The sequence below is a fragment of the Euprymna scolopes genome, chromosome 5 (genome assembly GCF_053919585.1).
Source record: "Euprymna scolopes isolate OS-2025 chromosome 5, ASM5391958v1, whole genome shotgun sequence".
Lineage (NCBI taxonomy): Eukaryota > Metazoa > Mollusca > Cephalopoda > Sepiida > Sepiolidae > Euprymna > Euprymna scolopes.
The window spans coordinates 94,175,903-94,320,081 of record NC_136486.1 but is presented as its reverse complement, the minus strand read 5'-3'; the positions used below and the strand labels follow the sequence as shown (position 1 = coordinate 94,320,081).

The following is a 144,179-nucleotide window of genomic DNA, read 5'->3' as shown; positions in this document are numbered from 1 at the left end:
GCGGAAGCCTGAAGCGTCTTATGAAAGTCCACAGTAGTGCAGCATTAGTTGGCGTCCCTCTATCTCACTAAAGCGTGTCCTCTGCAACAGAATATGTAAGAGCAGGGCTGGTCTGAACAGCCATCTTCGTTCCCACAGTAGATAGAAATTAATGCATCTTGATCACATCCTCACATTTATGTATGTATGTGTGTATAAATGTGTGTATATATATATATATATATATATAATAAAATAAATAAATTAAATTAAAATAAAATTAAAATAAAATAAATAAATAAATGAATACATAAATAAATTAATGAATAAATAAATTAATAATAAAATTATAAAACGTATTAAATGAAATAACAGCATTTTTTTTAAATAAAAATATTTTAAAAGTACATGGCAATGGATGAATAATCAACGATAAAGCAGAGGGAAGATGGTCTTCTCCTGTCAAGAAGTGACGATCACCATCTACTTATGTATGTATGACACTTCGGACGACGAATATCGAAAATTTGGCTAAAAACATTTGTTCCTTCACCCTCAACTAGCTACTTTTCTACAGGGAAGTGTAGACAAAAATCGTTCTTTCATGAGAATTTAGCCATACACGCATGCACAAAAAACGTTCTTACTTTAATTAGTTTAAATATAAAAAACCACCGACTCACGCTCACGCGGTCAAAGGCCAGTCGGTATAGAAGCAGATTCCTTATCTTTAGATTGTACTTTTTTTTCCTTCATGTTCGCCGTTTTTTTCCAATTGTGTTTAGAAGTTTTGACATCGTTCGCTTATTCTTTATTTTGCATCGCGTTTGCTGTTTTTTTTTATATAAGATTTAAACCGGGTTATTACGTTCGCTTATACTGTATTTTCCATTTTGTCTTGATTTACCGCCCCCACACACACACATCACCACCCCCTGGCAACGCTGGGTACCCCTGCTTGTATTTATAAAAAGGCAAATATAATCTGCATAGATGCCTGTTGATTCCCGAACGTAGCTGTTCTACATCATCTAATGCTTATGCAAAAGTGCTAATGAAATCAATATAGTTTTCTATATGTGCTCTCAGAAGGGATGGACGTTTTTAGTTGATAGAGATTGATAGATTCTTTACTGTGGATAACTGCTAATATTTTAGAAAGCTCAACAGATAGAAGCTTCAAAGAAAATATAAAGGTGTGAAAACATACGGATATAGAATATCTATGACAGATAACTAACCAACCAACCAACCATTCATTTGTTCAGGTAAGCGTACTTTTAGTAATAAAGTTTTCGAGATATTAAAGATATAAAACCAGCTCGATGGCAGAGAAAATAAATTCGCCAGAGCTAAGTAGTATAAGCAAATTGTTAAATGATTTATGGAAATTCATTTATTTAGAAAGTAAGAACTCAACGTAAATAACAACTAGTCTACGGCTTTCTGTGAGACTGTATCTGAGACGATATATTTGTTGGAATAGAGAATAATCATCACCACGAGTATTGGATATCAAATACACCTTGACTAAATTATCAATACTAGAGTAAGGAGGGATAAATAGAATGTGTAAACGTTGAGTGAAAACGCATGTAAGTGTGAAAAATCTGTGAAAATCTTACAATCTTTATTAGACTTCACTAAATAAAGATTGAGTTTGTCTGGAATATTGTAAATATATTCAGGGAAGCATGTTAGAGGCAAAAGCGCCCATTTGAAAATTCAAATATTTAAGATTTGCAAAGATTTTCATCTCTACTCGGGTCACAAATGTGATTTCTATTTCCGAAGGTTTTACATACTTCGTAGACAAAACAATATATATCATATTTCTCGAATTCTTTTCTAATCTTACTGAATTGAGGTTTTCTTGTTTCTTCAGTATAATGTCAAATACGCACTACTATATCTACTCATAATGCCTTCGTAGCCATCTCCCAAAACTTTTCACAGATAATCATCATTTTATATGTATTCAAATAAATATTTGTTTTATATAGTTGGGTGTATATATATATATATATATATATATATATATATATATATATATATATATATATATATATAGTTTCTCGAAGTGACTTAGTCCACAATACATTGTTGTCTATATTAAATTGAAGAAGACATTGTGTTGATTTTATAAAATGTTTATATATTATGGCTTTAATAAAAGTTTAAAATGCAAAAGTTAAGTACCGTGGTGCAATTGTGCTCTAAGCAGAAACAGTCATTTCGAAAGCTTCTGTCATATCAACGAACCTACGGTGAGTTTTAGACGCTGGCTCGTTCTGCTTGTGCGATAAAAATGGTTTGAATTGAAGTTTAAAATGCAAAAGTCACGTATCATGTTTCAGTTGTTGGGTAACCAGAAACATTCATTTTGAAAGCGCTCCGGTCGTATAAAAGAGCACACTGTTAATTTTATATGCTGAGCATTTCTGTATGTGTGGTCATGCAACTTTTTAAATGCACTTGTGATGTTAGGATGTATAAAGTTTTAACATTGGTCGAAATAGTCTGTCCTTTTATCATCGATTTTTTTTTTTATTATGAATTATCAATAGCTATCGAAAACATTTCGATACAGAACTTTCTAAAGAACACATAAAGTACATTTGTGTGAAATTTCGTAAAAATCGCCCCAATCGTTTCGGGGTCCTTATGAACGAACGCACATACACGCACTGGCAAATTTTATATGATAATAGACAGATAGATGCATGCATAGATTATTTATAGAAAAAAGGGAGTTTTTTTTCATGTTTATTTAACATAAATTAACCGTTATTTGTTTATACTGTCTATGGGTTTCTTCAACAATTATAGAATACACGGTATGCGTCAGCAACGTCCATCAAAGATTTATATCTGTGGACAAATATGTGACATGAATAAAATAATAAAGAGAAAACAAAAAAGAAAAAAATCAAAATTTAAAAATCTATAATGAACGGAGTTGTGTTTGAAAGCTATATCAATGCAGTTCGTCGGAAAAACAGTGGAATCGAGTTACCATATTAAAAAATGATGCCAATATAAGAAGGAATTTTCAATAATTTTCAAATCTATTATACTTATTTACTAATGCAATGTGCTGTATGAAATGGTACGTGTTTATGTACCTAATTTTCGAGAGTAGTATCTCTTCTACGGAGATGGGGACAATAAAAAGAAACGTGTACAACTATTCTGCGAGGATTTCCTTTGTTTTATTTATTTATTTATTTATTTATTTTCGGAGTAAGTGTAGCAAAGTTGCTGTCAAATCAACTTCCATGAACGAGTTGTGATAAATATTAAGTATTGTTGGGAGTTATTTAAGCTTTTTTTTTTATTCATATAAATAATAATTTTTAGCGTATTACGCTAAAAGAGTTTATTTAGTAGTGTTAATGGCTGTTGCAGTGATGTAGTGAAGTCTCTGGTTTGGGTAAAGCGAATGATCTAAGGGGGATAACTTGTGTTTAGATGCGTTTCCTTACAAAATTGTATACGTCAATTTTTGTACGCGTACACGCCTACGTATCTGGGTAAAGAATCTATAATCTCCTATTTTATTTACCGAAACAACAAAAATGAACAATTCAAAGATGTTTAACGTAATTGAAATGCAATCTATTCGTTTCCAAAAAAAAATGTAAATCTAACTTAAGTCGTGCCATTCTTGTTATTATTTTTATCGTTCTTAAGCTGAATTTTTACTGTCACCTGCACAGAGTGTTATTTTCACACCATTTCAGCCAATGAAACATGAGCCCTTTCTTACTGTCTACCCCCTCTTTGACGCAGAAACTATGAATCCTAAGTAATAACCAATTCTAGGTGACTGTCTTCTGAGTAAGAAAACAATACCAATAAAATTAGTAAGGAGACTAACAATACAATTACGAATTACGTAAGACCGTCACCCGTTCCAGAGTGATGGAACGAGAAACAGCTACCAACGAGCATTAAACAAAAAGACTGAGCCTTATATTCTAAACCACAAGTACATAGAAAGTTTTTAATTTATATTTCATCCATATTTAATGTAAACCTTTGGCTTGTCCCTCACTTCCTAACCAAACATCTGAACAAAATCACACTCAAGGAAGTCAATGTATCCCGCCACTGCATTATCAACCCGAACTCAGGTTAAGTACTACTAATCCATCTTTGATTTCGATTTTTCTCTCTCTTTTTTCTTTTCTATTTCCTGTATTAATAAACATCTTTTTCTCACCCATGTTGTATTTCTTCGAATTACTTACAAACAAACATCCTGTTTTGCATGCCCTTTCCTGTTGCCTTGTTTTAAATATTTCTGTTTTCATAAGACGTATGTACATTTGAACGAAACTGTTAGCGTTTCATCTGTTAACTTTTTTTTTATTATTTCTCCATGTATTTAATTGTATTTCCTTTCGGATTTTTCACCCATAATTGTAATCATTACTATGACAACATGAATTATTGTTAAGAAAAATAATTTTGAGAAATTACAAAAATAGTTTTTTTTTTCTTTTACCTAGAAATTTATAAACTATTTGCGATAAAATATTAAATTTACTGAATGGGTTCTCGTTTATAAAGTTGTCGCCCTAAAGAAAACAACACTTTACATTAAAACTTTTATTGAAAAAAAATCAATTCAGGAAAATTGAGAATGTAGGAGAGCTGACATATATTCGATGTAGCCGCCTTCAGCCTAGACAACTGACTCTATACAGGTCCGGAACTGAGACGACGCCTTTCCACAAGCGCCAGTGGGAGCTCGACGAATACTCGTCGATCAAGATAGCATTGGTGTTGTGGAAGGTCGTGCTGATGACACTTCCCACGTATGGTCAAACGAAGTAGTCCAGCGGGTTCAGATCGGGGCAGGAGAGGGAGCCAGAGGGGGGGGGGCAATGAAAGAAAGGTCAAAAGTCGTAGCACTTTTTCTGACGCCAAATCTGTATATCTTTTGACTTGTGAGCCTGTGAGAAGCCATGCTGCCACACCCAGTGTCTGCCAGCGGCCATCTGATTGCACCAGCTGATCACCACACTCTACAGCACATTTAGGTATACTTTGACGGTTACTTTCAAGCCGACTTTGAAAATGTGAGATGTGCCTGATTTTATCCTCACTAGAAACTACACCAAACATAATAACCGTGGCAGGAAACCTGGGCACGTCCCTGTTATTCGTGGCAATCCAGCGATGCATTTTGAGGATTCTGGCAATGATCATGTTTTCATGACTTGGATCGTTAGGGAGCATTGGTAGAGAGTATGAATTGTAAGGCGGCGCATCTCCTATCTCGCCTGTTGATCATTGTATCACTTGCATACATGATAAATGGGTCTTATCACTCTTGGAATTTGTACAAAAACTGGCCAACTAGTAAATGGCCTGCAACAACAGCAAAAAAAAAAAAAAAAAGATTGGTTATCATAAAATGAAAAGTAAATCATGTATTCTTTTCTATGGCGACAATTTAATCGTTTCACCCTGTATATGGAATGTAGGGTAGATTGTGAAACAACACCTTGATGATCGGTAATGGCGAAAGCTGGGTCGTGATTGATTAATTAAGAGTACGTCTCAACAACAAACTTGTTTTGCATTAGACTTGAAAAGGACCATGTTATAGTTTGTTGGGAAGCAGCCTCACTGTATCGTGTTTCACAGACAGACAATTACAGAAAAAAACATTTTAGAATGTTTGTTTAGATTATACACTTGAACTTCTGTTCTACAAATATTTTAATGGAGGATGCTCCGACGAACTTGTACCCCCTCGACGCAAATACCCCCGACAAACCCGACAAGCCCGACAAGCAGCAAATTCCCACCCAACACAGTAGAGATCCCTAGTTGCAAAAAAGCCTTCTACTCTAGGAACCGCTAGATTTTGGAACTCCTTTCTGGATTCCTGCTTTCCCAACTATATGAGCATGCAGAAGTTCAAGTACCTTGTTTGGGGTGAATATATATATATATATATATATATATATATATATATATATATATATATATATATATATATATATATATATATATAGCCAGAGATGTCTCGTGTCGCGGGGTTCGAATCGTTCGACTGGTAGTAATCGTGACACCCTGCACTGAAGAATCCCGAAAGGATGAAACACTAGTGTCTGTAGGTATTTAATTATTATAGTAAAAAAATAATTATATATATATATATATATATATTGTGTACAGAAAGTTGTTAGTTGAGACAGGTCATTGGTACCGTCGGTTTCAAGCCCGATAATAAGGCCCGTTTAAGGTATCCTTATCGAGCTCTCTTCAGCCAATATTCGTCGAATATTGGCTGAAGAGAGCTCGATAAGGATACCTTAAACGGGCCTTATTATCGGGCTTGAAACCGACGGTACCAATGACCTGTCTCAACTAACAACTTTCTGTACACAATATATATATATATATATATATTCTCTCTGTCAATCGTTTTCTTTCGCAACTCTTGGAACTTTCCAATGTGTTCATCTTCCTCTAATTTTCTACACAATTTAAGTTCTTTTAAACTTGTCAATTCTACATGAACTCTTATGTTCCCTGTTTTTTTTTCACTCTCTTTACACATTCAACTCTCTCCTTCTGTTATCTCTCTCCATCTCCATCTCTCTCTCTCTCTTCTGCTATCAACTTTCTGATCCTGCTTTGACACTCTATATCGTCTCAACATTCTATGTCCCTCTCACTTATTTTCTTTCTCTTTCTGTCTCTATCTTTCCTTTTCTCTTCTTCATCTTATGATTGTTTATACTTGACAGATTTTTTATTTTGTCAAACTGTTTTCATCTATTTTAGAGTCGTCTTCACCGTCATATTCTTTCTTTCTATGTTTGTCTTGCCCTCATTGTATCGCATTTGACGGACTCTTTCTGATTTTTGCTTTCTCTCTCTCTTTCTTCCCGTTTCTCATTATCTATCTCTCTTTTCTTTGTCTGTCTGTCTATCTATCTTTCTGCCTCTCTCTCTCTCTCTCTCTCTCTCTCTCTCTCTAACACACAAATGAAAATAATCAGGGCCGTAGCCTAAATCCCGACTCAGCAGGGAAGGATATATACCACTGGGGATTTCAACAAAAAAAGACGCTATGGTTGTTAACTGTGTGGTCCGGTTGGAATGGGTGGGGGCAAATTGGCGTTGGAGCGGGAGTCTAAAAAAGTTCAGAGTAGGGGGTTAGACATTGGTATGGGAGGGTATGTAGTGGTTTGACCGACATTTTTTGTCTACAAAATTCCGTATATTTTTACAAACATACTCTTACCCAACCTATTTACAACCGACCAGACGTAGTTCTTTCCTTGTGTCTTTCTTCTTTTTTTTTCTTTTTGATCACTCTTATTTTTTTTAAATTTCTTTTTATCATTTTCTTCTTTTAATTCCCCCTTCTTCTTCCCCTTCCCTTTCTTATCGTTAGTAGTAGTAGTAGCAGTAACAGAAATAAAAAGTATTATTAGTGGTAGTAGTAGTAGTAGTTGTTGCTGTAGCAACATCAGTAGTAGTAGTAGTAGTAGTAGTAGTAGTTTAAAAATGTTACTTAATTAAAAAATAGTTTTGTTGGGATTAAGTCGTTGGAAAGTCAAATTACTCAAAAGACGTAATTTATAAACTGTTATTTTCATTGCTTTGCAGTGCCTCCTCCTCTTCTGTATATACATAATATTTTTATAGTAATATTTAGTATTTTTAGCTACAGATACTGGTGTTATATGCTTACGCAATCTTCAGCGAATGAAAATTATACTTAATGCTAATCGAAAGATTCCAACCAAGTTACAAAGCCATCTTTAAATTTGCAGTCTAGAATTCCAAATTTACTCCAGGCCATCATTAATTAACATGGGAAAGAAGGAAATCTAAAACATATATGTAAATACATGCACGCAGGAAAACCCGACTTCGCCCCGGATTGAATGAGAATATACTTTTATTATCATTGAAATCGGCCAAATAACTAATTTCCCAACCAAATCAAATGATCGTTTGCTCTAGTAGGCGACCCCCCCCCACCCCGCGGTGCGCCGGAAGAAAGTTTCACCTGTATTTCGTTACTTCACAATACCTTGTAGTCTACATTGCACAGGAGATTAGCTACTGTTTATTTCATGAAATTAATTTTTATATAATGAATTGAATTAGATATACAAATGCTAAAGTCACTTATAATGGTAAAATTCTGCTATAAGCAAAAACATTCATTTCGAACGCGCCCCTGTGTTATAAAATAACCTACTGTTGATTTTATACGTCGAGTTATTCTGCTTGTGCGATGATAAATCTGATCAAATTCAACTGTGATGTTAGGCTGTATAAGTATCTTAACCTTGGTCTAAATCGGATTGTACTTCTTTCATTACATTTTTTTTTCGATACGTATCGGAGCTATTCCGACAGAAAAAAAAACTTAGATCACACTCAGACACATAATGTACGTTTCTGTGAAATTTCAATGAAATAGGTATAGCCGTTTCGGAGTCCATAGGAAAGGAACTGACACACAGGCACACATACAAAGTGATATATATATATATATATATATATATATATATATATATATATATATATATATATATATATAGTGTCAAATTATTAGCACATACAGTAAGCTTAGTTATACAAGGTTTAACGGCTGCGGTCTGACTATCGCCTTACGCATAGGATGGCGGCTTGAATAGAAGTATTCATAGAGGCCAGATCTTGTTGAATGGACGCGATAACAATATTTTTATATCAAATACTTTTATTTTACCTATACGCAGTAGAGTTTTATGCTGACGCAGTTTTCAATATAGGAAGACGATACTAAAACCCGATCAAAGGATTCAAACCAAATCGCAAAGTTGCAGTCTATGTATATTATTCTCTCCTATTTCTCAATGAAATACATTTTCTGTATAAAGTTAAATAAAGAATCTGGTTAGTCAGAATTCTGTTCAAAAAGATTATGTTGATTAATAAAAACATGTTTTTTCCTTAAAGCTTTAGTTTTATTAATAAGTACTGAGACATAGTGTACGATGCACTATTTACAAACTTAAATAATTTTATAGAGATATTGACGTACATGGTCCAGGGGTTCATTGCCTGTAGCCTCAAAATGCAAAGCTTAACCGCTCAACACTCGAGGGCACAGGTCAATGAAGTTTCCGACCAGAGTTATGGTCTTTGGTGCGGTTTCAAGTGAGGGCCACATCATGCAACCTCATATCTTTGAAGTCGTCTTGAAAGTCAACACCAAATTGTACCTTGATGTGCGAAATAGTGTAGCGATCTGAGGAAATCAGGTGACCACTGGCAAACCCTGGGTGGGGCCACAGGATTCAGCGCTGGTCCACAAGTCCAAAGAGACCTCGGGCTGTCTTCATAAGGAGTGCTAGGACTTTCTACCCTTCTCTCACTGGCCCCTTCCTCCCCCGACCTGAACCCGCTGGACAACTTCGTTTTGTCGTACTTCGAAAACATCACCAACATGACCTCCCACAATACCAAAACCAGCTTGATAGTCGCCATCCGCTGGGTATTCGCCGATTATTCGCTGAGCTCCTGCCGGCGCTTTTGGAAAGGCATGGTCCCAGTTCCAGACCCGAATTGAGGCGGTGATCTATGCTGAAGGTGGCTACATTGAATATATATCAGCCCTACAAGGTAATCAAGGTACCTAAATTGAGTTTTTCAATAAAAGTTTTAAAATAAATGTGTACTGTTGTTTTCTTTAGGGCAACAAATTTATCGTTTCACCATATACCTTTAGAACGACTAGACACGTAACCCTATCTCTCTAGATATGTGACTTATTAATAGTTTGAACTTTAATTTTTTAGGAGATTCTTACATATTTATATATGAAATATTGTATTACGTGCTAGTTTAGAACTTACACTTGTTTAAGTGAAGCAAATGTTCCTTATATTAAAAACAATGAAAACATCTAACATTTTTATGCCTATGACGTATAGCTTTCTCGCAAAACAATACTGTTTACGAAGTGATCGCACAAAGACAAATGATGCTTAACACACAGGTGGGACAAATTAAGTAGTTGTGCTGGAAAACATTATTTAAGTTAACAAACTCGTTTTCAACAATCGCGAATTGAAGTTCCGTTAGATAGCAGAGGAAGGGACTCTTATCCTTGAGTGGCTTTAAGGACTTGATTAATGTTGATTCATTAGTAAGATAAGTTGTTCGCAACATTGTGACAACTTACTTTCACAAAAGACCCGGTGTAACATTGTGCGGATGAGCGTATGTAAATGAATGTCAAGTGAGGTCACCGGCGGGGAAAAACGACTATAAAAAACAGAAAGAGAGCAATCATAAGAGAGATAAGATACTAGTCGAGATCTCGTGAGAGACGCAGATAGCGTTCGTGATCACGTGCAGGGCACAAATTTCGCCCGAGAAAATGATCACGTGATGGATGTCCCAGCGGTAAAGAGAAAATAAGAAAATAAATGTTGTTGCTACTAATAACAAGCGAGTTGGATTTATTTCCTATTCTTTGTCTTGGTCTTCTTCGGGACTGAAAGTGGAGACAAGGTGCGTTGGTTCCTGGACAACGTTACACCAAGCGAAAGTTTAAATTACGCATACGGATTAAGCAGTTGTTTTCATGCAAATTGAGATTCACTTTGTCTAATTCAGGTTTATTTGAATAATCATATCCTTCTTTATTGGAGTGAGATATTGTCCTGCTCCGTTCTAAAAGTCTCACCATTATCTTTGCATTCTGAATAGACGCTTGGTTTCTTTAAAAGTTTTACTTTTAGCGTCTATCATATTTTCACTGATTAAGAATTCATATTGTCCTTTGTTTATTAACGTCATCTGACAATAATGGTCCCTTATAGATCAGAGAATTATATCGCTATTCATATAAGTGAACTACGTTTATGTTCATAATTTTTTGCACACAATTTATTCATAAAACAAGTAAGAAATCATCGTTCATGTCAAAACTCATCTGTTAATGTGATAGAAGCGCGTGTGCTCCCTTACTTGGTGACACCGCCGACCTCGTTTTTGTTTGCCAGGATCTCCCGCTTCGTTTTCTCTTCTACCCGCGTCATCGTCTCACACATTGCTGGCTGCCGAGGAGGAGGCGCACGGCTTCACAAGTATAAAATGTTAAATACAACAAAATACAATAGGAAAAACTCCAACACATTCTGCCAATATCATTTGCACTCTGTGTGTGTAATTCATAGAGCTATTACAGATTAAGGTTCACATCTAGGCTGTTCTGTCTGGGTCTGTTTGTTGTTGACGTTTGTTCATTCCGATCTGCTCCAGGAGTCAATTTAAATTCAGCTGAGTCCAACTGGAAACTCTCATCCACTTTAATTGTAGTCAACAGCCACAAACACAATACTGTCCTAAACCGTCCCAAAGCGTCCCAAACCGTCCCAAGATGTCCCAAACTGTCGCTAAACTTATTGCTACTCCTAACTCTAACTTCAAACCAACCCAAACACAGTAACATTCATTGTTCGGTTATGTGCCCGAACTCACTGCCACATTTTGAGTAAAAATTTATTCAGCTTCTTTTCTGTTTCGTGGTGAACAACTTCCTATTCATAAAACCAGCCTGGGTGCCCGGGGTTGCCCGAGTATTTGGAGGTGTGTTGAGAAAAAAAAATGGTAGTAGGCAGACAGGCTCGGACCCGTACCGCGAAAGAGAAAGAGAACGTGGAGAAAAATATGAAATTTTTGCTGTTGCATCCATCGCCAAACCGGAATGGGTGATGGTTAAAATTAAGGCTAGTCAATCGAAGAGGGGATGACTTTCGAAAATGTGGGCAGAAAAAGCGACCATCTCCCTGTAGAAGAGTTTCCAGTTGAGAGTGAATGAATTAATGTTTTTCGATATTCGTCGTCTTAATGGTCGAACTTCAAAACGATACCGATCTTGTGAAAATTCGTCGTCTATGTCGAAAGTTTCAGGCAGATATACAAACATGCATACATACACACACATGCATGCATACATATATACATACATTTAAACAGACAGATGAGATTTATATTATAGATAAGAATATATTACATTTTCAATGAATTTAATCAATGGATATTGCAATGTTAACAAAGTTCATTCTTCCTTTAAAAGAGATGGTGGTGATTGTTACCACAAATAAAGTAAACAATTTTAAAATAGCCAACCACACTTTTCATAATGTCAGTTTGCGTTTAATTTAACTTTATATATTTTCCATTATTTTATTGATTACTTTAAAAATCTCGTCCGTGGTCGGTCGATCAGTTGAAGTATACGTTTTCTAAATTTTTCAAAACGATCAACCATTCAACTATAGGACCCACAGAATAACACTGATGAAGGTGCGTTTATTTTATTCTTTTTTTATATAATTTTTCCACTCCATAGAAGTAATGTGTTTATGTGATGACGGGCCAAGTGTATAAGCGACATCCTAAGTAGACTGCTGTTCACATTAAAGTTTCAATTCTGCATATTGGTACAGTTTGAGAAAAAGATGCCGGGGATGAAATTCGACATACAAAGGGTTAAATGATAAAAGTTATTAGAGTTGAAAATATCTCGCGACTTTTACAGTAAAATTGTGTGATTATAAAAAAAAAATGGCTGTTTCGCAATCCGCAACTACATTTGTGACCTGGTTACTAAAGAGACACGCACGAGAAACTCGCGTACGATGTGGTTCAACAAGCAACCCCAATCGAGTTAACTAATCAGAAGGTGCCGTTACACCTAATATTCTATCTGACAAGTTGAAAGTAAGATTTACAGATAACCATTTGTTTCTTAATATTTATTAATCCCCAGTCTTATATTTTGAGTTTCCTAAAATTTCTACTTTTTTCATAGGCCATTAATAATACATTGGCATTGAAAAAACGTCAATTATTTCTTCAATCCCCTTAAGCTTCAGTTCTTAATTTTCCCAAAAATGAGATTTTATTCCAAAATAAAACAAAAAATTCTACACATTAGTTTTAGTATTACTTTATTGTGATTTAAATCCTCGTAAGAAGATATAAAAATGGTGTGAAACTATTTGCTTTGAGGAATTAATTTTATCTGACATGGATATCCTCCAGCAAAATGCATATAGTTGCGAGTAGAGACATGGATATAGGTATAGTCATCTAGAGATAAAGAATAATGTTGCATCACAGTGTTTTAGTGTGGCTAGTCGGATAACTGCTTTGTATTTAGATTGGAAGCTAATGCTTTTATTAACAGTTTTTTTTACGAATGAACGAGTAATTTTAATATTTTTATACATTACCAACTGCCTTTGATACTTAATATCCTTATGAAGAGCTATGTAGCATTGCAGTGGGAAGTTAGCGATCTCAATAATGTGAAGTGAACTTCGACACTATTGCAGTATATTTTTTTCTGAAAATTGTAGAGATAAACCAAATACATGCAACCCCGATGATGCCGTCTGCGTCTCGCAATCCCCAATTAGAAGAAAAAGTATGAAAAAATTCTAGTCTCTCTTTAAAAAGGGATCCATTTAAGCTTTTATTTTAGTTTTCCTACTTTTAAACATACCCCCTATAACACCTTTGCAAACCACGACAGTCTTTATTACGTTCCATGCATGGGTGGATTTGTCTTGACTTTAACAGAAAATTAACGGCTAAACGGTGTCACAGCCCACACATGGAAATGCGAGGATAAAAGGACCAGTGATCGGCACGTTTATTTGATTCGTTTTTTGATCGTTGACTAGCAAAACTCCATAAGTGCACCATTATTCGTTTGTTCAAAAGACCTGTGTGCAAAAGAAAAGTATAAATGTTGCACACACTCAACACACACACACACACACACACACACACACACACACACACACACATATATATATATATATATATATATATATATATATATATATATATATAGGCTTCTTCAGTCTTTGGCACACTATGGCAGGTACGCAATCTCAACCCACACCTCTCCTAAGTCGGCATTGTTAAATACCAGTAGCAAGTAAAGTGTATGTACAGGACGACTGGAAACAGATGCTGAGATTGAGAGCACATACAGCACCTAAAAGTCCCAAATTGTAACTCATCTGCTACTAACCGGGCTCAACTTGGCTTTACGTCGGTGATCTCATGAGATGCGGTGTGTCAACGCGATTATAAATACCCCTGCACTAAAGATTCCCGAAAGAATGAAAGGCTAGTGTCTGTAGATATTTAATTATTATAAGAAATAATTCGTTCAGTCCCTTTAAGAAACTCGTTTCTTATCGTTGAGCACTTTCAGTTGCATTAAGTCGGTCAATTTAGCTCTTATGCATAGATCATCATATACTGATTACATCACTCTGTTGGTCGTAAAACACATTTAAAAATAAAATGTTTAATTTTAACGTTATTTCACGCGGTTAACGGTAGCCGAATGGATGGGTTCCTTGCTAATAAAGCCAGAGATTACTGGTGTCGCCGGGTTCGCATTTATCGATTGGTGTTAATCGTGACACCCTGCACTGAAGATTCCTGAAAGCATAAACACTAGTGTCTGTAGGTATTTAATTATTATAGTAAATAATTATATATATATATATATATATATATATGTGTGTGTGTGTGTGTGTGTGGATGTGTGTGTGGGTGGGTGTGGGTGTGTGTGGGTGTGTGTGTGTGTGTTACGGTTTTTGTGTCCTTGTCAAGGGGTAACGGAACACCGCAAACATATTAATTAAAAATATAAGAGTGAAAAAAAAGATAATTTGGAAAAGAAATTTTATTACAAAAAAAAGAAGAAAAACAAAACAAAGTAGAAAGAAAACGAATTGGTTATAAGCTTTTTTACAATCGTAACAGTGCAAAGGAAAATAACTTTTTCTAGTGTATTTCCCTTTTGATTAAATTGATTGTTTTTTATTGTATTGTTTTCCTACACATAAATGCCTTTGGTCAAATATACTTTCTTTTTTAAATCTATATTTACCAGTTATTGATGAGAGAGATATTTTCTTTGTATCTTGTTGTCCAGTTCATCTGTTTTTTAACAACTCGAATTTGCTTGTGATTTCTTCGGTCGGAGTCATAAAGTCTGGTCGCCTCCGAACGCATCCCAGTGCGATATTATAACTGAGTATAAATCGCAACCGTCCTATATTTATAGCCGTCGCTGGAGAATTTTCTAGAGAAAAAAAGAACATTTTTATTCTACTTTTTGATAATCTCCAGAGACGCAAAATAAAACGTTTTACATTCAAATTTTGAATTAATAATTTTCATATTATTTTATATCATCTGTAATGTGTTATTCTTTTTAATTAAGTAATGTATTATATTTTATATTTTATATGATTATATAATATTTTAAGTATTTTTATTTTGTTATAATTATTAATTATATTAATAATTAATTTATTATATTTTATTTTATTATATGTTATTTGGATAGTTAATATTATCATTTGTGTAATAAATCATTATTTCTTCATATCATAAGATGGAAATATGTCCTCCTATGGCAATGTGTATCCTTTGCTTGAATGAAAACTCTTTATAACGAATTTTAAGGGTAGGGATAAACTCTTAAATAAAAAATATACAAGCATCAATTAATCATGTACATTAAAAATTACACCTTCTTAGCTACTTACTTCTCCCTCTTTAATTTTTATACTACCTATTCTTACATCCTACAGTAATGGGATTTTTTCTCTCAAATTCTCACAGAATATTATATGTACTATATGTATAACTGCAACAGCTTTATTAGTGATGCTTCTATATATCATTTCATAAACTATACTCATTACTCCCAAATAGTGTTTTATATACCCCAAATGTTTGTGTTTAACCCATTTTATATGCGGTTCTCTATAAATATTGGTACTTTGCATATTCATGCATATTATATACATATATATATATAGTAAGTTATAAAATATATATGGCAATTAAGCTACACAGAATATTCAGCGTTCCATTCTCGTGAGAATTCGTCAGGTTTATGCAATGTGTTGTGTTTGCATCGAGTTTTTATATACCCGCATGCTATTGAATTTTTTAGTTAGCCAATCAGCTTCTTAGTTTCCACCGCGTTCATCCTAATCAGCCAATGGCCGGGCACTTTCAGGAAAAAGTACAGTTGACCTTAGTTTCACCTCTTTCCTTTTGTGTGTTTTTCATGTGGACAGTAAATATCTAAGTAAACAGACCTATTTTCAACTTAGGTGTAGTTATTAAAAAAAACGACGACAACGGCATAGTTAGATATATGATTTTTTCTCTAATTCTGATATTATTTCAGTTTATATATATATATATATATATATATATATATATATATATATATATATATATAATTATTTATGCATACATGTTTATTTTATTTTTTATTTTTATTTTATTTATTTAATTTTCTATTGTTATTGTCATTTTAAAAATTATTTTGTATCGCTATCCTAACGTATAGTTTATTCTGCTTTATAAAATGTTTTCCATTAGGTATGACTTCACTCGAACTTGATTTTAAAAAATTATCTAAGACTTAAACTTTAAATTATTGGTTGAACTTGGTAGGCTTTTTCTATTACATAAAAGAGATTTAATCATAACTTCTAATTTCCCAATTTTGATTTTTGATTATTTTTTAATCCATGATACTTACAAGGTGTGTTATGAATTTAAATAATAAATATGTACTTTTGTATAACATAAACTTTATTATATATTAACTTGTAATATCTTAAATAATTTGGTTTAAGTAATTTATTTTTTGAAATATACGTTTAAATCAATTAATCATCATCGTAATTACCATCATTATTAATTTGTTTTATTTTATTAATTAATCACTGGTAGATCTATTGCATTACACTATATATATATATATATATATATATATATATATATATATATATATATATATATATATATATATATATATATAAGTGCTGGGACGAGTAATCGGAATAAGAATCGGGAATCGGCAAAATCAGAAGAATTGGAGGTATCGGAATCGGTATTGGAATCGGAAAAATTGATGCCTATTTTCCGATTCCAAAAGAATTACTTTAGTTGTTTTTTTTTTATTTGATTTTGTTTAAAGTAAAATCTTCCATTGCTGGTAATAATGATAAAGTAGTAAGCATTATAGATTTTAAAATACCAGTAAAGCTAAAATCGATAGATCCCTCTTCGCAAGTGTATTTTGACATTTAGCAAAATATCTGCACATTTAACATGTGTTTTAAAAAAATCGGGGAATATAACAATCTTATGGTAAAATAATTAGAGATTTATAAAGAATTGGATTTGGAATCGGTAATTGTATCGGTATCGGGAATTTAGCACGAAATCGGTAATTGAATCGGAATCAGAAAAAAATATTGGAATCGTTCGATCACTACGATATATATATATATATATATATATATATATATATATATATATATATATATATTAGTTTTTCATTTTTGTACGTGTTTTTAAATGTTATTTCTACAGTAGCAGAGACTACAAAAATCATTACCAATTATTCTCAGTATTATAGTTTATATTATTTTTATTCTTCATAACTTCGTATTATTTGCTATTTATTCTTATTTATATTATAATTAAATCTTATTATCAATTACTATTATTTAATATATTTTGATGTTATTATTATTATTATATAACTTTTAAGTTTTTTTATGAACAATATTTTAAAATATAACCATCAATCCAGACCTGCCGTAGCCTAGACTGAACTCACTACACGAGTTTGTAGTGTAATTCGAATCTTGTCGGTTGCTGAATACTTGATGCTTCGCCAGGGCTATCAAGGGTATTTTTTATCGTGATGTCATCACTAGACGCGGTGCCTACCACGGCTTAAGAGAGTCCCATTTACCCTCCAGAGAAGGATAGACCACGCCAGTTTCTCAACCTGGTATTTTACCTCGCGGTACATACAGCATTTCGCCTTCTTAAATGGTGATCCATCTGGTATTGGCATCACTCCACATTGCTTAACTTCGGTGATCTGGCAAGAACAGGTGTGTCAACGTTATTGTGCCGTATATACAATCAATATTAGCATTCATGGCAGCTTTTTTTCTTTTTCTCTTCGTCTTATAATTTTTTTTTATTAATGTCCGTAGTATTAGTGTTAGTGTTAGTCGAGTTAATACAAATTCATTTTTATCACCGGATAATTGTGGTTATTTTCTTGTCCCTTTCACAAGGAGATGCCAAATTATAATCCTTGCCTATTTTTTTGCAGATTGACACATTATTCAGTAGAATTCAAATGGCTGGGTCATTTCGTTATTAGAGGTCGTCACACACACACACACACACACACACACACACACACACACACACACACACACACACACACATATATATGATATATACATATGTGAATGAAAAAATATATTTATATATATATATATATATCAATGAACTATGAATATAGATATGAGTGAACGATTAATATGTATATATGAATGACCTATATATATATATATATATATATATATATATATATATATATATATATATATATTAACTGTTCGCATGAACTGTTTTTCATATTTCTATTTTTATCTTTAAGTGTTGTGTCCATAAATCTGTTAGTTTTATCCTATGCAGTAACCATCAAACACATAGAAATGCTAATTTTTAGCGTGACTATCTGACAATTTAACTAACAGCTTTCCCTTTGATTAGAAGAAGTAGCATTCTTTGAAACTGCGCGAATTAAGGATGTCCCAGCACACCAGTTTTGGAGTATTCTGCCGAATAATAAATACTGTTTGTAAATTTCTACTTACAGCTCTGTTCTTACTAATTTGTATATATATATATATATATATATATATATATATATATATATATAAGTAAATGTGTATGTCTGTCTGTGTGTCTGTCTGTGTGTATGTGTGTCTGTGTACATTTCCCTACGCAATAACTCTGGGTACTGAGATTTGGGAAAAAGCTATGTGATCGGTCTTCGCCAAAACAATTTTGAGTCTAAACAATTGAAATTTTAGATATAGTTTTCTTGGACATGTATCTAACTTAATTACTCGATTTAAGCCAAAAAAAAAAAAAAGAAAATCTTAAGGAGTCATAATAGGGGTAAAGTTTAAAAAAATGACCTTTTTTTTTTTTGCTCAACATACACCTCTAAACATCCGGGCAACGCCGGGCTCCCATGCTAGTACTCCTATGAATTCATTTTTCTTTTGTATATATTGATATTCATATTAAAACCCCTCTTTTCTATTTATTTAAAAAGAAAATGCAATTTGCTTTTATATGGGGTGTGGAATTGCATTCATTACAAAAGATCTAGCTAATTTGCATATTCTTTTAAACATTCATTTTAATTAAGTCTCTATTAGTTGCTTCGGTTTTCTAATAGGTTAATAATCTTTAGTAAACTATTACATGTAACTATATTCATACAAATATTCTACATGATTTATACTTGCATAATATTTGCGTAAAAAGTTTATAGTAAACACAAAATTGTTTCCATATATATTTATGTATACGTATATATTTTTGTTTAACAGATTTCATCTACCAACCTCCTCCTAGAGTTTTTGGTCTACAGACATGACACTTCATCTATAAGGTATTTGAATCCATGCAAAACTTTTTATTTGGGGTTTAGCCCTCAGAAATCGGTGCAAAATGTGAAAATTAAAAAATAAATAAAATTTGCCAGATGAAGGTCGAACGCTGGCATTAGGAATGCATAACGTAGTAGCTATTGGTTCATGTTATAATTTTTAGCCTTGCAGTAAGCATGTTTTCATAGCCTAGTCATTGACGGCAGAAGCAAAATAAATCGTGAGCTGAACGTTTTGGTTTCGGTTCTAGGTGGTGGCACATGAGTCATTTATATACTTTTTAAATCATTACTATATATTGCATCCAATCTATTTATATGTCTATATATTTATATATCTATAAAAGTGAAAATGGTTGTCTGTCTTTTCTCTATGGTTGTTAAGGAAGACTACTATACAGAAAGGCATTACTTTACATATTCACACTTTTCAATATATACATATGCACATAACCTTATGAACAGTACATAGGACCCGAGCAAAGCCGGAGCGAACTGCTAGTATATATATATATATATATATATATATATATATATATATATATATATATATATATATATATAGTACTGTATGGTGAATGACTATATATATATATATATATATATATATATATATATATATCTTCCTTAATAGGTTTATATTCATTTTTCATTTATTTTTATTATTCATGTTTATCTTAGTTTTCGTAAAATTCTCTTCTGCTCTTCCTTTCTTTATACATTTTCCGCCAAGTGCTTGATTTCGCTATTTCAATAAGAAAAATATTCCATGACCGTTTTTGTCTTCTTTCAATATTTTTAAAATCATTTCACTTCTTATTTTAATTATATTTTATTTTCACTTCTATCATTACTTTTATTAAAAAACATGTAATATGACCCCCTGATCATAATTTCCTATGGCGTACTTCGGTATTGAGCACTTTTGTATTAACTTCATTAAAACTTCATTGGCTATTTGCCTTTGGAAAATATTTACCTGGAATTATATATATATATATATATATATATATATATATATATATATATATATATATGCATATTAGGAGGTATATCTAGTAAAACAGGAAAAAATACATATAAAATAAAAATATAGATTATTATTTACTATCATAATAAGTAAATACCTACAGACACTAGTGTTTAAGTAGTTCGGGACTCATCAGTTTCACAACTAACACCAGTCGATAGATTAGAACACAACAGATGTCATCCCCGTATTCATGAGCAGGGACATAATCCATTCGGCTACTGTAAACCGGGAGAATTGCTGTTGAGTTTAAACATTTATTTTTAATGCGTTTTAACGTCTTACAGAGTAATATAATCATTATATGATGATCTGCTCATAAGAGCTAAATAGACCAACTTTTATTCAACTGAAAGTGCTCAACAATGAGAAACGAGTTCCTTAATGGGGCTGATATAATTATATACTAAAAGGAATTATATATATATATATATATATATATATAAAGTAAAGATATATATATATATATATATATATATATATATTAGTGATCCTTAAAATAACTCTCGAAGGATGAGATGCAGGTAAAATATTTTCCCATGTTTTTCCAAATAAGGAAAATAGACTCTATACTGTTCATTGTTAAAGTGTTTTTTTTATTCAATAAGTATGACGAAAGGCTTTTCTTGTGAAAATCATCAAACGACATAATGTTTGAATTTGTCCGAATAGTCTTGATACAATTATAACTAACGATGAAATACACTATTTGTTGCAATAAATCTATTTCTTGATGTATCAATTTTGTTAAAACAATATATGAATGTCAATTGTAAAATATGATGATTTTGTAGTTTACAGTTTAAGTAATCTAATTTTGACGTTAAACTTATTGGTATATGAACAATTACCGATTTTTTAATTATATAGAAAGAGAGCGAAAACATCGATTATTATCTCAGTGATTGCCGTATTTATTCCGCAATTAACACCTTCTTTGATTTGAGCAGGAGAAGTTAAAATAAGTTTATCTCTTCATATGTACATATTAACTAAACAATAGGTTTATTGAAAAAGATTGGATCGTCAATAATCTGCAAACGACGTTTTTCCAACCGAGTTATTCTGATAGAGAAAACCAAACTTGAACACGAGAGATTTGATTACACCGTGAAAAAGCTACAGAGATGTTGTGGATTCGCTTTCAGATCGAGAACGATGGTATATTTGGACTGTTACATCAAAACGCAGGAATTTCTAATTCTTTGTAATTGTCTATTATTCAAAAAGTACGAACATGCCTTTGCCATCCAAAAATCTAAAAGAGAAAAAGAAGTGAATAAAGAAACGGAAAGAAATACGTAATTTATGCATCTATAAACGTGAGAATGTTTGTGTGATGCCACTTTTCAACCAATACATTCAGCGAATGTTTTTTATCTACAGACCTGAGATTTTGTATATAGTATATCCCGACATTTTAATCGCTTGTCATTCGGAAATAGGGCTGCTAAGAGGTTACAATTGTAAAATTGATACGTGGAAGGCCACCGGATTTTTATCTGTTTTTTAACTGTTTCAAAACTGCGCATGCGTGACAGCTTTTTAATATTATGAGTTGGTTTGGAAACACTATTTAAAAGTCATGGCAAGCTGGTGTAATAGTTATCCTAAATAACTCGCTGTCTTTAGGTTTTTTATTCAGTTCGTTTATTTTTTTTAACTTACAAAATTTGAACTGCTTGGATGAAATAATATAATACTGGCATGTACATGACTCAGTTTCTATCCGTTTTTTGTTTACCTCATGTTTTTTACAATTCTTAGTATAATATATATGTGTGACTAGATATACAATATTGCATGTAAACTTGTATATTTGAAGTGTTTGAATAAGATTTTTTTTTTTTTAAATAAAAGCATGTTTAAATTATGAAGCCGACAGTAAGAGAAAAAACGTTAAATATTTAATTTCAGTTAAACTCATGAGATTTGAAAATAAGATAATGGTGAATCATTTGTTTGGAATTCAAATATATTTACCGTCATATCCATGCTTAGTTTTGATATTTTCTCATGAGGAGGATCAGATTTGCGAGACAGAAAATATGTATCGATTGGATTAAGGTAAAGTATTTTGAAATTCAATTTTTAAGTTTAATTCGAATCGTGTAGCAATTGTGAACATTTTTGTATTGATTCCCGTATTCGATTGGCAACATATAATGCATATACCATGTCTTAAATATAAAGGTACACAACAATGTTCGTCTTTGAGAAGGAATCCATATTGATTCCGATAAAATGCCGGACGCTCTGCGAGATGTTTAAAGATGGTAATCATACAGAAATTTATTTCCATTTTACGTACACTTCTCCCGCTAAAACAATGCTGAGTATATTATTCGTATCCTACAAGATAATGTCATATACACGTAAAGGATTGTCATGAAATTATTTTATAGTTCGGATGCAACATGCTATTATATCCATTGTTCAATAGAGTGCAACAACACTTATCCTTAAATTAAAAATAATGCTAGCAAAGTAGTGGTGTTAGACACCACTGAATGAAACGGACTAAAAAAAAACACCTGCAATACAAAAAGATGTATCGTGCCTTGAAGTCAGACTCTACTATCCGTATGCCGTTCCAATAGGAAGACATTTTTCTGATATATCCATGTAGAATGGAGAGGGAAAGGTCGAAAATTATTTTTTATAACCATGGTAAGAAAAACCGTCTAGGTGACCACAAGATAACTTTAATTGAAGAATGCTGCCGTCAAACCTGACCTAGTTATATAGAATAAGTCAGAGAGAGTGGCAACCTTGCTTGAAGCGAGTGTCTCTAATGATGGAGGTCTGGATAGGGCTGAAAAGAAGAAACAGACCAAATATCAAGGTCCCATGTATGATATGAAAAGAAACTGGAATCTTAGAGAGATATCAATCATACCAGTTATTATAGGTGCGACAAGGCTTATAAAGAAGAACCTGAAGTCCTACCTAACTATTATTTCTGGTGAACCAAATGCAAAAGAGACGCAGACAATTGCACTTAAGGAAACACCGATGATACTAAAAAGAACTCTCGGCTGATTTCAATAAAAAGCCGGGCTCTGTTTGCAGCTGGTTTAGCTACCCCATACCCAACGTTACAATCTTCAAAGGAAGAAAATAAAAAATAAAAAAGAATCACTTGCTTTTCTAAGCTATATCATCGAGATTACCGAGAAAAGAAAGAATCTCTTTTAGTGATGTCGCGAAAAGAAGTCATGAAAGCAATGTATACCGAGCCAATAAAATATTTTGTGGGCGACCTCCAACGAATATGTAAATATTATGTATCCAGAAAAAAATCATTTGAAGTTTCTGGAATAATGCAAATTAAAATAATATATATATATATATATATATATATATATATATATATATATATATATTATTTTAAATATCATTATATATATCATTATATATATATATATATATATATATATATATATATATATATATATATATATATATATATATATTATTTTAATTTACATTATTCCAGAAACTTCAAATGATTTTTTTCTGGATACATAATTGGGAGCTGCTGAAGATTGCATACTGAACCCTCATTCATCGTCTTCGATGAGAGAATCCACCATATATATATATATATATATATATATATATATATATATATATATATATATATATTTATCTCAGTTAAGTTTTAGTTTAATATATACAGACATATAATATTTTATAATTTGTTGATATTATTTTCATAAGTATTCATACATAACTTAGAATCATTAAATTTACTAATTATAAAATTTCTAGAAGATTCATAAATTAATAAAAATTGTTAGTACGAGTAGTTGGGTTTAATGACTTTGTTTGATAAAAATTCAATATGGCGTAATGTAAAAATATAAAGGTAACTGCAGCTTCCCTCTCGATTTTCGGATTTTCACCATGTCAAATCACATTTCAATTCCTACTGACGGATTGATTGTTGCTATTTCTTCTGATGAGTTAAGGGCATAATAGATTCACTAATTGATATAATAATTAGGTGATTGACTTTGCGCTACGAAACAGATACTGTCAAGAACATCATGAATTTTGGAATATAAATTTTTGTTATTTATTCTATATATATATATATATATATATATATATATATATATATATAAGTTTTGGTAGGATGCAATTGAAATTGACAATAATTTAAAGCAATCCGTGTTACAAATGTGCTAGCTGCTTAAAATGCATGTACGAATAATATAAATGTCTACGTGATATTGAATGGTGCTGTAGGCTTAGATGGTCAAAAATAAATAAAACCAAAAAGAAAGCAGTAAACAACTGAAAGTACAGAAATAATATGTTTCCGCAACTGCTTTTGTAATATATGTAATATATCGTTTATCACAACTCTTTGTAATGTAGAGAAGAGTGCATGTAACACCACAATAAGGTAGGTCACCATAGCTAGTTTACAAACACAATTGAAAATAAATCGGGAACATTTGGGTGATAACTTTTTTAACACTGTGTGTGACAAGAAAAGACTCTTGTATATTATTATTATTATAGATTAGAAACTTTACTTCAACACTTCTGTTCTTCGGAGTCGCTATTCTCCGGACAAAAAAAAAACTCCCCTTGAACATTAAGGTGCTGGGGGGATTCCTCCAGTTTCTGTTATTTTAAATATAGTAATTATTTTATTTTACTTTAATCGATGAAATAAGGCTTCGATTTGGAAATAGTTAACTTGTATTACTTATCTCAAGACTTTGTTCAATAAATTGTTCGACTGCTTCGTAAAATTTCGTCAAAAAGTATTCAAATCCAATACCAAACTTGTATCTTTTCACCACCAAGTTTCACACGCCCACTTTTCGGTAGTGGAAATGAATAGCTTTTACCTTCATAAATCGCCCGGCCCCGAGAAATTTGTGAGACTGACCTTTACCTCTTACCTACATCTGGTTTCTTACCAAAAATCCCTGGTAAAATAGTGGGATCGTTCTATCGCTTTAGAATGAATCACACTTACGACGCAATCCGCTACCTGTACAAGAATCAAATACATTGTAAGATGGAGTGCTGTTGCCCTTTTCTGCCTTGACGATATACAGAACGATCTTCGAAATTTAGTGGCCGAGGACCTTTTCGCCTCTCTGCTTCCTCTTTCTCACAAAAGATTCTTTGCTAGTCTATATTTGCTCTATCGATACTTTTATCGTTGGTGTTCGACTGAGCTCACATGTAAAACGTTCACAGCAAATACTCACCTAGCGGAAACAACAGCCAATAATTTTCCTTAAATTCTATGTATGCCCAAAACTAAATGAAAATACTATGAGCAGAGCTTCTTTCCTAGAACTGTTCGCATGTGGGAAGAAGTATCGTGTGTTTGTTCCCTGGCTGTCTATAACATGGTCGTCTTCAAATCTAATGTAACGAAATTCCTATTTATTAGCCTCTTTAGTTAAGTCCTAGTTAAGGTGCACTGTGACTCACCCTTAATCTTTGTGGTAGAGTTGCCCCCAGGCATTGATTAGTGGTGACCCCCCAAAGTCAAAAACATAAATAAATAAATAATAATAACATCACTACTTCCTCTTTCTCCATTCACATGTTTTTCAGAGTTGGTTGTCTGACATTGATAAAAACAACTTGCCAATGTTCTTTAACTGTTCAAATCCGACGACTGTGAAAATACAATATCTTTCCTATCCTTTCAACAAAGTAAACAAAAAAAAATGTACTAAATAAATTCCGTAATTATTCCCCGAAGAAACTGTACCGTTTTTATCAGGTTAATCCAACTAAGATGCCAAAAGTTAGACTCTTCTAATAGTTCTTCGATAATTCACCAAGAGGTTATAACTAATGTAAGCATTATGATTAGTGATGAGACGATTACAATATTTTTCCTGATTCCGATACAATTACCGATTCCGATACAATTACCGATTCCGATACAATTACCGATTCCGATTTTTTATAAATCTCTAAATATTTAACTACAAAAAGTGTTATCTTGTCCCGTTTATTATACAAACGCGGCATAAATGTGACTATATTTTCTTACACGTAAAAACACACTTGTGTGGTGAGGTGATCTTGAGATTTTAGTCTTACTCGATGTTTAAATCAATGAATATTTATTATTTTATTATTACTACAAGCAGTGGAAGATGTTTTTTTAAACCAAAATCAAATAAAAAGATAATTAAATGGAATCGGTTTTGGCATCAGAAAATAGGCTAAAATTTTTCCGTACCTCAAAAAGCTCCGATATTTCCGATTCCCGATTCTGATTGCGATTAATCGTCCCAACACTAATTATGATATAACCGTCAACAAATTTAGTAAAGATAAGATAATATGATTCTCCTGTTATCTTGTCTGCATCAATAATTGTAAGGTATACAGTTATTTGTATACACAAGTTGTCGCTGGATATTTACGAATACAATTACGACAGGTATTTTTTTGCGTGCTAAATAACCGAATAACTGTATATACGACACAAATAATCAAAATAAAAACCAATAAACATTAAATAAAAAATAATATTAAATAATGAATGAATAAATAAATGTTCAATAAACATTACAATTTTCACTTTTGATGTATATTATAAGCGCATGTCTTCAGGTTTATATATTTGTGTTGCAATATGCTTGGCATACTGGAAGGGGATAACTACAAAGATTTGGCTTATTCTACTTATAATCACGAGGGAAAAAAAACCGAATCAATCAGATGGCAAAAAGTGATACCTTTCCGACTTGAACGAGAAGAAACACTATAGGCTTCTGAATCTGACTTGGTTTGGTTTTTACCTGAAAAATTTTCTCTCGCTGGATTTATGCTGCTGTTTTCAGGGAGGGGGAAGGGAATATATTTGCCCGTTGGAAGAATGACTCTGCACTCAAGAATTTGCAAGTACAAGATTAATTCCCAAACTTAAAAAAATTATAAATATCAATTTTGGAACACATCTACTAGATGAAAGGGGTTCAGATATTTGATATACCATGTTTAATCAAGTTTTATGCAAATCGTTGGGGGTATCAAAAGAGGTGGGAACTCCTTCAGTTTTGTCAAATTTTAACAATAATTATTGGGACATCAATTATTCCCTAAATTTCAGGTTATTTCGGATATTTCAAATGTTTTAAGGACATAATGTGGATTCAATTTTTATTAGAAAATAAAATACCTGAAATTTGCATTAAATTTGTTCCATTGCCATTCGACACAATTTTGATAAGTCTGTGAATTTCAAATTCTTCTTACGTTTCCTGAAAATTCAACTTGAAATTAAAAAAAAAAAACATTTAAGCATCGAAATCATGTAAAAGAGTTTGGATCCAAGTTGCAATAATAATTCCGTATATAAAGTTTGGTGCCATTATATATTGTCTTTTATATTTTCGTAAAAGGACATAAAATTTGTGCAACACTTTTCTCTAGGACGGGTAATTCTCCAAGTTTATTCATAAACATGTATCTTAAGATAAAGTTATTTACTCATAATGTTCTGATCTCACCTCGCCTGATATACGAGATCATTTTTTGTAACTTGACAAGGTCACATCTGTTGACACGAATGCATCTTTAATGTCCCCGCGTTCTTCTTCTTCCTATTCTTCTTCTTCTTATTATTATTATTATTGTTGTTATTATTATTATTATTATTATTATTATTATTATTATTATTATTATAGTTTATTTTTTTCTTCGTTTTTTCTTCCTTTTCCTCTTCATTTTCCTCCTATTCTGCTTCGTTATTATATCATAAGATGTATGAGTTTAAGATTTCATCTAAAACTTTGCAAACATTGATGTCATTTCTGAGGAGCATTTTCTTCTAATCCATTTTCTAATTCTTATTTTTGTGACAATGTAAAATGATATCGGAAAAGAACCGTTCAATTAACCAATAAATAAATAAATAAATATAATTTTGAAAAAAATAAAATACGCATCGGGTTCACATGAAAGCTAAATCACAACGCAATATTACGAAAATAGACAAATAGTTTACTTGTTTGAAATTTATAATCTAAATATATTTCGGAGTAAAACACCATCCTCAGTATTATGTACATCGTTTTTTTCTATTTTATATTCTTATCCTTCCTTACCATGTTGTAAAGTTAGGTATTTCTTCCCACAGGCGGATAGTTCAAGGAAAGATGTTCTGCTAATAGTGTTTTCGTTTAGTTTGGGGCTTTCAAGCGCACCTGATGCGTATTTTATTTTATATAAACCAAATCAACGCTTCTATAACAGAACTCACACCATTGATGTTAATATCATTTTATTGTATGACTAGCCCGGGTAACAGTGTTGCCCAGGTGTTTGAAGGTGGGTGTTGAGCGAGAAAAAAGAAGCGATTATAGGCAGGCAGGCAGGCAGGCTCGAACCTGTACCGAGAAGGAGGCAAAGAACGTGAAAAAGGAAAACGTTGACGTCTTTTCTGTTGTACCCATCGCCAAACCGGAAGTGATGTAGGTTTAACTTAAGGCTAGACAATCGAAAAAGGGGATGATTTTCGAAAATATCGGCGAAAAAACATACTCCTCCCTGTAGAAAAGTGTCCAGTTGAGGATGAAGATATTAATGTTGTTGGCCAATTTTTCGATATTTGACGTCCGAAGGGTCACGCTTCAAAATACCAATCTCGTGAAAATCCGTTGCGTCTGTCGAAAGTTTTAGGCAGACAAACAAACATACATACATACATTTAAACAGGCAGATAAGATTTATATTATAGATAGCGAAGCAAGATAACACCTGATGGCCATCCATATAATTATGCAATAAGGCACGTCATAAATAACATAAGTCGCTACTTAGTGTGTAGAAATAAAAATAATCCCCAACACACGCACAGAATTGTTACCCAGCAATCTGGCACAGCCGAGAAAGGTTTTATTCGCCAAAACATACCGAATCGTATTTCAGTTATCTTATTTACTTAGAGGCATTTTTTCTGATCTTGTTCGCAAACATTAAGTAAAAACAATGGCACATTCAATTTATGTATATGGATATAAATGTGATAACCTAACTTCTGTTGCTCCGCACAGCGCATGAACGATCATTCATTATGGCAGGTAATATCTCGGCCATTCCATAATGTAAGTAGGAATTGAAATCGGTCAAGACCTTATTGCAGACTAAATAGAAATCGGTTCCGTGTCATATCTCTAATCTACGGCAACACTGTTAATAAAAATATTCATTTCCATTTCAGTGATGGTCTATATAAAGTTTTAGGACGTCTGATTTAATTGCGTAAGTCGTACAGAATAGAATTAGTTCTTATATTTTACAATGACACATTGACAAAATATACAATAAACGTTCTTCTAGTGTTTCAAAGATACACGTGTGCACACATCTATTAAGAAAACATATAAACTGTAAGCAGTTACTAAGTTATTCAAAAACTGCCCGCGTACAGTTAAAGACTTAATTAAACACGTTAAATATTTTTCTATTCGTTTCACCGCAAACAATGCGCATTGCCACTTGGAACTTATAAGGGTTACTATTTTGGATCGTATCTAAGAAGGATCTCTAGGTAATTGATCATTGGAGTCTTTTCACATTACATTTAAACTTCTGTAGGTTTTTAATCAGTAAAGCAGGAAACAAAAAGGGAGATATAATGTCTAGCCGTTAGAAAGAGAGAACTGTGAAAATAGAACAGTTTTCATAATCTAGGGGCATATAAATCGTGAAAACGGGTAGCATTTTGATGTTTGTCGGGTGAATCTGGAATATATATGATGTTAGTGCGTAAACGCTATGATTTCCTCATAACAACTTCCATTAAAGTACTTGTAAAAACAGGCACAAGGATGCAACATGTCGGTGATGGAACAGAGGTTGGAGCTTATCCGATAGTGCGAGCTTTATTTAAATGTAGACTCATTTTTGGACTCTGACTAAAAGTTACACCCTAGTAGTAGATGTTCTAGTCCAGATGTGGCAACACTACTTTATGTATGGGCGAATTGTTGCTTTGTAAATGTCTCGAATGATATCTGTGTTGTGAGTTAATTTCGTATGAATGGAAAGTTTAGAGAAGTGGTGCCCAATCTGTGTTCCGCGACACATAAGTGTGCTGCGGACTGACTACTGGGATGTCGCGGAGGGTTAATAGCTAGAAGCCATTTAATTTCATTTGGTTTAATAAAGACATTAATATTCGAAATTATCATGACATGTAGATTTATGAATCTTTCGGGGGATTTTAGTTATATGTAGAGAAAGACCTAACAAGCCTTTTCTAGTGATGGTGATTTGAAATTTAGATATGCAAAATTTCCATTGGGCGCCTTATAGATATTTGTTATGGAAGAGTATCCAACTCTAAGTCAAAAAAAAAACATCAAAAGCTTGCTACAATTTTCAACTACACACCTATGTAAGCTGGAATTTTCTTACTTAAACAAAATTTCAAAAGAAAAAGGTAAACAAATTAAAATGAATATGAAAGAAGCTCATATATTGCAGCCGTAGTAAAGAAACACGAAGCACAATTGTTCTACTGCAATGCACCTTTCTTATTCTATACCAGATATTGAATAAAACATATGTGGATTTATGTGATTACAAATTCCTGTGATTTAATTTTCTATTGATATTCTTATTGTTGAAGCTCGACTGAATACATGTAATAAATAACTACAACACAGAAGTAAATTAGAACAGATATATTGAAAGTAAGAAAGTATATACAATATTTACATAAAGTCCATTGTTATAGTCATGGGGAGAGACCGTCCCTGGAAAAGGTGTCGGCTGGGTAGTCGTCGAATCTTGATCTCGTGTCTCCCTGAGTCTCTCACTGAGTCACTCGTTGGGTTTCTCCTGTCTTTACGGTACCAACCATATTTATATAGTTGACACTCCACATATGCTAATTAGGTAGATCCTACCACAACAATTATTTTATTTCATAATGGGATTTATGAGGAGAAGATGTTTATTTTTTGTGATAGGTGTGTCGTGAAAATTAAACAAAAAACTCCACAATGTGCCGCCATATAATAAAAATTGGGAACCACTTGTTTAGAAAGATAAATAAAACTTATTTCCTTTTTAATAAAGAAAAAAAAACTAACATAGACAGAGAGAAATGAGATGAAATAATGGAAATATTTTTACAAAATATAGGTTTTTGAAAGAAAAAAAAAACATTTTTAATCCGGAAAAAAATCAACAATGCCAACCTACTATTATTGTTAGTTCTACTAGATTGTGAGGGAATTTAAAGACGTTCAACGTTCAAGTATATTGTTGTTTAGATAATTTCACATTTATACTCTCTAATTTTTACAGTTTTTGCGCCCTATCTTATAAAATGGCGTCTCTTTGCACGCCAGTCCATTGTTACACTTGTACTTGTATTCACCAAGAACCCATTATATTTTCTCGTTTTTATGATATTAAGAAAAGAGACGGTAATGTCTAGACATCGAATATCACACGCGTGTACCTACCGCAAAAGGAAGATCAATAAATTCGATTACCAAACGAAGAAGTGTACACAGTCAATCACATACTGACAAGCTGCATAGATTTTGAACAGATCGGTTTGAGATACTACAAAAATAAACTAAAAGATATCTTCAACGGGTTTTACCAAAATCAATCTATTTCTAAGATTAACGAAGGTATATGATATAGTCGAAAGGTTACTCTGAAACATTAGAAGCATTTCACTTCCATTCATTTTGTTTCGGCATTACATAACGCATACCGCAAACAATAAAGGAAAATTGCCATTGAGATATAAGAAACTACTTTGATGGGAGCCAGATTTATAAGGAACACAAGTCGAGAATTAAGCAGCAGGATACCTGTCCTCATTACATTTAAACGTCTTTGAGTTTTTATGCGGTGGAAACAGGGAGTAGAGAGGGAATTTCAAAGATCAGTTGTCAGAGGACAGAAGCGATTAAAGTAGACTATTTTCCGGTACGCTTTTTTAAATCTAGTTTGAAAACTATGTTTCGTCAGTGTTCGTCCGAATTACTACGAAAGCATACAAATACGTCAGAAACTTATGTTTAATACAAATGTTATTATGTTAAGTTGTAATGAGGTTAAAAAAAAGCATACATAACTAGATAACTAGCTAATAGAATTTGCGCTTCTCCTTATCATTGGAAATCGTTTCGAGGGATAGAAACGGGCACTTTATTACTCATTGATGTGTGTGTTACTGAAAAGGATCTATATGAAAAATAACAATTAGCTTGAATTATAAAATTGAGGACAGCATGTATATATATATATATATATATATATATATATATATATATATATATATATATATATATATATATATATATATGTTTTAGAGCAAATCCACACTTTTGTGTTATTTAATACCGACTTGGATCAATTCACATTGCGATTGAACAACAAAAAACAAATCAGAATGTTGTCCTATTGTTGTTTATTAAAGGATTCTTAAAAATATTTCAACATATGTTAAAGTAACTTTCTAAGTTATTATTAGGTTCTTTTCATTGTTTTTACTCTCGAGTGTATATATATATATATATATATATATATATATATATCCGAGAACCACATCACTCTATATAAAAGTGTATAAGATATAAATGGATATATCCCTGAGAGTCAAAACAAAGAAAAGAATATGCTGTTGTCACAACCCTAATAATAACTTAGGAAGCCACTTTAACAGATGTTGTAATGTTGTCCTAGCCCTAGTTATTTTTCATGAACATACCTGATTAGTTTCCATGTATGACAGCATTGTGTGATACGTAAAATATGGCCCCTTAATATTGAATCGATTATTTTTTTTAAAAGAATCACCACTTATCAAGGTCCGAGGGCCAGTCGAAGATAATGGTTAATGGGTATACAATTAGTAAATGTGATTATAGCAAAAGTAGTGGGAATTTTGTAAATTGGATTACTTAGTGGACAGTTCATTAAGAGCGTTTTACGTTGGACTTGAAGACAATCAGATTGTAGTCAGCTGGAAAGAAGGTAATCGGAAGAGAGTTCCACAGGCGAGCAGTTCTACGAAAGAAGCTTTGTCCATGGGATCTACATTTAGGTTTTAGCACAGATAAAGAGTGTGTAGTAAAAAGACAAATTTTTCTCAATGTATATATCGGTGGGCATAGCTGAGTACACCTTGATACAATTCTTACTATGTTACGGCTGGTAATAGTTATGAGGGGCCTTTAATAAGTTTTTTGAACAGGCATTTAAAATTGTTGTAGACATTTGAAAAGTCAGTATGTGTTGTAATACGTCTGATGATATGACTGACCAAGTCTTATGATTTCTGGTTAAAATGAACAGCTACAGCAGGACTAGAATACTTTCTGCAAAAGCCTGAGTTTAACAACTAGTGAATTTAAAAAATGCTATCTAGACGGGAGGACAATTTAGAAGAATGCAATTAAATTCTGTTGTAAATTTAGAACAATAAAATGCCAGAAATACTTCAGAGTGTTGTTGAACCATTTTGCATGCATCGGTCATCAGTTTCTTAGTGGCTCAAGAGATTCAAGGAAGGCAGTAGGTGTGCGAGGGATGATCCGAAGTGTAAGATAAGGAAGTCAGAACATCAGAGTTTATTAGTCAAATAATGAAATTCATGGATAAAGACCGCCGATGTCAGTGTGGGAACTCTACAAGAATTTCATGGATTAAGACAATTTATCAGTATGGGAACTCTACACCAATTTTCACAGGTAACTGAAGATGTGAAAAACTATTTGACCAACATGAGCATAACGGAGTTTCTCACCCTCTCTATTCCCCTTGTAACTTTTGGTTATTCTCTAAATTTAAAGAAAACCTAGAGGCTGTTGTTATGAAAGAATTGAGGAGATGAAAGAGGCTGTGACGAGGGTCATTGACACGCTCGCACAAGAGGAGTTCCATGGGGTCTTTCCGAAGTTGTTGGAACGGTCCAGCAAGTGCATTACATCCGGAGGAGATTGCTTCGAAGAGTAGAGTTTCATGTGTGTATTATCAGTAAAATGTGCTTATACGAAAAATGTCTGGAAACCTATCGAAGGCACTTCGTATATTTCTAATCATCAATGATATTGTTCTTGGGACAGCTTACATTCGGATATGATAATATATATTTATAGAAAGGCAAAACTCCTGCAACCTGAAGAAAAAAGTGCATGCTTTAGCATTAGATGATTGATGAGTGAAGATGTAGGAATAAGTACCTTTTTATGAATGTACTTAAGCGTCAAGTTCTAAATGCATCAAGATATTCATTTATAGTGAATGTACATGTCTTTCATTGAGCTTAACCAAGGAAGACGAATCAAAGAATACATCCCGTATAATATGGAATCTGATGATCGATATAAATAAAGCAGCTGTGTGTATGTGTAGATATATTCCCGATAAACTGTTATATTACTGGTTACAAAAATACATAAATTAACAGGAGATGGTAAGCATACACTAAACATGCTTTATGACGAGAAAAAATATTTGTTTGGATGGATGTTTAACGCGCACAGAAATATGTCGTAAAATTGAAATGAAGCATATTCATTTTAACTTGCCGTCGTATTTCGATTATTTTTGCGCATGCGCAAATTCATTTATAGCTTTAGCTTTTTTAAAAATTTGAATCTTTCTAATCTATCTCTCAATAGCTGAAACAGTTTGAACGCGGTTGGAACGCTAAATGTTTTGGTTTCTATTCAACTGATGACTTCAAATCTTTTTATGTTGCTTTTATATATATTAGGTGGCATATAATAATCAAAACAGAATTTGCTCTATAATAATAAATACGAAATCTGCATGAATTAAAATATATATAATCGTATTTTACGATCGGACATGGCCGGGAGCACCCACCCCTATTATTATGAAATATAATAGAGTAAAATACTGTTATCAGCGTGTTTGTTATTTATTTCTTTTCTGTGTCAAGCTTACGTCTGAGTGATTTTATAGTTAAGGACTCTCATTTCTTGTAATGAATAATTTTATCGAGATTTGTGCATAAGTTTTGGTTTCAATTATAGCTGAATAGCTCAAGTTATATATATATATATATATATATATATATATATATATATATATATATATATATATATATATAAATGTAACTCTTGGTTCGTTCGTAATTAATAGTCTAAATGACTAAATAAATGATTGCTTCGACATTTTGGTATAATATGTTTACTGTACCCATGCGTGTTTTTATATATCTCTTTTTAATTATAACATACTTATTTTTTCTATAATAAATACGGCCATTTTTTCTATAATAAATACGGCCATTTTTTTATTTATGGACAATTATTTATCACCGCTTGCCGTCACGTGACCAGTGTTTCTAATTTAGCGGTTTTCCAGCTAGATCTGGAGATTTCGTTTGCAATCTAGCGGGGAATTCTAGAAAATCTGGAGATATTTCGCACCCACACACCCGCAATTTTAGATTAAAAAATAAAGAAAAGCACTTGAAAATACTTTAAAAACATAAAATAAATTCATTCATGTAAGTAAAAAAAAATAGCATTTATTGCCTTTGGTAACACTTATTTATTGATTATTTGTTTTATTTTTCTGCTTTTTTTTCGGCTAAACTTTCTTAAATCTCGCTTTAAAATCGATTTTTCCTAGTACATTTTAGGGGGGACATTCCAACCTCCGAAGTTTAGTTTAAAATACGATCTAAGCAACCTCCTTAGTCAAAAATTGTAAAAAGCAAGAAACAACAGCAAAAAAAAACTTATACCAAACACAGTAGAATTTAATTATCTACCAACCTAAATAATTTTAACACGCTTAAACAAATTTTTTTTGTTTTTTTCCTAATTTCCAAATATGTTGTTCAAAGTGGATAAAAAATAATAAACATATGTCCGCTTATCGCTTAAAGAGTAAGGGGGCTTAATTTCTCAGAAGTTGTAAACAAATGACTAGGTTTATCAGAATATTTGTATGAATTTTTGACACCCCTAATAGGAAACTGCGAATAAAATATAAAAAGACTCGTAATTTCTCTTTTAAAAGTGGGTTGTTTATTTTCTTTATGAATTATACTTAAGTTTTATAAAAAGTAATAGACATATTATTTTTTTTTTTTTTTAAAAAACAGTAATGAAATTAATTGAATTTTACGAGCTCAGTTTTTTCAATTTTTAAAATAAACTGAATATACTATTTTAGACAAACGTTTTTTTTTTAATTCAAGCCCCCCATTTTCAAATGTCTATTAAAAAGTAAATAATTAATTTACCTATCAAAGTTTTATATATAACAAATTGAATATAAAAGATCAATAAATAATATATTCAAATTTAAAACAAAAAAGTAGTTTTTTTTAGAAATTTACCTGTAAAGTCCGAAGTTTAAAACCTTTTTTTAGAAAAACAACGTTGTTTGGATTTTTGTTTTGTTTTTTTTTATTTGAAACCTTGGTCCTTGCTCCTTTAATTGAAGAAAATAAATTAGAGCTTGAATTACATTTTTCGAGGAGTTATAAGCTTGTAAAACGGGGTGGAATTATTCAATATTTTTCACGGAATTTCTGACACACCTAACAAATGACTTATCTACCACTAACCCTAAGTTAGAGTTTCACTCCCAAATTTAGAGTTAGTGATAGTCATAGATTTTTTATACAATTTTCCAAGAGTTAAGTCGCTAATGTTAAACGACATGTAACCAGTTAATTGTTGAAAAGACAACTTTTAATAAAAGAAATGAAATAAAAATAACTTAAACACAGTTTCAGCACGTATAAAAGATACTTGAATTTTAGTTCATTTCGTATCAGGTATTTTTGTTATTGTTTACAATTTCTCGAATATTAATTATTTTACACAAATGATTGTGTTGTTCCTACTTACTTGCCTCCCCCCCAAGAATCGTCATTCATGATTTTACTTATTTTTACTAATTTTTAGAAGTTTATTTTATTTAATTGTCAGCATGAACGAACTTTTTAAGATGCAGCATATGCTAACACTTCAGCGAAGTTTACTGTATTTATTTTTTAGCAAACATTAATAACGGAAAGTTTTCCACTTTATTTATTTTTTTGCATAATTAATGATGGAACTATGTTTTCTGTTTTTCTTAACATCTGTTGAAAAAAATAATTTGTACAGTCTCTTGAGATAAAAAAATCAAACTTTTCTCTACTTTCACCTAACTATTTACAATGTTCATATAAAGTATTCATATGTGCTTTCTATAATAAAAACTTCTATGCAGAAGTTTTTATAATAAAAACTTCTATTTTATAATAAAAACTTCTATGCAGCCATGGCTGACGGAATGAAAGTATAATACTGCTGTGTATTAAATAAATGGTTCCTTTCTATGTGAATTTCCGTGAGCATTTTTGTATACAACAGAAAACTTCCAGAGTTTAATAAGATACGAGGTGCCTTAAATAAGTTTACAGGCATTTTTTACATACATTTGAAATTGTGGTAGACTTTGTAGAATTCAGTATGTTTTTGCTATATATCGTATGGGATTACTGACCATTTTCTATAATTTCAGGTTCAACTGAACAGCTTCAGCAGGAATTGGCGGATACCCTACTAAGAGCTGATTTTCATAGCTGGTGGATTTTAAAAATGCAATCTGAACGTGAGGACACTTTAGAAGAACGATATGCAAAATAATTCTGTTTTAAACTTATAAAATATTCCGCATAATCGTATGGAATGCTTAAGACTGCATTTGGACCATTTTGCATGGACTGAGCATCAGTTTTTGAGAAGCATAAGAGATTCAAGAGAAGCAAAGAGTCTCTGAAGGATGATGTGAGGTGTGGGAGGAGTAAGGAAGTCAGAACACCAAAGGTCCATTCGCCAAATAAAGAATTTAATGTATAAAGACTCTCATGTGCTTATAGAGACAATAAGTGTACACTTTGAGATCAGTGTGGGAACTGTACACAGTTATTCGCGATGAACTGAAGATGCGGAAGGTTTGTACAAATACATCAGTCCACACATGCATCCTTCTTACAGCCTATTTGATAAGGATGGGCATCAAGACTGTTCCTTCCTTTCTCTATAGTCCAGACCTTGCTCCCCGTGACTTTCGGTTATTCTCCAAGCTAAAGGAAAATTTTCAAGGTTGTCGTTATGAAACATTTGATGAGATTAAAGAGGTTGTGATGAGGGTCATTGACACGCTAACACAAGAGAACTTCCGCAGCGCCTTGTAGAAGTTGTTGGAACGGTACAGCAAGTGCAATACAGTGCTCTACAATACAGTGCTCTCCAAGGAAACTAGAGTTTCATGTGTGTACTATCAATAAAAGTGGCCAAACGAAAAAAGTATGGAAACCTATTGAAGTCACCTTGTAAACTGGAGAATCTCGTTGGTTACATCGACCGAAGCGTTGTGAAAATAAAACCTTAAGATAAGACCAATAGTAAAGAAAAATCCAAATAATACGAATGATGGAACTTTTATTTTAATCCGCGGTTATTCGTGCCTCCTCTTTATATCAGTAATAATTGTGTCGATGTCTTAAGTAATTATCGCGTTTTCTTTGCTAGTGTCGCCCAGAGTGAGAATTGAACATTCACCCATCAGAACAGTGTTACTTACTAAAATTGGGTTTTATCCAACTACTTTTTGTTGCGCCGCGTGTCCCTGTGGACAAGTCTTGTGTTTTAATGTTATTTCATGAATTGTTTTACATATTGTTATTAAAAAATATCTTTCATCCCAAATTTCAGTCCAATTGGTAACGCGACACATCAGTTCTACCCATGAAATTCCGCACGGTCGGCGGTCGCAAACCGCCTTGAAATGACGTGCCAAGATTTGACATATATTTACAACAGATTGCCACATCTCAATCTACTCATTCATCTTTCTCGCCACCAAAAAAGACACATCATCACTCACATCCATACCGACCCCACATCACCCACATTTACACTGTCTCATGACACGGGCGCATACACACACATTATCGGACCACTCACGTTGTAATAATACGCAGAATATTCATAAGTGTAAAAAAATAGCTTAGTAAATATTGTGCAACGCCATTTAAAAATTGAATTCGTGACCTGAAATTTTCATTTATCTGTTGCAAATATTGACTGTGCGAGACCTAAGTTAGCAGTCCCTGTCATGGGCGTATGTCAGAGGCACATGCACATCATTGAATGCCTGGAAAGTGATTGTGACTATGTAGTAAAAATGTCTGGATCCCAAAAGGTCACTAGTTTTAATAGCCCCTCTTCCATCGTCAAAGCTCTGCAATTTTTCCAGTAAAAAAATAGAGGGCTTTCGTTTTGAAACGATACTTTTATAACAGAGCGTATTCCGTACGTCCATGCTCAGCCATCTTTCATCGTTAGTAAAAGTACAGTAAGAATGTTAGTGGCTACGCAGAAAAATAAATTCTGGAGCAAAATTGTGTCTAGTTTTAATGTTCTTGTTCCTGACTTAATAGATCTGCCGTTATGCTACTTTTAAAATAGGGGGCATTACTTTTGGGAGTTCTCCTGTATTTAGTGGGCACATTTAATAATAGTAAAATTATAGTTTATATAATTTAGATCATTTGCTCTTTTAGATTCTTGTAAAGTAGGTTCACTGTATCACGCTTAACATTTTCTCACGCGTAAAGCTAGTCTCCATTTCTACATATTTACTGTTGGTGCATTATGGAATACTGTTGTCATACTTGGTTGGTGAATCTATTTTCCATTGGAGGGTTCTTGATACGGTGGAAAGACGTATCTTTTATTTAATTGGCCGCCATCCTTTCTTCTTCTCTGCAACTTCTTACAGAAGTCATCTAATCAAGACTAAAAATAATAAACATATCCTGTCTTTGCGACAATAATTTTTCGCATTGTTAGCTCTTTAGAGCAAGTGGCTTTATGCTTTGACTGTAGCGATTTCCATTATAGAATTGAGTGGTTAAAATAGTATGAAAATAATTTTCAGTCTTTTTCAACTTGCTGAAATCGAGGTTAGGATTCACTAGACTGTAGGAATTGATAGAAACTGAAGTGACCTCATATGGCTAAGATAGAAAATCATGTCAAGATCGACACTTTATTGGAAACACTATATGTGTAAATATTTTATTTAGAAATGGGCTGATAAGATATGATTAATCAGGGATAATCGATCGCACTCTTTATATCAATGATCAGTATATGGAACGAAAATCAAATCTAATTAACCTCCTTTGTATTTCAGCATTTAGTGTGTTGTTTTGTTTTTATGTTTTTTGCTGTTGTTTTTTTTTTTATTTTGGTATAAAAAAATTGTGTTTTTTTATAACAATTTACAAAGAATACGTTAGGATACAGAGAGGTGCAAATAGATAACAAGGTGTAATTATGAACCCTCAGTTGAATGCTAAAAAGTTGAAATGAAACTGGAGAAAAAAGTAAGAATATGTTATAAAATATCGGCATATTTGTGTTTTATATCGGGGACCGTTAAACGATACAACGTATATAATAGGCTGTTATTGTCTGCAGGAGTAAAGGGGTTAAATTTTGCAAGCGTGTGAATAGAACAATCAGAAGTACAAAAATGTAAGAATTTATGTTATCGACGATGTAGGCGAGGAATCGATTTAAAGCGGATCGAGCAGAACGTATGAAATGAGTTCTGTGTTCTTAAAATGATTTGTCAAAAGAAACTATTGTTGGTTCTTCACCCATGTGGTAGAATCACTTAATTGTCGTAAACATACATTCGCGGTTATTAATTAAAATTAAAAGCAACGAGACGTGTTTCGTTTAGTCTAATAAAAGAGGTAATAATTTCTTCAGATTCAAGAAATAATCTACATGTGAAATCATCTACATGTGAAATCATCTACATGTGAAATCATCTACGTCACAACATGTGAAATTGCCACGCGACGATCGTCTCTATTATTTACTTGATACATAAGACAGAAGGTTTAGTAACGAAAGGAAAAGCAGTTATTAGACAACTTTAAATAGATATGCTGAAATAGCATGTACTGATCATCATCGTCGTCATCATAATCATCACCATCAGAAACAACATCATCATCATTATCATCATCATCATCGTCGTCATCATCATCATCATCATCATCATCATCATCATCATCATCATCACCAAAAACAACAACAACAACATCAACAACCTAGTCGACAGCAATCTTCGGTTTAAATCCGGTTTACATGCTAGCATTTGTTCGATTGCTTTCATAAATAAGTTACCAAACTAAATTATATGCTTAAATAAATAAAAAAATGATATGTAAAATTACAAATGCTAAACTCATCATCATCATCATCATCATCATCATCATCTCTTCATAACTATAATGATCATATTCGGTTTAAAAATGTTTTACATACTGCTATATGTTGGATAGTTTTTTTTTTTTTTAAATCGACTACAAAACTAAACTATACCTGGCCAGTTTGTTTTATATCATTCTTTCTCTCGGATCCTTCATTTTTACTTTCGCCATTGTTTCCCCCTTGTCTGTTTTGGACTGCCTCTACTACATCGATTGTTTTACATCTACTAACCCAAAATACTCTTGCGCATTCTTTTCGATGTAGGTTATTGCATGGATGTTTTTTGTTGTGTACACCTTTTCCTATATTGTCTAGATCTAATCTTACTCTCAGCTCACCAGATCTAAGACTGTCATTGAGACTCACATTACACAATGATCGCATCATTCTTATCTCAACACATTATAGACAAGGCATGTTTCGACACTCACTTGATAGCTTTAATTCTGTATGCATCACCATTTTGTATGCATCACCATTTTGTATGCATCACCACCATACCCAATTAACCCCATCCCTCATTCGAATTGTAACGCGCCGCTGGTTAGTAATTGACAAAATTACTATGAAATAATTCCGTCTACTCTGAATGCTTGCTTTCACATTAGAACTTCGATTGACTGTGCTACAAAGGTAATGTAAATGTAACCAAATTTCTAATAACCTCAATACACTCTTCATTCACATATATGTTCTTCACATCTGAGTTCTCATCAGCCTTCATTGTCTTTCACTTCTTAGAAATAATTCTCAGCATACCAGTAATTCTACTTTGCACGCAATGTACACAATGTTTGTAAGAACCACAAAATCAGTTGCTTCTGACCCACTATCAACAAACTGAGTCTTTCTGGAGATTTTAAACACTACACTTGATAATTCCTTTGGTCTAGATTAAATATACTGCGCTTTCCAAATTTTGAACTGAACAAATAGACGTTTGTTTTAGTCCAGAAAAGTGTAAAATAACTATAACAGAGCATCTTTTCCGAATCTCCCCGGACAATATTTCTAAGAGGCAAAATGAAAAGCAACGAACCCTGTACAGTATAATAAATTTTAGTATAAAAAAAATGCTCTGAAAGTACAAAATCATTCCGGAAGACTAACAGATTGAGGTCGCCACCTATGAAATATCTGATTGCAAGTATGTCACTTTAAAACTCCGAATTTGATAGTTTCACTAATCCTTTGTATTCAGTTTCAGAAAAATGATAGCGTATTGATAACATTGTTTTCAACTGTTTAAATATCTAACACATGATACCTGATTTAGTACTAGTTGTTTTTTGCGCTGAATCGTAAAATCCTACCCAGTCTGATGATTTTTTAATATAAGCGCATACCACACACACACACACACACACACACACACACACACACACACACACACATATATATATATATATATATATATATATATATATATATATATATATATATATATATATATATATATATACTAGCAGTTCAGCCCGGCATTGCTCAGGCCCTATTTACTGTTCATAACTTGCCCTATGCGTGAATAGCCTTTATGTAAAATTTCAAATGTTTAGACCAAAAGTAGTCTGAGTAATTAGGTAGAGACCGCAGATGTATTTTTTTAAAACTTTGACCCAAATGTTGACCCCTTACCATTTATTGTTTTCGTCTCCAATCAAAATGAAAAGTTTAACCCGTGTCCAAGTTACCATATCTAAAATTTCAAGTTTTTAGACCAAAAATTGGCGGATGAGTTTGGTAGAAACTGAGAACTTTTAAACTATGACCTTTTGTCAGCCAAATTTTCGCCCCCAAACTGATAAAAACGCTTGTCGCGTGTTTGAATATTGGTTATGTAAACTTTCATATGTTTTAACCAAAATTGGCCCAGTAGTTTGCGAGAAACCGCAAAGGTCAAATCTTGGCAGCTCAAATGTTCGACCTAAATCGATTAAAAAGCGTGCCCTCTGTCTGAATACACTTTATGTAAACTTTCAAAAGTTTAGACTAAAGATTGGCTGAGTAATTTGGTAGAGACCGCAGAGGTCAAATCTTTTAAAACTTTGACCCCAATTTTGACCCCTTAACATACATAGTTTAGGGCTAAAATCAAATTAAAAAAATTGATCCATGTCAAAGTAACCTGCATTCAAATTTTCTAGTGTTTAGATTAAAAATTGGTGGAAGGATTTTATAGAGTCGAATTTTTCCTAAGCTTTTCTTTTTTTTCGTCGAATTTTTCCTAAGCTTTTTCTAGTATCTTTCTCTACTGATCGCAGTTGTATAGACTCTTTACACACACACACACCACCGCACAAAGAAGCATTTAAGTCTTCATTGTTCATATTTAATTTGTCTTTCCTACGTCTTCATTCTGTGTTTTTTGTTGTTTATTTAACTTTTATTTATACAACTTTAGTACTTTTTATGGATTATGCATGCATTTTTACATCGATTGCATTACATGTTCCGTAAACTCTGCATTTGCTTTTGACAATCTGCTATACATTACTAAACGCGCATATATATATATATATATATATATATATATAAATATATATATATATATATATATATATATATTCAGAATGTGAGAGAATATATTATTATTTTGACAGCCAGACAAATTCGCAGCTAACAAGAGTAATGGAAGCCGACGAAGTCTAAGACTGTAGTTTCGCCCTCGTTTGGGCTCATCAGTTAGACACATCCGGACATTAGACACATTAGGATTTACTGACTTTCATGGCTCTTGTAAGCTACGACGTTGTCTGGCTGTCGAAATAATTATATATCCGTTCACATTTTGCAGGTTTTAATTGCGTATTGCTCGTTCGGTAAGCTTGTCATTACGACATCCTTAGCAAGTATAAAATTCCTACTTGGGAAACATCGGCTTGGATTATAGATGGTCACGGCGATCACATCCCTTGTTCAAGAGGAAAGTAGGCTCATTCCACTGTCGGATTTCGTTTCGGCATGCTTGATCTGTGTAAGGTAATAAGATTTTCTTGTGTGCCGGTGCGTTTGCTCAGTTGGTAGATTGATTGCCTCGCATGCAAGCGGCTCAGGTTTCGAATCGCGAGTTCTGATGTGTCTAACTGATGATGGTGAATCTCGAGTCTTAGATTTCAGGTTTGTTGACCTTCATGGCTCTTGTAAGCCACGATGTTGTCTTGCTGTGGAAATATTTGCATATATATATATATATATATATATATATATATAAGAAATTATGTCTTCACCATAAATTATCGAGAATGCGAATTATATTATTTTGCAAAATTTACAAACGTTTCCAACTATGATTGAATCAAGTTGATAATCCCCTCGCCCAAAATATAGTTATTAAGTGAAACAATGAAAAAAAGTTTTAAGAAGTCGATTTAATACATCCACGCATTTGTTTTAATTTTATACATATTTGCAACATATATCATACGTTAAGTGCATTATTATGTTCAGTATATTTCCTTTGAGGATATAAAAGACAACTAAATCGCCCGACATATAAAATCAACGGTAAGTTCTTTGATATGACAGAAGCGCGTTCAAAAGGAATATTTCTGTTTAGAAGTGTGATACTTTACTTTGACATTTCATATATATATATATATATATATATATATATATATATATATATATATATATATATATATATATATATTATGAATAAATATGCTTATATCCGTAGTCATTTATCTGTTTTGTGCCTTATTTTATGCTCCTCAGTTTAGAATTACTTAATTGGGTCTCTAGGTGGACAATGAGAACCTGGATCCAAGTATTAATATCTTTTAACCGTTCGGTTAGTGCGATAGAAATGTGTCTTGTATTTTCCAATGATAAGTTCAATCTGCGAAAACCTGACAACCTTGTATTTTCCAATGATAAGTTAAGTCTGAGGAAATCTGACGACGTTGCTAATTTATGATTCATCAATTAATAATAATTATGATATATATATATATATATATATATATATATATATATATATATATATATATGGGGGGGATTTTGTGTGTGCATAAGTGAGAAAGCATGTGTGAGGACACTTCTCAACCTACATACCCAGCATTATTTTTTAAACTACAGACTTGAAATTTGGTATATAAGATATTCAGATACGAGAAAACTTATTTTTAAGCCGGAGAAACAGGATGCTGATGAGTCAAAATTGGAAATTGGTACGTGGGATTTGTCGGATTTTTTATTTGTTTGATAACTTTTTCACGAATGCGACATGCGTGAATGGTTTACATGACAGAGTATTTTTGTTAAAAATGAGTATGTTTGAAAACACTTTTTAAAGATCGTTTCCAGCCACACTAATAGTAATCGTTGACATTTACTGTCTTTAGGTTTTGGTTTAGATCTGAGATCGAGTATTTTTTTTTTGTATTTACAAGGAATGACAGTTTAGAAAAAACATAATAGTCGCATGCACATGTTTCAGTTTCTATATCAATTAAAATATAATATTTATGCGTATTTTATGATCAGGCAACGCGGGTGGTTTACTAATACACACACACACACATACACACACACACACACACATATATATATATATATATATATATATATATATATATATATATATATATACTCGTTTTTTTATTCAAAAGTAATGGACTAGTGAATTCAACGAGGTTGTTAGATAGTGCTCAATAAAAAGAGCTGATAATACTTGTTTATTGTTATATAAACATGCTCACATCCCGCTGCTACAAACAGCCACTTGTTTCAATCAAACAACAGATATCATCAGGCAGCGACTTGACTATTCAAATGTTTATTGAATAATGGATTTTTATTTTAGGTAGGAACTCTTTAAAAGTTGGAGTTAAAAAACCTTAAAACACGGAACTTTAATTATAAGATGTAAAGAGGGAGGGACAATCTAAATAAAGTTTAAAAATTATAATGGAGAGAGAATGATTAAGAGAAGAAAAAAAGAAATAGAGAAAGAAAATAAATAGAGAAAGAAGAGAGAATTAATTGAAGCACGAAAATTCAATTAATTGCAAACATTATAAAAGCCATCTTTTAAGTAATTTAGTTTAGATATAAAATTCAAATAAATTTAAAATTGTCACTGATTTCTTTAATTTATTAAAATACTATTAATATACTTCTCCTCGCCTGATTTCATTCTTAACTTCCCCTATCTTATATACCTGTGTGTCTATGTGAATATGTAAGTGTCTATGTGTTTATTTTATGACCGTGTGTACTTATGTTTATGTATTTCTATGTTATTTTGTATACCCTCCTTTGTTGTGTACTCCCATAATAATGTTTATTCAATCCATTTGTATGCTTTTATGTGTGTGTACATCTATCTGTACTCTTGTCAAATAATTCTTATTCGTATGTATTTTTATATATATATGGTTTATGTGATTTATACATATTTATGTGTGCGTATATATATATATGTGTGTGTGTGTGCGTTGTTGTATATTACTATATGACTGTGTGCATATAGTTGTGTATTTTTTGTATACATGTGTATACATAAAATTATATATATATATATATATATATATGTATATATGTGTGTCTGTTGGTTCTCAGTGGGTATATACATATGTATTTTATTATTGGTAATTTTGTTACTATCAACCTGTATGTTGTTACTTTTGAGTATTTTGTTGATTTAATTACTTCTTTTGCCTGAATATATTTATATATTTATATGTAAGTGTACTTGTATCAATGTTTTTAGAAATAATGTCTTGAATGTGTTAATATTTGATTTAATATGACTTTATATTTATACTTAACGAGCTTAAACTTTCAACTTAATAGTATAGAGTGACACCTTTACTTATATGCATGTGTATATGCATGTGTATGTATGTATGTATGTATATATATGTATATATATATGTACATATATATATATATGTATATATATATATATATGTGTGTATGGTATTCTTTTTATACATAAATATTAGTAGATTATTCTTTATATTTATTAGTCCTATTTAATTTCTTTAATCCCCTCTTATGGCTAAATAGGTTATATTAAAAAGATAATAAATATTAATTTTAATTCCATTTTTATCCTTTTTTATTCTGTTGTATTATTATTATTATTGTTGTTATTATTATTAATATTAATATTATTTTTATTATTACTATTACTATTATTAATAATAATTTTAATATTGTTTTATCATTATTTTTTATATATTTATTTAATAAAAACGCGAAAACTTTAAACTTATATCATTTAGTATAAAGGGCTTAATTAATTGTAGACGTATGTTTGTAACTGCGTTGATATTACTCGTGGACGTATGTGAGATGATAAATATGTTGGTTGGTTACATTCGCTGTCATTTTTGACATGTACACTTCTAACGCTTAGATTGTATTTTCTGTTTGTTTTTGTAATAAGTTGTCTCGTTACTGAAATGTAAAATGGTTCATAAATTGGTTGACACGCAGATCTTTTTCTTTTTCTATATCATCTCTACATTAATTCTTACTTTCTCTCTTTCTCTCTTTAACTATATTTCATCATTCTTTCTTTTCTCTTCTAGCTCTTATTTTCTTTATAGTAACCCTTTATATCTTTTTCTCTTTTTCTTCTCCATATTATATTTTTTCTCTATTTTCTTTCTCTATTTATTTTCTTTCTCTATTTTATTTTTTCTCCTCTTAATCATTCTCTCTCCATTATAATTTTTTTAATTTTATTTAGATTGCCCCTCCCTCTTTACATCTTATAATTAAAGTTCTTTGTTTTAAGGTTTTTTTACTCCAACTTTTAAAGAGTTCCTACCTAAAATAAAAATCCATTATTCAATGAACATTTGAATAGTCAAGTCGCTGCCTGATGATATCTGTTGTTTGATTGAAACAAGTGACTGTTTGTAGCAGCGGGATGTGAGCATGTTTATATAACAATAAACAAGTATATATATATATATATATATATATATATATATATATATATATATATATATACATAGTATATTTGCAAATATTTCTGTTTTACATAATTTTCCGCGTTTTTTCCTAGTGAGGATTCGTCGGGATATTACATGTTCTTATTTTGTCTATTATATATATTTCCTTGGAAACGGGTATACTAGTAAACTAATCAGTCCCTAGGTTATTAACGCATGCAATGAATGCGCTTTAATCAGGCTAAGGTTTCCGTGACCTCTGATTGACCTCTTTCGTATTCGTTTTTGGCGGGATGGGTTTCGATTTCTTTATGTTGGGAAGCGATAAACTTTAACATAAATGTTTTCACTATTTTGCACGGGTTTATATATTTGTTTATCTATTTAGTATTATTAACATAATTATCATTCTCTGTTATTTTTGTCGTTATTATCTTCATATATAATATTTTGATTTTAGAAATTCCCCTTTAGAACAAATTACCGTACGTTATAATTAACAAACACTGTATACAAATTTCTTACGTCTAAACTATTATCCACCATCTTATGTAAATTTAGAACGGCAATTTATACACATTTATTCGTTATAATAAAATCTTACATTACATTCTAGGGGTAACATTATGACAATCACCAATATGTTTACAGGGAATAATTCCTATATTTCCCACTAAATCCTAAGTCCTCCCAACGCCCCAGTCAAAGTCTCGAAGATATATACACACTATAACTATATTGCCCTTACACCTTTCTTAACTGGGTCTTACACTCATAGGCGTACACTTGCGTTTTCACTCCCCGATTCAAAAAGTAATAATTACTCTCTAATTAAACTCTAGCTATTCTCATTGGCTGAGAACATAATAATCTATCATTCCAGAATAAACCTCTGTTACAAAAAACGAAATATGACTAATCTCTCAATACGCAATAATAGTTTTATGAGTATTAAGCCAAATACAAAATTAACGCTGAAATCATAATGTTACGTACTTATATCCTCTTATTTACGCGCAACTACACTTACAAAAAAAAAAACATGCCGTTAAACAAAACGCATAAAATTTACGGATATCATTGTTTTCTTTTTATTTTTTGCATACGATTATACTGAGGAAACCGACAGCGGTACTATTTTTTGTTTGTTTGATTTTTTTTTTTAATTTTATTGGTTCGCTTTGTTTTAGACCGGACCGTTTTCTTCTGCTTACGTTTTTCTTTATTTACATTTTTCGATACAATTTTCAGACATTAACATTGCACAAATACCCCAAAACAAATATAAAACAACATAGCATTTTTATTTACAGTCACTATTGTTTACTTTGCGTTTCCCGCATTGGCAGAATAGAATTCAGTTGACGACCCAATATCGTATGCATGTGTTTTATAACATACAAATTAGAGACACATTGTTCTTTAACATGACGAGTTTTTTTTCCTTTTGTTGCTTAGTATTTGCGCCTCGAAATCCTGACAGCGATTATCAAGGTTAAATATGGAGCAAATATTCTGAAAAAAAAAACATCCTATCCCTCACTCACTTCATTTTTCTACAAGATAACGTTGGTTAACGTGTCCTTCTAGTTAATATTTTTTGTTGGCTTGCTAAGTAAAAATTTCATGTGTTTGGTATTTCACCTCTGTAGTTTATTAAATGCGAGGGTTTATTTAAATTTAGCATAGCTAATTTATCATTCAAACATAGTCTACACGGATCGTTTAGGTTTCTTCATGTGTGTGCTTGCCAGTACTATTTTTGTCAATTGGTGAGCGCCTATTCTCCTTTACACCCGTTAGTAGGAAGCTAACGACGTTTTTATTCAACATTTTTAGTTTTTGATATATATTCTCAAAACTTATTACCTTACTCTACTTACGTATCAATCACTGTCGGGGTTAATATAGAAAATAGATACATGAAATGTTTTGTAGATACATAATATATATATATATATATATACGAGGTGCCTTCAATAAATTTTCTGACTTATTTCGTATAGGTATTTCTATTGGTAGAGCACACATAAATCTCTAGTATCGCTAGAAGTAATCTCCTTGGGCTTTCATGCAATTGTTTTACCGCTCCAACAACTTCTTGATCCAAGTCCTCTTGTGTGAGCGTGTCAATGATCATCTTGGGGAATAATCAAAAGTCACAGAGAGCAAACTCTGGACTATAGGAAGGATTAGGTACCGTCTTGATGCCCATTTTTGTCACATGATAGAGTTATGGACTAGTGCATTGTCCTTAATTAAATGCCAATGACCCGGTTTTAAAATGTTGGCCTCTTCCGATGGAGAATCTTCTTGAACTCCCTTAAAACTTCAACATATTATTCCTTGTAGATTGCTTGTCCCGTGGGAATCTAATGCATTTAAATCATGTCTGTGCTGTCAAAAAAAGTTTATGAACGGATTTGCGCTGTCTGGCCTTCTTGTGTCTGGAAGAGCCAGCTTGCTTTCATTGGTACTCGGTGTCTTCGTTTCTGGATCATAGCCGTATACCAAGCTTTCATCGCAGCTCACCGAGCATCAAGAACTGCGGGATTTGACCATCTCTTTGCTGTTATGACATAGTTTTTGTTTCTAAACTTCGCACAAATCATCCGCTTCTTCATTTTCTCGCGAATAATTCTACAGTTCGCACGCCGACAATAAACTCTGCAGTTAATGTCTCTTTATATAGATGACGTTCTCACCCATGAAATTTATTATTTGGCCAATTAACTCTGGTATATTGACTCCTTATTTCTTCCAGATAGAAAACACTGGTAGTATTTTGACTTCCTTACACCTGCAATACATCTCGATGCCCTTCTCAGACTTACTGCCATCCTTGAATCTCTTATGCCACTCAAAAACTGAGGCTCGATTCATGGAAGATGGTCCAAAAGCAGTCTGAAACATTCCATATGTTTCTCTGGCATTTTCCAAATTTAAAACAATCTTCTTACATATCGTTCTTCTAAATTGTTCTCACGTCCAGATTGCATTTTTATAATTCACTAGCTGTGACAATCGGGCTATAGCAAGATAAATGCCAATTTTTGCTCTAGCTGTTCATTAAAACCCGAAATCATAAAAATTGGCCATTAATTTCATGAGGTGTATAGCAATATTATAGTGAATTTTCAAGAGTCTACGATAAAAAAGTATTGAATTTAATGCACCTCTTATATATATATATATATATATATATATATATATATATATATATATATATATATATATATATATATATATATATATGTGGGGGGTATGCAATGTTTTACGAATTGAAATCAAGTTCCACAAAGAGAATTGCCCAAAATGTATTACCCTGAACAGCAATCAATACATTTTCTATCCTTGCTGAGATTTTTTTCAATGAAGATTGAATCAAACTCTAGAAAAGTGTTTCATGTTCCTGTTAATCGCAGAATTTTTTGATACCTAAGAACTGATATTTTACATCCTCGGATTATTCTTAATTAAACATTCTCTGCATTCACTTTTTCAAAAATGTGTTCTTTAGTTGCATCTCATATAACTTTCTGATTACTCGCTGATGTTTTTATCGGACAATATTTCATGACACTTTTCAGACACACGTGCATCAGGAGCAAGTTGTTTTAATCTGTCATAAATGAATTAATTTTTAACAACCCATGCAAATCCATATAGTTTTGTATTGCAATAAAAACAGTTTACGGGGTGATTGTAATATCACCCAGAATGTGTTAATATAACACCAGAGGACGTGTTTTCGGGCGATAGCTCTTGACATATCAACGGAAGACGGGAAAATGTTACACAAACGTTTGCGCCCCAAACTTGCCAGCAAGAGAATATGGATCTATTCTCTCAACCATGAACTTTTTCTCTGTGATAAGTATATAAACGCAGTTTCTGATGTGCCCAGTGATGGGATTCAACCGATTCGCACCGGTTCGTGCGAACCGGTGCTTAAAATATTATGAGTTCGGCGAACCGATTGTTAAAATTACGTAAACCCCTATTCAGATCTGTATTAATTAGCCCACTATCAAACTCCACAAGTGTCGCGTGACTCACGTAACTTAGAACCTGTTCTTAAAAAATGTGAATCCCACCATTGGATGTGCAGCACTCTGAAACATACCTATCTGTCTGTGTTGGTTTGATCCAATGTTCACCCTACACTATGACATTCATCAATAATTTTTCAAATCTTATTCTGAGGTTATTTGATGACATCTATGCAGAAAATACTTTTATCAAACGGAAATAGAATCATGTCAACTTTTCTAGGGTGACAATTTTATCGTTCCATCCTGTAATTATATAATTGATACATATATGCACATAGATATGTCAATGAGTGTATGTGCGTGATAATATAAAAAGAGTGATTTCATAGAGTTCCTATGGCAAAGATTCAAAGAGTATTTGTGACTAAGATATTCTTGCCGTGCTTTTTATTTCGACCTTGAGGAAGTATTACATTTAACACATTTAATACCAAGCTTTTCTTGTTTCACCATCAATGTTGATTGAGATCTCCAACGCGCACCATAAGATTACCCTCCTATACCTAACACGATGTAAACTGTAAAATAAATTTATATTATAAGCAAAACTTTAGTAGATATATAAAGGAGCATGAAATAAATAAATAACATTTCTTTAAATTTTTGCAGCGTACGAAAATAATGAAAATGCGACACTAAAATCGCGTTCTCTAATCAAAGTATTATACCAACGTTTCTATGTAGTCGGCATTTTTAAGGTATAGACCAACCAGAGCTTAATAAATCTAGAAAACATCAGATTTTAAGTAATTTTCTTATTCATTTTTAAATTATTTTATGCTTTTAAGCAGTTTTCATTAAATATATGAAGTAGTTGCTAAACAAAATAAGTTAAGGTTAAGCAAAACTCTAATATTTTGTTATGCTGAAGAGGTAAAGTGATTGAATATATATATATATATATATATATATATATATATATATATATATAATTATTTTTTACTATAATAATAAAATACGTACAGACAGTAGTGTTTCATCCTTTCGGGAATCTTCAGTGTAGGGTGTCATGCTTAATACCAGTCGAACGATTTGAACCCCGCATCACGAGACATCTCTGGCCCGATTAGCGGAAACCTAATCCATTCGGCTACCATTAACCGCGTGAAATAACGTTGAATTTAAACATCTTAATTTTAAATGTTCATTTACGTCAGTCAGACAGACTAATATTAGTAACCTTAATCGAAAGAGTTTAAAATCTATCCTTAAAACAATTTAAATGTTTGATCAGCAGTCAATATATATATATATATATATATATATATATATATATATATATATATAAATATATATATATATATATAGAGAGAGAGAGAGAGATAGATATAGATACTCCTATAAATTCGGTTTTCTTTTGTGTGTATTGATATTCATATTAATCCCCCACTTTTCTGTTTATTTAAAAAAATATATATAATTTTATTATCTATGGGTATTGGAATTGCATTCAACAGCAAAAGATCTAGCTATTTTGCATATTCTGTTAAACATTCATTGACTTAATTCCCTACTAGTTACTTCGGTTTTCAATGTGATAATCATCTTAATTTAACTATTACGTGTAATTATATTCATGCAGATATTCTACATGATTTATATTTGCTTAATATTTGCGTAATAAGTTTACAGTAAACACAAAGTTTTTTCATATGTATTAATGTATACGAATGTATTTTTGTTCTTCGGAAGGAATCGCATTCTCTTTTGATTTCTTTACAAGAGCAATCCTTTAGACATGTTCTCAACTAAATTGAACACCGTGAAGAGGAGATGCTATTCCATTCGCTTTACACAGCTTCCCATAGTTGGTCATTGTTCGACAAATTTTTTCCAGCCGATGCACGGGATATTATGGACCAAATATTCGCGATTGGGTTTAAATCGGGGCTTTTACCTGACAAAACATCACATCAATTGAATTATCAGAAAATTCATTTCTTGTAGCATTAGCAGTGTGTGCAGGGGCATTATCATGTTGAAAAATAATGTTCTGTGATATCCTCAGCTTCTGGATCCTTGATAATATTCCTTTTTCTAATATTCGAGTGTATTCCTTTGCATTGATTGACTTCTCACATCTAATAAGTTCCCCAACTCCTGATGCAGTAAAAGTTCCCCATACCATTATCCCTCCATTCTCGTGTTTTACTGTCGTTTTTATGCCACGTGTCGGAAATATTTATCCAGTTCTTCGATTGCACCGTTCCAGAGCATCAGGAGTATCACATCCAACCAGAAAACATTCCTGAACCAGTTTGCATCTTTCTTGCCATAACACAAAAAAATCTCTTTCTATCATTCATGTTCTTAGATAAAAATGGCTTTTTTGCACACCTTTTAGAAGAAAGTTCCATTTCTTTCATTCATCTAGATATTGTATATCTAGGAAGAGCATTTCAAGCCCCTGTTTTGAATTCTTTGCTATGGTCAACATAACTTTTCTTTCGATCCTTCAAAGCAGTTAATTTAAGCCTGTGGTCGTCCTTCAAAGTGGATGCTCTAGGGCCACCAGATCCAGATTTCCCTTTTACCAAGCGTTCGACGTCGGACCTTTGACTAATTCGCTTCACTAGAGAAAGAGATGTTTTCACATTTTGTTTTTCTTAAAATATTAAGAATCTGCTTGTAAGTCATTTTGGACTGCCTTAATCCTACAATTCGTTTTTTTTTATATCCTTGTCAAAATGCAGTTTAACATTTTTGGGATTAATTTTCTCACTTATTATATGCTATGATGATAATGACAGAAAAATAGACATTTTCAGTTAAAATTAACAAAAATGCATGGAAAAATATTGAAAAATCGATTTCTTCCTTCTTTCACTGTTGACCCATTTTTTGCTCATGAATGTATATTCATGTAATTCCTTTTTTGTCGTTATTTCTGCAAGATAGAAAGATAATAAGTAACATTTTTTGACTTGTGATTACGAAAAAAGCAACATTAATATAATTTGTCGTACTTGATCTATCGGCCACACGTATAATATTCCGTTATTAAACAACACGAAAACAGAGTGTTTTGCTGGACAAATTTAATCAAAGTCACAGTTCGGTAAGATGCGCTGAATTCTCTTTTCTTCAAGTATGCACAATTTAACTACAAATTGAGTTAGAGTTTAAGTTTGTCATGCACATGCTCTCTAAAAGCTCATCCTAGCATCACGCTTTAAGAAAGGTAGAATTAGACTGACTTCTTTACGAAATAATATTATCGAATTTAGAGAAGAATAAAAAGACATTAGTCACTTCTGACCGAGTCTAGTTGTGACCTCGATAATGTCGGTGAGTTCACATGGGCAGCCTATTGAGGTGGGTTTTCACAGGTGTTCCGCAGCAACCTTCCCAACGTGTACCTATAAATGCTGTCAAATTCGTTGCCAATTTCAATGAGGTTAATTATCTAAAATGATGCAGAGCGTGGCGTGGCGATCTAGTTCACACAGCAGCCCTTCGTGCGTGAATCTGCACACGCCCCTTGAGATGCGTGAGTGTATGTTTCTATGTGTTTGTACATTTTATGTGAAACACAAAGCTATCGCCAGTAGTTTTATTGTTATTATATTATTTTATAAACCAGGCTGGCGTAATAAATCTGCACAAACGCTACACTATATATATATATATATATATATATATATATATATATATATATATATATATATGTATATATATATGTATATATATACATATATGTATATATATGTATAAATATATATACATATATGAATATATATGTATATATACATACACACATTTATATATATATATATATATATATATATATATATGAAGTGCCACGCAAAGGTTTTGAATATATTATAATTTTCTTACATAACTCAAATTAGTGTTCAAAGTTTACATAAAATTTTGTCAGCATATTCCTATTACTATTCCAACTTATATTTGAAGTAGTAATTACAAAATCAAGTTTATATTTCAGGTAAAATATAGATTAACAAACGCAAAAGTATTGATTACGCTTCAAAAATCAGATTTCTTTAATTATTTTAGAGGACTTTTGCTTTGCGAGTTGCAATAAAGCAAGAGAGTTATCACTGACCAATCAGAGATCTTTATATTAAAATAATTTTTATAAAATTCTTCTGGTTTGTGTTCACTTGCTTCAAAATCAACGATTTCATTTACAAAAATGTCTAAAACTAAAAAGTGTGAATAGATATTCCTAAAAAAATCATTGATAAGCACAAAAAAGGAAAGGAGTATCGAATAATATCAAGCGAACTTAATCAACCACTTATAACAGTTGGAAACGTTATTAGAAAGCTTAAAACCCCTGGTGAAGCTGTTGCATATCTTTCAAGATTTTGTCTACCAAGGAGATAAAACGAAAAAAATCAAGGTAGCTAAGCAGAAAGGTACAAATAAACCCCTTTTTTTACTCGTGGTGAAATTAAACCGACCTCAAAGAAGGTGGACTTGATGTGAGCAACGATATAACCAGTAGAGCTCTAAATCGTACAGGCTTTGTTTCAAGATCTCCAGGAACAGTTATATTGTTGAAGAGCCAATATGTCAGATCACGTTTGAATTATATTAAAACATATGGGGAGAAACCACAAGAATTTTGGATCAAGGTAATCTGGATCAATGTATTCTGGTCAGACAAAAAGAAAATCGAAATCTTTGGAAGAAACACAGCGGAAACATGGCACCGCCTAAAGCAAAATGCTTATGATTCCTACAGTGAAGTATGGCGGTGGTTCGATTATGATATGATAAGATTTTCATTTGATGATACGGTGAATACGAAATCGTAAATGGTAGAATTAATGAGCGTATGTACAGGAATATTCTGGAGGAAAATCTCCGGGTGTCTGCTGATTTGTTAAGATATAATAGCAATTTCGTGTTTCAGGACGACAATGATCCAATACATACTGCCAAACTTGCCAAAGAATGGATTAAAAATAACGAAATTGACGTTGTCATTTGGCCCAGTCAGTTTCCATAGTTCTATCTAATGGAAAATTTGTAGGTAATATTGAAGATCAATATTCACAAGAGAAATCCACAAAATATTCAACAACTATAAGAGTTTTGCAAAGAAGAATGGCGCAAACAACCTGAATGCAAAAACATGTGTGCAGCTATAGAAAGCAACTAGAAGTTGTTTAACGCAAGAAAGCATATGCAACCAAATATAAAATCAATATATTCAATACTTTTGCGTTTGTTAATTTACAATAAGTATATTTACAATTTTTCCTTAAATATAAACTTTCTAAACTTTGATTTTATAATTACTACCCCAAATATAAGTAAGAATGGAAATAAGAATACACTGACTAAATTTTAGGTAAAATCCTTAACCCTTATTAGAGTTATAAAAAAAATGTCATGTATCAAATATTTTGCGGTGCACTGCATATATATATATATATATATATATATATATATATATATATATATATATATATATATATATCATTATGTATATATATTATATATATATATCATTATGAATATATATATATATATTATATATATCATTATGTATATATATATTATATATATATATATCATTATGTATATATATATATATTATATATATAATTATGTATATATATATATTATATATATAATTATGTATATATATATATATATATATATATATGTGTGTGTGTGTAAAGAGCGAGAGGGAGAAAGAGAAAGAAGGTAAAAGAGAGGAACATATAGATATAAATATAGGTATTGAGAAATAAATATATATATTTTTTTAAATACATTTCATTGCATTTTTAGGATCTCATTAGTTCCTTGATTTGGTTCTGCCGGATTTGATTTTAGATAGAAAGAGCTGGTAAAAACAGAGGCTATAATCAACACCGTTCAGCAAAGAAAAGATGAAAAAATCGCAAATCATGACTCCAAAATATGACGTGCTCAGTTTTCAGTTCTTCCTAACAGATATTCGATGGTTGTAAAAAACTATTTGTCGTTATTTTGTATTTAAAGGGTATACTTTGAACATTATTTATTTAAATATTTTATCCAAGACTGTAATGTATATTATTAAATCAAATACCTTATATTTATTATTATATAATATGCAGTCTACCTCTTTTTTCTTAAATCTGGTATACACTTTATATATACATATATTTATTTTAGTAAGATTTGTATCCACAGCAGACTTCTTGCAAATGCTAAACCTGTGTATATCAAAGTTTTCAATAATTAATAGAGCGATTTTGATATAAAATGTATATAATAATAAAATGTATATTATAATAAAATGTATATAATAATAAAATGTATATAACATTAAAATCATGAAAGTTTTATCCACCCAAGCATATTATATTTGCATATCCAATCGATTAGACTTTGATTTTCTAAGGACAAAAATAGTTAGTTGTTTGTTTTCATACTGAAGAATTAAGCAAAGTTTAATTTATCCTTGAAGGTCATGTGACTAAAGTATCATAATTGAGACAAGCAAGCCGTAAGTATTTTTATATTCATAGTTTTAGACGCCGTCCGAACAAAATGAGCATAAGACTTCTAATTTTTGCGTCGCTAGATCTAAGTTTATCATAAACCATATACATGGTGACAAGCTGTGAGAGGAAGAATATATCTTTATCTATGATACAAGATGTCGGGGTAGAGAAAATAGCGTTCTGTCTAACGAGGTGAATTTTCGTATAATAGTGTCATAAATAAAAACAAACATGTTTTAATACCTTGGGCGCGTTATACAATAGAGGAAAAGATAGATGTTCAACTTTAATGCATTCAAAACGAAGATCTGTTTTTACAGCATCAGCGCTATAAACACTACCTGGTCTCAATTGAAATAAAAGGCTCTCGTCTTGAGGAAACATCCTAAAAATGGCTGACTTAAAATGGAAGACTTACGTCTGGTAAAATGGATCAATCATCCGGCAGCTCCAGTACGTATCTCACTGAGGCGACCCTCTACCTGTGTTGAAGCCAGATACGTCTTAAGATGGAGCAGTGTTTCCACGTATGGGGAGGAGCTGTTAAGAGTATGTATTCCTATCTTGACAAGGTTCACAACTGTCTTCGAAATCTAGTGGGCGAAGCCTTCTTCTCTACCTTACTTCCTTTTTCACAGAAGAAACATAACTATTCTGTACTCTATCGTTATTCTCATGGGAGGTTCTTAATTGCGCTTCTATCTATGCAACTCTGTAAAACAGTCGCATTGAGACATTCGTCTAGCTACAATAATCGCAGCAATTTTCATTTATCTGTTACTATCTTGGGTGTCCGGTGTTGCCCGGGTGTTTGGGTGTGTGTGTTAAGTAAAAAAAAAGTTGTAGTAGGCAGGCAGGCTCGAACCCTTGACGCGAAGCCGGAAAAGAAAATGAAAGAAAATCTGACGTCTTACGGCTACTCCTGACGCTATCGAAAGTTTAGACCGTTAAAATTAGGCAATGTGAATCCAACCAATACGATGACTTGCAAAAATATCTCGCAAAAAAATCGACCCTTCCTTGTAGAAAACTGCTCAGTCGAGAGTGAAGGAATTAATGTTTTTAGGCATGCTTTCGATATTTGTCCTCCGCTATGTCGAGCTTCAAAATGATATCACTCTCGTGAAAATCCGTCGCCTCAGTCGGAAATTTTTGGCAGACATACATGCATTTAAATGGACAGATTATCTATGCGTAAAACTAAATAATATAACCTAACTTTCTTTCAGAGAATTTGCCGTCTGTGCAACACAATATCACGGGGTTCCAAGCTGAATATAACATGGTCGTTTCATATCTAATGTGAACAGGTTCCTGCTGAGCGGTTTTCTTAAATAAACGAATACTGCCCAAGTTCAACCATTCATAGTGTTGTCTCACCGGTGAGCCGACACGTATTAACCCTTATCCTTGCATCGCCTTTTGACCTTATGTAATACAGTTATGGGGCTATTATCTACCTATTAATGCACTGATCCAAATAGAATAATAATCAAGAGCAAATTACTCTCGTGAGAATGGGAATGCGATTCTCGACCTTGATTGACGGTTTGTTCTTGCTTTTTCGCTTCTCGTTATTACTGTTAATTATGATTGTTATTACTATTACCTTTTTTTTCCTGTTATCATTAAGATAACATTTTGTACTTTTTATTTTATTTATTCTAATGATGACGTCGCCTATCCACCAGCTTAAAGAACTAGAGATATCTACGAGACTGAACGGAATGTATCCTCTATCACAGAAGTAGAACAACCCCTTCAAAAGTATTATAAACTTTCAAGAATCCAAGGAACAGGCACAGACGTTTCAACATTTAGTCAACCGATCTTGACCTTCCAGAAGAGAAGAAATTTCTAAAATTATCGTGGGCAAAAAATAAACAAAGAAAACGTCATCAATTCTTCGAGTGACGTCCTCTCAAATCTACTATCAACAACTGGAATAAGATCAGCGAACTTCGTCAAATGCAACGGATTCCACACGTGGAATACTCTATTCGCAATTCCTGAAGATAGTGTGAAACTTTCCCAAAAATACATCATCACTGCGGACCACATCCTACACGTGATGTAATTGGGCAGACAAAAGATCTCCGTCTTCGTATTTCATGTTAATAGGGAAATATATAGCCGCGTCAATGATGAAATACGAATAAATTACCAAAATCGTTTGCGACGAACATCTGAACTTTTGAAATTATACTCGACAAGCACACATTAAAAAAATGAAAGATCGTGAAAAAAATAGGAAATAATATAGAATTATATATATATATATATATATATATATATATATATATTATAAATGTGTATATATCTTTTTATATATATATATATATATATATATATATATATATATATATAATCTATAATATAAATCTCACCTGTATGTGTAAATGCATGTATGTATGTACGTATGTATGCCTCAAACTTTCGACAGAGGCGACGGATTCTCATAAGATTGGTATCGTTTTGAAGCACGTCCCTTTGGACAACAAATATCGGAAAACTGGTTGCAATTATGAATTACATTGCCCCCAACTGTGCACTTATCTATAGGGAGCAGTCGCTTTTTTCACCGATATTTTCGAAAATCATCCCCTCTTTTCGATTGCCTAGCGTTAATTTAAACCTTCGCCGCTTTCGGTTTTGCGTTGGATGCAACGACAAAGACGTCAGGGTTTTTTTCACGTTCCTTTCTTCCTTCGCGGTACGGGTTCGAGCCTGCCTGCCTACTACCACTTTTTTTTCTTTGCTCAACACACACTTCCAAACACCCGGGAAACGGCGGACACCCAGGCTAGTAATATAATAAAATAATGAAAAAATATTGGATATTATAAAAAAATAACAACTATAATAACAATAACAACATGTATTGGTATATAATCTAGAGAGATATAACTAGTCATTTTAAACGGGTGGAATTATTGTGATATACTGACTGAAACAGAGAAAGGTCAATAACTTTTATTGATTCAAACAGTAAACAGCAATCAACACACGAAATCCATAAGATATTAGAATATACAAAAGATGTTTAATACACATGTATGCTCTCAATATATTCAAATTTTATCAAGCAATCATAGTATGAGCAAGGGTAGTTTTGGCCTGAAGAAATCAAGTTGATCAGAACTACAGTTGAAACATAGATAAGATGTTTGCCATATGTTTGCCATATGTCTGGGTTATATATATATATATATATATATATATATATATATATATATATATATATATATATATATATATATATATATATATATTGTCTGTCTGTTTCACTTTTTCTCTGGAAACTACTAGCCCGATTTGACTCAAATTTCGTAAGTATGGCTTTTTGTTATAAGGTGAAGCGAATTAACTAGTATGGTATCCAATGCACAGATAACGATTAAAAGGATTAGTCACTACAATACAATATTTACTCTAGAGTTTTTCTCGGAAACCATTAAGCTGTTCAGACTGAAATATAATATGGACTATTGTAATGACAAAGTTCAGTGAATTAAGTATTATGCTATCCGTTCGATGCACATTAAAGAATAAATAAGATTGAATCACAACCACACCACATTTCTATAGAAAAACAACTAGCCTGAAATTTTGTAAGTATAGTTGTTATAAGAAGAAACAGCGAACTAAGTATTACGATATCCGGTATATGTACGAACAAGAATTAATAGAAAATGCAAAAATGTGCAGAAAATGTAATTAAATTCCACCATGAATTCTGTATATTTATTCGATGTCACCAGGCTATGTCTGTTTTCCGTTTTTAACGTGCTAAAAAACTTATGCATAATCCTGAAGAGTCCTAGAATGGATGAAACGCGGAATATTCAGTGTAGCTTAATCGCCATATATATTTCATAAATTACTAACTAGCTCTACCTACGTATTGAGAACTTTTGAAGTAAATACTTAAAGTTTACGCATAAATCTATACTTTCGTATATTAATTTTATGTGAGTAAATTAAGTAGTTATATATATATATATATATATATATATATATATATATATATATATATATATATATATATATATATATATATATATATATATATATATATATACAGTGATGATCATATTTATTGGCACGGTAAAATAAAAGTTAAATTTTGTCAAATAAATTCTAAAAAAGGGATTAAATTAAAGAAGATAACAAAGTATATTATGTATTTTTAACTGGCCTTTCCGATGCAGCAATCGGATTTTAGAAAAAATAAATAACAAAGGAACAACAAACATAATTGCAAAAAAACCCTTGTTCAAAATTATTGGCACGATTTATTTAATAATCAATTGTATAGCCTTTGGCCTTGATTACCTTCCTCAGTCGCTTTTCATAGTTTACAACCAAGTTGTTGCACTCTTCAGTAGTAATTTTAGCCCACTCTTCCTGACAATAATCATCCAATTGAATAAGATTATTAGGCTTCCTTTGCATTACCCTCAATTTTAATGTTCTCCATAAATTTTCAATTGGATTAAGGTCTGGGCTTTGTGATGGCCACTCCAAAACATTAATATTATTGTCCTCAAGCCATTTCTTAGTCAGTTTAGCCGAATGCTTTGGGTCATTATCTTGCATGAACCACCAACGACGACCAAGTGAGAGCTCTTTAGCAGAGTCTTTCGGGTTTTCATCCAATATTTTAACATAATCTTCCTTTTTTATGCTACCTGTGACCTTAACAAGTCGCCCTGGTCCAGAGGCAGCAAAGGATCCCCAAAACATCAAACTGCCTCCACCGTGCTTCACTGTGGGTATGGTGTTCTTAGGCAGGAAAGCTTCGCCAGATTTTCTGTAAATATAAGACACTTTATTATGGCCAAATAACTCTATTTTCGTTTCGTCAGTCCATAGAACACGTTTCCAGAATGCAACATCTTTATCAATATGACGTTTTGCAAAGGCTAGCCTTGCTTTCAGGTGCATAGGCTTCAATAAGGGAGTCTTTCTCGGACGACATGCTTTTAAACCAGCTCTCTTCAAAACTCTACCAACTGTATGTCGAGATACATTCACCCCAGAGGTGCTCTGTTCATCAACAATCTCCCCAACAGAGATCCTTGGGTTTTGTTTTACTTGTCGAACAATTTTCCGTTCATCTCTTGGGGAAAGAATCCTTTTTCTCCCTCTACCCTCTAAACTCATAACGTGGCCTTGCGATTTGAACTTGTTTATTATGGTTCTAACAGTGGATTTGGGAAGGTTTAGCTTCTTTGAAATCTTATCATAGCCCTCCCCATTGGTATGGCATGCTACAACAAGCTTCCTGACGTCTTCGCTGTGTTCCTTAGTTTTAACTATGGCGATTGAAAATTATAATTTAGTCACTTATAATAGTTTAAATAAATCGCTATCTAAAAATTATCTGAAAAAAATTATTCACTGAATTAGCGTTAAACAAGCATAATATGGCTATAAAAAAGTTCAGAAAACACGTAAACCGGAAATTGATTGATATTATACTGATACTAAAAGAAAAACAAAGCCGTGCCAATAATTTTGAACAAGGGTTTTTTGCAATTATGTTTGTTGTTCCTTTGTTATTTATTTTTTCTAAAATCCGATTGCTGCACCGGAAAGGCCAGTTAAAAATACATAATATACTTTGTTATTTTCTTTAATTTAATCCCTTTTTTAGAATTTATTAGACAAAATTTAACTTTTATTTTACCGTGCCAATAAATATGATCATCACTGTATATATATATATATATGTGTGTGTGTGTGTGTGTGTGTGTGTGTGTGTGTGTGTGTGTTCAGCAAATCAAAATAAAATATTACACTAAGATATAGTATAATTTTTCGACCTTGGTTTATTTTAGAATGTATATTGTTATAAAAATACATTTTTGTAATTTAGTTTTCCTTATAAGCAACTTTGAAAAATGGATAATCAAGTCAGTCTTTCTCATTAAAAACAGTAATCTATTAGATGTTAAAGATACCAATAAATTCAAAGTATTTAGGCGTAAAATCCATTCGAACACGTCTTTTGTGATTAAAACGCTTTTCATGGAAAAATCCTACACCTGATTCTATTATTTGGTCTCATTTATTTATGATTTCATTTATTATTTAAAACAACACTGTTAAGTTATCAGTAGGACTGTGACAATAGAATATTCTTTTCATTCTTTTGACTTTCTGGTATATATCCGATGCAATTACACACACTTAATCAACCGAGAACCACATCCGTCTATATAAAATCATATAAGATATTAACGGTTATATACTCAAGAGTCAAAATAATGAAAGGAATATGCTGTTGTCACAGCCCAAGTTATCAGCAACTATCAAGGTTTATTGTTTATCTTTTTCTTTTCTTTCGCATTCCATTTTGGTGTTCCTTGTATTCTGAATGACAAGTTACCCAGATTTACAATTGTTTTCATTACTTTTGCTCAATACTGGAAATGGCTTTGCTTTATCACAAATGTTGCTTACCGTTTATTTCTCGCTTGCGTCGACCATTGGTTTTTACTGGGAGTTTGAGTAGAACTAAACCTCCAAAGTATTCCAATACTCATTGTGATTTCTACATCTTTCGTCTTTCTCATCCCTTTAAACGTTCATAAACATTTTTGGCTATATCAACCGGATCAGATACTGCGTTGTTGTTGTTGTTGTTGTTGTTGTTGTTGTTGTTGTTGTTGTTGTTGTTGTTTTTTTTTTTTTTTTTTTTTTTTTTTTTTATTTTTTTATACACCAGGAGTAGTCACACAGGCCGTCATCAAAGATTTCTCTTTGATAACAACTTATGGTATTTCTTCAGTCTGACTGACAGCAAGTCTCCCCAGATTTCCAGTACTCTCCACCCTTTTCGATAACGTTTGCAAAATAACCTGCGTTATCGCAACACATATTTAACATTGATTTCTCATTGGCAGCGACCATTGTTCTTCACTAAAATTTTAGTGGCAAAAAGCCTTACCAAGATCCCAGCCCTCTTTGCACTCAACCAGCGAAAGTCCGGTTATTTCTTTCTATCCTCTGTCTTACTATTGTCCTTGGCCCTCCGTATTTATTTGATGTAGTTTCATTTTATGGTGGCATAAACAAATACGAACAAAAGTTGACCGGAACGCAGAGGGGCATGGATGTTCCTTACAATTATGCCGTCTCAGTTTTCATGATCTCCTGTGATGCTCCTTTGTGGTTTATATCTGTAGCCGTTTCTGTATGCCCATTTTGTGTCTGCAGTTCATGTGTTGTGTTAGTCTCCACATTCAAAGATTTTCCCTTAATATTTCTTCAGTTTTCATTATTGAAATCCGTTGTATTCTCTAAACCATCGTTCTGATGCCAACATCTCGCACAATTTTTTCAGAGTTTTTCGGTATTGTTCCTAGTGTTCATAGTATTAGTTGTGTTAGCCTGACTTTCTTCATTTTCCAGATCACTTTTGTGCTCTCTGGCCAGTTCCGTGTATTTACTCTGCTTCTTCGTCTTCTTGATCTGTTGGAACGGTAAAATCTAGAATCTGGCAGGACTTTTCCTTCTTGTTCACTATTATGACATCCTGTCTTCTTTATTGGATGGGCTTATCCATTTGTATATTCATGCCGTATAGGATCTTGTGACTTTCATTTTCCAGTAATATTGCCGGCATATGCTTGTACCATTTGTCTGAGTGTTCAAGATGCAATAGTCTACGTAATCGCCAGTGTACTGCCTTCACTACTAAATCGTGTCTATTTTTGTATTCTTCTGGTGCAAGATTGTTGCATACACTTTTATGGTTTATCGTTTCGTCTATTTGTCCACGGATTCTGCATTTGCTGTTTTCCTGTGTCTTGTCAATCCTTGCTTTGATTCTGTTGGTTCTAATTGCGTTATCTTATGCGGCTTTTATTAGGAATTCAGTTTCCTGTTTAGGTTTCTCTTTTATTGGTATATCCAAGTGTTTTCGTTAGTCCCATCTTTTGTAATCCTTACGAGTCTTCCGTTTAGCTGTTCTCATTTCATTTTTCATTCTTCGGCTGATTTCTTGTCTTTTATTTTCTATCTTTTTGGTTTCTTCAGCTGCGGTAATTATTATTTCGCTGTTCTGTATTATCTGTTTTTTAAAATCCCATTTGTGTTTATTAAACAGTCTTCTATACAGACTATCCGCTCTTTCTACGTCTTTCCTTTTCACATAGAATCGGTTAGTATCATTTTTGGGTGTAGTGCATTTTGCATTGTTATGAACGGTGTACTGTATCTTACTCATGACATTGCCCATGTGTTTATTCCCTTAATTTGATTTCTACTATATAACTTAGTTTTAAGAATTTTCCTTGTTCTTTGGGGTTGTTTTTTTTTTTCAATTTTCGTTGATTTGTCGGTTTCCAGAACGCTAAAGTATTTGCGTCTTCATCTCTGTTTGATTGGGTAATATCATACTTTCTGTTGCTTACAGATTCCCCCTCTTCATAATTAGCAGTGCGCACATTTCCATACTGAATTGCATTTGGATATCATGACTGAAGATTCTAGTTTTGTTTATTAACGTCTCTAGTTCTGTTTTGTTTTTGCAAACAGTTTCAGTTCATCCTGTACATTAGGTGGTTCATTCTTATTAGTGAATTTGTATCTGGTTTGAGATTTTCCGTTATATTGTTCAGAGGTACAATGCCAATGATGAACAGTAGTTGTGATAAAAAAATCACTTTGGATGATCCCTCTTTGTATTTTAATCTCAGTTGTGTGTTGGATGATCCCTCTTTGTATTTATCTCAGTTATGTGTTGTCCATCAGCTGTCAGTTCAAGATCCATCTACTCATTATATTTTCTATCAAACTGATCATCTTGCCTGGCATTTTGTATATTCTCGGGCATTCTATTATCCTTGCTTGCGGGATCCTGTCATACGCTTTCTTGTAGTCGACCCAGGCCATAACTAAATTCTTATTTTCTACGTTTTACCTTCTTCAGGATCCTTTGGTCATAGTATAATAGGTCAAGTGTTCATCTATTTCCTGTTTGGCATCCTTTTTGTTCTTATGGGCTATGAAGGCAAGGATAAATGTGTTTCCTCAGTTGTGCAGTTAACATTTGCCACATTGTAGGTAAACATGTCATAGGGCTGTAGTTGCTGGGATAATCCTTTTTATGCGTATTTTTGCACCAATGTGGTTTTACCTTTGATCATCAATTCTGGTACATGTTCTTCGTAGATAAATCTATTCAGGTGCTGAACTAGCTTTTCATGTAGTGTTGTGAATTTCTTAAACCAATACTCATATATTCCGTTATGACCCGATAGTCTCCGCTTGGTTATTTTCGTAGAGTTGTTCTGAGGTTTCTTTGCTGATTTCATAATCTGTTCCTTCTTTGATTATTATCTATATATTAATACGCTTGTCCGTACGGTGTCACGTCATCATCATCGCAAACATTAATTAATGAAACGCGTCATTATCATCACAAACATTAATTAACATAAATTATCCCCCTTTATTTTTAGATCTTTATTAGTTAAAAATGATTAAACCCTTTTATTTCCCAAAACTTCCCAAACAAAAAAAATATGAACTGTCTATTTACGGTTCTGGATTATTTTAAAGACAATTATGCATAGAAGTTATCGTTCCAAAATTTAAATAGCATTTTACTTACATTTTTAACTATGTCTTCTGTTTATTACGTGTAATACCGAACGCTTATTCTATTTTATTCAGTAATAAATATATTTTTTACATATAACGTTACGAGTCCGTTTTTTTACTGTACCAATTTATCTTTTTTTTTGTATTTTTATTTACTTTTGAGTGAGCCTTACATAACAAAAATATATTTAGAAATAAATGTTACAAAAGTCAAGAATGACTTTATTAAATAAATCACCAAAGTCACCATTCGCAAATACACTGAGTAACACAGAGTCAAAACATATTTTACGTCTTGTTCTGTTTTTTTTTGTTTTACGGCATATCAATCCTTTTTCGTGTTATTTAATACCGAATCGAGTAATTTTGTAATATTTATACAGCTTCAGGTTGTTTACATAGTTATTACTTATGTTTGGTTCGTTTTATTTTGCTTCTCTTACAGGCATTCATCATCTTCTAATGCCCACCGACAGGTCATACATATTTAAATACTATAAAAAATGGACACAACAATTTTTTATTTAATATGAAATAAAACATTTTGTCTCATTACTTTAATTTATTTCAAGAAATATTCATTCCTTATTTCAAGATTTTCAGTATATTTTATTTAACTGAAGAAATATTTATTGTTCATACATATATTCTCCATTATTTTATTACATTGTTAGGTGAAGTTTCAGAGTATTACCCCCCTGCCCATATTGAGAATGGCTTTCAGCATTATTCTTACAATAGTGGTGTCAAAGTTTATTGATTTTTCTTATTTAACAAAAATTATAAAAAGATACAAGAACATTTTAAACATTTTTTTCATTAAATCGTTATTTAGGTGAAGGTTTACAATAGTCAAATCCTCTCCCCTTATAAAGAATGGAATTTTTATTATTTAAGCATGATGCTTACATTTTTCTTAATATAAAAAATGATACAAGAAAATGTTAAGCTTTTTTATATTATTATTAAAATGTTAGATCAAAGTTCGGAATAACTTTTACATTATATCCAATTAGCCCGCTGTATTAAAATGTTTTAGCATTTAATACCTAATAAGGTTTTCGCTTCAGTTACCACAAGCGGACGATCTTCAATTGTAACAAGCAGACGATATCGATCCAAAGGAGGTAATTCGCCAACAATTGTTTTAGCCGAATTGTACGGTAAAGCCAAAAATTATCTACTAAACCAGTGTAACTCTTGGTGAAATTTCGTTATTTATTTAACCGTAAACAAACAACACCATCGTCAACAACAAAAACAAAGCTTTGTTTCAACAAAGTTTACTGACTTGTGGATAAGTCATCCAGCATTAGATGATTGTTATCAGCTTATTTTGATGATCAGAAACTAAATATTTAATCCGGCGTAAGTTTTTAACATTTTTGATCCATCTTACTGTAAATATTTAAAATAATTAAATTACTTTCGGCAATTTTAGAAACGACATTAGAATACTTAAATTTTAATCTAGCCATCATTTATTTATAGAGATAAATTAGAAAAAAATATTCAATATTGAATACCCTTGTAAAAGTTTTACAATTTAACTTTTTTAATATTAAATAAACACTTTGTTTCATTACTTAGGATTTAAACAAATATTTATTCTCAATCTTTACATTTTTCGTATATTTTACAAAATTCAAGATATAATTTATTGAAATGAAATTATTAAGTTATTCAACAAAAGAAAATAACATGTAAACAAATAAATGTATACTTTCTACACTTTGTAGCCGACAAAACGCCATGTTTTTTTTAGCACAACTGCTGCCAGAATCCAAGGAAGACATCAGTACTTTAAACTATGACCTAATCATGAAATAACTGGAAAGCGTGTACAGTTATTTAATCAAAGCTAAAATAGGTGGTTCTACACTTTTACTTCAATATATTTATTGAATAAATAAAATAGTTTCTACACTTTAAAATACTGATGTCTCTCTTGGATTCTGGCAGCAGGTGCACTAAAAAATATGGCGTCTTTTTGTCGGCGACAAAGTGTAGAAGCACCAATAAATGTTACGAGAGGAAATAATTTATTATGAAATAATGTATATAATTCACCTAGATATCATCTAGATATCCATTTTACAGTGCTAAATTATAAAAATATTGGTTTAAATTCCCTCTTAGAAAAAATACACATTAATGATTTTTTAATATAAAAAACGGTTTCATTAATTAAGAAATATTTATTCTCATTTTAAACATTTATATTGAATGTTATTTCATTATAGAAACATTTATTTTTCGTATCAAAATATTTATTTATATTTTTTTATATTAAGACCAATTAAATTTTCACACAGAATGAACCAAACCAATACCACTACATTGGAAGATACAAGATGTGCAGCAAGAGAACGGTAAAGACGAAGGCGTCAGCAGTTACGAACTGAATAAAGGGATAATATCAGATTGGAAAGGAGAAACATATTGAGACAGTAAATAAATAACATGACTGAAGAAGACAGACAACTTTATCTGCAAAATGAAAGAGCTAGGCAACGGGAACGAAGAAACAATATGAATTAATCGGAAAGACAAAATATCCCGTATTATTTTGTAGGTGATATGAGTTTGATTTGCTCATTTTGTAGAGCACTTAGATTTCGAGGAGAAGCATTGAATCGTTGTCAAAAAGGAAAGGTTTCTCTTCCTACCTTACAAGATTAACCTCCTACACCCCAAAGGTTACTCGAAAGTAATGGCCAAGAAGCATTGAATTTCAGATCTAATATACGCAATTACAACTCATCATTTTCATTTGCATCATTTCAACTCCAGTGTAATTTACCAGAAAATAATAAATTTATCAAAAGTGTCTTTGAAACCATAACTACAGTTATGGAGAATAATCCTTATGCCCAAACTTATAAAAATATGAGGGTTATTGAATTAGAAGAGGAAGCACGTGCTATAAGGGAAAATGTAAAGCCAAAGAGAGTTTCGATGCTTTTCCCGCTGGTCCAGATCTCCAAAGATTTAACAATCCAATAAACAACGAAATAGGTGTAGCATTTGTTGGTGAGGATTGTACTCCACATGCTAACAGAGATATTTTTGTTTACCCACATTCTCAACCAAAACACCGAATTTCTTATTTGTCTTGCCACTTGGACCCCATGATATATCTCATATTATTTCCAAATAGTGAACAAGGCTGGCACATAAACATGCAACATAGGCCAGAACGGCAAACAAGAGTTCGCAATAAAGTCACAATGCAAGAGTATTACAGTTATCGCCTTGCAATTAGGGATTCATTCAGTATTATCCATAGATCTGGCAAACTATTTCAACAATATGTAGTTGATGCATATGTGAATGTTGAAGGATGCAGATTGAACTTCATTAAAAGCCATCAAAGTCTAATAAGAGCTGCTCAATATTCTGGCTTAATGGATCATTTAGCAAGGAATTAAGATGGCGATCTTGGTGTACCAGTTATTCTACGATCTACATTTACAGGAAGTCATAGGAATCTCCAACATCTGTATCAAGATGCAATAGCAGTTTTCTGTAAATACGGAAAGTCAGGCCTATTCTTTACCTATACATGTAATGCAAGATGCCCTGAAATATTAAACAACTTGGGGTCATCAGAACTTGCACAAAAATGTATCATGCACATCTCTCTGAACTTTTGAAAGACATTAAAGACAGACAACTGTTGCATATGTTTATGTTATTGAATTTCAATAAGAGGGTTACCACACTGCCACATGATCATAATGCTACGAGATCAGGATAAGATCAGAACAGTTCAACAAATTGATGCAATTGTGTCAGTAAAAATACCTGGACCTGAAGATCCAGAACTTCGTGATTTAGTTAAATCTTAAATGGTACATGGTCCATGTGATGCAGTTAATCCTAATTCTCCTTATATGAGTACAGGATTAAATTTTCCAAATGCATTTAGAGACGAAACAGTAGAAAACATTGATGGATACCTGGTTTACAAACGTGCAAATAATGGTGACTCAGCTCAAATCGGTAATTTTACTGTTAATAATAGATACATAGTCCCTTTAAACAAGTTCCTTCTGAAAAAATATCGAGCTCATATAAACTTAGAAATCTACTCTTCAGTCAAGAGTATAAAATAGATATTTAAATATGTTTATAAAGGATATGATAATGCTATGATTCAGGTTAATAACAATGATTCATCTATTAATATTGATCAAGGAAAACAATGCGGCCAGAACAAAGAGATGAAGTCAATCAATATGTATCATGCAGATATGGATCACCTCCAGAAGCAATGTGGCATCTTTCTGAATATAAAATGCATGGACAGTCTCATGTTGTGTACCGTTTAGCTGTACACATGCCTGGAGAGCAACAGATTTATTATCAACATGGACAAGCTGAACAAGCAATTCAACAAGCACAACAACGTCACACAAATTTGACTGGTTGGTTTGAATTAAATCAGAACGATATTACTGCTAACCAATATTTTTACTGTGATGTTCCACATCATTATGTATTTAACAAAACTACTACAAAATGGACTAAAAGAGAGAGGCCAAGTAATTTGATCACAATAATGTATTCAGTTTCACCAAACCAAGGTGAAGTTTTATTTACGGATTCTGCTTCTTCATGTCTCTGGAGCAAAGTCAATTGAAGATTTGAGAACAGTCCAAGGTCATACATTCCCTACATTTAGAGAAGCTTGCATCAGCCTTAAATTATTGCAAGATAATACTGAATTAGAAATTGCTCTAACTGAAGCTGCTACATTTAGAATACTACAACAACTACGTAGCATGTTTGCAATGCTGTGCCTTTATCATCATCCAGTGGATGCCTTTCAACTATTCATTAACCATAAACAGTGCATGATTGAAGACCTCATTTCTGCTTATGATGAAAGCATATGTGAAAACATTGCACTTCATTTGTGAAAAGCAATATTTAATGAGCATGGTTCTTCTTGTCAGGCAATGGGTTTACCTGAACGAACGGATGATTCTCTAATAGATAATATGACTCGAAATACAAACTGGCCTTATGTTGAATTGCTAAACGATGGACAATTAGAGGTCTTTAATATTATCATCAAGGCTGTCACGGCAACTGAAGAAGAAGCCCCACACAACAATTGCTTCTATTTAGATGCCCCAGGCAGATCAGGAAACACCTTTTTATTCAACATGTTTGCCAGTAGTGCCACATGGATCACCTACATCTATTATAGACACCTGTCTTAAAAGATGCACATTGTGGCATTATTTCAGTCAATTACAGCTAACACAAAACGTCAGAACTAACATAAATGAACAGGAGTTTTGTAGATGGCTCCTTCATCTTCGTAATGGTCCACTAACGAGTATTCTTAATGACGTTCCTGTAGATCCCATAGATGTTCCTGATGATTCGGTATGTAATGGTTCTCTAATCTCAGAAATATTTGATTGCAGCCCTCAAGAAATGTAAAATAGAATCACTATGACTCCAAACAATACAGAATGTTTAACAGTAAATGAAGAAATTCTAAATAATCTTCCCGAAGGCATAAATACATATTAAAGTACAGATTATATGGAACTAGGATGAAAATAAAAGAATGTCATCAAAACAGCACCATTGCTATTTTAATTAATGGATCTAATAGAGGTCCCACAGTTATCATTCCAAGAATTAAGTTAAAGCCAAGTGATGCAAATGTTTCGTTTGTATTTCATCGGATACAGTTTCCATTACGATTAGCATATTCATTGACCATCAATAAAGCACAAGGACAAACGTTTGATAAGGTTGGTATATATCTTCAACAACCTGTATTTCCCCATGGCCAACTGTATGTGGCATGTTCAAGAGCCCGATCTAAACACAGTGTGAAATTTAAGGTAATGCAACTTCATAGAGATGATAATCAGGGCAGAAAACGTGGTGTAACATATACTAAGAATATTGTTTACCGTGAAGTGTTATGAAAACAATCAGGAACCGCTATGAAATCTAAAAGCTAACTTGGATGTAAATATGATTTTGGAAAAATATTTTTTTAAATTGCTTTCCTTATATTTAAAATTCATAATTTGATGAAAAAGTAGTGAACAGTTTGTTTAACTTTACTTAATTATATAACATTGACATAAATTTGATATGTACAACCTACCTCACATCATTTTGATTATTAAAAAATCAAAATTTAACTGGACTTCGTAAGATTTACAGAAACACTTCATTTTCTATGCATGTAATACACAAGAAGCTGAATATTATAGCAGATTACAATGTTTTTATGGAAAAAACTTTGGTACAGAAAATTCAAAGTGTTCTATTTATATTATCAGAAAGTTTTGATGCATTTATTGAAATCTATATCAAGAATTCAACTTAAAAATATTTGTGAATTTCCAAATTTTCATTGGATAAAATTCAAAATAAATAGAAAAGTCTATCGCATGTGTAAAAGTTGACGGCTGCTTATTTAACTTCATTAAAAACCATCAAAGTCAACTAAGAGCTGCTCAATATTCTGGCTTAATGGATCATTTAGCAAAGAAATGAAGATGGTTATTCTGGTGTACTAGTTATTCTACGATCTACATTTGCAGGAAGTCCTAGGAATCTACAACAGCTTTATCAAGATGCAGTGGCAGTTTTCTGTGACCTATTCATTACTCCCACGTGTAATCCAAAATGTCCTGAAATATTAAACAACTTGGGGTCATCAGAACTTTCACAAAATCGATGTCAACAATGTCAAACAATTTTTTTTTAAATTCACAGTCTGACTCCCAAGAACCTGCTGACTGACCACTATTCTCACTCCAAGCAGCTGATCGACGTTCCTGTCACCGCCTCAATTATCACCAGCACTTCCTGACAATATCAACATCATCAGTTTCGATCGCATTGGCCTTCAATAAGTGTTGAAACTAAAGTTCTTTGTTCTACTTGCTTCCATACGTTCATTTTTTGTAATATAACAATAAGGAATTTTGTACTGACGTGTTTTAAAAGATTTTAACTACCGTGGAATTTCCACGGGTCCTGCTAGTTATTATTATTATTATTATTATTAGTATTAGTATTATTATTATTATTATTATTGTTATGTTGTGATGTTGTTATTATTATTATTATTATTACTATTATTATTGCTGTTGTTGATGTTATTATTATTATTGCTGTTGTGTATGTTATTATTATCATTGTTTTGTTGTTTATGTTATTATTATTATTATTATTATTATTATTATTATTATTATTATTATTATTATTATTTAAATGAGGACCCTACATATGTTTTGAATTATTTATTTATTTGTAATCGTTGGCCTTATTTGCTGCCCCTTCGACCGAGTTTCTTTCCAAGTAACAATTCTCAAGCCCTGATTAACACAGTTTTTACGTTAATCTTCACGCCCTCTTGTTCTTTTGTTTGTTTTGTTCTGTTGCGATGTTGTTCTTAGGTGTGTTTTGTTTGTTTTTATTGCTTGTGTGTTATTTTTTTTCGATATATTTTTTTTCTGGTGTTCTTTCCTGTTATTGCTTTATTTTACCTTATTTTTTTGAAGGAAGTCGTTATATCTTTTTTTTATTTTTGGCTCCATTCATTCTTTCTCTCTCTCTCTCTCTCTCTCTCTCTCTCTCTCTCTCTCTCTCTCTCTCTCTCTCTTTCTCGCTCGGTCTATATATTTATCTATCTATCTATGCATCTATTGCTATTACTTTTTAGTCGCGCGCAAGCGACTCTATAAGTCACTCCGTCGGTCGGTCGGTCGGTCGATGACACTTTTCTGTTTGGCCTTTTTGGTTAAGATCAACAATTAATTAATGTTAATAGATGTTGTTCTTAGCTTTTTAAGCTTTTCTTGACCTTTTGACCAAGATCAAAGTGTAAGAAATACAAACTAACCCCCACCCCTTACCCACAAAATTTTCTTTTCTCCATTCATCCCCATCTAGAGGGCATCCTCACTTAGAGACTGACCCGCAGAAGCGAGCTTCCTTTTAGAAACCTAGTGGAACGGGCAGTCTATCAACTAGACGGGGTTGGGAGGGTCCTACTAATCACCTTTTGTTTTTTCTTCCTCCGCCCTCAACACAAATGAATTATTGTACCATTTTTATTATCTTTTTTTGTTTTTTTACACGTCAATAAAAAAAATGATTTAAAATTTGGGAGTTAAGTAGGACGTCCCCCAGTAAAAGGGTGAATGCGGTATTATGGTGAAAGAAGCTACTAGCTGGGAGAAACTTTCGATTTTGTTTAGTTCTTAAGTGACAAGGATGACTACGGCCCCACAATCCCCCCTTTTGAGTTGGCCATGTGCCTAAATTTTTTGTTCATTGTTGATTTCCACTGTATTTTTTAACACGAATAAAGGATTTAATATCTCAAAGTGTAGTATCTGTTCTTACTTCATGCTGTACTTATGTTTGTATCTTTGTGATATAAAGTGGGGGATAACTTTTCTGTATTTATTTCATGTAAAGTAATCACCCACTTTACAACCAGTCAGTCTCAAATCCATTCAAATCATTCTCCAGATCATTCAAGTTGTTTTTGAAGGATTCCAGTAATTTTTTAAGCAGTCAAGTCATTCTTAAGGTCATTCAATTCATCCTTAAGTTCATTAAAGTAATTCTAAATCATTTACTTTTTACTTATTTCAGTCTATTTTTCAGCCATTTTAGTTTATCTTTAAGAATTCCATGTCAATCCTACATTCACGCATTTATTCATTACACGAGAGCACGCGACTAATGTCTATCGGCCTTGTTCCTTATTAATGTTGCCTTGTTTACGATCCTATGATATTTCTTGCTTTATCTTTTTTTTCATAAATATTTTTATTTCGTCCTATTTTTTTAATTTTATTTTTTCTCCATTCCCCATTTTCTGTTGTTTGTATATTTTCAGTTCCTTTTTTTTTTTGCCTTTCTTTTTTATTATTATTTCTTCGTTAGACTACACTGTTCTTTAATCCTTTCTTTTGTTCTGGGTTTTTGTGTTTTAATCTCTCATTTCTTGTTTTCTTGCCCTCATCTGCTTTGTTATAAGTTGACTTTCGTTTTAGAACTATTTCGTATTTGCTTCCTTTGCTGTGATCTACTAATCTCCATTTTCCCCTCTCGTTCTGTTTCGTATTCTTATCGTTTAATGCGTTTGGGCGTGGGCGGGGAACTAGATTATAAGGTAATGAATTCGACAGAATTGGCAAGAAAATTAAAAAGAAGATAAAAGAATAACTTAAACGAAGCATTGATGCAAATATAACTTATGTTTAAAGTACATCGAAAAAGTACACACAAACATGATTATATATACTATTATTCACACCACAGTGATAGAATAAAAACGGGCATGATCATCGGTTTTTTCTTACGTGCCCTTAGCATCTGCAGCCCTCAATATCCCGAAAATGAAATCACACGTATCACCGAATCACTAAAACTTTTACAATACCCAACATACCTTATCTCTAAAACAAAGAAAAAAGCCATCAAAATATACTCAAACATAGACAAACAAAAACAGAACACACCAGATACACCACTACTAAATAGACATCTTCTTATACCTACCCATACTAACAACGACACAATTTGCAATACTCTTAATAATCTAGGCATACAAACAGTACAAACCACTTCCTTAACTATAAAGCGAACTTTAAAAACTAGCAAGCATTCCGCTGAAATCTCCACTTCCAAAGCCGGTATTTACTCCATTCCATGTAATGACTGCAAAAAAATCATACATAGGTGAGACACAGCGAAATTTGGAAATCAGACTAAGCGAACATAAAAGGGACATAAGAAATGCCAACCCCTTAAATGCATTCTTTTCCAACTGTGTCGAACATGGCCACTCTTTCGGCTTTGGACGTGCAAAAATCTTAAAATCCATCCCAGATAGAGCAAAACGGAGACTTATTGAATCTGCTTTAATTTCAAACATTAACACCATCAAACAAAGAAAAGGGTTTTATAATGTAGCCCCAATCATAGGTAATATAATAATAAATGAACAAAACATTAATTTAGATCCTAGTTGATAAAAAAAATGAATATATGTATATAACCCGACCCCCCTCCACACACACTAGATATAAATTCTCTTTTCATCATGACATTTTTTCTCTCCAGAACAGAAAGAGAACTGAACTTCTCCGCATGTGATATATGACAGTCTTCCTGTACATCCTCGCCTAGAAATCCTGATGATGTCCCCTGAAATAGGGACGAAACGTTGATTTTATTTTTGTTTTTACTCTTTTAGTTTTTTCCTTTTTATTCACATAACGTCTAAAGCATCGTTTATATCTTGATTTATTTTATTCATATATATATATATATATATATATATATATATATATATATATATATATATATATATATATATATATATATATATAATGTCTGTATGTCGTTATTTGACAGTCTCTGGCTTACGCTTAACATATTTTATTTGATATTTCAAATGCTTTTAATTAAAGAGCTAATCTCGATGGGTCACGTTCTATTATTATTATTATTATTATTATTATTATTATCATTATTATTATCATTATTATTATTATTAATATTATTATTATTATTATTAATATATACGTGTATATATATGTATATATAATTATATACATATATACATATATATATATATATATTCATTCCGTTTTATTAAGAAAACGTATTTCGACTATTTTTTTTTATATAAAGCCAGTAATTTTAGTGTGACCGATTGCTAACAGTACAGATGTGCATTATGGTAATAACCAGTTATATTTTCTTCCATTAACATATATGACTTCAGTTTTCATAATTAACAGTTATGTATTAAACTTTTTAATAATAGGGCATCACTTTTCAAAGCCGGGAGACCACTCAAGGATAAACATTACAGAAACCATCAGTTCTTCTATGATGAACATCATGAGAGGATTTAGCACAATGTTTTGAATGTGCAGAACAATATTAAAGTGGAATTAAATATCCATAAAGACCATTCAACAAATATTTGTTCACATAATACTTCAATATGCCTAGTCAGGCGTAATTTGGGAAACAGACTCGTGGTATTCCGTTTTATATATGGATGTTTGAGGAAAGAAATATTGTTCCTAGGAATTCTGTTTCGTTTTTGGTAATGAGAGGAAAAAATGGTGTTCTTTGCTGTGATTGTAAAAAAATCACTTTTTGCTGTGAATGTTGTATAAAATATAACAGGGATAAAGCTTATAATTAACATAACGATAGACTAGAGAGGAGATAACAAAATATACTCTTCGTGAAAGACTGGGGAAACTATTGCGACGTTGATTCTTTACTCTAACAAGACTATAAAAATTGTGTAAAGCGACGCCTCCTTGGATGTGAAAACATCTTTCTTTAATGTAATTTTCATCCCAAACAAGGCACAGTGCCACTTTGAAGTAGGAGCCTACTATCGGGGATATAAGTTGCAGGGGTATTATTAAGATAGGTGAGTAGTAAAATGTCTGCTCACAATACATTTGAACTTCTGCATCTCAATAGTTGGGAAACCAGAATCCAGGAAGGGAGTTCCAAAACTAGCGGTTCTGGAGAATAAACTCTTAGAGTAGAAGGCTTTTTTACACGCAGGGATCTCTACTGTGAAGGGGTGGGATTTAGCTGCTTGTCGGGTTTGTCGGGGATATTCACGTCGAGGGGTTACAAGTGCTTGTAGTTCGTCAGAGCATTCACTATTAAAGTACGTGTAGAACAGGCAGAGGGATGCAACATTTCGTCAATGGGACAGAGGCTGAAGCCTAGATGACAGTTCAGGACCTATCAGGTTGGCGACTCTCTTTTTAACCCTGCCAAGAAGTGAGAGACAAGTAGCAGATGCACCAACCCAAAAGTGGCAACAGTACTGCATACATGGGCGAATAATAGCCTTATAGATGTGCAGGATATTTTCAGGCGTAAGTAGTTTTCTAGCACGTAAGGAGAGGTCGCCTTCTTCACAGCAGCCTTGGCAATGCTCTCAATGTATCTATTCCAGTTCATGTTCCCTGCAAACGTTCGGCCGAGGAGTTTAAAGGAAGTAGTTTCGGGTAATGTGTTCTTGGTCATTGCTATTGGTGGTAGATAAGGTTTCTTGTAATTATTGAAAGAAACAAGCTTAGTCTTGGCAGTATTGAATGTGCCATCCATTTTTGTCCCCATTACACTACAGACTGAAGTTTGTTTTTAGTCATATTTCTTTAAATAATTAAACTTTTTTTAATTAAAAGCAAAATGTAAATTACAAGTGAAGAGGCTCTTGTAAAAAGTCAGAAATCTATCTGAGTTAATACTGTAGATCCAAAAGATTTTGCAGAGTAAAAATATTAATCGACCACTTCAATTATCTTTTCTAACAGATTAAATTCCATCACTTATTGTTTGATTTGTATAAACACTAAATACAAATATCAATTCAAATTTTTAAAGAAAAAAAGATTTTCTTGTTACCAATAAATATTCCAGCAAACCTTCCTGTATCGTACATCCAAACCGCAATTCCTTACACAAGTTCTATAGTTGTCACGTCTGGGTTACTGCAACATACATGATCTTTTTCGCCCACGATAATGTTTAAAAAGGAGTCTCCAACATGTCTGCAAAGCTCCAGCTTTTGTCCCAATGTTGCACCTTTTTACAAAGGAACCAACTCTTATCAAGGCCCGGAAGTTATTCAAGGATAAGGATTAATGAGTGTACTGTAATCATTGGGACAATAGCGTAGTAATTGTTAATAATGGAAATTTGGTAAATTGGATTACTTTAGGGGACGGCTCTTCAAGAGCTTGTGTACGTTGGATGACCGTAGTATAGTCAGCTGCAAAGCAAATAAATGAAAGCGAGTACCACGATCCGGTCAGTCAAATAAATAAGGTTGTGTTCATGTAATCAACGTTCAGATGTAGGCACAGATATAGAGTGGGAGAAATTATTGATAGTAGTTTAAACTATACGAGTGTTTTCGTCAAAATTGGGAAAGAGGGACTATGATTGGAGCTCAGATTAACTTGTTTACAGCGTGTATTTGGAGTTTCTTCTCTGGTCCATGTTTTGCGGCTGTATTTACAAGCAGAAGTTTAAATATAATTTTAACGGGAATTTTGCTACGTTACACCCCATGTGGAAGCCTCACTAATCACTTTACATTTCAGCGATATAATATATTTTGTTTGGAGTGGATGAACTGAAAAAGTAACCATTAAATCGATGGGTTTATTTCAGTGAGAAAGAGGGATATAATATGGACTTTTTCAGGCACTTATTAAATTGTGTCGTGTGCCTAGCCATACTTGCAGTTGTGGTAAATGTAGAGCCGTGACTTTCGTGGTTTTTCTTCATGGGCTGTCGCCAGGAAAGAAGAAAAATTTAATTAATCCGTTATAAGTCACGTTGTTCGCCTATTTCCGTTTCTAGACGTCGCGCAAACTTTTCCAGTAAAACTTGGTTATGCAATATGCATTCCTTTCAATTTTTCTTTAAAGATCCTACTGCTATGCATTCGTTACCTCCGTCACACCTTGTAAACTTTTCATTAATCTGTTAATGGTTTGATCAATTTATATTCCAAGTCATTCAAATGTCCTTTTTTTAACATTTTTTCAAGGAAACTTTATCAAGCCGCAGTTGGCTAAACTATCATTTTTCAACAATATCAAATAATGCAAAAAACTGACCATTGTCTAACTAAGGCAAGGAATGAGAGGTAATCTCAAATACTGGTGTCAGTTCATATCAATATCCGAAAATTCCTTCAGATTTATTTCTAAAGTCCTATCATACCATTTAAAGATAAGTGTGTACAATTTTCCTGTGATCCAATACTACACAGAAGGGCTATCGTACTTCAGCTTTTATTTGCTCACAATCCGTATATATATATATATATATATATATATATATATATATATATATTAATTTTTTGCCTAAGATACAGTTTGCGATTCTTAACCCAAAAGTTTCATAACAAGAAGGCAAAAAAAGCATACTTCCCATTCACTTATCGTCTGATTTAATTTGAAATTAAAGTTAACTAAAAGACCATCTTTTTATAATTTTATATCATGAAACAAGTGAAGCATGCATGGTTCCCCGTGAGTGCACAGTCCACGAGGCATAAAAATGACTACGTTCAGGATTTGCCCCTCCCCATTTAGCCCCAAAAGTCCCAGGCGACATCAAATTATGGTAAAAATGAACAAAAGGTGAAGTTTTAGGCTCTAAGATGTGAAAATTTGAGTTCTGTACCATGAAAAAAAAAAGAAATAACTCAGTCCATCATTTGCCCTCTCCCCATTTAGCCACAAAAGTCCCCAAGGCCTTAACATATTTAAATTTGAGTTCAGTATTATGCAAAACCGCTAAATAGACACACACAGAAAAAATTGGACAAATATGGTATAATAGTCCCAAAATGGAGTGTTTTTATAAGCCCTTAAAGAGCTCCTGGGGCACACACAACGTTTATCGCGAAGTATAGACAAGCAAAATTATATAGAAATTAGTTATTTACAAATTTTCAGAAAGTTTGATAAAAATCCAAAGCATCAATTTTTTTAATAAGCATCAATTTTTTAATAAGTAAAAAAGTATCAATTTTAGTCATTTTAACCCGAAAGGCACCCCTGGGTCGAGTGAGCCGGTGTTTTTCCGGAAAATCCGTTCTGATACATTTTTACTGATATCCTGTATAATGTTTGTGCAAAATTTCCAAAAATTCCAAGGCGTAGTTATCGAGAAACCTGTGGACAGACGAACGGACGAACGGACAAGGGTAAATTTACATTCCACCCTCCTATTGTCAGGGGATCAAAAGCGTGAATTTACCGGTTCACCCTCCTTTTGTCAGGGGGCCAAAAGGGTAAATTTACAGGTCCACTGTCCTTTTCTCGAGGGGCCAATAATGCATATCCTATAAAGCACCTGCTTAATTGTTTCTCCTTATTTTTCTATGCAAAGTACACAAGATAACCCTGTAGAAAATACATACAGAAAATTTCATCTGTAACTTCGGTCAATAATAAAAGTTACAAGATATATATTTTTTCAGGGGGATAACGAGAGTAAAAAACGAAATTTACTATCGCTTACTTTGTAATTTCTATTCTTTATTACTTTTCTTCAGCATTAAGCTTCTGAAACAAAAGATAAACGCACATCTTTAAACACAAAATGTTCGACATTGGAGACTACATGAAAACACATTTTCTGTTTTTTTTTTTTCTTTTTTTGAATATCAACAAAACACAGTCTCAATTTTTTTCATTGATGAGGATTCAAAAAAAAAAAAATTCAACAAGCAAATTGAAAACATTTCAAAAACATAAAAAGACAACCAAAATGGGCGAACATGAAGTCTGCAAATGATAAATCAGTTTAACAGACAAACATTACATGACATCATGCGCTTCCCTGTGAGATCTGTTCTTTTATCCTCCCTCTCTTTAAATGCCTCTGTTTTAAATTGTTAGAGCGTGTGTATGAGTTTGTATATTACATTATGTTAATGCATCAGAAATATTATTTTTTCTCTTTCTGATTCTGTTCGCGCTTCTGTTTTTCTTATTATATTACTGTTAAGAAAATAGTCACTCATTTTTTCTTCCCTATTTGGGTGCATGTAACTATTATTTATTGTTTATTATCTTCACTGTGTGGTCTTCTTCATTATTCTTCTTTCTTACTTCAGTTACATATGATTGATAAGATATGAAAAATCATGGGCATAACTTACCGTGGTTTGCTGTCGTTGTTTGTTTAAATTCACCACACTTAGTCTAACCATTATCGAATCAGAATGTTTTAAAATACATTAGCCTTGTACTTAGGTCGTCAGGACACCGGAATAAGTTCACACAAAGGTCACACAACTTTTCTATAGGAACATTTAATATCAGAGATTATCATTCGAGAAAGAGTAAGATTAAATAGTAACCGTTTTCTTTTTCTTGTCTTCATTTAAGTATGTTAGGCTCCAACACCTAACTGCAATCGGGTAAAATAAGGATCCGTGACTTTCCTCTCTACTCTATTTGAAGTGTTGTCCTTAAAAACGGTGCAATTTCACTACACGGAAGTTACATGATTCTGATGTCACCCGTTAGCTCTAAGTGCAAACCAATCTTTATAATTATCTAAGTCATTCGATATGAATAAATGAATGGTTTTCAGCATCAACGTTCGGCTATGGAAAGCTAGAAGTCTTAAGTAATTTATAATTGTGCTCTGAGTATCGCCATAACTGAGGATTGAACCTTCAGTCTACAGAGGACTGTCATTCAAAACAGATTATAAATTTAGCACCTCTCTCTATTGCGCCTTAGGATAAGGATAGAACACCGAATAATCGGAAAATGTGTGATTATTGTAATTGACTTCACGGTGCAAACACGTCTGAGTATAATGTATTAGGTTAGTGCAAAAGTAATGTCGTTTATATATATATATATATATATATATATATATATATATATATAGTTGAACGTCAAAAACGACATTATTTTTGCACCAAGCTTATAAGTAATTTACTAATATTGGATTATTACATTAGAAAAATGCGAGCATGAAAAATAATATGCTTAAGCTTAGACATGGAAAAGTAAAGGACTAGTTGTTAAAACTGGAAAAGAAAAGAGCAAGATATTCTAGTAAAAATATAATAAATGTATAACTTAAAATATAGCAGCAATAAAATTCAATTTATAACATTATATAATCAATTCTTAATGCTGCAATATATATATTTTTATATGTAGTAAATCATGGTAGACCCTGTATGTTATAAGTTTTTACGAACTGAATCAATGCTAATATTTTGAATGTAAAACGGGCATTTTTCTTTTAAATATCCAATACGAAATGTGTATATGTGAACAAAATAGACTCAATGTGCGTGTTGGGTCATGATGTTTAAAAAGTGACTTTAGTTTGGAAAAGCTTATGGCACGAACGGCAGGGTCATATGACACACAAGTTCGACTGATGACGGAAGACGATGACTTACAGGTTTAAGTAACACTTTGCAATATAAACAAATGCGGCCAACGAAAATATAATAAAACCGCTATTCTTAATGCTTAGGAGAAGTGAGTATATATATATATATATATATATATATATATATATATATATATATATATATATATATATATATATATATATATATATAACAGAAAAATGCGAGCATGAAACATAATATGGTAAAGATTTAAACATGGAAAAGTAAAAGGACTAGCCGATAAAACTAGAAAAAAAACAAGAAAATCTAGTAAAAAATAAAATAAATTTATACTTAAAATACTGCAGCATTTAGATTGTTATTTTTAATTTCAATTTAATATTTATATTGTCAATTCTTTATTAATACTTCGATATTTTAAGTCATAAATATATTATATTTTTTTACTATAATATCTTGTCTTTTTCTTTTCCAGTTTTATCAACTAGTCCCTCTACTTTTCCATCGTTTATCTTAACCATATTACTTTTCATGCTCGCACTTATGTAATCCATGATTTATGCATGCTTTGTTTTGAAATAATATTTTCTCTCTGTTTCGCTTGTCCTCCTATCTCTCTTATTTATCTATCTCCCTTTTTCTGTCTCTCTCCGTTTCTCTTTCTCGATTTTTGCGTTTATTCAGCAGTCAGTTTTTTGCCGGCGAGCAAAGGTCAAATGTCGTTTAGCGATTGGGCACAGCGACGGATAACTATCAGCGACACTACAGCTGAGCCACAGATCGGACAAGTGTGTGAATTATTAGTGAAAGATATTTTTTTATATCTTGTTACGTCATCATCTTCGACGTTCCCAGCTGATTTAAGGTTGCGTAGCAGACTTGGTTGCTGTAGTAACCAACAGCTCATCAGAAAAGAACTGTCGCTACGATCCTTACAAATTCTGAGAATTTTTGAACACAGTAGTTGTAAAAATTGTTTGAAATTTGGTCGCAAACTGAGTGAACGATGAAGCTTTAAAGTATTTCTAAATGAGTCCAACTAACACTTAACCATATATTCAAACCTTACCGTGTGTGAATAACAAACACACACACACATACACACACGCACACACATATATATATATATATATACATATATATATATATATATATATATATCGTTAATTGCTCACAAATATAATGGAAATAACTATCAACATCCAGAAATTCTAAATAAATATTTGCCTGTGTTATAGCAGTATATAATAATTAAATTAAATATCAAATGTATTTAAAAATAGAGCCATGCTTTAAAGTTATATTTTCTAGAAGTTTCTAGAATGCTTATCGAATATAAGTTAATAAATTTCTTTATAGACAAAAGAAATACTTTTTAAATAAAGTCGAACAATTTCAACTTTAAAATATGTAAGGGTCGGAAATAACATAGGAAACCTATTTGTATATAAAAGGGGATAGTATTCATCGAATGTTTTTTCTTTAAATAGAAAACGTTCTTAGTGCAATTCTGACTAAAAAAACTATAGAGAAACTCTTTAAAATTGGAGGATAGTTTAGCCTTAAGATAATCCTACTATTTACTATTTAAAATCAGTTGGCATATAGACACAGACAATCAGATAAAGGGAAGTAACTCTAAATTTTCTTAGTCGATTTATTAGAAAGCAAAATCACTCAATCAAAAGAAAATTACTCAACATTCGTTGCACATTGTATTATTATAGTATATAGGAGGAGCATTTACTATATGATATCTGATATCAAGAAACTACTGCATTATTAATGTATTATTGATATTGTTGTTTTTAAGTCCTAATCTTGTAGATTACACTTACGTCAATTTATATCTATCTATCTATCTTATCGAGCTCCTTGCCCGGACTAATGTGACTCTCTCTCTCTCTCTCTCTCTCTCTCTCTCTCTCTCTCTCTCTCTCTCTCTCTCTCTCGCTCGCTCGCTCTGTAGATTTCCCTGTCTTTCATCAGTTGTCCCCTGTGCAATTTGCTGGATGTCCGCGGATCTAGGTCGCCCTATGCTCGTACATCCGTGCCGTTGAGTCCACAACAATACATTTCTCACAAGCTCTTGGTTGATCCTGTGGCAATGATCGGCAAATCGTAAACGTCGCTCGCTGGTGATAGTAGATATGGCAGGTAGGTTGCCATAAAATTGCTGCTTCGACAAATGTATTTTACTGTTCGTAGCATACTATAAATACTATCATGAAGCGTAGGTAGAAAAAAAATCTTAGACGGGTGAGTTTCTTCGCTGAAATTGATTGATAAACATTTTAAAATTGTTTATTATATTTTTGCGTTAGATGGTTTCAAAACGTATTTTATATTCGTGTTCTATTTGATTATCTATATACCAATACTGTCAAACAGAAAACCAACGAATTATTCGATTATCACGTGCAATGTGAAAATCGATGGACTACATAAAAACAAACAAACCGTTGGCCAACATCGAAACAAACGTCTCCCACCTAAAAGTTCCATTATGAGGCGTAAGAATAAAAAAAATATTGATAAGAGTGAGTTTCTTTGCCGAAATATATCGATAAACATTAATTTATATTGCTTATTATTTTTAGCGTTCAATGGTTTCAAAACGTATTTTATATTCGTGTTCTATTGATCTCCTATGCATAGGAAGCTATTTTACTAGATCACGGTTCTTAGAAGAAAGTGTGTTTTTTTTCTTCAAAGTTTGATTCGGAACCTGCAAACCGTTTCTCTTGTACTATGTACGTATAAAGAAGAAACTATATATATATATATATATATATATATATATATATATATATATATATATATATATATATTAATTAACATGAAAATCTGAATAAAGTTTAATCGAAATAGCTGATATACTCACGCAAAGTGTCGAATATCAGTTGGGATATAACGTTATAAAAATCATAACTCGTATCTGTGGCATATGTTAATACTATTTCTGCTGTTTCATGGATCGCCCAATGATCGGTATACATTAATATATACTTGGATTAGTTTATACATGTATTTAAACCATAAATAAAGTGTTTGTTGAGGTGGAGTACAAAATCAAATGGTGATCTTTTACTTATGTTTCACGTAGAGCGGAAGTTCGTTTTAGTTGCCCGATCTACAATTTTTTTATGTTTATAAAGTATTGTTTAATGTAAACATATATGTGGTCGATCATGTCTATATTCGTTGTTTCCACACGCTGGGATTTTCTTAATATCTTATCTAAATTTATCGATGAAAATAGTTTGTACCATCTTCATTATTCCATTGATTCCCATTTGTTTTAATACTGAAATATCGTGCTCCAACAACTATTTGTATTACTGTATTTTAAGCTCGACTGCAGTCATATTCTTGCATTACCACCCCATTAATTAAATAGAAGTCTAATGTCACGCATATTGCGATCAAATAAAATATATGTGCCATAATAAATTCATCCAACAACGCAAAACAGGATAATTCAGTCATACTATGCGTCTTCAACGCTCAAACATGATGATCTTCCATCGCGTCTTGTCGTCGTATTGTGATTACTTATCAATAACGGTGCGTGCTCCACTATAATCATATTATTGCACTGCCTCCCGTTTACAGGGAGATCTTATGTCTCGTATATCATGGTCAAATAAAATATATATGTCTTATTGAATCTAACTCAAGTATTCGTAGCAATACAATTAATCATACTGTTGGAGTATTGTTGACACATCTGGACAGGAGCTGCTAGAAGCAGCTTATCCTGCCTTGACAGAGTTCAAAATAGACTTAATAGCTTAGTGGGGGATGCCCTTTTCTTTTCCCTGCAACCTCTTTCCCACAGAAGATATGTTGCGAGTCTGTCTTTACTTTATCGTTATTTTCATGGCAAGTGCTCGTCTGAGCTTCAATCTAAGGTCCCCTCTCGTCAAACTTTCACGAAAAACACTCGGCTAGCCAACACCACTATCAATAATTTGCCACACTATTTATCTGTGTTTAAAACTAAACGTAGATTCCATGAACAAAGCTTCTTTCTTAGAACTGCACGCCTGTGGAACTCTCTTCCCTTTGTCTGCTTTCCAGATGACTGCAATTTGATTGTTGCAAGTCCAACATAAACAAGTTCTTGATGAACCATCCTCCTAAAGAATCCGATTGACAAAATTTCCACTACTTAGCTATATCTATTAACACTTATCCTCGGGTGGCCTCCGGGCCTTCATAAGTTGTGACTCCTTTGTAAAAAGAAAATCGTACTTCTGGTCTTAAACGTTAAAACATACCATTCCTCCGTCGTCTTTCACTGTTCTATGGTAGTTCTTTATACATGGAGACGCATTCTGGCTCTGGAATTAAAATTTGTCCAGCAATACAAAAAAAAAATAACTTTATCCCAAATTTGGATAAGATAATTTCATTTCCATATTTACGTTGCCCTTTAATCTTTAATGATAGCGGTGTGGGTGGGACATATTGAGGTCACAAACTTTGGGGTTCTTGGCATTTTCGCTTATAATAAATTCTTAAATAATATCTTTTCCTGCATCCCGTTTAAAGCTTCCAACCGAATAGACTACTTCTGTGAGTTTCTTATTGAAACGTATAAAGTCACGTTAATTTCTAACAATTTCACAGTAAGTCAAGCTGACCTCCAAGTATAAAAAACTGCCTCATAGATTCATTCTCACGCAATGTACGACGTTTATCACACATATTAAGACTGGATAGACTAGCAAAGGTTTCTTCCTTTATATAAGTTGCAAAACCGTGACTTTTGCGCAATTCGCCCAGAGAATTAAATGATTGGTTTATTAGCAATGATTGCTGCGATTAGTCAAATAACAATAGAAAAGTGCTTTTTTATATAAAGGAAATTTTACAGGGAATGTAGTAAGTCAGCTAAATCGAAGCATTCATGCAACCACGTTGTTTGTTTACTGGGAATTGTTTGCAATATATTTTAAATTGGGAATCATCTAGTCTGATGATGAATAACATTTCGCTGGAAGTAAGTACAAAAAACCTGGAGCAATTCAGTAGATTTTATATCTTAGATTTAAATAATGAATCGGGCATCTGTCAGTAATGTTACAGAGGGTAAAACTAAATACAAACATGATATATGACAAATAACTTCAATTGCAATGAAATCTATTTTTTACTGAATATAATGTAAAAGTATGGCTACTCAGCATAAGATATATTTTCTTTTAATTTTATGTAGTCGCATCGAATTTTCATCTACTGATTTGGTGATTGATTTTGTTTGGAGATATTTACTAATGTCAAGGTTAAAAGATTTTTAAGTTTGGAGCGTGTGCTGGTTTTGCTAGTATAAAGGTAAAACGTTTTAAAAAATCTTATGAAAAAATAAAATATAAAAACCAAATACATGCGTCGGCCATATTAACAATGCTTTATTGAAATTTAAAAAAAAACTTTAAACAATTCCATTAATTGAAAACAAAGTGAGTTGGTAAAAATAAAAGTTTCTTACTGTTGGTAATATATTTTTGTTGTATATTTCGCTTTTGTTTTCGAGTTCTGCTACACTAATGTCATCAGTTGGTTTATTTTGTATATCCATTTCTTTTTTGTTTTGGTTTATTTTTTTCTAAATTAAAAAAAAATGTATGTGATTGAAAGATTGCAAGATTTCTCTGTGACATTTTGAGTGCACTTTATAAGTTTACTACGAAAGTTTTATGTAGCGTTTCTTGGACGGGAATCCAACGTTTAAGCTATGTAATGTAACGTCGTTCTATTAGTTCGAAACGCCTCTTTAACAATCACTGAGAGTCAGTTTTTGGTAACCAATCAGACAGAGAAGTGTTTGTATGTAAATCGGTCGAAACGAGGCATGAAGCCACTTGATGTAAAAAGCTTATAAGAAAGATACTTATTGCAGACAGGAGATTACGTTCAGATATTGGAGTTAAATAGATCAAGACCTGTACGTAGAAGGGAACACTGAGCTGAAAGAAAGTTCTACAAGCTTGCAGTCCTGGAAAAAACGCTACTGGAATAAAAAGCTATATTACAATAAGTATTAAAACAGCGAGCGAATTGATGGAGACCAACGAGTCAAACAACGAGTTTGACAAAGAAAGCAGGGAATAGATCAGACAACTTTAAGGAATACATGCCATGAGAGTATTAAAAAAAAGATTGAAATGAGCAACATAACGTCTGTCAAAGAGTGGTTGCAGTGAAGAGGAAACGGTGGGGACCAATCAAATTACAGATACTTTTCTGCAATTTATCAGTAACCCTCAAATGGTACGAAGATTCAACAGCCTAAATGTGACAAGAGTCCTCCAAACATGGTCTCATAGCAGATTTGTAGAGATATAGAATAGTCATGGCCATGAGACAGTGTTTAGAACGATAACGCGAAGTAATTTTAAGAGAGTCTTAAGAAACAATGGATTTAATATATTGACTCTAAAAAAAGTTTGATAAGAAAGACTAAGAAATTTTAGAGTTTATTCATTATCAGGAGAAGAGTCATCTACAAAAATCTCAGAATAAAATAGGATGCGTCTGCGATTAAAAGACAATAACTGAATCTTAAGAGGATTATACAAAACAAGCCAAGATCAACTTCTCGATCAACTGCATATTTAACCTCTTAAAAAAACTTTGCTAATAACAGAGAAGACTAACAGCACGATATTTATTTGGGTCAGACAAATCACCAGTATTTTTAAAGATAGACATAGCAACGGATTCTTTCCAACGAGAAGGGAAACAGGGCTGAGACAAACAAAGATTGAATAATTTTGAGAGGATAGACAAGATCAGGCGCACAACGTTTGAGAAACAACACAATCAAATCAGAAGCAGGAATTTTAGATTGGTCGAACCAGCAAGAATTCTACCAAATATCTTTGGGGGGATAATTACAGAATTAAGAGTCTAATCAGTTTTCAAATGAAAATCCGGAAGAACAACACCAGAATCATCGATAGAATAATTTTCAGCAATACGACGAGCAAAGAGACCAGTCTTACTGTTGGAAGATTACATGACCTAGAAACCATTATAAATGGGGGATAATTACAGACTTGCCATGAATAATTACACTATTTTATATTCTACAAATATCACGAGAACCAACCTATTGTTAAACGTTTTCTGTGGAAGCGACAATCAATTGAAAACATCAATCTCAACATATAGAACAGCAGGATCAGAAAAACTCAATTGAGGGGAAGAGGGAATAGAGAAAGATTCCGAAACAGAAGCGCTAAAAAGATCAAGTAAAGATTGTTGATGAAGGTCATTATCAGGAAAACGTGTACAGAAGGTAGCAATCCGTGACAAGTCATGAGGCAGAGAAAAGTTAAGACAGATCTCAACAGCAATGTGCGATTTGAGAAAGAAAACCAGTCAGAATGGTGAGCATTACGTCACATAAAACAAAAATAGAGCTTGGTGTAGGAGATTGTAATGCATTATCGATGCTGATGGATATAGAGAGCGAGTCACGGAGAACGGATGTTTTTATAATGCTCTTTGCGGTCCTTGAATAAAAGGGATAGGGAGTGAGGAATGTATTTTTAAACTTGCTTAAGATGCCATTTAATTTGTTGTTATTTGTTTATCTTTTACGTTAAATTTTGTTTAGTTAGTGATTTTGAATTGCTTTTCTTTTCAGTTCATTTCCCTCATGCTAACGTTGAGTAGTGAACACCGTGTGTTTGCTTATGACACGTACGTGAAAAATGGTGAATTAAAGACATTCGTTTCCCGTGACTCACCCTGTAGCATTAATAACAGAGTTGTCTCTGTTAGAAAGGGGAACATTTTTTTTTTTTAAATAGGAAGTGGAGTGCAGCAAAGAAACCCTCAAACAGATAAAAGGATACCCATGAAATTCAAAACTGGGGACACATACACTGGGGAGATCCTTGCAAAAAAAAGTACAAAGACTATTCAAAGATCTAAACAGATAAAGAAAAAATAACCCTCAACGTGTAGATCATCTTCATCAATAAAATAATCTAAATTAGTCTCACAAAAAGAAAGAATATGAGGATATTTATACAAAAACAAAGAACTGAATATCAGTAAAGTTAGTCCTGAAATCTCTGACGCTACTATAAAAAATAATAAGGTGATTGTTGTGTGAATGTATATATCGCATGATAAAATAAATATATAAAAAGTAGAAAAAGGTAGACTCATTATTAGAAGAATAATAAACCTAAATGAGACCGCTACTATCAGCATCTAATCCTGTTACGAGCCAACTAAAAGATAAGCCCTTAAAGGGACTAAAAGAGAAAGAAGGGCAGTAGGCTAACCGATAAAAAACCTACCTCTAAACAAGTTATATGGCTAACTTGAAACCGGTCTTGCCGTGCAGGATCCAAACAGGACCTTTTCTTTACAGGTTAGGCATGATCCGACAGTTCTAAGAATCCCAAGAATTACCCCCTCGCTTTGTGTAAGGGTTGGCTTATTGTCGATCGCCCTTTCGCAAAGGGTGCCATCGCGAGCACTGGCTTTCTCTTTCAAATTTTGGTTAGTGGTATATCTTCTGCGGTGTGAAAAAACGTAGATAACTGCTCGGAAATAAAATTAATCGCTGTGTTCCTAAAGCCGCTCTTTGAAGAATGTGTTTCTTTCCCAACAATGTCAGGTACGGCGCTAAAAAAAATTGCATTTCATGCCATGAGCACTCTGTAAGTGTACGTGTATAAAAACAGAAAAAACATATTGCTGATACCTGGCCTCTTGATTATAATTGGGTTAACGCTATCAACGCCAGTAGCCACTTGATGATAATATTTGATGGGTGAAAAAAATATCAGCCAAATGCTGAGGAATACAATAGGAGTTCAAACATTGATTAATTGTATGAATTTCTATTGATTCAAATCGATTTGTTGACAATGCGACGACAACAGAGTTTTTAGTCCAGCACTATTGTGTGCTACGGGCAGGAAGTTCTTGCAAAGAAGCTATGTTCACAGAAAATCAGCCTTAGCTTAGACATATCGTGTGAGAAAGTAAAGAGTGTCCGATATGGTACCAAAACGAGTTTTTTCCCCTAGAGAGTCTTACAAAGAGGAACCAACTGTATGAGTTCAGACGAAACCCTCTCATGAAAACAAAAGTAGTGTACCTATTTACAATGCCTCCCCACGGGACAGAGTTAGACACCAAGGTCGTTTTTTAACGTGGAGAAAAGGTACAAAAATAAAAAAAAATTGTCTCAGTCGTGAAGGGCTGATCCTCCACCGAAAGAGAACAAGAAATGGAAGTGCAGCATCTGAAGAACATATACTACACTTTGATCTTGACCAATAGATAGATAGATAGATAGATAGATAGATAGATAGATAGATAGTATCTGCCTCTACAAGAGGTAGATACTATCACATATTGTATAGAGAAGAAGAAATACTCCCATACTATATCCCGAAGTCGATTTTGTACTCTGTCGTCTTTAATAAACGCGATCGCCCACTTTTAACTGCCCTTATGTCAAACATGCGCAATTCGGAAGGTTGTCAATTATATTCTCGCTCGGATCAGCTGGCACATTTAAGAACAAGCGTTTAGTGTTAAAGTAAAACTATATTAGTAAATAACGAGTAAATATTTATTCTCATTCGTTTGGGTGTTTCTTTTTAAGGCGGTGTAGTTTTATTTATAAACGGAGTTGTTTAAAAATATATAACGCAGACCGATCTTAGAGTCGTGGCACACGCTAGATGAACATGGTCTTATCGGTTTTGGGGCAGAGCATTTAATTAAACTTTAAAGGTCTAAATATCATAGATGGAAATCTCCGTCCTACAATGTTTGTAAATCGACTCATTTCAGCGACGCTTTACATTAAACAAATTTGACCCGTAGGCGAAATATGCGTGACTTGGTGCGTATGCTAGTCCAACAACCATTTTGCGGTGATAAGACGCAGAAAATGAATAGTTTTAAGTGCCCACTTTTTATTTTATTTTCCTCTGATTATATTTCAAGAAAAACAAAATAATGTTAAAATATATGCCAGAACATTGTAGAAAACAGTGGGTACATTATTCTTTTTTTCAATTATGTTTTTCCCGTCTTTTACCGCTTCCTTCTTTCTCTGTTCCATTTATTGTTTTCATTTGTCCCCTTTTCTCGTTTTCTCTTTCTCTTCTCTCTATATCTATCTATCTCTGGCTTATTACTCTTCTTCCCCCGTTTCCTTATGTAACCTTTTTCTCGCTTACATTCTTCCTTATTTCTATTGCTTATGTTCTAGTCGTATTCTCTTTTTTCTTTATCCATACATTTCTTTTTTTATGTATTTTCTTTAAGGGGCTATAGAGGCACAGAAAGCGCCCGGTATATGCTAAACAATTAGTTTTAGGCTAAACAATGAAATTAGTCTGCTATTTCTAAGAAACCTATTCAAGTATGTTATGGGGCTCAACTTCCTCTAAAACTGAGTATTTTCCATTTTGATGAAATTTATATTAGATATGTAATATTCTCCCGGAAAAAAAAGTACATTTGATGCCATATCTCTAGTTTCTCTCCATACATTAAATATCTACATAAAGATAGCTTTGTGAACAGAACCATCTTTAACGTATGCACACACACACACACACACACACACACACACACAGACACGCTCGTGCGTGCGTGCGTGCGTGTGTGTGTGTGTGGTTATTTTTAAAACAGTAATCTACGAACATGCATCTTTCGAGGCCCGACTTCTCTTCAGTGCAGCATGACTTTTTCTAGGAGTCGAACCCCAGATCTTATGTATTACAATCCGGCACGTAATCCATTACCACACACACACACACACACACACACACACACACACACACACACACACACACACATGCATATATATAAACCTATATATATATATATATATATATATATGTCTATATATATATATACATATGATGGCAGAAAATCGTTCTCGAGAATTGCCATTACTTAATATATCTCTGGCTCAAATGAAGCAAACATGAGCGCAACTAGCAGCAAGTGCAGGACGGCCACTTCTATGAACTTTCTATAGTCCTGCACATTCACTGATGATCGGGTTCAAACTGTGGTGCCCCGAACACCTACCAGGCCAGACCCTGGAAGTTCCAGAGCCCTTATTGCCATTGACGCATATATTTGCATCAGTCCTCATTGAATGTCCGTTTGCCATTTAAGGCTAAAGCCAACCTTTTTGTTATCGAGGTACACACTGATTGCAAAATGTGTATTCCATTGCATATCAAGTAATGCCTGTGCTTGAAGTTTTTATAGCGAGGAAAGATTTTGCACTGAGCCAGCCCCACTCTCTTAACAAGAATCACATTGAACCAAACAGAAGAGCAAGTCAACATCATTGGAAGCAATAGTCGCCGCAGGTTTTATATAAGGATGTTCCTTCTTCTAGAGAGGTTGCCTTCACCACGGCTTACGGAAACCCTCTCCACCTACTATGCCACTGGATCCATGACTGAGACTTGGGTTGCTGGACACCAGAGAATACGCCACACGTCGGTGGGTCATGTATGCCGCAGCTGACGGGGCCTAAGCTCCTCTGGACGTTTCTGTCAGGGTTACCTCACCCTTAGCCTTTGGTTAAAAGAACCTTTGCCCACAAGGCAGTGGAGGTCCAGTTATACGGCGTAGGACACTCGCCGTTCATCAGAGCCCCGTCTGTGTGGCAGTGATCACGACGTACACGTCACTCCCTGATTTTCCTCTGCGAACAGACGCCACACTTGATGATTTGAAAATCAAATCTTCTCAGGTACATGCTATTATAAAAAACCTAGACACCTCAAAAGCATGTGGACCAGATCTCATCCCGGCTGTGCTATTACAAAAATGCTCTGCCGAGGTTGCTCCAGTTCTGTCCAAACTTTACAATAAATGCCTTAACGAATCTTGTTTTCCCGACTGCTGGAAAACCGCCTCTGTGGTACCAGTCTTCAAGAATTCTGGTGAAAGATCTGACCCACTAAATTATCGCCCCATTAGCCTCCTCCCGCTTTTCGCCAAAATATTTGAGTCCTTAGTTAATCAAGCCCTAGTCCAGCACCTAACATCTGCTAAACTCCTGACTGACAAACAATATGGATTCAGGCAAGCCCGGTCAACAGCAGATATCTTAACTGTAGTTTCTGAACGTATATGCCGTTCATTGGATAAAACAGGGGAGGGTAGAGCGGTGGCCCTTGATATATCTAAGGCTTTTGACAGGGTATGGCACGATGGTCTTCTAAGGAAAATTAGATCATATGGAATCACTGGAAGAATTCATAATGTAATTAAATCCTTCTTAACTAATAGAAAACTCAAAGTTGTCCTCGACGGACATACATCCAAACAATATGACATAAATGCGGGAGTACCTCAGGGGTCTATCCTTGGACCTCTATTATTCCTGATATTCATAAACGACCTCCCTGATAATATTGTTTCGGAGATGGGTATATTTGCCGATGAAACCACTCTCTATAACAGATATGAGGGGAAAACAAATGAACACATATCCAAGGAAATGGCAGAAACACTAGAGGACGACCTCCAATCCGTAGTGGAATGGGGGCAAAAATGGTTGGTCACATTCAATGCTGCTAAGACTAAGCTTGTTTCCTTCAATAACTACAAGAAACCTTCTTTACCACCAATAGCAATGGCCAAGAACACATTGCCTGAAAGTACTTCTTTTAGACTCCTCGGCCTAACGTTTACAGGGAATATGAACTGGGATAGATACATTGAGAGCATTGCCAAGGCTGCTGCAAGGAAGGTTGGCTCTCCCTACCGTGCTTGAAAACTACTTACGTCTGCCAGTATCCTATACCTCTATAAGGCAACCATTCGCCCATGTATGGAGTACTGTTGTCACATCTGGGCTGGTGCATCTGTTGCTTGTCTCTCGCTTCTGGACAGGGTTCAAAAAAGAGTCGCCAACCTGATAGGTCCTGAACTGTCATCTAGGCTTCAACCTCTGTCCCATCGACGAGATGTTGCATCCCTCTGCCTGTTCTACAAATACTTTAATGGTGAATGCTCTGACGAACTGCAAACACTTGTACCTCCCCGACGTAACTACCCCCGACAAACCCGACAAGCTACTAAGTCTCATCCCTTTACAGTAGAGATCCCTAGGTGCAAGAAAGCCTTTTACTCCAATAGTTTCTTCCCCAGAACTGCGGGTCTTTGGAACTCCCTTCCGGGATTCTGCTTTCCCAACTGCAATGATATGCAGAAGTTCAAGTGTAATGTTAACAAACATCTTTCTACTCTTCTCCCTTCATAATAACCCCGCTAATTAATTCCCTAATAGTAGCCCCCTGCTTCAAAGTGGCACTGTGCCTTGTTTTGGGTGAAAATTGAATTAAAAAAAAAATTAAAAAAAGGGTTGATTTGTCTGGGAGAAGTACAGTATGACACTAAGACATCTGTGTACTTTTAACACACGTCCACACCAGACCATGACCACTGACATACATATATACATATATATATGTGTGTGTATATATATATATGTGTGTGTGTGTGTGTGTGTGTGTGTGTGTGTGTGTGTGATATTTGGGCTGGTGCATCTACCATTAGTCTCTCGCTCCTAGACAAGGTTCAAAAGAGAGTCTCCAATCTGATAGGTCCTGAACTGTCATCTAAACTTCAGCCTCTGTCCCATCGACGAAATGTTGCATCCCTCTGCCTGTTCTACAAGGACTTTAAAGATGAATGCTCTGACGAACTGCAAGCACTTGTGCTCCCTCGACGTAAATACCACCGAAAAACCCGACAAGCAGCTAAATCCCACTCCTTCACGGTAGATGTAAGAGAGCCTTCTACTCCAGTAGTTTCTTCCCCAAAACAGCTAGACTTTGGAATTCCCTTCCGAGTCGCTGCTTCCCCCAACTGTACTGATGCAAAAGTTCATGTGTAATGTGAACCGACGTCTTGCTGCCCAACTCCCTACATAGTATCACTGATGCTTATGTCCCCGATAGTAGCCCCCCTACAACAAAGTGGCAATCTGCCTTATTTGGGGTGAAAATGTTATATATATATATATATATATATATATATATATATATATATATCATTCAAACACAGTAGTGTTTGAATATATTGTTAAATGGCAGTTTTTGTCATTTAGAACCACGTTAAACCTTCGCTGAATATTTTTCTAAAAATGATTACGGTTTATAGATCACCTTCTCAGCTATATTGTGAAAAAAGAAATTAAAGTTTCGTTCAGTAAAACAAAAGTTATGATCAATTTACTGGTGTTCAAAATCGTATAATAAGGTAAGGAGATAAGCGACTTTTTTTATTACTGATTTCCATAGCAACCATGCTGCTTCAGTGACTACTGTTGCTATTAATTCACCGGTCTTGTGAAAAGAGAAGTGACAAGAGAAAGTGAGAATTAAAGAATGATAAGAGCTTATTAGGAGGAATTATTGAAAGAAGACGAGTGCCGTACATTGTATATGTTATTTTTATGGGGGGTAAAAAATAAGACTGAAATTAAACAAAGAACAAGTGAATTTACTGGAAAAATCCTGGATTACAATAGAAATATGCGAGCATAAAAAGTAATATGATTAAACTTAAACATGAAAATGTAAAGGACTAGTTGTTCAAATTGGAAAAAAAGGACAAGATATTCTAGTAAAACATATAATAAATTCATAACTTAGAATATTGCAGCATAAAGAATTTTTACTTCAATTTATAACATTATATAATCAATTCTTAATGTTGCAATATTTTAAGTTATACATCTATTATATTTTTACTAAAATATCTTTCCTTTCTTTCCCAATGTTACCAACTAGTCCTTTACTTTTCCATGTTTAAGATTAACCTTATTACTTTTCATGCTCGCATTTTTTATTGTAATATAAATATGTATATATATATATATATGCATACATAGATATACACATATACATATGTACATATATATACATATGCATATATATACACATATATCTGCATAAATATACATATATACATATATATATGACTATATATATACTTATAAATTCATATATATATGTATATATATGAATTTATAAGTATATATATAGTCATATATATGTATATATGTATATTTATGCAGATATATGTGTATATATATATGTGTATAAAAGCCTGAGGAATGCCCAATAAAAAATGAATGGCTTACCTCATCAGTGGTATACCAAGCTAGTATATTCCCGGTAGAGAACCCAAGGGACGAAAGATTCTACATAGGTAGTACCCAAATGACTTTCAAAAATAGATTCTATGGACATACACGCTCGATGAGTAATCAAACATGAAAAGGACACTTCCTTATCGTTATATTACTGGAAATTAGTTAGAGAAAATAAAACACCTAGTATAGAATGGAAGATTATTAAGAGGGCCAATACTTGCCACTCATTGATCTCACCATGTCCATTATGTTTATCAGAAAAACTTGAGATAACTAGGTTTAAAGACAGAGAAAAATTATTAAATATTAAACAAGAAACTGCTATATTCTGCAAACATTTCAGAATACACGCACTTAAAGAACTCTAAATTAGTAGACCAGAACAACTATGAGTACAACTAACCCCCATCAAATACCCCCCAAAGAGGATAAGTGAGGTCGCAACTATGATCCTACCGGTATGGATTACGTAAGTCGCTTAATATTCTACTTCATCAAGCAGTTATAATATTACTAACCTAAATAAGTACCTGTATGAAGGTATATTTGAACCAAACGAGTAATAGATTGTTTGGGGTGAATCTCGTAATAATGTATGCATATGGGTATTTTTGGGCGTATGCATGTATGGATAAGTGATCTTTATATACCTGGGTAGGAAAATTTATTTAAAAAAAAGAAGATAAATGAATAAATAGATGAAAGAAAGTAAGGAATGAAGCGTGAATGAAAGAAAAGGGAATAAAGAAATTAGGGTGAATAAATAAAGATGAAGGTAAGTACTACAATATATAAGCTTGTATACTCAGTTTGTATAACCTAAATACTCTGATTTCTGTCATATGTTATTATATATTATTATCGTATAGTTATACATCTTATGTATATCTGCCTAACCATCGAAAGAGTGCTTGCTTAATATGAAGATAGGCCTATGAACTTCATGCTGAATTCACTATAAATTTTTACGTAGTATAAATTTTTACGTAGCAAAAAAAACCTACAACTTAGGAAAATGTAACAAGCGGGTGTGGCCATGCAATATAACTATGCGTGTGAAGTTTGATAGAAAAAGGGAATTTATGTAGTAAATGAATTCATGTCTGTTTCTACTTTAGATGTATCATTTGGTGGCAGGGTACATATATATATATATATATATATATATATATATATATATATATATATGTCTGTATTTTGTGTGAGTATGTATGTATAAGTGTATTTATGTATGCATGTATGTTTGTATATATATATATATATATATATATATATATATATATATGTATCTATATATCTGTGTGTATGTTTGTATATGGATGTATTTGTATATGTGTACGTATGTATATATGTATGTATATGCATATTCCAAAGGGCGAATGAACTCTTTTTCTGGGTCAACGGCCAACTAGCACCGTGTATATTTGTGTGTGTATATGTGTATGGGGGTGGAGAGGGCTCCCGTAAGCCGTGGTGAAGGCAACCTTTCTAGGAGAAGCAAATCTCTGATTTAAAAAAACCATAAAGCGGAAGACCATTACCCGCATTAAGTTGGTCTGCAGTTATATTTGTTTCTGGCTATCTTGCTCTTGCTTGTTGCTGGATCTCAACATTTTGAACCGAGAGAAAGACTTAGCTGTCGTACAAAGCTAAGACTCTGTAACATCATCGTTGTATAGATACTCCCTCAGGCATTTGGGCTCATGGATTTCAAATGTCTGAGGGAGTGGCACTCGTCTGACAAGACGTTGCAATCATCGTCATCATATGCATATATATTTCTGAACTATTAAAATAGGCTGTCTCGTATATGATTGTTTTAGCAATGTAGATTACAAGAATGTATGGATGTCCGAATGTTGTTTGTATGTATGTTATATATATATATATATATATATATATATATATATATATATATATATATATATATATATATATATATATATATACACCCGTCTGGAGTGTAGTAGCATGCTATTTCATATATGAAGGGGTTACCACGCTACTGAAGTAAGAAAAATGCCATTATATGTCTATGTATGTCTGTATGTGTGTGTGTGTGTATATATGCGCGGGTGTAGGAAAGTGTAGGCGTTTATAAGTATATTAATATATCAATATATATATATATATATATATATATATATATATATATATATATATATATATATATATGTACATGTGGGGTTTAGATAACTTTCGTGTTTTATGTTTATTCATATTTTGTTTTTTCATATTTTTTTATTTGTGTTTATTTTTATTCATTTTCATTTATTTTTTGTTTTGTTTTATTTACCTTATTTTAATTTTAACTTTATTCCTGCGTAGTTTAGAGTTATTGCCTTGTTTCAGTACGAGTGTGTCAGTAAAATAAAACGAACAGCATAGATTTGCTTTTGAATATATGTATTAACGTGAGCGTGTGTGTGTGTGTGCGTTTGTCTGTGTATGTGTGTGTTGTGTGTGTGTTGCATGTATGTGTGTGGATGGGTGTAGATTGAAAGACACCGGTCAGTACTTAGTGACCATAGCAAATGTTCTTAATTTACAGACTCCAAGACAAAAAAACTAAATTTTCAAGTACCTTATGCCATAAAAACCAAAAGATAGGTTGGATAAGGGGAAAGGGAAATGCAAAAGATGTTTATTATCTTCAAAGACCTCACTTGTCCTCTCACCGTTTTATGACTCCCACCCAGGTTACATTCTAACTTGACAAACGAAATAGGAAAATGTATTTGGTTGAAATATCAGTTTCGACGGTAATTCTTGGCCTGAAGACGTAATCCCCCAACGCGGGTGATTACAGAAACATGTATGCACATATGTAGCCATTAATGTTTGTATAAATAAATTTAATATATATGTATATATGTATGTGCACATATATATATAAATATATATGCATATATATATATATATATACATATATATATATATATATATATATATATATATATATATATATATATATATATATTAGTGATGGAACGATTCTAATAGTTTTCCCGATTTCGATACAATTACCGATTTCGTTCTAAATTTCCGATTCCGATATGATTCCCGATTCCTAATTCCCGATTCAGATTCTAATAACAAAAGCGCCCGAGAAACATAACTATAGAATGAATTCATTAAATCGCGTCGATTTAAGTCTGTTAAGAAATGTTTCGATATTTGGAGCTTTGCTTATCGCAGAAAACAATGAGTTTAAGATATAAATATACCAAATTTACTATTTAAAAATAAACTAACAATTTGTTTACGTTAGTTTTTTCTTTCTCTTTATTAATTTTATGAAACTAAATCCATAAATAACAGACATGTTCATTTTTTTATTTGTATCTCACTGATAATTTATATACAAAATACGAATTTAGGAAAATTAATCATTGAAAAACTCGTCCATTTGTGTAGGAAAACTGGTCCATTATTGAATAAATATTGATTGAAATCACACTTTATGACACTTGTTGAAGAAGATATTGTTTTTAAAAGAGAATACACATCCCATAATATTGTTTTGAAAATATTTTTACTTGTTTACTGTGGTTTAAAAAAAAAAATAAAATTGATTTTTCTGTGTCCGTGTTCTACCTGGCTTTGTAAGTTTTTAGTGGTTTAACTTACTTTAAAGAGTGTATTTAGTTTAAAAAAAAACACCAAAAAAAAAAAAGCAAGTAATGTCGAGTGCTATTTTTGAACAAAAATGCCCGACATGAGAGGATCACGTCTTAGGAGTCTTGATACTTGCTCAAAAATAGAAAAGTTTAAAAAATACTGTGCTATATATAATTTTAAATTGCCCTCTCTCCAAAAGAAAATACATTTGTATAGTGTTTAGGTAATGTTCAAGATCGCTGCCTGGAAAAAAAATCAAGCTACCGGAAGTGAGTACGGGTGTTTTATGTAACGAAACTGAACGGAAGACACGAAAAACAAAACATATATTTATTTATTACGAAATAAACAAAAAAAGAAAACACTTTGGTGAGTAAATTAATTATTTACTTTTTAATAGACATTTCAAAATGGGGGCCGTGAATTATTCGACCCCCTGTGTTTCCAAGCTTATAACTACTCGAAAAATGTAATTCAAGCCCTAATTTTATTTTCAATTAAAGGAGCAAGAACCAAGGTTTCATTAAAAAAAACAAAAGAAAAAACAAACAACGTGGTTTAAAAAAAGGTTTTAAACTTCGAACTTTACAGGTAAATTTCTAAAAAACACTACTTTTTTTGTTTCAAATTTGAATGTATTATTTATTGACCTTTTCTCCTCAATTTGTGATATATAAAACTTTTTCGAGTAAATTAATTATTTACTTTTTAATAGACACTTGAAAATGGGGGGGGTCGTGAATTTAAAAAAAAACGTCTGTCTAAAATATTATACTCGGTTTATTGGAAAGAGCATAAAATTTTACATTGACCGTGAAAATATCGTAAAAAGAGAATCAATAGAAAAATTTTGATAGATTTTTAAAGTTTAAAAATTGAAAAATATTGAGTTCGTAAAATTCATTACTGTTTTTTAAAAATAAAAATAATATTTCTATTACTCTTAAAACAACTTTAATAGTTTATTTTGGAAGTATAATCTATAAAGAAAATAAACAACCCACTTTTAAAAGAGATATTACGAGTTTTTTTTTGTATTTAATTCGCAGTTTCGTGTTGGGGGTGTCAAAAATTCCTACAAAAATTATGATACACCTAACCCTGCACTGATGTTTCCCGAAAGCATGAAACACTAGTATCTATAAGTATTTAATAATTATTATAGCAAATAATTTAATATATATGAAAATGTATAAAAGATTAAACTTCTTAAACTTCAGATTAGATTTTAAATATTAAGGAGAGATATTTGTGTGTGTGTGTGTGTGTGTGTGTGTGTGTGTGTGTGTGTGTGTGTGTGTGTGTGTGTGTGTGTGCTTGTGCTTAAAATTATACTGCAATTGTGATTCATTACATAGTAGTTTGTTTTACTAAGTGTTCAGTAATATATATATATATATATATATGTATATATATATATATATATATATATATATATATATATATATATATATATATATATATATATATATATATATAAGGGTGTAGTCACCAACAATGTGTATTTTTTAACATTTTTTTATTATTCCGTGTCTTGGTTTTTCATTGAGAATTATGTTTGGATCATTGTAATAATGTTTTTAAGTCATTGAAATCGTTTTTACACGCGTTTCAGACGTTCTGTGAAGCGTCCTCGTCAGAAATTATTTTCAAATGTGTTGGAGATGTAAAAATGGCAATTTTCGTAGTTTCACGCTTCACAGAACGTCTGAAACGCGCGTAAAAACGATTTCAATGACTTAAAAACATTATTACCATTATCCAAACATAATTCTCAATGAAAAACCAAGACACGGAATAATAAAATAACGTTAAAAAATACACATTGTTGGTGACTACTCCCTTATTTAAATATACATCTTTCTTTCGTTGGAATTTCTTAACACATTTTATATATATATATATATATATATATATATATATATATATATATATATATATATATATATATATATTGTTTTACATTTGAAACGCTATGATCATACAGAGCTGTGCTTAGAATAAAGCTTTGTGTTTTTTTAATGTTTTCGAATTTGTTTTGACGAGTATTATTCATTCATATTATTTAGATTGTTATTCTCACAACGTCTTCGCTAATGTAACATTCGTCCTCATTCCGAAGTATATTGTCGAACTCGGGAATTTTTCCCGTAAAGATCTGTGGCGTAACGGATAAAGTACTAATTGAACTTAGTAAGTGACACTCTTCTGAAAGTTGAAGGCTCAAGTGTCTGTGCAGGAGAGACATAGAGAACTGCTTAAGACTTCTACTACACTAGGCTTGACGGGCCGAATATATTGTGTATATATTACTTTTACGTGATAGTAGTAGTAGTAGTAGTAGTAGTAGTAGTAGTAGTAGTAGTGGTAGTAGTGGTAGTAGTGGTAGTAGTAGTAGTAGTAGTAAATATTGTTCTGGCAAACAAAATGTGCATAAATGTTATTGTTTTATTCCATAAGAAAATCATCGGATGTGTATGAATGCAAGTTCGTAATATTCCGCCATGTTTCTCTGTGAACATCCACAAATTGAACGTTTTTGAATACTAATTTATCGTACTTAAAAGTTGTTAATTGAGAAACTGTAACTGTTTTCTTGCGAATTTATCTAGTTGCATTGAGAATTCCACCACTTCGAATTTGGCACAATTTTCATAGACCTTGATTCGTGGGGGAGGGGGACAAAAAGTTACAGTGTCATGTTTCTCATGAGAGATAATCAGTTCAAACATTTTATTTATCTTTTTATAAACGGTGGCTGCCATTTAAAAATAACAAAGATATGCTATTTTTCAACATGAAATTTACTGTTTAGGCAAATTAGGCAAGCAATTAGGTGAGCCTAATTTCACTACTTACTTCATACGGGGCGGTAACTCTTAATAAACTTTTGTGAGTAGCTTCCCTTGAAAAACCAACACGTATGTTAATTTTGTTTATATAATGTTTGTGATTTCTTTAGATGAGAATTGACGATTTGTATTTTTATTCTTACCTTAATTATTATTATTATTATTATTATTAGTAGTAGTAGTAGTAGTAGTAATAGTAGTAGTAGTAGTAGTAGTAGTAGTAGTAGTAGTAGTAGTAGTAGTAGCAGTAGTAGTAGTAGTAGTAGTCCATTACGTTTCAGATACCTCAAGCGAGGATTAAAACCCGACTGCCCAAACGATAGTCAAGGCTTCTCACCATTGCGCTATACGCGTTGAGGATAGTGAATTAACGATGTTTTCACATTGTCCAAATGCCTAAGCTCGATTTGTTTATACAAAGATCATCGCTTAATACGCTAATGGTATATATATATATATATATATATATATATATATATATATATATATATATATATATATATATATATATATATATATATACTCGGGGTTTTTTGTCAAAAGTAATGGACTAATGAATTCAACGAGGTTGTTAGATAGTGCTCAATAAAAAGAGCTGATAATACCTGTTTATTGTTATATAAACATGCTCACATCCCGCTGCTACAAATAGCTACTTGTTTCAATCAAACAACAGATATCATCAGACAGCGACTTGACTATTCAAAAGTTCAATGAATAATGGATTTTTATTTTAGGTAGGAACTCTTTAAAAGTTGGAGTTAAAAAACTTAAAACACAGAACTTTAATTATAAGATGTAAAGAGGGGGGGGGGCAATTTAAATAAAGTTAAAAGATTATAATGTAAAGAGAGTGATTAGGAAGAGAAAAAAAAACAAATAGAGAAAGAAAATAAATAGAGAGAGAAATATATATATATATATATATATATATATATATATATATATATATATATATATATATATATATATATATACTAGCAGGGAGACTCCACGTTGTCCGGAAGTTAATGATGGTTAACGAATATGTCACACTCCAATATTTTTATTGTCATCGAAAGTCCCGAAATCGCCCGGGAGGAAGTTTCACATGCATTAATTTATTCTAACATATATCTTATTCTACATTGAAATCTAGAAAAGTTACTGTTCCTTTTATAAAATTATTTTATATAAATTTCTTTTCAGTTAACAAAAAAAAAAAAAAAATCACTAAGAAATTTACATGCGGGTTTTCAAATTACAGACCACATCATGCAAAAAAAAAAGAAAGAAAAAACATGTATTATTTGCAGTTAATAAAAATAAAATTAAGAAATTTACGCGCGCAGTTTGAACCTACAGGCCACGTCATGCAAAAAAAAAAAACAAACAAACAAAAACGCCATCAACTTACCCACAGTAGAATTTTTACTACAGCATCATTGTTGCTAAGAAATGGCATGGAAAAAATGGCTTTACCGATAGTAGATGAATTAAAATAACGGTTTCGACTATCGATTATATTTGCTTGTCAATTATAAACTTTAATTTAAGTACCGTAATATTCCAGGTTTAGATTGCCAAAATAGTAGATATTTGTTGAAATATGCACACACACACGTAATTTATTCAGGCTTATAAAAGCCTCATTCCAGTTAACGAAAAAAAAAACATTAAGAAATTTACGTGCGTAAATCCAAATGTATAACTTAAATATATAAGTTAAAATAACTTTCCTGAAGTTATACATTTGGATTTTACCGTCACTAGATTATTTACCTTCCACCAGACTATCCATTCATGTGTAATCAGCTTTTTCTTCACCATATTCCCTTTGCTTCACTTTTTTTGTTTTCAAGTAAGATCTTTCACTTACTTGTTGTTTCATCAAATGCTTTTGCACGCAAAATCCGATCCCGCATTTTGCTAATTCCTACCCTATGATGAGAAGGAAAATATTTCTTCAAAACTCCGCGGATTAAGGACTATCCACTTATCTAGTGTTTCCTTTTCAGATCGAATATGTTTTTAGCTCATTTCAAAGTGTTTTTAACATGTTTTATTAACTGTTTGCTCGTATATATATATATATATATATATATATATATATATATATATATATATATATATATATAATCTGCTAAACAGTTTCTGACAAGTTTCTGACGAGAAGAACATTACATTCTAAAAAACGAAACAAGTATATTTCACTGCCCCTTTTTTATGGAGGTATTCTGTCGAAAAATTAATTAGCACATTTAAATTTCTGATTTGCAGTTTTTATTTACACTTATTGTATATATATATATATATATATATATATATATATATATATATATATATATATAACTACTTCAGTTACTCACATAAAATTAATATACGAAAGTTGCGTAATCTTTAAGTATTTACTTCAAAAGTGCTCAATATGTAGGTAGAGCAAGTTAGTAAGTTATAAAATATATATGGCGATTAAGCTACACTGAATATTCCGCGTTTCATCCACTTGAAGTGTCCTAAAGTCGATCAAACGTGGAATATTCCGTGTTGCTTAATCACCATATATATTTTATAACTTACAAACTAACTAACTAACTAACTAACTAACTAACTAAATAACTATATATATATATATATATATATATATATATATATATATATATATATATATAGTTATATATATTATTTATACTTATTGTATATATATATATATATATATATATATATATATAGAGAGAGAGAGAGAGAGAGAGAGAGAGAGAGAGAAAGAGGGGGGGCGAGACAGATAGATAGATACAGAGAGAGAGAGAGAAAGAGATTCATCCCCTCTGATAAGTCGTAGACGACGAAACACGTGTCAGTGGATAATTATATTTTAAAAACAATGTATATACCGCTCTCCATGTGGGGGTATCAAATTGGTTAAAAGGAAAATTATTCCTAACTCGCATTTAGGTAAAAATGCATTTTCGTAAATAATTGAATTCATTCAAAAAGGTATCGCAAAAATAACAACAAATAACATCTATATGTGTGTGTGCGCGCGCGCGCGTGTCACTTCACATGCATATATTCATATAAATGTATACATTATTAAAACAAATAAAGCGTCAAATTTCAACTCTCAGCATGTTCAAGGGAAGTAATTTAATAGCACATTTTGTTCTAACTTATCTCCCTTGAATTAGTTTCGGAAATGACAACTGATCTCATATTATTTTTAAATATGGAGAATGTACGTATAAGAATTTAAATCGGTATTAAAAGTAAATTTTTAGAAACATTCGTGGATTATTTACACTGTTTTGCAATAAAATATATGCGGTTAAATTATAGAGAAACAAATCTATGTTAGTTATAACTTATCGCTTGCGAAAATGTTTAACAAATTAATATAATTCATACCTTTAACGGAAAACACATATGAATGTCAAAATAGAAAAGCAATTTTCAAATATGTATAGAAAATGGAGGACAACAGTTTTTTTTTTTTTTTTTTTTTTTTTTTTACAAAGGAATCATCAATTATCAAGCCCAGGAAGTCACTTGAGGACAAGAGTTAATGAGTGTATTGTGGTCAGTTCTGACGTTAGATATGTTCTATTTTCTAATTTATAAAACTCACTATATCAGTCTGTCTATCTGTCTATTTGTTTCCATATTTCTAAGCTCTAACACTTCCGAAACTAAAAGTCGCAGAGCGACTGTAGGGGTCTCAAATGATTAGATTTTTTATGAGCCGTTCTTTTATGGGTCTTTAGCTGGTTTAAATAGTTTCTAAGGAGTCATAAATTGTTCAAAATTTTAAAAATCATTATACATTTTGTACATTAATCTTAGTTTATTATTAATCAGTTCGTATGTGTGTCAGTGGTACTGTCGTAACGTCACCAGCTTTGAATGCTAGAGTTTTACTTTCGATTTCGATTCCAGCTTATAGCACCCAAATACTTTTTTTTAAACTTTTGAAATCACGACTCTATAATAATATATAAGAAATTTGGACAAATTAAAATTTATTTAAGCGCATTTTACTACCGAACAAAGTCGGGCCGCCCCCCGCTAGTTGTTAAAAAACAAAACTGTTTTCTTGTTGTTGTTGTTGTGTGTGCGTGTGCGTGTGCGTGTGCGCGTGCGTGCGTGCGTGCGTGCGTGTGTGTGTGTGTGTGTGTGTGTGTGTGTGTGTGTGTGTGTGTGTGTGTGTGTGTGTGTGTGTGTGTGTGTGTGGTGAATTGAGCAGCGAGGCATTTATTCACATCACATTTCTGCATGTTAGTACACTCATGGAAGCAAAAAAAACAGGGAGAAAATTCCAAAGTCTAGCAGTCCGAGAGAAGAAGCTCTGATATTAGAGTAGAAGGTTTTCCAGCATTTATGGGCATTTAGAGCGGCGGGGTGCGATTTTGCATACACACATACACACACACAAACACACAAACAAACTCACACACAAACACACACACATATCTGTGCTTTCTAATAAACACTCACCCTTTGCTTTTACAGTGCTCGAGTTGCTTGTTTATTGCTTGTATATATATATATATATATATATATATATATATATATATATATATATATATATATATATATATATATATACTAGCAGGGAGACTCCACGTTGTCCGGAAGTTAATGATGGTTAACGAATATGTCACACTCCAATATTTTTATTGTCATCGAAAGTCCCGAAATCGCCCGGGAGGAAGTTTCACATGCATTAATTTATTCTAACATATATCTTATTCTACATTGAAATCTAGAAAAGTTACTGTTCCTTTTATAAAATTATTTTATATAAATTTCTTTTCAGTTAACAAAAAAAAAAAAAAATCACTAAGAAATTTACATGCGGGTTTTCAAATTACAGACCACATCATGCAAAAAAAAAAAAGAAAGAAAAAACATGTATTATTTGCAGTTAATAAAAATAAAATTAAGAAATTTACGCGCGCAGTTTGAACCTACAGGCCACGTCATGCAAAAAAAAAAAACAAACAAACAAAAACGCCATCAACTTACCCACAGTAGAATTTTTACTACAGCATCATTGTTGCTAAGAAATGGCATGGAAAAAATGGCTTTACCGATAGTAGATGAATTAAAATAACGGTTTCGACTATCGATTATATTTGCTTGTCAATTATAAACTTTAATTTAAGTACCGTAATATTCCAGGTTTAGATTGCCAAAATAGTAGATATTTGTTGAAATATGCACACACACACGTAATTTATTCAGGCTTATAAAAGCCTCATTCCAGTTAACGAAAAAAAAAACATTAAGAAATTTACGTGCGTAAATCCAAATGTATAACTTAAACGTATAAGTTAAAATAACTTTCCTGAAGTTATACATTTGGATTTTACCGTCACTAGATTATTTATCTTCCACCAGACTATCCATTCATGTGTAATCAGCTTTTTCTTCACCATATTCCCTTCGCTTCACTTTTTTTGTTTTCAAGTAAGATCTTTCACTTACTTGTTGTTTCATCAAATGCTTTTGCACGCAAAATCCGATCCCGCATTTTGCTAATTCCTACCCTCTGATGAGAAGGAAAATATTTCTTCAAAACTCCGCGGATTAAGGACTATCCACTTATCTAGTGTTTCCTTTTCAGATCGAATATGTTTTTAGCTCATTTCAAAGTGTTTTTAACATGTTTTATTAACTGTTTGCTCGTATATATATATATATATATATATATATATATATATATATATATATATATATATATATATATATATATATATATATATATATATAATCTGCTAAACAGTTTCTGACAAGTTTCTGACGAGAAGAACATTACATTCTAAAAAACGAAACAAGTATATTTCACTGCCCCTTTTTTATGGAGGTATTCTGTCGAAAAATTAATTAGCACATTTAAATTTCTGATTTGCAGTTTTTATTTACACTTATTGTATATATATATATATATATATATATATATATATATATATATATATATATATATATATAACTACGTCAGTTACTCACATAAAATTAATAAACGAAAGTTGCGTAATCTTTAAGTATTTACTTCAAAAGTGCTCAATATGTAGGTAGAGCAAGTTAGTAAGTTATAAAATATATATGGCGATTAAGCTACACTGAATATTCCGCGTTTCATCCACTTGAAGTGTCCTAAAGTCGATCAAACGTGGAATATTCCGTGTTGCTTAATCACCATATATATTTTATAACTTACAAACTAACTAACTTACTAACTAACTAAATAACTATATATATATATATATATATATATATATATATATATATATATATATATATTATTTATACTTATTGTATATATATATATATATATATATAGAGAGAGAGAGAGAGAGAGAGAGAGAGGGCGAGACAGATAGATAGATGCAGAGAGAGAGAGAGAGAGAAAGAGATTCATCCCCTCTGATAAGTCGTAGACGACGAAACACGTGTCAGTGGATAATTATATTTTAAAAACAATGTATATACCGCTCTCCATGTGGGGGTATCAAATTGGTTAAAAGGAAAATTATTCCTAACTCGCATTTAGGTAAAAATGCATTTTCGTAAATAATTGAATTCATTCAAAAAGGTATCGCAAAAATAACAACAAATAACATCTATATGTGTGTGTGCGCGCGAGCGTGTCACTTCATATGCATATATTCATATAAATGTATACATTATTAAAACAAATAAAGCGTCAAATTTCAACTCTCAGCATGTTCAAGGGAAGTAATTTTATAGCACATTTTGTTCTAACTTATCTCCCTTGAATTAGTTTCGGAAATGACAACTGATCTCATATTATTTTTAAATATGGAGAAGGTACGTATAAGAATTTAAATCGGTATTAAAAGTAAATTTTTAGAAACATTCGTGGATTATTTACAGTTTTGCAATAAAATATATGCGGTTAAATTATAGAGAAACAAATCTATGTTAGTTATAACTTATCGCTTGCGAAAATGTTTAACAAATTAATATAATTCATACCTTTAACGGAAAACACATATGAATGTCAAAATAGAAAAGCAATTTTCAAATATGTATAGAAAATGGAGGACAACAGTTTTTTTTTTTTTTTTTTTTTTTTGTTTTTTACAAAGGAATCATCAATTATCAAGCCCAGGAAGTCACTTGAGGACAAGAGTTAATGAGTGTATTGTGGTCAGTTCTGACGTTAGATATGTTCTATTTTCTAATTTATAAAACTCACTATATCAGTCTGTCTATCTGTCTATTTGTTTCCATATTTCTAAGCTCTAACACTTCCGAAACTAAAAGTCGCAGAGCGACTGTAGGGGTCTCAAATGATTAGATTTTTTATGAGCCGTTCTTTTATGGGTCTTTAGCTGGTTTAAATAGTTTCTAAGGAGTCATAAATTGTTCAAAATTTTAAAAATCATTATACATTTTGTACATTAATCTTAGTTTATTATTAATCAGTTCGTATGTGTGTCAGTGGTACTGTCGTAACGTCACCAGCTTTGAATACTAGAGTTTTACTTTCGGTTTCGATTCCAGCTTATAGCACCCAAATACTTTTTTTAAAACTTTTGAAATCACGACTCTATAATAATATATAAGAAATTTGGACAAATTAAAATTTATTTAAGCGCATTTTACCACCGAACAAAGTCGGGCCGCCCCCCGCTAGTTGTTAAAAAACAAAACTGTTTTCTTGTTGTTGTTGTTGTGTGTGCGTGTGCGTGTGCGCGTGCGTGCGTGCGTGCGTGCGCGCGTGTGTGTGTGTGTGTGTGTGTGTGGGTGTGTGTGTGTGTGTGTGTGTGTGTGTGTGTGTGTGGTGAATTGAGCAGCGAGGCATTTATTCACATCAAATTTCTGCATGTTAGTACACTCATGGAAGCAAAAAAAACAGGGAGACAATTCCAAAGTCTAGCAGTCCGAGAGAAGAAGCTCTGATATTAGAGTAGAAGGTTTTCCGGCATTTATGGGCATTTAGAGCGACGAGGTGCGATTTTGCATACACACATACACACACACAAACACACAAACAAACTCACACAAAAACACACACACATATCTGTGCTTTCTAATAAACACTCACCCTTTGCTTTTACAGTGCTCGAGTTGCTTGTTTATTGCTTGTATATATATATATATATATATATGTATATATATATATATATATATATATATATATATATATATATATACATATATATACATATATACATATATATACACATATATATAACTATATATATATAAATATAAATATATATATATATATATATATATATATATATATATATATATATACGTATATATAAATACGAGCAAACAGTTAATAAAACATGTTACAAAAAACACTTTGAAATGAGTTAAAAACATATTTAATCTGAAAAAGAAACACTAGATAAGTGGATAGTCCTTAATCCGCGATATATATATATATATATATATATATATATATATATATATATATATATATATATATATATATAAATATAAATATATATATATGTATATAAATATATATATAAATATATATATAAATATATATATAAATATATATAAAAAAAAAATATATATAAATATATATATTTATAAATATATATAAATATATCTATAAATATATATATATAAATATATATATGTATATAAATATATATATAAATATATATATATAAATATACATACATACATATATATATAAATATATATATATATAAATATACATACATACATATATATATAAATATACATACATACATACATATATAAATATACATACATACATATATAAATATACATACATACATACATATATAAATATACATACATACATACATATATATATATATATATATATATATATATATATATATATATATAATTATGCACTGACACGTGTTTCGTTGTCTTCAGAGTCGATAGATTCAGCTCCTCTCACGAGTTGTAGATGACGAAACACGTCAGTGGATAATCATATTTTAAAAACAATATATATGCTGCTCCCCATATGGAGTACATCATTGATTAAAGAACAAAAACAAATAAAATTTCTCTCTCTCTCTCTCTCTCTCTCTCTCTCTCTCTCTCTCTCTCTCTCTCTCTCTCTCTCTCTCTCTTCCTCTCTCTAACTGTAGCTATCGCTATCGGGTGAAAATGTATATTCAACAGAACTGTATCAGCTACATTTATTTACTTTCTGATTTGCGTCGATACTCGGATGGCACACATTTTTATCTTTTTCCTCTTCTTACGTAAAGTTAAAACACGATATTTTTTATTTATGAGCAAACGTTATAAAATAAGTTAATACACACGCACACACACACACACACAAACACGCGCGTGCGCACACACTCACACACATACACACAACAGCTTATGAGATTGTTTAGAGATGAATCTATCTTGCATTTGGTAACATTTATTCGTTGCATATTTTTATTTTCTTTACAATACCACAGAATACCTTCAACTTAAACGTTTCACACATTTTCAGCGTTCCAAATTCTTTCTAAACAATAATTAATCTAACTTTTTTATTTTTTTCACCCTCGAATTGGTAACGCTTTCTAAAATCAAAACAAAAAAACATAAATAAAAACGCCTCTTTGTTATATATTTTTAATCAAGACTTGAAATATATATTTTAAATTCTGGAATCAGCATTTTTTAATTCAATGATTCAGTGTGTGTGTGTGTGTGTGTGTGTGTGTGTGTGTGTGTGTGTGTGTGTGTGTGTGTGTGTGTGTGTGTGTGTGTGTGTAAACCCTGTATATCGCTTTATTGCAGGTCAATATATTTTTTTTTAATTTGGAAATTGCTATGAAACGTAGAGAAATTAAATTTGTTTCACTGGAAGAGCATAACAAGAGCATAACAAGTGCGTATAATTTTATTGCAGATCTTCCAACATTCCTAGAAAGGGTCGATTTGCAGCTAGTGAAAAGGAACGTGTTGTTGCAGGCCTTGCAGAAGGTTTATCTCTCGTAGATCAAGCCAAGAAACTTGGAAGAGATCGAAGAACACTGTCTTCATTCGTTGAAATCCAAACATCAAACCAAGAGAAGACAAAAAAAAAAAAAAAAAAAAAAACAACAAAATTAGTTTCTTCTCGTGATGTCAAAAAAATCCGCCGTCAACTCATCAAGCAGCAGAGCAGCAACAGTGCTGCTATATTTGACAAACTTGGAATACCTTCCTTGTCCAGAAAGACAGGCTGTAATGTCTTAAACGAAATTGTAAGAAGCATTAAGCTCATAGCAAGACCTGTTTTAAACCAAACTCATAAGGAGAAAAGTATCGCTTGGGCTCAGAAATAAATGAAAACCAGCTTTGAAAATGTTCTTTTCGCCGATGAGGCTAGAGCAACCATTGACGAACCAGATGGGTGGGCCAAAGTTTGGAATCCTCTTGGATTCCCTACCCTTCATCGATTCTCTCGTCAACAGGGAGGTGGGGGTGTCATGTTTCGTGCTGGAATAATCTGAGATGAAGTAAATGGACCTTTTCGAGTGTCAGAAAGTGTCAAACTGACAAGCCAATCTTATATTGTATTTTTAAATGAGCATTTGTCACCATGGCTTGATGACTTTCCATTCGCGCGTCACCGCAAATCAATTTTTATGCACGACAATGACCGATCCCACTCAGCTAAGGGTACGATATCTTACATAAAGACATTAGGCATTAGTTGAGAAAATTTGATGACATGGCCACCTTGTTCGCCAGATATAAACCTAATTGAGCAGCTCTGGTCTATAACAAAGATGAAAATTCATGAAAGAGGTGCTCAATTTTCGTCGGAGGATGAATTTTGGAGGAAGATTTTGGAAGTTTCCTATAGCATCACATTATCTCAAATCCGCCGATTGACATCATCAGTTGACAAAAGGTTATTCAAAATTATTTTGAAGAATGAGAGTTATGTTGATAAATAAATATTTCCTTAAACAAAATAATGTGAAATTCATTTTTTTTTTAATATTGTTCCTGGACATCTTCTTCATTTCATACAAATAGAAATATGAAGTTAGAATATTGTAATATTACCGAACATATACATTTTTAGACACTTGCAATAAAGTGAGATACACTTAAAATTACCAGAAAATAGAAAATTTGCATAATTTTCAAAATATTTGTTCAAATTCCACAAAAATTAGGGAAATACGGTACCTTGTTATGCACTTCCCGTGTATCAAATTTCACTTCTCTGCGTATTATAGTAAAATGTAAAGTATAAATTAAAAAATTATTGGTCTGCAATAAAGCGATACACTGGGTTCAAACGCAAATTCCATGAACAATGCTTCTTCCAACAACTGCTCGCCTGTTGAACTCTGTTAGTTAACCCTGTATGCGGCATTCCCCAGTAGATTTTAGGTTTCTCATTCTTCAATAACCTCCTTCTATTTATATTATACCGTTCGGAGACCCTTTTCTATCCATGTCATTTAAATTTTAATGAAATAAAATTCACAAACATGAATTATATATCTATATGGTAATCTTGACTAATTGTCTACTTGGGTGTTATTCGGCTCAACGAAATAGTTCGTCTTCAAGTTGATTTTAAGACATGAAAACATAAAACTGGAATTTGAAAACGAACCGAAACAGTCTTCTTTTTTTTTATTGTTTAATTGTTATTTTTAATTATTTTTCTGCACGTCTTTTTCTTTATTAGTTTATTAAAATATTTTGTTACAAAGGAGTCACTACTTATCAAGGCCCGAAGACAACTCGAGAATAAGGGTTAAGAAATGTAAGGTGGTCGCTTAGTAACCATTAATAGTATAGATCGGGTAGAATTTGGATTATATAATTGGCTCAACAAAAGCTTGTTTACATTGGACTTGAATTCTACCATATTAAAATCGGTTGAGAAGCAGGCTAGTGGAACACAGCTCCACTGGCGGGCAGTTCTGGGAAAAATCTTTGTTCATGTAATTTATCTGATTAATATGGAACATCGAAAAATTTGTCCGCCTTATACCTGTGGACTGCGAGAAAGCAAGACCAAATATGTTTGGGGAAATGTGATGCTGCATAGCATTCTTTTGTTCTTACTAAATCACATAATTTAAATGTTATGTGTGGTTTTTGTCTTTTATGTTTTTTTTTTTACCCCGTACATTTTATTTATATATTTCTTTAGTTGTTTGGTCGATTGTGGAAGCGAATAGAGAATTAGTCAAGATTATCAGTTTATATATTTATACAGAGTGTCTTAAAAGTAACTGAAGGGTCTTAAATTTAAATAAATCCTTTAGTTTTTATGGTATCTTATTGTAATTTTAACACAATCTGACTCAGACATTGGGAAATTTCGAAAAATGCAAAAAGTCAAACAATCTTTATTTGTGAAAATATAATGTATTTTAAATGTTGTACATTTTTTTACATGGTAGACACCACTAATCAGGGCCCGGAGACCACTTGGGAATAAAGGTTATTGCGTTTACAGTAATCAATGGGATAATATCGTAGTAATCGTTAGTAATGGAGATTTGATAAATTGGATTACTTAAGGGGCGGTTTATCAGGAATTTGTTTATGTTGGACTTGAAGACATCCAAATTGTAGTCAGGTGGGAAACAGGCAAACGGAAGAGAGTTCCACAGACGTGCACTTCTAAGAAAGAAGCTTTGTTCATGGAATCTACGTTTTGATTTAGGCACAAATAAAGAGTGGGAAAATTATTGACAGTGGTTTCAGCTAGACGGGTGTTTTTCGTGAAAGAGTTGGAGCTCAAACGAGCCATGGAAATAACGATAAAACAAAGACAGGCTCACAACGTCTCTTCTGTGGGAGAGAGTTTGCAGAGAAAAGAAAAGGGCATCCCCCACTAAGCTACGAAGTCTATTTTGTACTATGTCAAGGCAGGATAAGCTGGTTGTAGCAACTCTTACCCGGATGTGGCAGCAGTACTCCATCCTTGAACGTACTTGGTTTTTATATAGATAGAGAATTGCATCAGCAGTGATATATCTACTGGAGCGGTAGAAGGATACCACCGTTTTTTCTAGTGACCTTGGCAACAGACGATGTATTTGTTCCATTTCAGACTGGGAGTAAAGGTAAATCCCAGAAGCTTGTCAAAACATGGAGCCTCCCCAAGACGAGAGCCATCCATTTCAATTGATGCTAGATGTCGTTCCTGATGTTTTCCGTCAATTCTAGTAGGCTTTGGGGTTTGACGTATCGAAGTCTGGTAGCTCGTGGAACGATATAAGGGAGTTAAATCGCAATCCAGAGATTCTGCCATCTGTCATGGATAATGTTTTGAAAACAGCACAAGTCTGCGGAACTGAAAATGGGCAAAATTTAAAAGCCGTTATTTTTCATGAATAAAGATTGTTTGAATTTTGCATATTTTTTCAAGAATTCTCAATGTCTTATTCAGATTCTGTTGAAATTTCAGCAAACTATGATTTAAGTTATATTTTGGACACGCTGTATAATATATTGTTATCGAAAAATAGTTGTTTTGCCATGTCACTTGAATAGGCTAACATTTTAAATTTAATCACTTTATCAGCAGTTGGGACCTTTTATCCCTACACTATAACCCTTGTTACGAAGTTAGGAGAATTATAATTCTTGTATATGTTTATATTTACGATACCAACTACCAAAAGTGCTCACTTATTCTTACGAGTATGTTTCCATCGGGCTAAGATGTAAATATTCTATCTTTATGTATTTTTATATCGTACCTTAAATATATTTGTTACTTTAATGGTTTAAAAATATTTCTATTTCATCTTTTCGTATTCCTTTATATCCTTACTGGTAAGTGTTTGCTTTTCGGTTTTTTTAATATATTTTTTGTTACTTATGATTTTGCTGGAATAAATATTTGTAGTGTATTTCATTATTCTTTCATTTATTTTACTTTTTTATTTTATCTTCGAGAACAATTGTATTTATTTAGGTCATTTTTTACTATGCAATTTAAGATTGCAAGATTCTGACGTCAATGAATCATATCCAATTTTCTGCCCACATTAAAAATACACCTCAATTTATATCAAATTTATAAATAAACAAGTGAAGAACACACATGGTCCCTCGGGAGTTCACAGTGAACGAGGCATAAAGAAGTTAGGCATTTGCTCCCCCGCTCCTATTTAGCCATAAAGTCCCCAAGGGACGTCAAATCCTGGGGAAAATGACAAACCATGCAGTTTTAGGCCTTAACATACGTACATTTGAGTTCTACACAATGCAAATAAATAAATAAATAAATAAATAAATAATGACTAAGTCCATCAGTTGCCCCCCCCCTCCCAGTTTAGCCCTAAAAGTCCCCAAAACCTTAATATATTTAAATTTGAGTTCAGCACCATGCAAAACTGCTAAATAGACATACACAGAAAATTTTGGACAAATATGGTAAAATAGTCTCAAAAATGGAGTGGTTTTATTAGCCATAAAAACCCCCTGGACACACCTAAGACTTATCGTGAAGTATAGACAAACAAAATTATATACATAGTTACAACTTTTCAGAAAGGTTTATAAAACTCCAAAGCATCATTTTTTTTAATAAGCACAAAAGTCTCAATTTTATCCATTTTAACCCGCAAGGCACCCCTAGGGGGCAACTGGAGTTTTCCCGGAACATCCATTCTGTTACTTTTTTTTTACTAATATCATGTTTAATGTTTAAACAAAATTTCAAAAATATTCAAGCCGTAGTTATTTAGAATAGCGTGGACAGACGAACAGACGAGCGAACAAAGGTGGACTTATAGGTCCATCCTCCTTTTGTCGGGGTGCCAAAAATTAGTCTTGCTTTTAACGGACGAAAGACAGACGGGCGAACTATAATTATAGATTAAATGAACCGACAAAAACTCTGATATTTAAAGTAAAAATGCGTGATAATAAAAATACTGATTTATTTCCGCTTATTTCGATACCTCCTTTCAGTCTCAAGAGACTATGGATATGCATGTAAGGGTAGCTGAACGTGTAATTGTGAGGCAAGCGTTGCGCAATCACCAACCACACTTCTTAATCAACACTGCTTGGGTCCAGTGGTAAGGAGAAGGATAGGACTGGCTGGAAATCGTGCCCATATAAGCACATACAGCACCTGGAATTTTCAAATAGTCACCCATTTTAGTAGTGCCCAGGTTCAATATTGCTTAACTGGTGATCTGACAGGAACCGGTGTGGTAACGTGATTATACCATATTGCGCTTGTTTACTGCTATTTAATTGCTTCCCCACGAGAGCAAAATGTGAGACAAGATCGTTTTTAATGTGACGGAAAACCAGCTTTCCAAAAAGGGGCAATCTGGAAGTAAGTAAAAAATAAAAATTGCCTTAGTATTGACTAGATTGACTGATGATAATTAACTTAAGTGAACCATAAAAACAGATATTACCCTGTGATCTTTTTTTTATTTATGTTACCATAAATTTGTAGTTTAACCGTCTCCGCTGAATCAACCCCACCGTAATAATACGCCACAAGATAAAAACAGTCAACAAATAGTTATTTGATTTCTTAATAAAAATGTTCATCTGCTCAGTAATTTGTTTTTGTTGCTTTCTTTTTTCTTCAATTTTATTGTGAAACGAAATTAGTGTTCAACGGATTTGATGTAGTGTTTGTTTTAACGGATTTAAAATATAATAAACAGTAAATGACAATCTAGCAAAAAGTATTTCTTTCTTTTTTTTCCAAATTATAAACATTAATATATATTTTTCACAATTTTGCAGTTAAAAAAAATTCTTTGTTAGTATTATTGAAAACATATTTGTTCATCGATTTCAGGTGCAAAAATTCAATTTTCCGGATTTTTTAAATTTCATCTTTTTCAATCTTTTACTTAAAATCCATTCTATATCCGTACACATGATTTTTTTTTTCATTCTCGAATGAAAATCATTCGTTAATTAAAAAAATATATACATTTCATGTATATTGATATAGAAACGATTTTAAGTAAAATATGAACGTTGCTTAAAACAAGGGACATAATTATTCTGTAAAATAACTGATTTATATCCCTTCCGTATATAAATCCAAGTTTAATATTTTCAACGTACTATTTCATGAACTTCCTACGGAATTGCATTTTTCAAGGTATTAAACTCTTTTAAACGCATATTTCCTTGAAGTAATTCCATAGATGTTATAGTTATATAAAAAGAAATAAGAAAAAAAGATTCAGGACAATCTACGTTGCGGTATTAATACCAGGACTATATTAATACGATGGCTATGACAACAGCATATTCTTTTCTTTGTTTTAATTCTCAGATATATATTGTGAGAAATTCTACAGGGTGGTCAAAAAGTCAGGTAACATGTTAAAGGTAGAAATCAGTGGTTAATCGCTTCCAGCGATTGATAGAGAGAAATGGACGACAATTAACAAAATAAACATATTTCATGTTTGTTTCATTTTATATTTCAATGTATGGTACTTAAATATACGTGTATTGCTAATATCGTTTTTCTTTAAAATGTTACCTGACATTTTACCACCCTGTAGTTACAACGCCATTTTCATGTTTTAAGCCGCCTACGCACATGACTTGAAGAGCGAGACTCACCAAAAGTCGGCGCCGAGAAGAATGCCTTATCGAGAATGGAGCCGCAACAATTTCTTCATATTTAAATCACCTAAATGTTTGGTGAAAAAGACTTGAAATTTCTACAAGCAAAGACCCCTTTATATTGTGCCGAAGATTTCCCAATTAAAGGATGGCATCATTTGAACATTTTCATCATGTTTATATCACATAAATGTTTGAACTTTTCTCAATTCAATTAGGGTCCTAAAGAACTCGATTTATGCCTAATTAAAGGCGCCAGAACTCTTGCCGAGAACACCACGAATTATCATGGACTTTTTCGAAGTAAAACCACGTTACCACTCCAACGAAAGGAGTTAAATACTGGCTCCCAATTTGGGAGGCAAAACTGACCCATCGTTTTGCAAGGACTTTACTCGAACCAATAACCTTTTCTTGATGTTATAACTGAATAAATTTTGAGCTTAAAGGTATGGTTTCGTAATTGTTGAATATTTTTTGCTTCAGCCAGGGAGTATTGAGGTTGTGAGATTAATTTCTCACAATATATCTCTTGATATATGTTTTTATGTAGAGTTATGTGGTTCTCTGTTGATTAATTGTGTCTAACTGTGTCGGATATATACTTGAGAGTAAAAACAATGGAAAGAATATTATGTTGTCATAGCCCTAATTATTATTCACGAGTGGGACGGCGTTAACGAAGTTCTAGATGATTATGCAAGGGCGATGACTAACTAAGCAAAACTAAGCTAAATAAGCACTTTTTGTAAGAGATAAATTATCGATCAAACAATAAAACACTTTCAAGTAACTATAATACACGAATACATTATTAATTTTTTGCAAACTGCTTTTTCTAATATAAAGCAGTTTACGAAAAAAAAATTTATATTTCGTGGGAGGGGTGTCCATTTTCAATATTGTTGAAAAATCAAAATTTTAAATTGAAAATATAATTGCCGAAGCAAGTGACGATTTATTGTTAAATCAGCTAATAATTGTGAAATCACATATGTATGCATTGATATTGCGAGGTGGGTGGGGTGGAAACTCTTATTTTTAAAATTTTATTATCTAATTTTTTTGTTTTTCATTTTAGATAGTTCTTATTAATTAATTATTAAGTAGTTTTTATTCGCAATATCAACAAATTCTTGTTACAAATTATTATATTCGGAATACTGTTAAACATTTTATTTAAAAGTAGGTAAACATTTTATTTTAAAGTAGGTAAACATTTGCGATTGCCTAATGAGAAAACTATTTCTTCATTGTTGGTTATGCTTAATTAACATAATTAACCATTTGTTATAATTCTTAAGGCTGAACAACAAGTCAAATTAGGATGTCGTCGTTTTAGCAAATAATACATAGTGGACAAATGTGTTAACACCGCTAGAAAAATAAAAAAAAATGTTTTTTAAATATTATTATTATTATTATTATTATTATTATTATTATTATTATTATTATTATTATTATTATTAGCTTTTTTCAAACAGAGATCTTTGATGACTTGTGTTAAAGCTCCTTGTGAGGCAATAATAATAATCGCGAATTATTTTTCAGTTTCGAACGGTCACGATGTTTTACTTAGTGTATTTCACTTTCGAAAACTACCTCGGCAATTTCCGGGACCACGGTCTTGTGGAGAGGAGATTTTTTTTTTTTACACAGTGATCACCACTTATCAAGGCCCAGAAGCCACTCAGGGATAAGGGTTATTGCAAGTACATTACGTTAGTGTGGAGATTTGATGAAGTGTTTACTTAAGGGGGCGGTTCATTAGGAATTTGTTAACATTGGACTTAAAGACATCCAAGTTGTAGTCCGGTGGGAAGCAGGCAGACAGAACAGAGTTCCACAGGCGTGCAGTTCTAAGAAAGAAGCTTTGTTCATGGAATCCGCGTTTTGATTTTTTTTTTTTTTTTTTTTACTTGGAATTGTTTCATTGTTCAATCGATTATTATCCCTTTGCATAATTGTCTTGAACTCTGTTTGCTTTAGCGGGACCTCGTGGATATTCCACGTTGCTTTCCCCATTGATCTGTATAATTTACTATGGCGTTATTTTACAATTTGCCATTGTGCAAAGGGAGACAGCTCTCATTTACTAAGAGATTCGTTCATTTTTTATCTCATAATTTAGGAATTAATCTCCATTCGACGATATTGTTTTTTATATTAAATAAAAAAAGGAAAGATGCAATAATTTTTTTAATGTTATAAAATCAATAACATTAATAATGCAAAATGTAATTTACGACGCTAAAAACAACGAACCAACGATATTTCATTATATGAAAACATTTAAAAAAAAAAAAAGGTGTGGCAACTTTTTTCTACATTTTATTGTAAGGTTGTTTATTTTTTTAATTTTTTCATTAGTCTTTAATTTTAAAAATACAAGGAATGAAATTCTTTAATAAAACCAGCACGAAACTTTTAAAGCTGCGGCAACTTTTTTTCTTTTTTTTTTTCCTTTTTTTTTGTGACTGTAATAAAGCTTATAATATTAATAACACCAAAGTCTAGTTTTTCACATTGCAAACAATCAAAATTCGACGATAGTTGCAGAGGAATTGTAATTTTTATTTTAAAACACACACACACACACACACACACACACACACACACACACACACACACACACACTGCGATTTATGTTAAAAGCGAGACGTTAGTGTTATTAATGTTATAAGCTTTGTCCAGTAAAAGAAAAAAAATGAGAAAAAGAAAGCTGCCGCAACTTTTTTTTTATTTTTTTTTTTTTACTTTTTTTCATCCTTGCTTTATTAAAAAGATTTTTTTGAAAAAAAATTATAATTTCCTTTCGTCGCATTTTGGCACGCTCTGCACAAGGGCAACTTTACTGTTAATAATAAAATTAATAATATATCATTTGAAATAATACATTCATGGCAGGATTAATACTGTTACGAAAGTATTACTTTTCTTCCGTACAAAAAATAGTTTTTATTATTAGTTAAATATTCTTTTAATCAATAAAACGAACGGGTCTCTTTTTAACTGATTTATTTATAATTGTTGCAATTTATTTCTTTTAAAAATGTTTTAATATTTAAGGAGAAATGAGAATGATTAGAAAATTTTTTCGTAGAAATAAATTTTCATTTAAATATTGCTTAAACCAGTGAATCGAATTTTATTTTTAAAATCTATTAGTAATTTAATAGATAAGGAGGAATAATTTGATTTGGGAAAATTTTCATGTAAAAGTTTAAACGGTTTACCTTAGCGACATCAGATAAATCAATCGAACCCGACGTGTGTGTCTACAAAGAGACTGAAAACAAAACTTGTCATGTGTCATGATTAGTTTTAGGGTCGCTCATGATGTCCATGTGGGTAAGTATGTTCCTATGTACTTGCCTCCTCACAAGGGCAGAGTTAGACACAAGGTCGGTTTTTAATGTGACAAAAGTCCAGCTCCTCAAAAAGGGGCACTCTGGATAGGAACAAAAAGGGGCACTCTGGATAGGAACAAAAATAAAAATTGTCTCAGTGATAAAGGATTTCTCCTTCATTGAACAATGCCAGAAAAAGTTAAGTTTAGTATTAGAACAGATACTACACTTTGTTGTTTTATCATTTATTTTCTGCACATGTAAAAATTACACATGTTAAACAAAAAAACAAAAACAATTAGAGGCAGGGCCAACTCCAAAAATATGTCTGTGTTTGTGTGCAAATATTTAACTGTTATGATCGCATAACACTGAAATTAACAAGAAATAGTAATCGTCATAACCAGTAAAATCTTTGCTGGAATGAATGAATTACGAGCACAGAAATATGTCGGTAAGTTGAAATGCAAAGTGTTCATTCCAGCTATCCGACATGTTTTTATTACTTTGCACATGCGCAAATTCACTCATAATTTGAAGTGGTTTAATTTTTAACATATCTTATCTATCTCGCCATAGCTCAAACAGTAGGGAACGCTTCTAGTTGATGGCACCCGAATCATTTTTTTTTTTTTATATATATTAGGTACAATATAATATTCAATTCTGTGATAATAAATAGGAAATCTGCATGAAGTAAAATATATATTTACGATTGGACTACTACTATAAAAAAATACTTGCTTGTTTTCTCCTAAAGTTTGAAATAGTTTTTTGCATAACAATACGTTTTTATAACATAAATCGTTTTGCTTTTTCTTAATGCAAAATTCTGATTTAATATATGGAATGCATATGAATTAAAATGATATGTCAACATGTAGATATATTTAAACATGTTTGAAATGGAATACTAAACCAGTTTCTTTTGTGTGTGTGTGTGTGTGTGTGTGTGTGTGTGTGTGTGTGTGTGTTTATAAGACTAGTTTCTCTTTGTGTGTGTGTATGTGTGTGTGTGTTTATAAGACTAGTTTTCTTTGTGTGTGTGTGTGGATGTGTGTGTGTGTGTGTGTGTGTGTGTGTGATAAGACCAGTTTCTCTTTGTGTCAAATTAACTTTGTATAAATTACAAATTAACTATTTTTTGTTTGTTTATCGTCTTTGTTTTATTCGATTATTTATCGCATTGCACTGTAAGTAAAATATAAAAATGAAAACCATAAAATTAAAAATATTAAACATTTTTATGACGAAAAAAAAAACAAACTCAAATTCGAAATGTCATCATATCGACGTTTTTTTCTTGCGTCCTGTAATCACATATTGTTATGTACAATACATATCATATTGTTAAAGTGTAATAATAATTTCAGATCTACAAATTACCTTCAAATATATTGTATTTACTTATTACATACTAAGCACGTCGTCTAGCCGTAAGATACGATTAAATATGATATTTTGATTAACGCAGATTTCGTAATTATTATATTATATTTCAGTATATAGTAATAATTTAAAAGGTTTAAAACACAAAAATGAAACATGCGCCACAACCGAGAATAGAAACCAAAACATTTAGCTTACGATTTACTTTGTCCTTTGACGTTAATGCTTGCGCTATGAAGACATGTTTGCCGTAAGGCTAAAAATTAAAATATGAACCAATATCTATTACGTTACGCATGCATATTCGTAATGTCGTCGTTCGACTTTCACTTGGAAAATTCTATTTTTTAATTTTCACACTTTTTCACCAATTTCCCCCGGCTAGAACCCAAATATAAAGTTTCACATGGGTTCGAGTACCCTATATAGTAAGTTTCATATCTGTAGACCAAAAACTGGCAGAGTAGTTTGGTAGACAATTTTTTAAAACAAATATGCATACGTATACATAAATATATATGAAAAGAGGTTTGTGATTGAGATTGTCGGACTGACTTCCTCATCTTGGTTGTTATTGTCACAACGTTTCGGCCGTTTTGCCCTGCGGCCTTCGTCAGGTGTTTTGTATCGAACTGGGGAACCGTTTGTTAGGAGTCTCGAACCCAACCCTTTATTATTATTACGGGGGTACCGTGTTCGGACTCCAGCTAGGCTTTGGGACATAGTTGCTGATTCTCTGTTTTGAATGTTACTTTTTCATTGCCTTTGTTCAGGATTGAACTCAGCACCTTTGGGTAACTGTAAACTTTCATACGTCTAGGACCACTCGGCCATATGTCACTAGGTTCCCCAGTTCGATACAAAACACCTGACGAAGGCCGGAGGACAAAACGGCCGAAACGTTGTGACAATAACAACCAAAATGAGGAAGTCAGTCCGACAATCTCAATCAATGAAAATACCTCATCTCAAAAATACAGAGAATTACTAAAGAGGTTTGTGTTTACTATAACTTTTTTTTACGCAAATATTACGCAATTATAAATCATGTAGAATATCTGCATGTATATAATTTCACGTAATAGTTAACTAAAGATGATCATCCTATAAGAAAACCAACATAAAATCTAATAGGGAATTAATTAAAATGAATGTTTAAAAAATATGAACATTAGCTAAATCCTTTGCAAATAAATGCAATTCCACGAGGTATATATAACAAGGTTAGCTTTTAATATGGATATCAATATACACACAAAAAATATTGGACTATAGATATATGCATATATATATATATATATATATATATATATATATATATATATATATATATATATATATATATATATATGTGCGTGTGTGTGTGTGTATGTGTATGTGTATGTGTATGTATGTGTGTGTGTGCGTGTGCGTGTGCGTGTGCGTGTGTGTGTGTGTGTGTGTGTGTGAGTCAAGTCAAGTGTCCTTTTTATTTATGAAAGGATCTTCACAGCATAATCACGGTGACACACCGGTTCCCACTGGATCACCGAAGTTAAGCAACGTTGAACCGGGTAAGTACCAAATGGGTGACCATTTGAGACTTCCAGGTGCTTATCTGATCTCCGCTTATTTCGGCATTGTTTTCAGTCGTCCTGGACTTCTCCTTACCACTAGACTCAAACGGTACTGATTCAGGAAAGGTGTGGTTGGAGATTGCGCAAATGTTGTCTCACAATTCCATGTGCAGCTGCCCCTTTGTATCCTTTGTCTTTCGACATGAACATAGGCATCGAAAGGAGCTTCAGACAGTATATGAAACCACTTGATGTCGAGAATTATAAAACAAAAGCAAAGACAGAAAATACACCTTGATCTTATTTTTGAAACTGACTAAGACTATTGTTAGGGGAAAGAGAGTTTCATTAGCCTGCAAGAAGCAACTGAAGTAGTAGAATATATTATTATTTTTTTTTATTTTTTTTTTTTTACACAGTGATCACCACTTATCAAGGCCCGGAAGCCACTCAGGGATAAGGGTTATTGCAAGTACATTACGTTAGTGAGGAGATTTGCTGATATGTTTACTTAAGGCGGCGGTTCATTAGGAATTTGTTAACATTGGACTTGAAGACAACCAAGTTGTAGTCCGGAGAGAAGCAGGCAGATGGAACAGAGTTCCACAGGCGTGCAGTTCTTAGAAAGAAGCTTTGTTCATGGAATCTGCGTTATATAATGAGGTATCTGAACAGCGGTTGTATTAAGACAAGTAGACTAACGAGTCAAACCAGAAGAAACAAATGAAGCAGACAATAAATCAGATAATTCAGAAGAACACATGCTATTTCATTGCTAATTCGTATGATCTTAAGTATTATTTGATCACATTGATATTTTGACAAGGAGATTTGCCAGTTAATAATTTCCTAATTGTAGTAGTACGTATTCCAGTTTAAATTCTCCGACAATATTTGAGCGCAGCAATCCTGATCACATAGTCTGCTATTCTATTAATCAGATGAATCATGCAAATTACTCTAAGGACTAGTCATTCTGCTGAACAAAGTAGAGTTCACACGATGGAGACTACTTGACTAACACTTAGAATATTCATAAATTTTCCAGATATAAACATCATTTTCGATATCAACGATTATATACTAGATTATATATATATATATATATATATATATATATATATTTATTTATATATATATATATCGATTTAATTTGACACTTTTTTGAGTGGCAATTTAAAAATAATTCGTGAAAAATCTCGGAATATTTTATCTCTTTTCAGTTCACCATGTGTATATGTTTATGTGTGTGTTTTTTTACATAGGACTCACTATTAAACTAATAAACCAGTAACTATGAATTTGGAACACAGCTCCTAGGCGTGAGCGTGGATAATATTCACTATATTTAGTTAAAATTATTTTTGTTCGTGAAAATTTAAATATCTCCGATTTTTGTGAAATTTTAACAATAGGTATTAGACGTCTATTTATTAAATATTTTAAACATTTCATTTACTTTCAAGTTTTTTTTTTTTTTGCAAAGTTTTATGGAACAATTTTATATGTAAATATTAAGGATTTGCGTTTAATTTGATTCATAGTTAGTATAAACTAATTAAGCACGATATCCTGAATATCAGTTTATTTTTTAAATCTTTTTAGCTGAAGCTTTATCTGTTAGACAATAATAAGAATCAACATTATGTGATGATTTTGATCCAAATAGGCACAATGATACTAGACATAAGGTACAGTAGCATTATATCCTGATTTATTATTAACAAGGGGACACAAAACTGGCGACTGGATGATCTGTAAAAGTTGAATATTGAATGCAGCAGCAAATACTGGTAACATATAGCAGAAAGAGCAGTCGGAAATAAGTAAAACACCGTCCTATATGACTAACGAATTCATTTTTTTTTTTACATAAAAGTCACCACTTATCAAGGCCTGGAAGCCACTCGGTGATAAGGGTTATTGCCTGTACAGTAATCAAATGAATAGCATCGTAGCAATCGTTAGTATCGGAGATTTGATAAAGTGTCTTACTTAAGGGGGGCGGTTCATCAGGAATTTGTTTATGTTGGACTTGAAGACATCCAAGTTGTAGTCAGCTGGGAAACAGGCAAACGGAAGCGAGTTCCACAGGCGTGCAGTTCTAAGAAAGAAGCTTTATTCATGGAATCTACGTTTTGATTTAGGCACAGATAAAGAGTGGGGAAAATTATTGACAGTGGTTTCAGCTAGACGGGGGTTTATCGTGAAAGATTGGCGAGGGGGAGCATAGATTGGAGCTCAGGCGTGCTACAGCTACGTACCTAAAATTGGAGCGATAAAACCTGGCATAGTGATATAGGACTGAAAGGAGAAAGAAGCAACCTTAGTAGAAGTTAGTGTCCCCAATGATGCTGGGTTAAACAGAACTGAAAGAGAAAAGATGAAGAAATACCAAGGTCTATGACATGAAGAGGAACTGGAATCTTAGGAAGATCTCTATCATTCCAGTTATTATGGGAGCAACTGGACTCACGAAAAAGAATTTCAAAAACTACCTGGCAGATATACCCGGTGAACTAAGTTCAAGAGAAATTCAAACAATTGCACTGAAAGGGACAGTCAGAATCAAGAAAAAAGATCCTTCGTTTGGAATATCTGAGTTAGGGGGAGAATGTTTGGCATCCAGTAAGATGCTCCACGCCCAGCTTGAACAAACGTAAAAGCAAATTATAAAAAAAACAACTGTAAATCTGTTGGGCTTGAAAAATTATTTTTCTACGTCTGATTATAGTAATAAGATCCGACACTTGAATTCGAACTCTGAACACGTAGGGTGATAGCAATCCATTTAACTATTGCCCCTGAATGTGTGATGTGACATGAAGGTAAGATTATCAATCCAAAACCTGTAAATAATGCAAATACAAAATAACGTACAATTCTTTTCATTCCTTTTATAATCTTTAAATAGTTTCGTGTTCGTACAAATACTAATATTATTCATTCACTTGTAGATAAGAAAAGAAGTGTTCATAAACAATAAACCTATCAGTTACTCCCTATTTCGAGTTGCCCATCGCGTGCTTGTTGCCAGGTTATCGAACCAAACTTTACGGTGTCAACACTGTTTCTTCTCCAATCTATGGAGCTGTTGGTATGCAATGAGAAATGACGCACTTGTCGTTCACTGAAGAACCGCTTCAACTTGTTTTTCCCGCTCTTGTGGACGAGACGCCTTGTTTAGAAAGCTGTATTTTTGTCAGATCTTTATTGATTCAATAAGACATCAGAAGCATAGTCGGGATGGACCGGCGCCATCAACGTTTGCCATTTCTAATCAACAACCTTTCACCGAATCGGCAATAAATTATCTAGTTACTCGACATTTACATTTGGCAACGCTTCTGAATGGTGTATATTAATATCCGATGAAGTTCACTTGGTATAAAAAAGAGAAAAATAATATATCGTGTCGCGTACCGAGTCCAGTTTGTTCTAGCGTTTATCGCGGAAAATATCAGCTTGTTTTGAGTCTTCAAGTTTTATGTAAATTATCCGGTAAGGACTTTCTTTACTCAATGTGTTATTCGATAGATGGATGAACATATGACGGGTTTACGCTCTGTCGAATTAAAAAAAAAATATGTTCCACAAAGACAGTCTCATTGAAACAAATGAAAATCTCAGAAAAAAGACGATGAAAATGGTGCTTTCCATAAATCTTTTTTAGACAATGAACATATTTACTTACATTCTTTTTGTTTCTTACAAAACTATTTTGTGGTGTAATGTATCTTTGTATATAATCATACGATTGCGGAAACATATACATATTTACGTATAAATACATTGTGGTCAACGAGGGTATACTTTTAATTTCATCATTTTTCTTTCTCTCACGAATCCAGTTTTATATACCCCAAATAATTAAGCCAAACCAGACACACGCAAACACAAATACAAACGAACACAAACAGACAGAATATATAAGCGATTGCACCACATTCATGAATTTTTGTTATTCTGCCAAGTTAATTTTTTATTTCATGTGTACCTAAATACAGAAGCACACATAGCTTAATACAGATACCCATATGCATGCATACAAAACTCGCTAAATATAAGATACCTTGATTCGATAATACAGATTTTTTAATCACGCGATAGTAAAAAATGTTGGTTTTCTTTTTATTTGTCATCATGGCGGAGATAGTTATTTTTTTTTAACTCCCATCTCCTCCGCCCCCAAAAAATCAAACTCTATCATACAGTGTTTAGTTAGAGAGACGGGGAATTTGCAATGCAAATGTGTACGTAATAATATTCTAGTACTTCAGACTGGAATAATCAATGGGGAATAGTACTTCAGACTGGAATAATCAATGGGGAATAATCAATGCAAATGTATACGTAATAATATTCTAGTACTTCAGACTGGAATAAAACTGTAGTATGTGTTCTATTATCTGTCAGTGAAGGAGGGGAGAGGATTCTGTGTGGACATTTTTCAGCAATATCTTTTTTAGATTTGACCGATTCAAAATACTCCTAGATACATTGTTTTGTTTATCAATATAGAAAAAAAAATTCTGATGAAAAAAGCAAAAATTTCTGGCGAACACTATGATTTATCAGAATTGAAAAATGTGACCTCTATTAATAGGCATTCTGTATTAGTTTATAAACTACCTTAAATATTACAATATTATGAAAAATAAACATAATTTTATCAAGGTATACTGTATAATATATATTTGACAAAACTGCAAAACATTTACGTAAATTAAAACACGTAGAAAGTTTTTTTTTATACGAAAATAATATATTTACCATATACAATTAATTCATATGAAAACATTGGCATGTCACTTATTTGAACAGCATGACTGTTTTAAAAACTCAACATTATCGATGTTTGCAAGAAGACAATAATTAGAAAACATCAAACTTATTACATTTCTCAAGGATATCGCGACTGTAAATGCGCAATTTCATTTATATCATTATATGCAATGCAATTGACCTTGTACAAAACCTATTGTTCATTCATAATAACTTTCAAAATAGGAACATGTTCAGTTATTGCTTTATACAATTGTGTCTTCGAGGGGGCATTATAAGTAAATAAAAATCACATACCTTGAAAAGAAATATAAAGTTGTATAAGACTAATATTATGTTGCTTAGCGTTAGCTACACAACCCTCGGTGTGGAGCACAGTCAAAATATTATGTAATATCGAAAGATTCCAGTTTATACCTAAATACGTATGGGATCACACATCATCTAAAGAGAACGATTTCAATACGAATGTAAACAGTCAATTCTTTGGAAAAAATGGATGAGTAACTGGCAGAAGTACATAATGGAGAAGGTTAGATCAGGTTTATTTTTTGGACGTATACCCTCCGATAATTCTAACCCTGAATCCACAGAGGAAACATATCATGAGCAGGAACTAATCGTTGAAATAAACCAACAACTCTGGATGTATTTCGGGAGCATTGTCCTGCTACTTGGCCTAGTCGGGAACACTCTCTGCCTGTACGTATTATGTCGTCGGCGTATGCGAAAGTTAATCGTTGGTTCTTACCTGATTACGCTAACCACATCCCATCTCGTTGGTACCATGACTTCCGTTCTACGCATGTGGATTTATTTCTTTTTCAGGGTGGATTTCTTCGTCGCATCGGCCCCTCTGTGCAAGCCACTCATCTTTCTACAGAACTTTTCTAAGCTCTGTTCTTCATGGATGGTCGTTACCATCACGATAGAGAGGACGGTTTTGATCTGTCGACCGTTTGTATCCGTTGCTAAAAGACCTTGTTTCTTAACACCGTCTGCGATACTCATTGTCGTTGCCTTACTTCTGACACTCGTAGTGTCTCCAGAATTATACTACGTTCAGGTGGAAGGGAACGTGTGTACGGCTGCGAAAACTTACTTCACTGGCAACATAACCTGGGAATTTCTAGAGGCTCTTCATTACACATTTTATAGTTTTTTGCCGTCGGTTATAATCATCCCTTGCAGCCTTATAATTGCGTTTAAACTTCGTTTCAATAGGTGGAGATGTCGTGACAATTTAGAACAAGCATCATGCCCACGAATAAGGGAGTCATCATTACCAACTATTTCAGTGGTGTCCGTATGGCTGCCACCGTCTTTTCTGGCACGAATGTCGGCATCTTCATCATCGACATCGCTGCATCGAACATCTGGACACAAGATAAATACACCAACCATATCACATGCCCAAGCTACAAATGAACACAAGACAATTCCATTGAAGGTAACAGTACCACAAGCCACAGCTAAAAACAAGTCAAACAGATCAACAGTATCATATTCCAAGACAAATAGTGAACACAAGAAAAATCTTCCAACAGTATCACTACACCATATCACATCTGAACACAACACAAGACAAGGCCAACACAAGACAAGATCAGCTAGGGTATCATTCACTCAAGCCAAATCTCAACACAAAAATAATCCACCAGCAGTATCACTCACCAAAATCACAAATAAACACAAGACAAACCAATCGACGTTACCATATTCCCAAGCGAAATGTAAACACAAAATAGATCCATCTCAAGCATCACTCAGCAGCTCCACAACTGAAAACATGATAGTCCCATCTACTCCATTGCCGATTCTGAATCAGCTTTTAAAAGATATACCTTCCCGAACTTCGATTCCGCTTCGATCATCGACTTTTGTTCGTGATTCCCGAGCAACATTTTCGCGCCATCATCTGTGCCGACTCCGACACAATATCTGGATCGTATTGATTATCAACATTATATTTCTGGTTACGACGACGCCGGTGTGCATTCTGCGTTTTCTTATTCTCTTCGGCGACAATCTGGACCAGACTTCTAAGCATCTACTCTTTTACGGTTCTCAAATAGCAACCCTATTTTCTGATATGAACATCGTTATTAATCTCATTGTGTTCATTGGCAGTGGGAAAGCGTTTCGAAATGAACTGAAGACTTTAGATCCAAGAATGTTTCGAAAGAAACAACATTTTCCCTCCAATATTATCGTGTGCGCCATAAACAGTGATTAGACATTTTTTATTAGTAGAGTTTGACATGTTTTAATTACAACCATTCTACACAGGTAAGTATTAAGTCGATGATAATCATTATATTGCTTTCAATAAAATTATATTTTCATTGTAAATATTAACAAATTGTTCTTCTTGATATAAATAAACAATCTTCTTCTTCTCTCTCTCTCCCTCTCTGTATACACACACACACACACACACACACACACACACACACACACACACACATATATATATATTATATACATGCATATATATATACATATATATATATAAATATATATACATATTATATATAATATATATATATATATGCATGTGCGTGTATGTATTTTCTCTACCGTACATCTGCTCTTTCTCACTTTTACTTTCTTTCACCTACATATGCTTATGTATGTGTGTAGATATACGTATGTGTAGATATGTGTGTGCATATGTTTATATATATAGATGAATATGTGTGTGTGTACGTAAATGTATATATATATATATATGCATATATATATGCACACACACAGACATATATATATATACATACATGCATACATATATATATATATATATATATATATATATATATATATATATATATATATATATATATATATATATATATACTTGACATTCACGTGACCCCGTGGGTAAGAATTGTTGTCACAATTTATTCTACTTTGATTTAATTTGAAAATGTATAAATCTGACATATCTTTCCAGAACTAAGCACCCTTTTCAATAACTTTGCAAATTAATTTGCGATACCACAATAGCCGTTTACCATTGCTTTTTGGTTGGTAGCGACATTGGTCTTCATTGATATTTGGGTGGCAATACACCCGTTAAGGCCCCAGTCTTATTTGTCCAGTGGAGGTCTGGTTAGTGCTTTCTGTCCTCGGTCTTTTCATACTCCTTAAACTTCCTCATTTATTTAGTGTGAAACATGTTTATGGTGATACTAAAAATGACAAAATAGCGGGTGTGCCTTAATTTACAATTCTACAATTTCTGTTTTTATGATTCCATGTTGTGTTGTTTTGTGTTTTACCTCTATAGCAGTTTTTAGATGTCCGGCTACATCATGTGTATAAGTTTCCGTATTCAATGTTTTTCCTTAGTATTTTATCTGATTTCATTATTTTAATCCATCGTATCTTCTCAGGCAGTTCTCTGATTCCAATCTCTCATTCTTTTTTCGAAGGTTTCGGCTCTGTTCATAGTGTTCCTATTTGTTTTCTTAACTCTCTTCATCTCCAATATACCTTGAGCGCTTTGGCTAGTTCAGTGTATTTTCTCTGCTTCTCTGTGTCCTTCATCCTCATTCTGTCATCTGCTGGAACAGCAACATCAAAAATATGACAGAACTTTTCCTTCTTCTTTACTATTATGACATCCAGTCTTCTTGCTTGGATTAGTTTATCTACTTGTATATGCATGTCTCTTGGGATTTTGTGACTTTCATTTTCAAGTACTATTGCTGGTGTGTGCTTGTACCAATTATCTGGGTGTTCAAGATAATTTCATGTGTATCGCTAGGTGTCTCAGAAACTGACCTTACGAATGCGTGAAATATATTGAATAATTCCACCCCCGTCTTTCCAAGCTTATAACTACTCGAAAAATGTAATTTGTTTCAATAAAAGGAGAAAGGACCAAGGTTTCATTTAAAGACAACAAACAACAAAAAAACAAAAAACGTGCTTTTAACAAAAAAAAAAAAAAGAAGGTTTTAAACTTCGGACTTTACACGTAAATGAAAAAAAAAACACTTCTTTTTTTAATTAGAATATATTATTTATAAATCTTTTTATCTTCAATTTGTGATATATAAAACTTTGGTGAGTAAATTAATTATTTACTTTTTAATAGACATTTCAAAAACTTACTAGTTCACCTAAATTTTAAAGTTAAATGAATTCATTTTAAAACTCCCTTGAGAGATTAACGTTAGTTTTCTGAGATTATTACAAAGATAATTAGTAAAGTCCTAAGATTGAATTAAATAAAAAAAAAGCAATTGTTTTTACAAAAAATAAAAATAAGAATAATTAGCTAACAAAAGCGAGAGATTCTGGCGTCGCACAATGAAAACAAACGAAAAGTTGTATCAAGCAAAGATTAGATACCCCGTAACAAAAGACGAAGATTGTTGAACATTTCAAGTGACACCGGTTGTTCGACCTTGACATTGACGTTGGTTGTTTGTAAACACGTCAAATAGCAGACATGGTCGAATGTTCGCGAGCAAGATTTAAAAAAAAATATATTTACAAAAATATTATCAATATAACTTTTGTATTATTTAAAAGAAAGGGAAAATAAATGAGTAATAATGTTTTAATTTTTTTTCCTCGTAGAAAATAATTAAACTACGTGACGAAAATCGTGTTTAAATAATTAGCGCTTTAAAATAACGTTCCCGTGTAATAGGCATTTCGAACGTGAAAAGATACCTATGTTTAATAAATCTAGTAAAAATCAAATAATTGTCGGATTTTCGTGAAATTTTCTATACTTATCCATTTTAAAATGAAATCTATATATATAAAAGCGTAAATGTGTGTATGTATGTATGTATGTATGTTCGCTTTTTGTGTATGTCTGTAAAAGGCTTTTTTCGCTGGCCTTTTCCTTCTTAAAACTTTTTATATCACGTCTAAATGATAATATATATGAGTAACGAACAAGGGTCGCCTGTCTATTTAATTTGCCCGACTTTCACGCGTTATTTTTTCCCAGATTTTTAGAGCGTCCCGTGTATCTTTCGCTTTTCAGTATAAACAAGCGAAAACTGGCTTGCAGCCGCGTCATGTTTCAAGGTCAAACGTCACGCCACCTAAGGTTCTCGCAACCGTTAATTTCATTTTATAAACGTTGAATTAAGAGGTTTTTCATTCATTTTCTCTCGTGGCCGAGATGGCTGGGTGCCAGGTTATTTTTCCATTTCGTTTCCATCTCCACGCCAAATGTTCGGAGTTCAAGTATACTTTCCTACTAAAACTTTTTTTTTTCTTTTACACCTCCAAACAGCTAGCCAACGTTTTTTTTTTTTTTTTTTTTTTTTAAACGGGGTTCTTTTGATCACCTCCCCAGCAAACACACCTACAAACATCCGGGCCACGCCGGGTACCCTCCGCAAGTTACATATAAAATGCAGTCTTCGTAATATATACAAGGGAAAATATATTTTAATGCATGCCCCCCCCCCCATTTATTGTTTCGAAATTTGAACACAAAATATTTAAATCTATCGTAATTTCTATTTATTATGAAACGGAGGAGTACAATAAGTAAATAACTATTTATCTTTTAAAAATGTAAATACTCCTATTAAACAAAAACTTACCTTGAAGTAGCAATTAAAATAATGATATAAATTTAATGTTATTATGTTTTTTAAATAGTATTTTTCTAACAAATATATTCTATAATCAGGTGAATTGGCAAGAAAAAAAAATCCTAAAAAATTAATTAATTTTTAAAAGATTAAAACGATTACAATTCCATTATTTCAACATGTTCCGTTACAAACATAGATTTTTAATTAATTGTGTTTATTTTTTTTTTTTTTAAATATTAAGTGTTAATATAAACATAATTCTTGCTAGCTATTTTACCGCCCAAATGAAACCTATTTAAAAATATGATTGCACAAGTATTAGACATTTTACAGACGACTCTTATATTTGTTTGTCTCTTTTTACGGAACAAAAGTATGGACGCCGGTAGTTAACCAAATGAACACTCGTACATATTTAGTAAAACCGTATTTCATATTTAATATACAAACGTTTATAATATTATTACTCATTAAACTATAAATCTTTAAACCTAACAAAATTATAACAAAGATTAATTATTAATTGCAATTTGAAGAAGATAAACAAAGATTTTAAAAAAATCATTAATTCGCTCCTGCTTTTTCATAGTTCGTATTGTTAACACAAGTCGGACGTCACGGAATCATGCGTTCCTTTTTTTTTCATATCCATTTGGCAGTGCCTAGAGAACGTTTGTATAATTTTTACTATTTTTTAATTTAATTATTTTGTGTATTCCTCCTTTCATAATTTTAATTGTTTTATTTATTTTTATTTTTCAAGATTATATAAAAATTATGTTATGCTGAAAATAACACATTAATTCATGCAAGGAAAATATCAGAATCTTACAAAAATATTATGCTAAATATAATTTAAATAAATGAGGAAATATGTTTTGGAATTATAATTTTTGCGTGAAAATATTAAACAAACTACGCTTAATTCAATGATAATATCTTTAATTCGTGACATTAATTTTCTTCAAGTTATATGGATTTCGTTAATACGAACTTTAGGGGCTTTTTCGTAATTTTACTGAAAAAGAAATTGTAAAAATATACTGTTACAATTTACGATGTTTTATTTTCATAAAACAGCAAAAATAAATGTATTTTTTTTTTTTTTACTACTGAAAACTTACTTTAGTAAAGGTGATTTTTGTTTGTTTTTGTTTAAACAAAATAATAATCGATTTCCACTAAGATTTAAATGAAAATAATGAGTGCAATATATTCCGTGATCACTATTTGATAAATAAGTTTCATTAAAATTGCTTATTATTTTGATATATTTTTTTTTTTTAATTTTAAAGTAAGGGAGGTTATTAATTTTGCACGTACCTAGACATAATTTTTTTCCCCAAATTTAACCTCCTCAGAATTTATTTCGCTATCAACCTCAGCTTCCTTCGCGTCTTATTATTGTAAACATATGTAGTGACAGCTATTAATTGTCTATTTTCATTTTAATAAAGGTGCGAAAGAAAAGCCGTGTATTAGAAGATACATGATATATTAATTTTTCTAAATCTAAGGGAGACAATTCAATTAAGAGTTTGCTCCCTTGAATAATAATTATTTTGAAATTTGGAGTAGTTTCATACATTTTGCATCGTTCAAAAAGCATACGACACAACACCACCACCACCACCAACAACAACAACAACAACAATAACAACAACAACAACAACAACAACAACAACAACAACAACTACTACTACTACTACTACTACTACTACTACTACTACTACTAATAATAATAATAATTGTTATTTTACTGGCTTAAGATGGCTGCAATTTAAACAACATTACTTTAAACAAATTATTTTCAATTTTAGAACAATTTGGTTTAATAATTTTAATGATACATGTAAAAAATATTTTTTTTCTGTTAGCTGAACTATGAACCTGTACTGTTCTAAGAGATCCACCCATATAGACTTTGTGTTCTACCTTTGGAGAAGGTATGAGTATATTTCTAACAACCTAACGGAAAATGCCGATGGGGCCAGTGAGGCATTTTTGCATGCCTCAAGGGCGGTGCATTATTATGTAAAAATTTCCGATCTTGCCGTGGGATGAAAATACATTTTATGATGTTGTTTTAGCTGTTTCTAAATGAAAATGTTCACAAGGACTGCATGGGGAAGTCAGTTCGTTGGAAACTCTGGTAATGACGACACTTTGCACATGCAGACAAATGGTATTATATTTATACTCTATCTTGAACATTCGGCTTAGAATCTGGTTAGGATTGGCATATAAATATTAATATTAACATCAATATTTATACAGGCTTTAAGTTTATTATTCAATTTTAAGCTTGAAAACATTTTTGAATATATATATATATATATATATATATATATATATATATATATATATATATATATATATATATATATATATATATATATATACACACACACACTTGTGCCCGATATTATTCATACCCCTCGGATCTTTGAGATTTCTATAAGAATATTGCTCAAACCAGAAGGTAGACAATATTAAAGGGATTTCAAACAATAAATCAAGCATAAGCATTTAATTTAAACTCAACAAATAAATAAATTATGCAAGTTTGAAACATTATACAAAGAAAAACAATAATGGCACTAGTTCAAAATTATTCATACCTCTCTTACATAGCATGCCCTTTATTCTTAATAACTGCCTGTAACCGTTTTGGATATTTATCAACAAGGTTTTTACAAGCATCAACACTGATTTTTGACCATTCTTCAATGCAGTATTTCTCCAAATCCCTCAAATTTCTAGGTTTCCGCTTTTTAACTTCAGTTTTCAATATATGCCAGAAATTTTCGATAGGGTTCAGGTCGGGACTCTGGCTAGGCCATTCCAAAACATTAATTTGATTATCCTCAAACCATTTCTTGACTATTTTTGCAGTAGGTTTTGGATCATTATCCTGTTGAAGGGCCCAGTTTGGTCATAAATGGAGCTTCTCCGCATCCTGTCTAATGTTTTTCTGGAGTATCTCCAAATATTGCTCCTTCTTCATGGTTCCATCTATCTTGACCAAACTACCTGGACCACTAGCCGAAAAGGAGCCCCAAAACATTAGGCTACCACCACCATGTTTACGTGGGTATGGTGTTCTTTGGGTTGTAAGCTTCTCCTTTCTTCCTCCAAACGTAAGAAGCATCCATATGGCCAAACAATTCAATTTTTGTTTCGTCAGTCCACAAAATACTTGAGAAAACGGACTCTGGAGGATTCGCATGGGTCCTAGCAAACTTTAGACGTGCTGCAAGGTGTTTTCCGGTGTGCAATGGGGTCCTTCTTGGTCTTCTTCCTTTCAGACCATTTTCATGCAGAGTCCTTTGCAATGTTTGCCTTGATATTTTTATGCCAGAAGACTCCAGATTTTCTGAAATGTCCTTAGTAGTGGTGGTTGGA

At 32.4% G+C, this 144,179-nt stretch overlaps 1 protein-coding gene across 1 annotated transcript; it reads left to right on the top strand.

Moving 5' to 3' along the window:
- Window positions 1-73,163: 73,163 nt before the first annotated feature.
- LOC145276611 (uncharacterized) lies at window positions 73,164-73,601 on the top strand. The gene has a single exon (XM_080127805.1). It carries the CDS (start codon window positions 73,164-73,166, stop codon window positions 73,599-73,601), a length of 438 nt encoding a protein of 145 aa, XP_079983931.1.
- The last annotated feature ends 70,578 nt before the right edge of the window (window positions 73,602-144,179 follow it).

Bases quoted from the DNA above. Each gene is read 5' to 3' on its own strand.
- LOC145276611 (XM_080127805.1), top strand. From the start codon at position 73,164: ATGCGGCCAGAACAAAGAGATGAAGTCAATCAATATGTATCATGCAGA.